The sequence below is a fragment of the Amblyomma americanum genome, chromosome 1 (genome assembly GCF_052857255.1).
Source record: "Amblyomma americanum isolate KBUSLIRL-KWMA chromosome 1, ASM5285725v1, whole genome shotgun sequence".
NCBI classification, from domain to species: domain Eukaryota; kingdom Metazoa; phylum Arthropoda; class Arachnida; order Ixodida; family Ixodidae; genus Amblyomma; species Amblyomma americanum.
In genome coordinates this window covers 239,739,090-239,882,751 of record NC_135497.1, presented here as the reverse complement: position 1 = coordinate 239,882,751, position 143,662 = coordinate 239,739,090, and the positions used below count along the sequence as shown (strand labels likewise).

The following is a 143,662-nucleotide window of genomic DNA, read 5'->3' as shown; positions in this document are numbered from 1 at the left end:
AGCGAGGCAGGGGATGAATCAGAGCGATCGGAGGTGGAAATGGGAAGAAGTGTGACAGGCTGGGCGGAAGCAATTGATGCAACAGTAGAGTCGCGTCGCAGAAGAATGGGCTCTGATGTGGTGTTGAATGCGGCGAGAAGAGAAGAACCGCTGGAGAAGCGAAGAAGGGACACGATGATGATAATACCTCTTGACAGGAGACGAGGGCTGGGTGTAATCAGGACGTCGCCATCGGTGACGGCGTCAGAAGTCACAGATAGAATATCTTCGTTGCCCGGATAGAGGACGTGATCGGCAAGCATAACTACACGGGAAGAAAGTGGTTTTCTATCGGCAAGAATGTTGCATTCAGTGACTTCAATAGTGGGAGGGGAACACGTAATGACTGCTGAGGCGTTTTGGAGGAAATCCCAGCCGAAGATGAGTTGATGGACACAGGAGGATAGGACAGCAAACTCAATGAAGTGCAAGATGCCATCAATGGTGACTCGGGCTGTACACGCTCCACAAGGGTTAATATTCTGTCCATTTGCAGCACGTAAAGGAGGACCGGTATAAGGTGTGCGCACTTTTCGCAGTTTTAAACACAAGTCAAGTTTCATAATAGAAATAGCGGCGCCGGTATCAATTAAAGCTTCCAGTTCATGTCCCTCAAGGAATACAGTCAACATGTTTGATGGGAGCAGAGGAGGAATTGGAGCGACGACAGGCGGTGCAGTTTTACCTCCGGAAACTGCACAGGTTAGTTTTCCGTTTGGCGGGCAGAAGCTGAAGATGGAGGGCGAAGGGGCGACGAAGTCCGGCGAAAGGGTGACGGGGAGCGACGACGCGATGGCCGTGCTGTCCTAGACCGGTCAGGAGAAGTCGACGGGGAGGAAGAGGGACGGAGGTCATTATCGGTGTAGTACTGGCGAGGAGGAAGCTGGTAGGCGTCGTCACGTCGAACGTACCCATAGCTCGCACGCTCATCTCGCAGTCGTCGGCGACAAACGCGTGTTACATGGCCGCGGATTCCGCAGTAGAAACATACTGGACGAGGTGGGAGAGGCCGCCAATTACCATACACCGGTGGTCGCGGGGACAGGGCGGCGAGGCTGGGTGGGACGGGCGCGTGATGGACAGGAGGACAAGGAGGAGGAGCCGCAGTGACTTCAGCATACGTCGGAACGTAGGGAGGGGCTGGTGGTTCTGTAGCCATGGGACGATTGAGTGAAGTAAGCTCCTCCTTGATAATGCCACGCAACCCAGTAGATTGAGCAGGTGGGCGTGAGAAGGCAGGAACCGACGAAATATCATTGTGGAGCTCTTCCCGTATTATAGATCGTATGATGGTGCGCAGATCAGTTTCGGGAATTTGGCTCGGATCCCAGGTGTTGTTGAGGCGGCGCGACTGTAGATAGTCTCAAGTCGCTGGCAAGTGGCACGAATGTCTGCCACCGTGACGGGATTTTGGGCAGCTAGAGCTGCGTAGGCAAAAGAGCCAATTCCTTTTAAAATATGTCCGACACGTTCAGCCTCGACCATGCCATTGTTAACTCGCCGGCAAAGGGCGAGTACGTCCTCAATGTATGATGTGTATGTCTCTCCTGGAAGCTGCACACGGGTCTCTAGCTTCTTTTGAAAAGAGGTCGGACCAGCACCAACAGTTCCAAATATCTGGCGGATCTGTGTCGTGAATTGAGGCCAGTCAGGAATGGCGTCCTCATGGTTGAGGAACCACGTCTTAGCCACGTCACTCAGGTAGAATGAGACGTTGAGTAGCTTCATAGAAGCGTCCCAACCGTTAAAAGCGCTCACGCGATCGTACTGCTGTAGCCAGTCTTCGACGTCGTCACCGCGGAGACCGGCGAAAACCGGAGGGTCGCGCTGACGTGAGGTAACTGACCAAGTTGGGTGGGTCAAATGGTGCTGAGCAAGTGCACCTTGGGACGTCAGTGGTGCAGAGGTGGCATGGGCAGCCGTGGTATGCCCATCGGTAGCTACAGGCGCCGGAACGGTGAGAGCAGGGAGATGTGACTGCGCCATGGCGGTTGATGTGCCGCCAAGAACACGACCGGAACGGAGCTCCAGGGGGTGCCGCGTTGAGGACGCTGGGATCAGGAGTCACCTCCACCACTTGTGAGGCAGAAGAACGCACCAGCAAATTCACCTTTTTACTTCAGGTAGGCCGAAGCAGCAGCCACCGACTAGTCACAGCTTAACAACACTTCGTCTTCTTCGCACGACCCGATGACCGATGATGATTACGCTGAGATGAAGATGAAGGTCACTCACAGTGCTTACAATATATATATATATATATATATATATATATATATATATATGTGTGTGTGTGTGTGTGTGTGTGTGTGTGTGTGTGTGTGTGTGTGTGTGTGTGTGTGTGTGTGTGTGTGTGTGTGTGTGTGTGTGTGTGTGTGTGTGTGTGTGTGTGTGTGTGTGTGTGTGTGTGTGTGTGTGTGTGTGTGTGTGTGTGTGTGTGTGTGTGTGTGTGTGTGTGTGTGTGTGTGTGTGTGTGTGTGTGTGTGTGTGTGTGTGTGTGTGTGTGTGTGTGTGTGTGTGTGTGTGTGTGTGTGTGTGTGTGTGTGTGTGTGTGTGTGTGTGTGTGTGTGTGTGTGTGTGTGTGTGTGTGTGTGTGTGTGTGTGTGTGTGTGTGTGTGTGTGTGTGTGTGCAAAGCATTGCTCCGTATAAACACTCACTCACCTGCTCACTTACTGTCTGACTGGCTCACTCACTAGTTCTAGTGCCACACCGTGTAGTCAAAGCGTACACCGTGTTCGAGGCACCAGAAAACAGTCGTGTTGAAAGGGTCAGCTCGACACTTTAAAAAGGTGCCGGTGATCAGCGTGATGCTGACAGCTGCCACTTGCGCTTTGTTGCTTCCTATGCAGCGGAAGCCAATGTGCATCAGAGGTTGAATGTATACGTAGGCCAATCGACATTATCACGCAGAATTCCTCAATACAGCGCCGCCGTAGAGCCGATTTACATCTGCGGAAGGGGCGTATGCATACTGTCTGGGGAAGTGCGCCTTGAAAATAGAACAAAGCGAGGGGGAAACGATCGTTTGCTTTGACAGCGCAGTGGGAGAAGTGTCGACAATAGCGGCGACCCTTAAGAAGAACGGGCAAGCCTCTTGCTTCTACCCACGTTCCGCTTGACACGAAGTTGTTGCCCTCTGGGTAGAAAGGAAAAAAAGAAAACAAATAAAATGGCCTTCGGAGTTTCAAATAGCGATAAGTGGCGCAGCCTTTCGTCAGGAACCCTCTCCATAGATGCAAGAGTGATCTTGGTGGAGAGCGCCATAAAAGTGGCCTCCCTGGTGCGCAGGGCAAGACATACGGAGGGCGACGCGCTCGGCACACGCAGAAAGGCATGAAATTCGCGCACCGCCTCTTCACCTTGGCCATTCTGGTCACAGTGCCGAGGGCTTGGACGCAAGCCCAGGATCCGGTGCCTAGACCCGCCGCTGGAGACGACTGGCTGCGATACCTTCGCCCGCAGGCCGACCTTTCGCGCACCGCCCTAGACGGATACCAGAGGTCACTTCGGGACCTGGAAGCGTTCGTCAGCCAGCAGAGTGCGACGAAGGTTGTATGCAGCTTACTCAGTTCGCATCTCTGCTACGTGGTCTGTTTAATAATTGCATTAACCGTCTTCCGATTTCTAACCGGGAGCCTTGGACAGCGACACGTGAAAGCAGGCGATCAAGTCTGCGTTCGGACGCTTCTTATCTGCCTTTTTTGTCTTGAACGCGTCTTAACTGATCATCTAGGAAAATTCTGAGCACTTGCGCTAATGGCATTTAAACTGATATCTAACGCGTCAGCTTACTTTCTTTGCACTAAACAGCGTGAGCTGACCGAGTTTTACATCTTTTTTAGCCCCATCACGTCTAAGGCGATAATACTACACTTATGCGAGTAGGGGTAGCATACAGCTGCCGCTCCACTCCCTGAGCAGAGTTCCGAGAGCGACTTCCTTTCTCCTCTACAGTGTAATGCAGTATAGCAGCAAGATGCTTAGCTTTCCAGCACCACTTCGCAAAGTGAGCTCCCATGCCACATATTGTGTTCTGCCGGTCATGCTGAGCACAGACTGTGCCTTTACTGGGTAACTTCCGTTTCGACCCTGAGATCGCAGCCGCTAACGTACCCTGATAGGAAATGCAGCGGCGCAAACTTCAAGACGCGACGAGGAACATTACCGCAGCGTGTACTGAGTAAGTGATACGGGCGCTGGATATAGGCAGGCTCTTAAAGGGACAGTAAGGACAAATTGAAGCTTGCCTCTCTCGGTATGGGGAATCACGTTTTAAAGACAAAGGGGTCATTCTAACAGGGAACTGAGATTTTATAAGGCAGAAAAAGGAAAAAAAGGTAAATACAGGAGTCGCCATGCAATACCCGCAAATTTCAATGCGTGCGTCAATCCCGATTTTTTTGCTCGGATCATGGAGGCTATGCTACACCATCATTCACTTCAAAACGATGGCTACATGTCCTTTGTTTCGGTAAGGACGTCACGAGTTTGAATCGAGTGGCGGGAAGATTTTTAAATCCAATTTTCTTGGAACGGGAAAGAAGGATGACTTATGCTCCTACATACCTCTACTGTAGCTTATGCAGTGCACAGCCGTGCGAGCGGCTAACGCTTACCGTCAGTCCGTGTATTACTTGATGTCTTGGTGCTACTGTTGAACTTCGCTCCAAGTACCGCGGTTTTCGTGGACCGTACTCGGAATAAAGCATTTGCATTGCAGATGCTGTGCTGGGTAGTTGCCACTTCCTCGCGGTTCATGCGAGACCGTCACTAAGAGTAAATCCGCAGGCCAAAGCTCAGAGTGAATAAAGCTAATTACTTACCACCAACGAGACCTCGAGCATTTTCATGCCCGCATATCGAGCCTGGAGCGTACGATAATTTTATTTGTGAGGCAGGCATAATTGTGAACTTGGTGCAGTAAGAACGCGTTGTCATGCGCGCCTTCTAACAATAATATCGGGGAATCCTTCGAAACGATTGCACGCCAGCTCGTGAAGGCTGCTTGATGCATGGTACTGCTACCATGATAGTTACAATTTGTGTGTCTATTTATTTATGTCGCCTTTCTGTGTTTAACAAACCAGTACACAATATTTTAGGTTTCCTAAGCACAGAATAGGTTGTAAACAAATTCGTACGATGCGCATGTGAGCGTTTTAGAGCGGTGTCTGCATGCATGTACACACTACGCATCAACGACCTGCGCTGCCGCAGGAGCATTACACCTTGTCGTTTTAGATAATAACAGTAAAAAACATTCAGAAAATCATTTAGCGGATGCAAAAACAGGCATTCAGGTAATCCACCCATTGGCTCGAAGAAGGAGAGCTGAGCGGCTGTCCGCGACATAAAGCCCGCTCACGTTTTCACGCCTCAAGTGATTAAATTAGGGTTCTAACATGTCCTCCTAAGCTTTGGCCGAACCGTACTGTCGTCTTCTCACTCCTTTACAACAGTATAAACTTAAACACTTCCTGTCGGGACAGAACCATCAGACGCAGCAGCCGTCGCGACAAGTGCGCGCCGAGCAGTCAGGAGGCGTGTAATTGCGCGTAATCACGTGATCAAAGATGGCAGCCCCCATGATACGGCGCTGTAAAGAGTCTATTAAGGCGAAAGTCTTTAAGCGCTCATACTCGTGGTGACGTTGTCCGTCCGGCTCATCTTGGCGCAGTGCCAGCTGCTACCCTCCCCCTCAACGGCCCGCATCCTCCTTGCACCCCCAGCAGTGACGTCAGGCGCGTCGCTCGCCCCAGTGGCATCTGTGACGCGCGGCGCACGCACAGTTGTGTATAGCAACAGGCAATCGAGATGACACAGTATTCAAGGCGGCTTTCGCCATGCACCCTTTAGGCCCCCAAAGTGTCCCCGTAGTTTTTTTCAGCACAGATTGCTTCGAGAGTTTATTTTTCCCCTGTGCCCGGAGAGACTCGACTCTGCCCTTAAAACACGTCTCCATCGAGGATTGGCTTAATTATTAAGTTTATGCATGGAACTTAACGCTTTTTTCTGATGGTTGAGATTTTATTTAATCCTAGACATAGAGAGATAAATACGAAGAGGGAAGGCAGGGATGTTAACCAGAAGGGTGTTTTGGTTGGCTACCCAAGTATTCCTAACTACTACTTTTATTATTGAGGGTAAAAATAGAGAATACTATCTAGCATACGAGGCAGCCGCTAACAATGCAGCTTGAGCCTATCCTTTTTGAAAGCTTTGCTATAGTTTCCATTGAACACCGTGGCCTTCAGTGGAAAGGAGGGGGGGGGGGGTATTCTGTGGATGTCGACTTTTTAGATACGTCTACACGTCCGCGTCGATTGGCTGGAGCCTTAGAAGTCATGGGCTCGGGCCAATCGGCGCAGACCGAAGTAGACACGTCTAAAAAGGTGACATCCGCAGAATACCACCCCAGATGTCTAATCAACTTAAACTGAATTAAACTTTTATTAGGACAGGGCATGTTTCTTGAGCTCCGTTCACTCAAAATTTATCTTTTTCTTCAGACCTCCTGTCAAGCACGGACGCTTGTCTTGAACGGCAAAAACAGACACGCTTATTTCACATCTCTTGCACACGTGGTCACCCTTATTGTAAAAGCCTATTCTGACAACACTCGCTGTACAGCTCCTAGTAACCCGCCTACTGTCAGCTCAACCTCCCCATCACCGCCAACCCGAATGGCACGTATGTATCGCTCTCCTGTTGCACTGCAACACACTCTGGGGAATCGGTAGCTTAACAGGGCCGCGATGGGTTGGATTCACCAGAAGCACGATAGCCTCATACCCTTTGCGCACAAAAATAAGCATTTTGTTTCTCTCTCTATAGTTTTTGGTTTTTCTTATTGATAGTAGACACCAAATTTTGGTTGCATTTTTTCTTCTTTCTACTGACGCGTAAGACGTTAGTACACATGGATCACCACGTACGTGGCAATTGTCTATACGACCGCTGAATATATTTTGTATACACTCGAGTAAGGGTCGCGATTGTGTGCAGACTACTCCCGCCCAACATGGCAGCCGGAAATTTATTTTAAAAAATGCACTGACGATCATATGATGTGATGCAACAAATCTGCGTTAGGAGTATTGGTGCTGCATTTCGCTTTTGCATTGATCGCCTTCCCATAGCGTCTATTAATTTGATTTCACCGTCGTTTTCGCGATCCCGGCCGCGGCGGTGGCATTTCGATGAACGCGAAATTCTAGAGGCTAGTCACTGTGCGGTTGGTCAAAATTTCCAGAGCTCTTCCCTGCGGCGTCCCTCATATCCTGAGTCGCTTTAGGACGTTAAACTTTATAATCCATTCATCCTTTTTCGGGCTGATTTTCGGGCATCTGTTGGGTGGAAGCTCCTGGAGAGCGGAGGAGGGTGGGTGGAAGCTTGTATATGGGAGGTGCATTTTGCGCAGGGTGGTCCGGAGGAGACACCTTTAAGGCCCGGAATGTGCCCCGATCTCCGCTAGGTGCGCTGGACGCCACGCGCGCTCACACACACACGCGCGCACGCACACGCACACGCACGCAAGCCGCCGCGGTGTCTGAGTGGTTACGGCGCTCGGCTGCTGGCCAGAAAGACGCGGCTTCGATCCCGGCCGCGGCGGTTGAATTTCGATGAAGGCGAAATTCTAGAGGCCCCTGTACTGTGCGATGTCAGTGCACGTTAAAGAACCCCAGGTGGTCGAAATTTCCGGAGCCCTTCACTACAGCGTCTCTCATAGCCTGAGTCGCTTTGGGACGATAAACCCCCATAAACCATAAACCAAACCAAACACACACACGCACGCACGCACGCACACACACACACGCGCGCGCACACGCACACACGCGCACGCACACACACACACACGCACGCACGCACACAAACGCACGCACGCACGCACACAGACCGAAAGAGGACTATAATGCTAAGGCAAGTCGGCAAAGAGGAACTGCGTTTACCATGGCATTTTCCGTCGGATGCTATCGGGAGCACAGTAATCCAACGTCATAATAATATGACAGTAAGTATGCTTGATTTCTGCAATGTTATATACAGTTAAGTGAGAAGAAAAGCAGGCGACGCGGCAGCCGCCTTGAACCTACGGCTGCAGGTTCACGCCACGGGCCATTTCGAACTGCCAGCGAAACGTCCCAAGTCCTATCAATCATGGGCGCTACAGCGCTTCACCAACACAAGCATGTAACTACGAATATGGCAGTCTTCCCTCTCAAGAGCTGACATGACAGCCTCCTTTTCTTATGTTTTCACTTCGGTAGCGGAAAAATAAACTTGCTAGAATGTATGGGATATAGAAGTTATGATATTTAAACGTAGAATTCTAAATTCGTTATTATAGGGAAGTAGAGCTAACGCAGACAGGACACAGAATGACTGGAAAACCGCTGGTCCTATAGTTTCCTGCCTGCATCTGCTATTTCGCTAGTAACAGGGAATTTAGCAAGACAATAGCAACTAGCCTAACTAAACACTTTAAAGTTCAAAATAGCAGGGGCGCATTCTTACTTCCTCGGCGACCAGCTAGTGATCCTTTCCTTGTGGTCTTCTGTGTCTTCTGTGTGTCTGCTACCGATCTCGTAATCCCAGGTAGTCAGCCGTGAAGTAACGCTGGAGAAGGCATAAAAAGCACGCTCAAAACAGTCCAGACTGATGCTCAAGCTGACATTTTTATCCGTACATCACCAGGATCTGGCTCACTTTTTTATTCGAAACAGTATTTGCGTACAGGTTTTCTAGGCGCTTCGGGCACCTGTATGAATTTGCTTGGTATTACAGTATAATTTGACTTAGTTTCGGCTCCTGAATTTGGCTTACTTCGAAAAAAAAAACTCGTATAGGCCCCGCTGTGTTGCGAAAAACTTAGCGTAACAATGCCGCTTTCGTGTAAGGACCGCATCCCGTCCAAATCTGTAAAAATGAAGGTGTGGCCCTTACACGACTGTTTACGTTAAACTGTAATTGTTTTTTTTTCTCATGCTATTTTGGTTTCAACAGCCAAAGAGGGGTTGTGATGCCAAAGTTTAGCACAGGTCACGTGAGGCATAAAAACTGCGATATAATCGCTTCCTCTTCATTATTTGTCATTCTGACTCAAGAAGCTGGTTGACATCTGAGTTGCAGTGAATTAACGACGAAGAAGGAATTATATGAGTTTTTAATGCCTCACGTGACTTATACTAAACTTTGACATCAAAGCCATCATTCGGCTGATGAAGCTGAAATCGAAACAGCAGGAGAGAAAAAAATCAAACTATTTAGCGGTCGTACGCGAATGCGACGTTGTAATCCATATATACTAATGTCGAACGCGTCATTGCAAAGAAGAAAACAGGCATCCGAAAATTTGGCGTCTATACTCCTTTTAATGTGCCGCCGCGGTGGCTGAGTGGTTATAGCGCTCGGCTGCTGGCCCGATAAACGCGGGTTCTATTCCGACTGCAGCGGTCGAATTTCGATGGAGGTGAAATTCTAGAGGTCCGTGTACTGTGCAATGTCAGTGCACGTTAAAGAACCCCAGGTGGTCGAAATTTCCGGAGCATTTCACTACGGCGTCTCTCATAGCCTGAGTCGCTTCTGGACGTTAAACACAAAGAAACCAAACCATCCTTTTAATGTGATAGTCGAACAGCGCAACAGCACACAGAGAGAGAAGAGGAGCCGAAGTGTTGCGTCCTTTCTTCTCTTCTACTGAGGACATTATCATCATCATCGTCATCATCACGTTCGTGTACCGTTGCGCTGTTCGACCATAGTACAAAACCAACTCGTCCATCAGTTCATGCGTGCTGTCACTGCCCGATGCCGAAGACGTGCGTGCCTTCTTTCAGACCACTGCAGGAGGGATAAGTGTAATGTGACATTTGCGATAGTTCGCGTACTTCCTTTTACTGGTTGCTGCCACGCCCCCCCCCCTCCCTTTCCCCACCACCTTTTTTCCTCTTGTGCGCAGAGTCGGAAACTAAGTGACATATGTACGATCTTAAGCTTGAACCACTGCCGTACTACCGGAAAGAAAAAAAAACCCTCCTTTTGTCTTTCTTGCAGCTGGCTCTGGGCCCACCATTGGCGACCGGCGACAGAGTTGGCGCGCCCTTCTCGCCTTTCTTGGGCAGCGGTGACGCGAGTACCCAGCAGACCGTTTTCCAACAGCAGATACTCAACAACACGCTCAGCCTGCACGAGCTACTGCGCCGGCTCTTTCCGACAGCGCAGCCGCCGCCTACAAGGCCGCCTTTGCGGGCCGGTCCTTTTACCGCCCGCCGACGCCAGCTGCGATGAGCTGCGCGCAGCAACGTGAGGCAGCATTGCATCAGCATGTAGGCAACCAAACTTTACTGTATGACAAGTGATAAAAAGCGGTGACTCTCACAGGGCCCCGTATTTTCAATGTAATCACATATGTGCCCCTCGCAGCGAGGGCTTGCTCTGGCTTCTGTCTCATCGCGTCACATCGAGACTTCACTACGTGAACGTGCCGCTGGGCAGTCGCCGACGAAGAGGCTCGAAGAGAGGTAGCATTGCGCAAATTTACCCGACGTTTCGACAAAGCCCCACTATAGTGGCGACATATATAGAGTGTAACAAAAAGCAACTCTCAACATCTCACTAATCCTGACTGCCTGCTATTGCTTGCTCTCTCTTTACTGAAATCGTAAGAGGAAGCTAGTAAAATTCGACATTTGTCCAGTAACGTTTCCCTAACTACTTATTAGTACTATCATAACTGTTTGCGACGCTGCTTGCAAAACGGCTATCCGCGTAACCGCTGTGTGAATTAATATGTCTTTCTAATAAAGGATTATTTGCAACCTTGTTTTATTTACTGTTCCTGCCGTCACTGATCATAATAGAAAATACAAATGTATCTTAGCTCAAGATGTAAGCGCCACAGACTTTAACAGGGGCCAGAGGCAGTATTCTACAAGAATCTATTATCCACTTTCTGCTTCATTTCGCCTGACGTCAGCGTGACGGAGGGACCGTAAAGTGGTGAGCGTTGCAATGCGCGCTCCAAAGACAAGTGATATTTGAATCACGCGCGTGACGGCCAAAATTGGTTGAGCCACAGCACCGAGAGAAATCGCATTTTCTAAAATCCAGAAAATGATGTGGCTCTTAGTAACGGTGAGCTGCAAATCTATGTATAATTGCAACTATAGGCGCGTAACTGTAATAGTTAAATAGTACAAGGATGGGTACAAGGATCGCACCCACCTACGCCAATATCTTCATGCATAGTACTGAATCCAAATTTCTGAAAGATTGCCCCATTATGCCCACCCTATACAAACGCTACTTGGATGAGATCTTTTTAATATATACTGACACAGAGCAAGAACTCATAAGTTTTATTGAAAACTTCAAACTCGTCCACCCCAACATATCTTTCACTTACACGTACTCCAACACCACAATTAACTTTCTAGATGTTGAGATTTCGGTAAACGAAGGCTCACTTACCACCGGTGTATATAGAAAACCGACGGACCACCAACAATACCTACACTTCCAAAGCTGCCATCCTCGTCACTCTAAAACAAGCATCCCATACTCTCAGGCACATCGATTTAAAAGAATATGTTCCCAAGGCGAGGACTTCGTAAAAAAATACCAAACGCAAGTGAGAAGTCCTCATTAAGCAACGATACCCCCCGGCCATTGTCGACGATGCCATTGAAAAGGCATCTAAACTCAACCGAGAGCAAATGCTGGAGGAACGTCGCTACAACGAAGAAACAGATCACCGGGCAAATCTCGTACTTACATTCACCAGTAAACCGCCTAACGTAAACAAAATCCTGAGAAAACATTTCAACATTCTCGAACAAAGTGAACGCCTCACCAAAATTTTCACTGCTGCCCCTCACGCGGTCTACAGACGACCAAAAAATTCAAAATATTCTAGGACGCTCAAAAACAAATAACCAGACGGTTTTGGGGTGCCGGCCTTGTGAAAAAAGTAGATGCCAGGTCTGCAAACACATACAAACATCAAGCTGTGCAGTAAGCAAAGCTTCAGGCTTCAAATAGGAAATTAATGGCAACTTTGATTGTGATTCCTGCAACGTAATATACCTCCTAGAATGCAGTGTGTGCAGTATGCAGTACATTGGACAGATCGTCAACCCTCTACGAATTCGCTTTAATAACCACCGCGCGAATATCTTATCACTACCCAACCTTCCCTTGTCAAAACACATTAATGAGCGAAACCACCCATTTGATGCAACTAAGTTAACAGTCCTACAGGGTGGGTTCCACAACACCGGGAAAGAGAACAACGCGAGTCGTACTTTATTTACAAATATGGAACAATTCCTCACGCATTAATCAAAGTCCAGGTGTGTTGTCCTCCATCCGCCCCTTGCAGGGCCGTTGCTGGCATTACGAGAGCCAGCTTGACATACCTCGGTCGTTTCTTGCCAGCGACACCTTTTTCAAGCTCACACAAATTTCTTCATCCCCCACCCCATCCCACCCCTATCTTCCCAGTTCGACCACCTTGCCGAGTGGGGTGCAATTTATGAACCCTCGCTTAAATGCTCCCGCCATTCACATTTACCTCCCACACGACACTTGCCCGAATTCGGATTTTTGCCACTTCTTTTTTGTTTTGTTTTTTTTCTTTTGTGTGTGTCTGGGTGTTTTCAGGCACAGTGCACGTGTGTGTAGTTAATCTCACGGCGCCGCTGATTCTGCCTTGACTCGGGCTGCCGAAATGGTTCGAGATGATGGAAGTCTCCTGTCCTGTCTGCATTTTATTCTGTTTATTTGTTTACTCTTTCTGGCCAGGGCACGCGAGTGAACGCATCTCTAATTTTTATGTTGGACAATTCCGCCACCCTCTGTCTCTGTGCACCTTACTTGCTTAAATGCTCTCGCCATTGTCATTTTGCCCCCACAAGACACTGGCACGAGCTCGGATGTTTTACCATTGTGTGTCTGGGTGTTTTCATGCACAGTGCGCGTGTGTCTAGTTAAGCTCACGGCGCCGCTGATTCGCCCTTGGCTCTGGCTGCCGAAGTGGTTCCAGATGACGGAAGCTCCGGCCTTTTCTGCATTTTATTCTGTTTATTTGTTTACTCTTTATGGCTGAGAGACGCGAGTGCACGCGTCTCTAATTTTTGTGTGTTGGGTGATCCCGCCACCCTCTGTTCCTGTGCACCTTACTCGCCGCCGCTCTGCTGCCTTGAGAGGTGGACATTATCCCCTCCAGCTTCTTGTTTTTCTTTCTTTTTTTCTCGTCCCGGGTCGGCTCCCCGTGGCTGCGGGGTGGGCGGCGGGGGACAGCGCGTTTTTTTTTATTTGTTCCCCTTTTTTACCTTTCTCTCTCTCTCTCTTTTCTAGTATTCTTTGCCTTCGTTTGTTTATTTTGTTCATGTGTCGTACATGTGTGCTAGTGCCAACTTCTTCCGAGGAGAGCACATTAACTCACTTAATCACTGCACTGTGTTGCCATGAAAACCAGAGCCAAATAATACTCTTCTACACGCAGCAGATGACCCACAATCACGCGTCAAAGTTTGCGAGCCCTTGCCGGCGACTTTTTCATGCTCGCCTCCTCCTCCGTCCCCCTCATCTACGTAGACAAGGTGAGAGGTAGCCGTTGGTTAGATTCTTTCAGACGTCAGGCAGCTACCGTGGCCGCGGCCAATAAGCCACTTAGCTCCGGCGGGCCAGAAAGCTCCGCTCCCGGAGGGGGGTCGGCGAAGGAGCGCCTACCTTCCAGCGTTCAAAAAATGACGAGAGGACAGGGAAAGGCTCGAAGACGCTGAAGTTCAATTTTAACTACAGATAACTCAGCTTCCACAAAGCGCATTTAAAAAATCCTTGCTGGACACTATTCGTGAAGTGGCATCTATTAACATCCCAGGTATGCCGAAACTTTATTAGAGCCCCCTTCACAGCCTCTTTAAGAAGAGGAAGAAGATCCCTGTAACCGCAGTATTGAGAAAGGACAGGCTCTGTCCGAAACGTTGACTGAAAATAAATCTATGGCTAAATGAAGCGTTTTCAACTTTGCATTTTGCCTCTAGCAACCAAATACGTTTATCTTTCTATATATATATATATATATATATATATATATATATATATATATATATATATATATATATAGGGGGTTGTTGAGGGTAGAGTAAGAGCGATAGCCACATTTTTAATTTTTGTGTCGCTGTTGTGTCGCGTAGGACTAGCCACGTTTATGACTAAAACACTCAAGACAAAGATGACCAAAATTTCCCGTCTTGTGTAAAAAGAAAAAAAAATCGTTACGAATAAAAGGGTGCCATCAGAAAAAGAAAGAGGTGTGTAGAGAAATCATCGCTCCTAGCGAATAAATGCGTACGCCCTAGAGCGCACCAGCTGTTTATTCTTGTCTGCCACTATTGTTCCATCGTTTGCAGCCGTGCCCGCTTCGCACGGCGAGCTCTTGCAAGGACATGGCCTTATTGGCGACGCTGGTTTTGAATAAACGCAAACAAACGCAGCAAGTCGACTCGTTGAGACGTGAATGCGATGGCCTCATTTTGCCTTGCACATCCCCAGTTCTCCAGTGCGTCGTTTAGCTGCCGCTTGAGTGGGCATGGGCAGCGAAGCGTGGGACCGTGTTCGCAATGTCTCCGCGAGTTTGCGACAGACAACCGATGAGCAGGCATCCCCCTGTTTTTGCCGCGCATGCACACGGGACGCATAACTCAAACCCAGAGCCTAACGTTAGGTGGCGCTGACTTGCTCCGCAGAGCACCGTCGGCGCGCTCCAGACAGGACTGCTCGCCGCTGCACTTTATATGTTTCAATACTCGAAAACTGAACCAAACAAGCGGCGTCGGCGGCCCCATCGTCACCGACAGCACCGTTTGCGTCAGCTATAAAACAGCGACACCCAGCTTCGGCACACTGTGGGCTTTGCGGCTGTGCCACTGTGCGGACCGCTAATCCGCTTACCTTCGTCATGCAGGTCGGTGTTCCATATACTCTTTTTGCTAAGAAATCTAGTAATTATTGTCTGGTGCAGCTGCCGAGCCCACAGTGCTGCTTCTGCCTTGCTGTTGAATGTGTCAATGTGATTCGTGCTTTACTATTACTATCGGGCGATGTTGAAACAAATCCGGGACCACCTAATACTGATGCTGTTTTGGCCGAACTGCAAAAGTTGAGCGCTGGTCAGAGAAAACTTATTTCTGAAGTCCAAGGCCTGAAAAATCAACTAGTAACAACAGATAAAACAATATCTGCCCTAAGCGAACGAATTGCGAATATTGAAACCCAATTTGAGGTAATTAGTACCCTGCGAACAGAAATCGAAACACTTCAAACCAGCACTGCTAGAACGACCCACCAGCTTTCCGAGATAGACACACGTCTGGATGATCTTGAGAACCGCTCAAGAAGAAACAATCTAGTATTCTATGGACTTCCCGACCCAAATGATAAAGAATCATATGACCAATTAGAAAAAATAATAATCCAGCACTGCCTTGATAGCTTGAACCCCGTAATCGACCCTAAAGACATAGAGCGCGCACACCGCCTTGGCCGTCACAGCATTGACCGCCAAAGACCTATAATAGTGAAGCTGTCTGCTTTCAAAACCAAACCGCCAAAGACCTATAATAGTGAAGCTGTCTGCTTTCAAAACCAAAGGGGTCATTCTTTCGAATGGCCCTAAGCTTAAAAATACAGATTTCAGTATCGGCGAAGATTTTTCTCGGTCCGTCCGAAATGCCCGAAAACACCTTGTGGCTTTCGCCAGAACCAAGTCAGGACCCTTTTCCCTTCGATACAAAACGCTGCACATGGGACCAAAACGTTATATGTTTGACCAAGACACACAGACCGTGAAAGAAATCGCATAGGAATCATGTCGCCGTTGGATCGCGCGCAAGCAACCACAGGCTACCCGTCGAATTAATCTTTCTTTTTCCATAATCTACACCAATATACGCAGTTCCTTCCAAAGCGCGAAGCCCTGTCTAATCTCCTGTCATCTTCAGGCAGCAACATATTAATCTTAACTGAAACGTGGCTGACAAGCGACGTGACAGATAATGAAATTCTGGATGAATTGCCAAATTTCAATGTTTACCGCAATGATCGTCAAGGCACACGCGGAGGAGGTGTTCTTATTGCCATTAACAACCAAATATCTTGTTCTCATGTTAACATTAGTTCAGATCTAGAAATATTGTGGTTAAAATGTTGCGCTCCACCGGAAACAGTTCTACTTGGCGTCTGCTACAGGGCCCCCAACAGCAACCCAGGATTCGCGCTTAACCTGAACGATGCACTAGTCCAAATTACTAAAAAACACCCTGGTGCGCAAATTGTTCTCTTAGGCGATTTTAACTACCCTGGCATCGATTGGCAAAACGTAGGACCACTAACCGCCGGTAACCCTGAAGCAAGAGAATTCGTAGATGTATGCTTAAACTTTAACCTGACGCAAATGGTGCTCGAACCGACACGCGTCGCTCACGGATCTTCAAATATTCTGGACTTAATACTGACCAACAACCCTGAAAGCTTATCATCGGTTACTTACCTGCGTGAAATCAGTGATCATAAGGTTATTCATGCCATATTCAAGTTCTCCCCCACATCCCGCCAAACGTTCAAGAAAACCATCCGTATGTACGACAAAGGCAATTACGAAGAAATCAACAACGACCTAGAAGCATTCCTGCCTTATTTTCAATCCACATTTCATCACCGGTCGATTTTCAAAAAGAAGATCGAAGAACTGACAAATTTATTCCCTCTATCAGCTTTCGAGCAAACCGCCAAAAACCGTGGTTTTCACACAACCTTAAGAGATTAGAAAGAAGAAAAAAACGACTTAATAGTGCAGCGAAACAGAGCCCAGACGCAGATGCATGGGATAGGTACTATCAGGCCGAGGACACGTATTACAATGCAATTCGCTGCGCCAAACAGGCATTTTTCCGAACTGATCTACCAAAAATCCTAACGAATAACCCCAGGAGGTTTTGGGAAATAATAAATCCGCAAGCAACTCGCATCATCGCTCTAACGAATGCCGCAGGCGAGGATGCCAGTGATACTGAATGTGCCGAAATATTTAATCGCGCGTTTGTATCTGTTTTCACAAACGAAACTGCCTCACCATTGCCCACTCCGCCTACTCTAACACTGCCAGCAATGTCTCCCATCGAAATCACAGCGCAGGGTATCGAAAACCTTATCGACAGAATTAAACTTTCGTCAGCCGCTGGAGTGGACGAAATGAACTCAAAAGTACTGAAAAACACAAAACGCATTTCTGCCATTTATCTCTCATTACTGTTTCTGCTATCGCTGTCGACAGGAACTTTACCGGACGACTGGAAGGTGGGGAGGGTCATCCCGGCCCACAAATCAGGTCAAAAGGATTCTCCGCTAAATTATCGTCCCATCTCCTTAACCAGCGTGCCTTGCAAAATCATGGAACATGTCATCTATTCCCATATCATAAACTTTCTAGATTCAAACAGCTTCCTTGATCCGGCTCAACACGGGTTTCGTAGGGGGCTCTCCTGCGAAACCCAACTGGCAATCTTCACTCACGACGTGCATGCTAACCTTGACCGCAACCTGCAGACCGATGCGTTATTTTTAGATTTTGCGAAGGCATTTGACAAGGTACCTCACCAGCGCCTAATACTAAAACTCGCCCTTTTAAATTTACACCCTAATATCCTGCAATGGATTAAAGAATTTCTAGCTAACCGATCTCAGTTCGTTTCTATCAACAACCACCGCTCAAGCGCTCTCCCTGTTAAATCTGGCGTCCCTCAGGGATCTGTGCTCGGCCCACTCTTGTTTCTAATATATATTAGTGATCTAGCTTCACATGTGTCATATAAAATTCGTATCTTCGCTGATGACTGCGTAATCTATCGCACTGTCACTAACATTTCTGATCAAATGGCCCTTCAAAACGACCTTAACAGCGTCCTTAAATGGTGTGACCTCTGGCTAATGACGCTAAATGCTAACAAATGCAAACTCATTTCCTTTCATCGACAACACAACCCTCTTATTTTTTCCTATGCAGTTGCTAACTCGTTTATAGAAAGCGTCCAGTCGTTTAGGTATCTTGGTGTCACCCTCTGCAGCGATCTTTCTTGGCGAACACACATTACCACAGTCATATCATCTGCTAACAGATCTCTAGGATTCATGAAACGTCATCTTCGTCATGCGCCGCAACACGTGAAGCTTCTCGCTTATAAAACCCTCATCAGACCCAAACTTGAGTACGCCAGCCCCATCTGGAGCCCACACCATGCATACCTAACAAATGCACTCGAATCAGTTCAGAACCGCGCCATTCGTTTCATTCCCTCTGCATATTCATATACCACCAGCGTTTCAGCTCTGAAGAAGAATTCCGCTCTTGAAAGCCTCGCAGACCGCCGCCGCATTGCCAGCCTCTACTTTCTCCACAAGTTTTTCCATAGTTCTCTAAATCAACCACCCTACATTACTCATCCGAACCGCATATCTCACCGCACTGCCCATCCGTTTCAGATCGCCCGCCCTGTGTCGCGTACTGCAACTTTTTCAGGTTCATTTTTTCTCCGAACTGTTGTGGACTGGAATGGCCTCCCCACCGATATCGCTGCCATCACACACCTGTCTGCATTTTCAGATACGCTAAGCAATTATTTCAAAGAAATGACTTGTACTTGTTGATCAACATATTAACCCACCCCTTATATAATACCCCCTGAAGGGGGTCTTTAAGGTGAATAAAGTGAAGTGAAGTGAAGTGAAGTGTATACTTGTTCGTATTGGAAGCCTCTCGCTCATTCACGCACGAACCGGGAATTGAAAAACACAGCCCTTCTACACCATCTACCAGAAATCGGGAGGAGGGGCCAGGTATTCACGATACTCCTTTCAGGCTTGAGAATAGTTACCGAATATAAAGAAACTGGTCGTCGATGTACTTTCCAATGCGACGGTTATGCAGACGCATGTCAGTATATTTCGATTATCTAGCTCCATTCGGCATAGCGAAAATGCTCTTTACAGTCCTCTGTATGTCGCTTTCGAGAACACTTAACAAGCTGCGACTGTAGTACACCAACAGAGGCATCTTGTATTTATGTCTGTGTAGAAGCGAGCGGCTTCTTTTATTAATGCGAAAGCATTAGGTGGCCCCTTTCAAGATCATATCCGAAAAAATGTGTCCGCAAGAAACGGCACGATGCGACATCTCGAGCCGACGAGTGACGCGACGAAGATGATGACGTCACATAATTAATTGATGCTAATTGATATAATTAGGTAACACTAAGGCTATGTAGTATAAATAGTGATGACTTCATGTGAGTGTGAAGTCATACCAGGTCACGTGACAGTGATGTAATGTGCCATCACACCTACTCACGTGACAACGATGTAATTTCTCGTCATACCAGGTCCCCATCCACTCCCCTTCTACCGCCATTTCAAGATACATATGGATCCCACATTACTACACATGCGCGCATGACGCATTACAAGGAGTGCCCACAACACGGTCCACATTAATGACATTCGGATTGTCCAGCAGGTAAACGCGCCAGTTCTCATGTATGGCATACTGCAAAGATCATGTAATGACACATGCTTTTGACTCTCGAGATGATGGCGATGATATGATGCTAACCGTGTATCCTTATGAGCCCCGGGAAGTCTTATATACCGCTACCAAATTAAAGGTTGCCAGAATATTGATTAAATATTTTACATTACCCAGCAACCGAAGACAATTATTGTGCAGGAAAATAGGAATACCTGCAGCTAATAATTAAGGATGATGATGTTGATGTTCCTGGCAGGTCAAGACCCTTCCCCTTTTACACCACTTCCCTCCAAGTGGTGATGGTAATGGCTTCGAAATCCTGGGAATTCTCTGATGATTCGGTGCACCCGCGGAATTTTTAAAGGGCTAGATTACGTCTTCGAACACTCTGCCAACCATTAAAATCACACGGGTCAAAACAACTGGCCTAGAGTGGGCAGCGTGAACCGCTCTCTCTGTCAAGATCCTTATGGCTCTTCCGCACAAATTTCCCCGCAGCGAAATCTTTTTCAGAGCGGGGGCGAGGGGGGGGGGGGGGAGGAGGAGCGCTTAAGTACTAAAACGCCTCAACAGAATTCTGCGTACCATTCTGCGACTCCGGCTGATCGATATTTCCGGAGCTCTTCACTACGGCGTCCCTCATAGCTTGAGTGCTTTGGGACGTTAAACCCCCATAATCCAAACCAAACCATTTCGTCGACACTTCAGAGACAAGCTGCTTTAAGTCAGTCACTTTTTTTCCTTCAAAACTGAACTAATCCATCGTACGCCAGCATTCTCGACGTTTTTTTTTTTTTTACCAACGAGCACCGCGCAAGCATTCTGCGAAGCTGTTTAAGGTGAACGATGGGTCTCTGCAAAACAGAAAAGATAACGTGCAGTGCCTGGTCATCCGCAAGCCAGGCCGCCAACCTAACTGATCATATGCAAGAAAAAAAGAGAGAATGATTTGAAACATACAAACAAAAATCGCACACTATAAACAGAGGCGTACAACAGTGTGCCCCATTAAACGTCATATTAGAAGGTTTGAAACAGCGACTCAGCAGCACAGCGCGAGCATGTAATCAGTTCCATTCATACATCTTCGTTTAAAAGAAAGGAAAAGGAAACAGCTACCACGTCACCATATACAGTCATTATAGTTTTGCATTTTTTCGCCGTTGCAACGAAGCTATGGTGATGCATTCGCCTTGTGTTGCAGTGTTTCGGCATAATAAGCGAATTTCCGAGAAGGAACAAGGGACCGCAGACCAAAAGAGAAGTTATTCGAAATGATAAAAAGTAAATTTATATTTGCATCTGCTTGCATTACGGAACGGAAACATACAGAATTTGTGTTAGATTCGAAAGGGGAAGTCACCGATCAAAAGCTTCACAGGTGTTGTTTTTCTGGCTTCGTGCTTTTTAATCACATCAGCAGGTGTCCTTGGTAGGAACTACCTGAATCACATTCTCTCGCCTGTTCCGACTACTCCAGTTTCTGTTAAGTCAGCTTGTAATGTACAGCAGGATCCCCTTTATTCGCCTTCAAGGCAAGAAAGAGCCATTACGTCTGCGCCGGCAACGAGCATGAACACGAAGCAGTCTTGCTTGGGGCCATCCGCGCTGCGACGAATTTATTGCGTGCTTGTTGGACTGAACTTATTTGTTTGCGGCATCAAACAAAGCTACCGCTAGTCAACTTGAGTTACGTGCTTTGTGCGCTCCCGGGAGTTTGAGCCGACCGGCAGGCAGCTACGGGTGCTACGCCAGCGGGGCAAAGGGGAGGGAGAGTAGCACTCCTTCCGGGAAGACCGGAGGGGTGCGTCTTCCTGTTGGCTCGGGCTGAACGTAGCACCAAAAGCTAAGAACGGACTGCGGCTTCCGGTTGTCTAGACAAGGGAAACCGAACACCAAGCGTCATTGCATGAACACTGAAGCGGCACTCGTCGGAGTAAGACTTCGCAACTGCAAAAAATCTCGACCTCAAAATATCGACCTCACTGAATGACGACCTCACTCATTCTCAAACTCACGCGTGAGGATGAGGTCTGATTTTCTGACCTCACTAACAAAATTTCGAGCCGTCGCCCACCTCAACCTCACCTCATGACTTGAAATTGAGGTCATTTTGAGGTCGAAACCTCATGAGGTTGCCAACCTCTGGTCATCACTCTAAAAACAAAGCTCAATTTTTTTGTCGTGATTATAAATCAGATATATTAATTTTTTTTGTTAGAAAATATTTAGCGACCTGAAAAGTAACTTATCTTGTTCATGAGAAAATTTCAACCGAGAAACAACCTTGAAAGCAGCTTTGGACGGTGCAGTTTAGAAATGCTAGTTTTTCAAACGGTTTTGTTTTCCCAAAAAGTGCAGTGAGAAAAATGAGTTCCAAAGATTTCAGGTCATGCTATTTTATTTTAGGGTTGAAAAAAAATTATTCAAAGTGCCACGCTGCCTAGCTTCATAGGTCGGGCCCTCCTCTTCAACACGACGCTGCTCTGTGGCAAAAGTTTCAAGCTTGCTTGCTTGCTTTCTTTCTCTCATTCTTTCTTTTCTTCCTTCTTTCTTACTTTATTTCTTTCTTACTTTCTGTCTTTCTTTCTTTCTTTGCGCCTTTATTTATTTATTTCTTCCTTTCTTCGTTTCCTTCTCTCTTTCTTTCCTTCTTTCTTTCTCTCTTACTTTCTTTCTTTCATTCTTTCTTCCTTTCCTTCTTCTTTCTTTCTTTCTCTCTTTCTTTCCTTCTTTCTGTCTTCCTTTCTTTCCTTCCTTCCTTCTTTCTTTCTTTGCTTGTTTATTTATTTCTTCCTTTCTTCATTTCCTTCCTTCTTTCTCTCTTTCTTTCTTTCATTCTTTCCTTCTTTCCTTCTTTATTTCTTTCTTTCCTACTTTCTTTCTTTCCTTCTTTCTTCTTTTCTTTCTTACTTTCTTTCTTCCTTTCTTTCTTTCATTATTTCTTTTTTGATTTCTTCTTTTTCTTTCTTTCTCTCTTTCTTTACTTCTTTCTGTCTTCCTTTCTTCCTTCCTTCCTTTCTTTCCTTCCTTCTTTCTTTCTTTGCTTCTTTATTTATTTCTTCCTTTCTTCCTTTCTCTCCTTCTTTCTTTCTTTCTTACTTTCTCCCTTTCTTTCCTTCTTGCTTTCTTTCTTTCTTACTTTCTTTCTTCCTTTCTTTCATTCTTTCATTCTTCCTTTCTCTCTTTCTTTCCTTCGTTCTGTCTTCCTTTACTTCCTTTCTTTCTTTCCTTCCTGCTTTCTTTCTTTGCTTCTTTATTTATTTATTTCTTCCTTTCTTTCCTTCTTTCGTTCTTTCTCTCTTTCCTTCTTTCTTTCCTTCTTTCTTTCTTTCTTTCTTCCTTTCTTTCTTACTTCCTTTCATTCTTCCTTTCCTTCTTTTTCTTTTTCTTTCTTTGTTTCTCTCTTTCTTACCTTCTTTCAGTCTTCCTTTCTTTCTTCCTTCCTTTCTTTTCTTCTTTCTTTCTTTGCTTCTTTATTTATTTCTTCCTTTCTTCCTTTCTTTCCTTCTTTATTTCTTTCTTTCCTTCTTTCTTTCTTCCCTTCCATCTTTCCTTCCTTCTTTCTTGTTTTCTTTCCTTCCTTCTTTCTTTTTTACTTTCTTTCTCTTACTTTCTTTCTTTCTCTCGTTCTTACCTTCTTTCAGTCTTCCTTTCTTTCTTCCTTCCTTTCTTTTCTTCCTTCTTTCTTTCTTTCCTTCTTTCTTTCTTCCCTTCTATCTTTCTTTCCTTCTTTCTTGTTTTCTTTCTTTCTTCCCTTCTATCTTTCTTTCCTTCTTTCTTGTTTTCTTTCTTTCCTTCCTTCTTTCTTTCTTTTTACTTTCTTTCTCTCTTTCTTGCCTTCTTTCAGTCTTCCTTTCTTTCTTCCTTTCTTTTCTTCCTTCTTTCTTTGCTTCTTTATTTCTTCCTTTCTTCCTTTCTTTCCTTCTTTATTTCTTTCTTTCCTTCTTTCCTTCTTTCTTTCTTCCCTTCTACATTTCTTTCCTTCTTTCTTGTTTTCTTTCTTTCCTTCCTTCTTCCTTTCTTTTTTACTTTCTTTCTCTTACTTTCTTTCTTTCTCTCTTTCTTTCCTTCTTTCTGTCTTCCTTCCTTTCTTCCTTCCTGTCTTTCTTACCTTGCTTTCTTCTTTCTTTCTTTCTTTGCTTCTTTATTTCTTCCTTTCTTTCTTTCCTTCTTTCTCTCTTTCTTTTCTTCTTTCTTCCATTCTTTCATTCATTCTTTCTTCCTTCCTTTCCATATTTCTTTCTTACTTTCTTTCTCTCTTTATTTCCTTCTTTCTGTCTTCCTTTCTTTCTTTTTTTCCTTCCTTCTTTCTTTGCTTCTTTATTCATTTATTTCTTCCTTTCAACATTTCCTTCCTTCTTTCTTTCTTCCTTTCTTTCATTCTTTCTTTCTGTCTGTCTTTCTTTCCTTCTTTCTTTCTTTCTTACTTTCTTTCCTTCTTCTTTTCTTTACTTCCTTCTTTCATCCTTTCTTTCTTCCTTTCTTTTCTTCTTTCTTTCTCTCTTTCTTTCCTTGTTTCTGTCTTTCTTTCTTTCCTTCCTTCTTTCTTTATTTCTTTCTTGCTTCTTTATTTATTTATTTCTTCCTTTCCTTCCTTTTCTTTCTTTCTTGTTTTCATTCTTTCCTTCTTTCTTCCTTTCTTTCTTCCTTACTTTCTTACTTTCTTACTTTCTTTCATTCTTCCATTCTTCCTCTCTTTCTTTCCTTCTATCTGTCTTCCTTTCTCTCTTCCTTCCTATCTTCCTTTCTTTCCTTTCTTCTTTCTTTCTTTGCTTCTTTATTTATTTACTTCTTCCTTTCTTTCTTTCCTTCTTTCTTTCTTTCCTTCTTTCTTCCTTTCTATCTTTATTTCTTCCTTTCCTTCTTTCTTTCTTACTTCATTTCTTTCATTTTTTCTCTCTTTCTTTCCTTCTTTCTGTCTTTCTCTCTTCCTTCCTTTCTTTACTTCCTTCTTTTCTCCTTTATTTATTTATGTCTTCCTTTCTTCCTTTATTTCCTTCTTTCTTTCATTCTTTCCTTCCTTTCTTTCTTACTTTCTCTCTTTATTTCCTTCTTTCTGTCTTCCTTTCTTTCCTTCTTTCTTTCTTTCTTTATTTGCTTCTTTATTTATTCCTTCTCTTCTTTCTTTCTTCTTTCTTTCTTTCTTCGTATTTTTCTCTTTCCTTCTTCTTTCTTTCTTTCTTTGCTTCTTTATTTATTTCTTCCTTCCTTTCCTTCTTCCTTTCTTTCTTTCTTACTTTCTTTCCTTCTTTCTTTCCTTCCTCCTTTTCTTAATTTCTTTCTTTGCTTCTTTATTTACTTGTTCCTTCCTTTCATTTTTCCTTCCTTCTTTCTTTCTTCCTTTCTTTTCTTCTTTCTTTCTTTCTTACTTTCTTTCTTTCCTTCCTTCTTTATTCTTTCTTTCTTTGCTTCTTTATTTATTTATTTCCTTCTTTCATCCTTTCTTTCCTTCTTTCTTCCTTTCTTTCATTTTTTCTTTCCGTCTGTCTTTCTTTCCTTATTTCTTCCTTTCTTTCTTTCATTCTTTCTGTCTTTCTTTCTCTCCTTCTTTCCTTCTTTCTGTCTTCCTTTCTTTCTTCCTGTCTTTCTTCCTTTCATTCCTTTCTTCCCTTCTTCCTTTCTTTCCTTCTTTCATCCTTCCTTTCTTCCTTTCTTTTCTTCTTTCTTTCTCTCTTGCTTTCCTTGTTTCTGTCTTTCTTTCCTTCTTTCTTTATTTCTTTCTTTGCTTCTTTATTTATTTATTCCTTTTTTCCTTCCTTCTTTCTTTCTTTTTTTATTCTTCCTTTCTTTCCTTCTTTCTTGCTTTTTTTCTTTCGTTCCTTATCTCCTTCCTTTCTTTCTTACTTTCTTTCTTTGTTACTTTCTTTCATTCATGCTTTATCTCTTTCTTTCCTTCTTGCTTTCCTTCCTTCTTTCTTTCTTTGCTTCTTTCCTTATTTATTTTTTCCTTTCTTCCTTTCTTTCTTTCATTCTTTCTTTCCTTCTTTCTTCCTTTCTGTCTTACTTTATTTCTTCCTTTCCTTCTTTCTTTCTTACTTTTTTACTTCCTTTCTTCCATTCTTTCTTTCTCTCTTTTTTCCTTCTTTCTTTCCTTCTTTCTGTCTTTCTCTCTTCCTTCCGTTCTTTCTTTCCTTCCTTCCTGCTTTCTTTGCTCCTTTAATTATTTATTTCTTCCTTTCTTTCCTTCTTTCTTTATTTCATTCTTTCTTTCCTTCCTTCTTTCTTTGTTTCTTTCTTACTTTCTTTCTTTCTCTCTTTATTTCCTTCTTTCTGTCTTCCTTTCTTTCGTTCTTTCTTTCTTTCCTTCCTTCTTTCTTTCTTTGCTTCTTTATTTATTTATTTATTTCTTCCTTTCTTCCTTTCTTTCTTCTTTCCTTCTTTCTTTCTTCCCTTCTTTCTTTCTTTCATTCTTTCTTTCCTTCCTTCTTTCTTTGTTTCTTTCTTTCTTTCTTTCTCTCTTTATTTCCTTCTTTCTGTCTTCCTTTCTTTCGTTCTTTCTTTCTTTCCTTCCTTCTTTCTTTGCTTCTTTATTTATTTATTTATTTCTTCCTTTCTTCCTTCTTTCCTTCTTTCTTCCTTTCTTTGATTCTTTCCTTCTTTCTTTCTTTCCTTCTGTCTTCCTTTCTTTCATTCATTCTTTCTTTCTGTCTGTCTTTCTTTCCTAATTTCTTTCTTTCTTATTTCCTTTCTTTCTTTATTTCTTTCTTTCTTTTCTTCTTTCGTTCTTTCTTTCTCTCTTTCTTTCTTTCTTCCTTCCTTCATTTCTTTCTCTCTTTCCTTCTTCTTTCTTTCCTTTCTTCTCTATTTATTTATTTCTTTTTTCAAAACTGATTTTTGCAATTTCATTTGCGGTTGTCTTTGTGGGTATGGTGGGCAGGCGTTGCAAGCGTAGCTCCCTAGCAATCTACAATAAGCTGTAGCGTTAACGTGAATCTAATTTTTTTCTCAAAGCGCGCTAAAGTCGGGACGAATGTATGACACGAACAAGCGCTGACTATCATCTGGGTTTATTAAAGGACGAAATGCATATATAGGATTTGAATGAAATTATCACAACCAGGAAGTTATCTTAAAGACACTTGGGAGGTGTCATATTTTCGTGTTTGGCCCCATTAGTGCGCTTTGAACAAAAATGAACACGTACCAACTCGCCCAAATTTCTGCTTCACTTATGTGAATCTCCCAGTTGCAGCAAATGAGAAAGCGAAAAATTAAGACTGGATGGTAAGGGGCTGTGAAACGGGGTTTTAACAAAGAGGCGAAGTGCCTAGGATGATAAAGCGCGCCGCTTCACAAATATCAACCAGGAAGAACTTTTTACATGCGTTTTGTGCATGCTGAGTTATCTGTAGTCAAAATCTTAATTTCCGCGTCTTCGCGCCTTTGCCTCTCCTCTCGTAACTTTTTGCACGCTGAAATGTCGGCGCTTCTCCGCCGGCTGCCGACGTGCGCGAACCAATGCTAGCAGTCCGCTGCTGACGTAACGAGCACTACATGACGTAACGAGCGCGGTTGCTGATGTAACGAGCGCGGATTCCAGCGATAGCGCAAAACTGCTGGTCGCCGCTAGGCGTGGAAGCGGGAGTTTTTAAAATTCTGCTGTAATTTATCGACTCGCTTTTGACGTCTTGTTCGCGGCGTGAACGCTCGTTGGCCTATACTCCACATAATGAAAGCATTTTATAGCCAACCTCAAACACTCTTTTCAAGGACCCTTTAAGTGAGTCACAGGCTCCTAGGGGCAAAGCCACATTAACAGCTCTTTGGGTTTATCGGCGGGGCGGTAAACAACCTGAAGGCCAAGCAAGAATTTGGAAGAAATATCGCAAAATAAAAATACTAGCAGAATAAAATCGCTACAGTGAGGCTTGTTCAGGTATACTGTATGACTCTCCCGACGCGGGAAAAAACGCTGTTGCTCGTCGGCATTTTTTAGAGACCACACTCCAGTGGAAAATTCTCATTACTCTGGCGGCTATCAGGCACCATCACACGAATGTTGGACAGCAAATTTTGTTATTTAAAGGCTCATTAACAGCGGAATTACGGCCATCTCCATCTCCGGGTCTGTTTTCCTCAGTCATCCAGATGACAAGCCTTCGGAGGCGAAATTAGCCGTTCTGCGTCACATCCCCGTTCTGCCAGGGTCTTCTGTGGGTTTGCGGCGTTTCCAGCAAACACCTGTCTCCTCGAAATAATGCATTGTGGTGCCTCGTGTAATATCTGTGAAACTCGAATATGAAAACTATAAGGGAAGGACACGAATGTTTGCGACCAGTTTTCTGCAAAGACAGTGCTCCCTCGAGCGCGGTAAAATACGAGAAAAGGAATGAGGTGAACAATAAACAAACAACACAGTACCCACACCACGCACAGACATGAATGGATTGGAGCTAAAATGCAAGTATCGTTTTTTTTGCCCCAAAACAAACGGCGTAACGAGAAAAAAACTGGAGTTCAGTTGCACCTTAAGGGAATGACGAGATAGATTTAAAGTATTATTGCCCATATGTGCGGAATTGGTCATTTTCTTCTTTACATTCATAGATCGAGGTATAATCTTCATACCACTCCTGGCTCACTGGTTCAGAGTTCAAAGGGACACAGAAATGATTTCGTTGGGCGCAATGTACGTAGTGCATCATATTTGTAGAGGTGGTATTTGTGGGTATTCGAGTCAATATGCGAAAGATCTGCGTGGGCCTCATAATTTAGATATAATCGTTCAAAATCGCTGCCTGCAGCCGCTCGCAACCGATTAGGGCGAGACATCTCACCGCGCGTCCCATAGCCGGATGACGTTAGTAGGAGATAGGGCGAGCTTGAAAGATGACCCTTCTGGCTAGTACACTGTACTTCTGCCGGCTAACGTCAACGGGTTAGGGGACGCGCGATGAGATGTGTCGCCCTAATCGGTTGCGAGCGGCTGCTGGCAGGGGTTTTAAAGATTATATCTAGATAATGAGGTCCTCGCAGATCTTTCGAATATTATTCGAACACCCACAAATACCACGTCTACATATCTGCTGTGCTAGATTGTGCCCATTGAAATCATTTCAGGGTCTTTAAGCATTGCGGCACTTCCCCGGTGACACCTAGGTTGATAGTGTTGATATGCGCACGGATACAGGAACACATACACGGTGTTTCACCTAAAGCTTTACACATTTTTTTAAATATTATCTTAAGGAACGAAACAGCCCAACTAAAACGAAGGACCAGAAAAGATACCCGGACGCACGCTGGCGCACAGTTGACAGTTTTAATCGGAAAACCGCATATAAATAATCTCTAATGACTGCGTCACATCCTCACGTCATCATCACAAAGCTGCTAGCTAAAAATAAAGGGAAATACCAATTTCTGAATCTTAAGCACCTACACTATATCACCTTGTTCCAACAGCCATATCTCACCCTTAGACAAGGCTATCGAAGTGCTGCTCACACACGAGTCACCTTGTGTGTAGATATGATAAGCCTCTACTACTTCCCGTACAAGTTGCTCTTTATTACGATACAGCACAACAGTGTTGTCAAAGTACGGAGTGCACAAGCAAGATTTTCAACGTGCAACCAACTTTGACGAACAGGAGCCTCCCGAATTAGCGTGTTCCAACAGGCGTTCATTGAGGCACCTGCCTGTTTGGCCCACGTAGAAATGCCCACACGAGAACGGAATCCTGTACACCACTCCTACTCTGCACTCCACAAATTGAGGGCCGTGACGAACTCCTCACCCTTCTGTGGCGTTACCATTTTCTTTCTTGCGTTTCACAAACGCCGGAACCTTCCTCAATTTATTTGGCGCATAAAACAGAACCTTGCCACCAAACTTCTCCGCTATCTTCTACCATCTGTGGGATAGCCGATGAACATATGGGACCATCGCCCCTTTGTTCTTCTTACTCCCAGTGCCATCTTCCGCTCCTATTTTTTCTTTTTTGGTTTTCATTTTCAGGAGTAGCCTACATACATGGTTCCTTTGAACCTTGAAGTTCAAATCCAACAACTGCAAGCGGTCTTCAAAAGGCATCTCATAAGTTCAGGCTCCGTGCTTGAATATACTTTCATGATGTAACTCACCACTTCAGGGCTGCCTTCCGTTGGTAGTGCCACAAGATAGTCACCCACATATCTAAGGATGCTTGAAGTAGAATCCTTGAAACCTTTTTCCAGTGCCCTGTCTACTGCGCATAAATATATACTGCTCAGAACAGGTGCTACGCTTGAGCCGATGCATGTGCCGCCTTCCCACGCCACCAACGTAATCTGCAGATACACGCTTAATAGCTCCAGGAATGATTTTACTGAAATTCCGCATTCCATCACAAAACGAATCTCGTCGTTGTCTCCTGTGGCACATTCCTTAATATGTTTCATGAGAGTCGGATGTGGTAGCGAGTAATATCGATCTTCTATGTCGACGCTGAACTTGTATACAACGGCCAGTTCTGTATTCGATAACGTCTTGACAACCTTGACAGAATTTTCCACCAGGAACGGGTCTTTATGTTCAAAGAAGACAGACGCCTTTTCAGGAATCCTGACGCCAAGTACTGCCATGTTGTGTTCATTCACTATTGCTCTGAATGGGACACCCACTTTGTGGCTTTTTGGCGGAGAAAAACACTTGGAGCTTAGGCCTTTTGTACTCTGTAAAGCTTTTTGATGACCCTCTAAGTTATGCTTTTAAACAGGTCGACTGCCTGTCTTTTGCTCTTCTTCGGGCTAACTTGCACTCGCTTGAAGTGTTAACTGCTGCCTCTGCTTTTTCCCCAAATGAGCTATCGGGTAACACTACAAACTTGCTTTCTTTGTCGGGCCTGTCTTGCTCGAAGTTTGTTGGTTCGCAGGTGTTCCACGACCTTTGAAATAGGTCTATGCCTTCTATGGTCATTTGAAGTGCAATAAGAACACAGCACACTACTGATACAGCACACCACAGTAATAAGAGCACAGCACAGTAATAAGCACAGCGTCACGAACAACCAGCCGAACCGTCCAGGCACAGAACAGAGACCGCGTTCAGTCCAGAGCACGCTCGAGCTTCGGAGTGTTCGGCGCTCGAGCTTCGCAGTGTTCGGCGCTTCTCGTCGTCTTCTTCGTTGAGCGCCAGCCTCTGAAGATTCTAAAGCCCGTGTCCAGCCTTACAATTCCCCCCGGGCGAAAGGGCGCCATCCTGGCGGCCTAGGGCGATGTGACGACGGCGGGGTCTTAGTAAGGTTTGAGGCGGGTCGTGTGGACAATTTCGCGGCCTCGGCGGCGATGATCAGGGGATGGCGTAAGGGGTTCGATGAGGTAATTGACGGTGGATGTCTGCAGAAGAATACGGTAGGGTCCCTGGTACTTGCTAACAAGTTTGGAGGAAAGGCCGGGGCCTGAGGAGGGTACCCAGAGCCAGAACAAAGAGTGAGGAAGGTAAGCGGGAGGAAGTTCAGGGGATCACGGGTGCTTTTCTGCTGCTGCTGGGCGTGAGAAGTGAAGGACCGGGCAAGCTTTCGGCATTCTTCGGCATAAGTTGCGGCTTGAGAAAGAGTTGTAAATTCGGAAGCATCAGGGCGGTAAGGTAGAATGGTGTCCATTGTGCAAGAAGGCTCACGGCCGTACAGGAGAAAGTACGGAGAGAATCCGGTGGTGGCTTGAGCAGCGCGGAGTTATAAGCGTATGTGACAAAAGGGAGAACGCGGTCTCAGTTACAATGGTCGGAAGCAACATACATGGCCAGCATGTGGCCGAGGTTGCGATTAAAACGCTCAACCATGCCATTTGTCTGGGGATGGTAGGCGGAGCTGGTGCGGTGAACAACGCTGCATTCTTGAAGGAGAGCTTCTACAACTTCTGAGAGGAAGGCCGGACCTCTATCACTGAGCAGCTCTTCGGGCGCACCATGGCGAAGAATGATGCGACGGAGAATGAAGGATGCAATGTCGTGGGCTGTAGCGGATGGTAAAGGCGATGTTTCAGCGTAACGTGTAAGGTGGTCGATGGCAACGATGATCCAACGGTTCCCGGTTGATGTGCTGGGAAGAGGGCCGTAGAGGTCGATGCCAACACGTTCGAAGGGCTGTACTGGTCAAGGCAGCGGCTGCATAGGAGCGGCGGGTCGGAGAGGTGGATGTTTTCGTCGCTGGCACGTGGTGCAGGACTGAACGAAATGGCGGACGTAACGGGCCATCCCACGCCAGTAGTACCGCTGTCGTAGAGGGGTGAAAGTCTTCAAGAATCCGGCATGGGCACACTGGGGATCATCGTGGTAGGAAGAGCAAATGAAGGAGCGCAGATGTGTCGGAATGACGAGGAGCCACTTGCGACCATCCGGGAGATAGTTGCGGCGGTAAAGGAGCTCGTCTCGGATGGCGGAATGGTGGGACTGACGACACAAAGCACGGGAAGGAGGTCGAGACGATTGGCCAGATAGGAGATCAAAAAGGCAAGTGATCCACGGGTCTTCGCGTTGCTCGGAAGCGATATCAGCGAACTCAAACTTCAAAAAAGACAGGGCGGATATACAAGGCGCTGCCTCAGATGGTACAGGGGAACGTGAGAGGGCATCAGCATCGGCATGTTTGCGGCGGCCGGAACGATAGATAACGCGAATGTCGTACTCTTGGAGTAGCAGAGCCCATCGCGCCAGTCGGCCAGAGGGATCTTTCAAAGAGGACAGCCAGCAGAGGGCGTGGTGATCGGTGACAACGTCAAAAGGGCGCCCATACAGGTAGGGGCGAAATTTGACGATCGCCCAAAGGATGGCTAAACACTCCATCTCGGTGACAGAATAGTTGGCTTCAGCTTTTGTGAGTGTCCGGCTAGCGTAAGCGACAACGTATTCGTCAAAGCCTTGCTTGCGTTGAGCGAGTACGGCACCGAGGCCGACGCCGCTGGCATCGGTGTAGAGTTCTGTCGGAGAACGAGGGTCGAAGTGACGCAGAATTGGTGGAGTGGTGAGGAGGCGACGGAGTGTCGTAAACGCTTCATCACAGGCTGGCGACCAGGCCGAAAGGTCGTGGGTGGAAAGGAGCTTGTTCAGAGGGTCGACGATAGTGGCAAAATTGCGGACAAAGCGGCGGAAGTAGGAGCAGAGGCCGACAAAGCTGCGGAGGTCTTTTACAGAAGTGGGCTTTGGAACTTCGGCCACAGCTCGCAACTTGGCCGGGTCCGGGAGAACGCCATCCTTCGATACGACATGACCGAGAATGGTGAGCTGCCGAGCTCCGAAGCGGCAGTTTTTCGAATTAAAGGGACACTGAGGAGAACTCTATCAATTTTTTTTGTTAGCAAAATCTGATAGTTCGGCATTTCATGGCTTTGTTGCCCCTTGTCTGGGCACTAAAGATGCATTTATTTCAAAGAAACTTGGATTTGAAGTTGAAAAAGTTTTTCCCGCCCCTCTGATTCAAACTCAGGAAACTCTTATGACGCCACGGCAACTCTTATGACGTCACAGAACGCAGTGACGTGAACAGTGACGTAAACGCAGACTCCGTGATTTCTGACGGCTAGCGGTGCGGTGTGCAACCTTCCTTTACAAGCCTCAGAGATTCGTGACTCCATGAAGTAAAGAAAATTCCTCCATGGTGGCGCCTCTTGTCCTAGGAAGTCATCACGCTTGTACTTGCGAGATTGGCCTGTGGCGGCGATACCTGTATTTTGGTTCTTGCTATTTTCTACATTACAAGAGCTTTGTTTTCAGGAAGAGTGGCGTTTTTTTGATCAGGAGCTGGTATTCTATGGATACAAGCCAACTTCAATTTCTCCTCAGTGTCCCTTTAAGTTGGAGGCCAGCGTCGGCCAGGCAGCGAAGAACAGTCTCGAGGCGCTGTAGGTGACACGGAAAGTCCGGGGAAAAGATTACAACGTCGTCTAGGTAACAAAGGCATGTGTGCCATTTGAGCCCTCGGAGTATGTTGTCCATCATGCGCTCGAATGTGGCGGGTGCATTGCAGAGGCCGAAAGGCATGACATTAAATTCATAGAGCCCGTCGGGTGTGACGAATGCAGTTTTTGGGCGATCGGCCTTCGCCATCGGCACCTGCCAGTAACCAGAGCGCAAGTCCAATGAAGAAAAGAACTCAGAGCCCTGCAGGCAGTCAAGGGCATCGTCGATACGGGGGAGAGGGTAAACGTCCTTGCTTTCTTTGTCGGGCCAGTCTTGCTCGAAGTTTGTTTTCTCGCAGGTGTTCCACGACCTTTGAAATACGTCTATGCCTTCTATGGTCATTTGAAGTGTAATAAGAACACAGAGCACACCACAGCACAGCACAGTAATAAGAGCACAGCACAGTAATAAGCACAGCGTCACGAACAAACAGCCGAACCGTCCAGGCACAGAACAGAGACCGCGTTCAGTCCAGAGCACGTATGAGCGACCGAGCGTTCGGCGCTCGAGCTTCGGAATGTTCGGCGCTCGAGCTTCGCAGTGTTCGCCGCTTCTCGTCGTCTTCTTCGTTGAGCGCCAGCCTCTGAAGATTCTAAAGCCCGTGTCCAGTCTTACAGAAGTGTCAATTGCATCAACACAGTCGGAGCCCACCGGAACCGACCTTCTTCATTCGCCTGCCGAAAGATAGCTCTCGTAAGAGCTTTTTTTTCTGATATGCTCAGTCCTGGATCAACTGAGAACTTCGGTCCAAGGCTAAGCAACTTTTCATATTTTTTGCCCAATCTTGCACCTCCCAGCATCAGGACGTCCCTTTTTCTGTCCTCTTCTTCTCTTTCTTCGACAGTTTACGCAGTGTGAATTTCCTAATGCATTCAGTAAGCTGTTCAGCCATCGCACTCCAATCTTGGTACGCACGCATTTGCCTACTCTTCCTTTACCTGATGCCGCAATGTACCCAGAGGCAGTCCTTGAGAAATCTTGCTCGTCTCCAGCGTTCAGCAGCAATAATTTTGCTCATCCGCCAGAGGTGTCCCGCACGCTACATGTGTAGAGCCCGGACTATGTCTTGGTATGCTCGCAGTTCACTCCGCCCAACAGACATCCTGACTATCTGCGGGCTTCTTAAATCTTCCTCAGGACACCTCAGGTGGATGTGCAAAATTATTTCTGCTGAATGCTGGAGACAAGCAAGATTCCTCAACGACTGCCTTAGAGGGTATTCAAAAAGCTGTACAGAGTACAAAAGGCCTACAGCTCCAAGTGTTTTTCTCCGCCAAAAGCAACAAAGTGGGTGTCCCATTCAGGGCAATAGTGAATGAACACGGAACATGGCAGTACTTGGAGTCAGGACTCCTGAAAAGGCGCCTGTCTTCTTTGAACATAAAGGACCCGATCCTGGTGTAAAACTCGGTCAAGGTTGTCAAGACGTTAGACGTTATCGAATACAGAACTTACCGTTGTATACACGTTCAGCAACGACTTAGAGAACCTATATTACTCGCTAGCACATCCGACTATCATGAAACATATCAAGGAATGTGCCAAAGGAGACAACGACAAGAGTCGTTTTGTGATAGAATGCGCAATTTCAGTACAATCATTCCTGGAGCTATTAAGCGTAAATCTGCAGAGTACGTTGGTGGCGTAGGCAGGTGGCACATAGGCCCAGCGGTCCGACATCGGCTCAAGCGTAGCACCTATTCTGAGCAGTATATATTTAAGCGCAGTAGACAGGGAACTGAAAAAGGACTCAAGGATTGTACTTCAAGCATCCTTAGATATGTGAATGACTATCTTGTGGAACTACCGACGGAATCCAGCCCTCAAGCGGTGAATGACATCATGAAAGTATATTCAAGCACGGCGCCTGAACTTAAGAGACGCCTTCTGAAGACCGCTTGCAGTTGTTCGATTTGAACTTCAAGGATCAAAGAAACCATGCATGTAGGCTACTCCTGAAAATGAAAACCAAAAAAGAAAAAATAGGAGCGGAAGATGGCACTGGCAGCAAGAACAAAGGGGCGGTGGTCCCATATGGTCATTGGCTATCCCACAGATGGGAGAAGATAGCGGAGAAGTTTGGTGGCAGGGTTCTGTTTTCTGCACCAAATAAATTGAGCAAGATTCCGGCGTCAGTGAAACGCAAGAAAGAAAATGGTAACGCCACAGAAGGGTGTGGAGTTCGTCACGGCCCTCAATTTGTGGAGTGCAGAGTAGGAGTGGTGTACAGGATTCCGTTCTCGTGTGGCCATTTCTACGTGGGCCAAACAGGTAGGTGGCTCAATTAACGCCTGTTGGAACACGCTAATTCTTTGGGAGGCTCCTGTTCATAAAATTAGGTTGCACATTGCAAATCTTGCCTGTGCACTCCTTACTTTCACAACACTGTTGTGCTATATACCGTAATAAAGAGCAAATAGTACGGGAAGTAGTAGAGGCTTATCGTATCTTCACAGAAGGTGACTCGTGTGTCAGCAGCACTTCGATGACCTTGTCTAAGGGTGAGATATGGCTGTTGGAACAACGTGGGAGCCTGTAGGTGCTTAAGATTCAGCAATCGTTATTTTCCTTTCTTTAAGCTTTTGATGATAACCTGAGGGTGTGACGCAGTCATTAGAGATTATTTTTATGTGGTTTTCAGATTAAAACAGTCAGTTGTAAGTCGGCACGTGTCCGTGTATCTTTTTCCGGTCCTTCGTTTTAGTTGCGCTCTTTCGTTCCTTAAGATGCAATACCAACTCGCCCACTATGATGTGTTGATTTTTAAAATAGTTTTGAGAATTTCTGAAATGCGTTCACCGTCGGAGCTGTGGCCCAACATATCTTCGCTAAATATCGCCAAAATGCATGCGCTTTCGAACAGCTTGCAGGCAAAGCATCCCCTCCAGTGCACCGGACTCGTCGAAATATCCATAATTGGCCACCTAACAAACTTCATAATCTCATCTCCCCACCTGAATATCTGCCACCCCCTGCTACGTTTACCTTTCTATTGTAATCTATACCGGTTCTGTAAGGGACCACCGAATATGTTTTCTTCGCATTACATGTTCCGCCCATTTGTTCCTCCTGATTTCGACTATGATGTCATCAACTCACGTTTCTTAGAATTCAGTATCCTCTCCAAAATCCTCTCCTTGAAAGCACTTCTCAAGAGCCCATCTCAAGCACCTCTTTTAACAGCATCTGTCCAAACCTTGCGTCAGGATACAGCTGCTTTCTGCTGCCATTCACCCTAGCACAATTTTGTGTGCATTTTAATGCAATTGCGTTAGGCTGTCGCCTCACAAACATTTTTCTCCTTCTCCTTAACAAAATTACCTGGTTGGTGAATTCCTTGATGATGTCGTCAGAATCACGTGATCCCTAGTGACCAATCTGAGAGACCCGTCATATTTGATATCACAGCTTAGTCGATAGACAACACGTGAACTTGTGACGGCATCGTCACCTGCCTACCAAATGGCAAAGGACCCCCAGAGTTTGCAAGTTGGCCCACCACCCAAAATTCAAAGTCGGCCAACCCCGAAAATGGAGGTGAGCTAGTGGTTTCGATTAGTATAATCCTGTATGATAATCCGCTGTGAGGTTCTCGAACATCTAGAAGGTGGGGACTCGGGCCTATACTGTGCTTACCAACCGAACTATTGTGCCGAGCGCCATGGCCGACCAAAGAAGTAAGTCAAGGCAAGGAGGAGAAAGTTAGAGCGTCAGCGGTTCATCGCGAAAGCTCAGTGCGGAGAGAGAGGCCTACTGGAATGGGCAGCAATCCAACTGGGCTTACTGGAATTTCTACTGAGCAACAACAGACTGCACCGCCAGCCAAGCACCCTGGCCGATCCAAAAAGCATCAAGTCGTCGAAGGAGTCGCCGCCGGGTGTACACCGCGAGGCAGCGTGCCCGACGAGGCCCGCGATGCGGCTGCGAATGCATCGACTCATAGGAGACACTACGTGAAAGGCTCGGAACACCGAGAAGACAAAATTGGTGCCGATCGTGAATATCGCAGCCACAACGACGAAGCCAGGGCAAGCAGGAGGAAGTTAAGCGTCAGCGTTTATCTAGCTCCTGTTTCCAGTAATTCACTGCCTGTGTCTTGGCCACTTCCTTGCAGTGGGTATGTGCCATCCTTATCTGAGGCCAACCATCTCGTAAGCGGAGCAACGCAGAGGAGAGAGAGGCCTGCTTGAATTACAGTAAACCAAATGGGCAAGCGCGGACGAAGATGACCAAGAGTAATACTCTAATGTAGGCTATGAAAGCAATGCTTGCATAACAATTACTGAACGGCATGTACACTGTGAACATAAAAAGAATGTATCAATTGAAAAAATGTGGTTTGTGTTACACCATAACACTGATTAGACCAGCTAGAAGGAACGTGTGGTCGAGGAATGCTCGGGAGTGTAGCTGAAGTATCGTGCGAACACTCAAAGATGCAGGCTGAAAGTAAAATACGCCATGTACTCGCCAAAAAGGCAATGGAATCACAGCGTAGACACCAGAACCTACAAACTAAATGTTATCGCATTTCCTTTATTAAGCTTTCGTTAAGCAGACCAAAAGTTTTCCTTTTTTTAAATATTGCTGGAGGAGTTCGTTCAAATGCCCTTTATATCGCGCCTTTATCCACTTTTGCTCCACGCTTAGTTCAGTCTCTTTCAGGACGACATCGGTCGTTAGGCGCCCCCGAAAGATTCGAACGTGTTCCTCATGATCACATCGCATCGCGCGGACGATGTGCGACATCGGCAAGAAGTCGATATCGAAAGAGCGTCTTGCGTGTGCCAAAGCAGTTTTCCGTCAAAACGACGCATTCAAACATAAAAGTTCCGAGGTTCCGTGCGTTCCATCGATAAATCACGAAGCAGTCCCATTGCGATATTGAGGAGTTCGCACTGGGTCGAAGCGCGACATTACGCGCAGATCAAAAGGCGTTCAAAACGCAGAGGTGAGGCTGAATGAAATGAAACGAAAGAGCAGCGAATTCGGGCTGCGAATAATAAGCCATCCACTCAAATTAACTCAGTAGATCTGCGCTCCACATCGTAGCTGGATGTTTCACTCTAGTCTGTGAGGTGCACCTGGCGCCTACATGAACTGGGTTCTCCCCGATAAGGGCACCGTCATGAACGGACTCGCTTTCCCTAAGGGCGCGCCTTTTCTACTGCACGCCACACCGAGAGAATCAAAGGAAACCGATAAAAAAAAAATAAAGGCAGCGCCGCTCACGCGACTATCCTCATAATCGTGCTCATAGCAGCAGAAAACTGCAGCCACTGCCCTCCTGGGCGCATTTTCGAATACGACCGCTGGGCGGCTTTCATTGGCGTACTGGGCGTATATTAGGCGCGGACCGCGTGTACAGGTTTCAGGGTAGCCAAGTGAGAGCGGGAGACTGCGCGAGCCTCTCCTTTCGTCCTCCTCCACTGACGCTGGGATGCGAATGTTGAATAAACAATTGATCCATCGGTGCGTTGGAAACTAGTCCGATAGTACCTACCACCTATGCCGTGCATGACTGCGCCTTGTCCACTTGCGTTCGCGGCCATGGTGCTGTAATTCACTGTACACGTACCTCGTTTCTTGCAATAAACACATTTCTTGGGTGCCATAAAGACAACCAGTTGTCTCTTTATTTTCTCTCAACCAGTTTCACACAGATGGTAGAACAAGACTTTCACACAGAAGATAAAAAAAAAACGGACCTTTCCCGGAAATCCACACAATAGCTTGGCAGTCCCGTGACCGCTGGAGGTATGACGCATGGTCAGGCCTGGACGGCTCTCCTGTCCGTGAGCATGAGCTTGAGCGTGGTATTTGCGCGACGCCAGCGTTGGTAGGTCATGTAGAGCAGGCGGAAACGGATGCAGTCGAAGGCGACCCAAAGCACAAAGAGGATGAAAAGCGCCGAAGCCAGCGACGCCGCAGGCAGCCATCAGCTTGAGTGGTACTTGAACAGGACGTACATCCACGCCATGCTCAGCACTCCCACGTTGCTCACGCTGAAAGCCAAGTTAGCCAGGAACAGAGTGGCGTCGTCCCGAGACTCCTGCTCCCAGAACCAGCGCCACATGAGCTTAGTGCGTCCCTGCATCGGATTGCTCGTCGCACAGCGGGCACGCAGCGTCCACCACTTCCTTGTACACGAGCTCCTCCAAGCAGGACCGGTGCGCGAATGCAATCGGGCAGCGGCAAGGTCTGCGGCAGAGCTGTTCCAGGACCTCGAACCCACCGTAGGGGCAGATGCAGCACGGTATGCCGCTGACGAACGGCGGCAGGCTCGACAATGAAGCACTGGTTCCGGTGCTACTAGTACTTCTGCTGCTGTCAGCACTTGTACCGGCAGCGTCGCCTGCCCCTTCGCTACCACGATCAGGGTCCACGGAACCATCCGCGCCATCTCCGGCGAGGTCGTCCTGTGGCGTTCGCTCGGCCAGGTTGTCGTGTCCGCTGTCCGTATCGGCTGCCTCAGGGCTGACTGGCTGAGAGTGGGCGTCCGCCACATCGTTTGCGCTGCTACTCGACGCAGAGCTGAGGAAGAGGGACATCGACTCCGAGGGCGACCTGAGCATCGCGAAGCTGCGTCGTTGCAGAGAGGCCAGGACCGAATGTTTGCCAGGCAATGGACACCGAATGGAATACGTGGCCCGCGTGCGCTTCCTCTTCACTTCATTTATGCTCGCGCATCCGCGAGTGGGGCGCCCTCAGGTGGTGCATGTGCGTGGAACGAGCCGGCAGGAAGACGAAGAACAAACAAATGGCAAATATCACGCTCTTCGAGTAGCTAAGAAATATCGAATAAATTTTTGAAAGCGTAGCGCCAACCGCGCTCACTTCGCTTCCAATGGCGGCTTTTATGCGAAGCATAATGGGACACTACTTAGCTCAACCATAGCTATAGTGAACTAGAACTATCCTAGTGACGCGAACGGAAGGGCGCGGGCGTGCCGTTTGGCGTAGAAACCACCAGGTGGCGCCACTGGAACTTTTTCTAGCAGCGTCGTCGCTGGAGCTTGTGTGTGTTTCTCCGAGTCGTTGTTACAGTGTGGTTCACTAATACGCCTGTAGTCAATAAACATGCATGTCATTTGCTTCAACTAGCTTCAACGTAACTTCATAGGCACCTTTTTTCCCCCGCTGTGACCCTTTCAGCATTTCGGCGATGATGAAAAACCGCGTCGTCGTATACAGTCTGCTAGCGAGAACGGGCGTCGGGCAATGAGAGAGGCTCACGGATTTTACGGTGGATGTTAGTTGTCTAGATGCATCTTTTATCAGGCTGATATTGTTTACCTGCGATTATATTTTGGTACCACGGGGTTTAACGTCCTAAAGCAACTCAGACTATTAGGGACGCCGTAGCGGAGGACTCCGGAATTTTCGATCCCCCGGGTTCTATAATGTGCATTGGCATCGCACAGTACACGGGCCTCTAGCATGTCGCCTCCATCAAAATGCGATCGGCGCGGCCGGGATCGAACCGGTGTCTTTTGGGTCAGCATCCGAGCACCATAACCACCGGGCCACCGCGGCGACTTAATTATAGAGAACTACACCCTTCATTCATCTGTCCGCGCGCCTACGTGTGATCTAGTCTTACGGAAATCAGTTTTTTTTTTCTGAGACGGCTAAGCGGCCTCAGAAACGCATTTTCAGAAAATTTTACCCATGACTGAAAATATTTCCACCCCAATTTTCGGAAAATTTTACTTGCAGTGTATGCATGACATAAGCCAGGGTGATAATACACGAGAGGCGAGCATTATACTTTTATTGGCAAGTGCGGACATGTAAAAGAAAAACTGAAGAAAATATTGGTTTAATGGCAGGCACATTATTGGCGTAAGCAGCCTAAATTAGGTTACATAGAAATTTCATCCGTGGAAACAAGGCTGGCCTTGCAGCTACCCTAACAGAGTTCTTCGCAAATCTAAGTGCATCGACTCATTTTCAGGTACTTAGAAGCTTGACGCTTCCGGTTGTTGCTGCTATTGATGCTTTTCATAAAAAAGTGAAGGCGGGTTGTTATGTAAAAAGCAGTGAGTTCGGCTGCAACATTCTCGCAGTGGTCTGGACAGCCAAGTCTGAGCTCTGTTCTTGCCTTAACCACATCTACAATATCAATTATACTGTCTGCATGTAGTTCTAGGAGGCTAAAACATGTTGCGAACGCATTTTCTAGGTGAGCTACAAATTTGTACAGGGCGGCAGCGGGATACAGAAGACCACCATTGTCTTTCATGCGAGTGAACTGGGCTAGGTTTAAGTTCCCAGCCGCCTCTTTGGTCAACAAAAGCAAATTGAGGCAGCTTTCACAGTTTGTCTTCAGGACGCATTTCCTGGCCACATAACCGGCTATATAAAATATTAACCGGCTGTCACTTGATGGCACAGTGCAAGTTGAATGGTCTGGGGGTAATTTCGGGAGCACTGCATTTGCTGCATCTATGTTGCCTGCATCTAGCAGTTTATCAACAAGTTCCTGCCTGCCACTATGGGAGCTTTGCTGGCCAGCATCTGCATCCAAAAGGGAACTGAGGATGCCAGGCTCGCAGTTTCCCGTGGAAACAGAGTGCGCAAGGTTGTGGAAAGTAAGGCAGTTCACAGTAACTATGAATTGGTGTGGTGTTGGGTGGGTATTGCCCCCAGAAGACTGGCGCACAATTCCAAAAAGATGTTCAACTGGATCCTGGCTTAGCCTACTGGTCATCAGGTAGTTGAAGCCTGCACGTTCTGTTAAGTACTCCAACAGTGACAGCACACTAGACAGTGCAACACGTAGTCCTGTAGCTGTGGACTGGCTTTAAAAGCCCTCCTTTCCATTAGTGTGTTTTCCCATGCACTCAGGAGCAACAAAAATGAGCGAAGCTTTTCAACAGATGGAGAATTGGGACGCAGAGCCTCGGTAGTGAAGCGAGATGTCATCACATGGATCAGATCACGGATGGTCCTGAAACAGAATAAAGTTGCTTAGCACAAATCAGGAAACAATACACAACAACGAGAAGTTTTGCTACTCACTCAAAAAAATGGAGAGTAGCCGAAATGTTCCCGCAGGTCTCTTCAATCTCAGCCCTGTGCAGCTGCAGCCCCTTAACGACTTTGTCACTGAAATGTTGAAAGGCTAGAGACACCCTCTGAACCTCAAAACTGTTTGGATTTGTGTGGCTAGATGTGATCCCGTACAGGGTTTGTAATGCAACATTTTTGCCATCAAGAGCAATGGCTCTGCGGACACTTTTCAGCGACACCTGACATGTAAAAAAATATGTTACATAGTTGTTCTCTTCCTAGTAAAAAATAAACCTGTGTACAGCACTTACACGACCCTCTGGCAGCAGGTAGTCGGAAGCCAGCAAGCCATTGCGCAGGCACTTTATCAAGTGAGGGAAGTCCGACAGAAAATAGAGCCGACGTTCTGGATCCATGGGATGTGGTGCACCACAGTTCGTGCTTGTTGAAGATGCGCGGAAGCCCATCATATTCCACATCTTCCTATTCCAGGTGGCTCCGTCAGAAGTGATAAAGTCGACTTTCAAACCTGCCTTTTCTGACAAAATCACAGCTTCCAGCATTATTTTTGTGAGTAGAGCTCCTTTTATGTTTCCTTTCGTGGCAAATGCTGCGAGCACTTGAGTCCACTTGCCAACAAATGGGATAAACATAACAACCATCTCATGGTCACATACAGTGTGTTTACCTTCTTCTAATGTAAAAGGCCAAGATCTACAAAACCTTCGATGTGACCCGTAGTAGTGACCGACAAGTGTTCAGACAACTTCATTTCGTCGACAATGAGACCTCCATGTCTCCTGAACTCATCCATTGAGCTAGTCTTTTCGCTCAGCACGTCAAGTACTTTCATGTTGAAACCAAAGCCTGTCTTGTATGACTTTAGGTACTTCCTCAGAGTTGTTTTGCTGGGGATGGCAAGTATTTTTTTCTTTTCTAAGGTGCTCATACAGTGCGGGGCTCTTCATTTTCATCATCAGACACTCAAGCACCCACTCGTTTGAATACCTCATGCCATGGGTAGTTTTACGTTGCGAAGCTTTAAAAACATGATGCACTGCCTCACGCTGTTTGGCTGGAAGGCTTGCTATTCTCTCATTAAAGTCGCCTTCGGAAATCCTTGCATTTTTGGCCTCCATTGCTGCCAGCTGATCCTGCATGGCTGATGCACGGTTTAGAAGTCGTGCTGCCTTTTGTTTTTCCAGTTTTAGGCGCTTAGCAGTAACTTTTTTTTAGATACATGAAGCCTCGGTTTTGAGGTACGCGACTTTCTACTAAGAAGGCACTTTCGTGTGGACTTGCACTCTTCACAAACTGCACCTAAAAAAAAACTCTGTGTACATGTATATGTATGACTTACATGTGAAATATTGGAACAGAGATGCCAAAAGCAATAAAGGTTGCAATGTACAAATTACCTTGTGAGGAAACCTTTCCCAGGCACCTTGTGCTGAAGACAAAACCTCCAAATGTGGCTGCTGCAGACCGTAGCTTCGGTGTTAGAATGTGCGACATGCCCCTAAACTCCACACTTGTCATGGCCCCTCTGCAGGTAGTGCTGGCATCAGCTTCTCGCAGAACACGATTCGCGGCAGTGAGTGAATCAATAGTGAAGTCTCCACACAAGGCACCCCAAAGAAACATTTGCGCAGACACTGTCCTCATATGCGCAGAACAGCACGGATTTCTCGTGAAGAATTTCAAGTTTGGTGTCTCTTCGTGTCGATGTTGTTGCGAAGAGCACGCTGGCGTCACTGTCGCAATTTAACCGGCACCAGATTTTTGAGGGAAGCATCACTCCTCGAAGCATGTCAACTCTGAAGGGCTCGCACTCGGTGGGGCCTGCAGCTTCATTTAGAGCGTTCAGCTCGGAAATCGAAACATATGTTAAAGGCTGACGTAGCGCTTCCTGCGCGACATCTGCACTTTCATTCTGTGCGTCCTGTCATGGCTTATTGCTGGGCACCGAAACGCTTACTGTTGCTGGCCTTCTTTCTGGCCTCTGTTTCGCTCTTCGGACAGAAAGGTAAGACGGACAGTCAGGCAGGAGGGTTGGCACCGCACCATGTGCCAGTGACGGCTTCCCACGGGGAAGTAGCACTTCGGAGCCATTTATGATGTGTATGTAGTCCCGCAATATGCACTCGGGCTCAAAGTGGCGCTCACAAACCGCTGAAGACTCAGTGAAAGGTTTGTCATCTCTTCGCAGATTGCGCTCCCACTTTTTCCTAAGTTCGTCGTCCGTGGGAGCGGCGAACAAAGACGCCTTAGGAGCTCCTGGACAGCCGCTCCGACAGCCCGGAGCAAAGCAATGGGAGTCCGTCTTCCTTTTCGGCATCGTGCCTCTCTGTAGTGCCTTTATAGCACGAACTTCACAAAAGCAAGACGATTTTTCTCCGGATCACTCACAGTTTACAGCTCGAGGAGCCACGCAGAAACGTAGAACGCAGATAAAACACTTCGGCTCAGCCATTTCAGCGCCCGAAGAGCCGTTCCGCATGTGAGAAGCAGCACGGCAGTGCCAACGCGGGGCTAGAAAAAGGCGCAGTAGCGCCCCTTGCGGCGAGGAGAGGCGTTTTGCCTCAGCCGCTGCGCTGCCGCGCGCCTCCGTTCGCGCCACTATACTTCGTCTCACAAGATGTTTGCAGCACTACGGAAGGTAGAGCTCTCTCGTCCAATCAGGGCTGCAGAAACGCAGAAAATAGTCCCTCGAATATTTGAAGAGTGTATGACTATTAATCAAAACAATAAGCATTGCAACTAAAAACATGATTTGGACAGGTATATTTAAATGGTAGGGAGTGTTTCAATCACTGGTGAAATTACCAGACAAAGCCCGTACGGACACAGCTCTGCGGAGGCCTGCTGCGAGGTAGTGATGCGTCGCCACTTTCCAACATGGCGTCGGACGAGTCTGTTGTGTCTCCTGTGTGCTCTACACCGACAGTGCGCTGTTTCCCCAAGCAGGCGAAGCAGGTGGCTTTAAATGTTGTTGAAGCGCTTCGCGTCGAGTGCGGGGGCAGTTGGAGTACAAATGCGCTCATCAAGAGGACGGCAAAACTCACGCAGGTGAGCGAGCGAACGCTTTACAAGTGGACAACGGAGACGTTGAACGCGGGCCGAGTGTTGTCACCGAAGAAGCGTGCTGGCGGAAGAGGCCGCGAGCGGACGAAGAAGCTGGACGATTTTGACCTGAGCGTGTTGCGAAGGGTGGTACACACCTTTTTCCAGAGAGGGGAAATTCCAACTATCGCGAAGGTGGTTGCGCATTTCGAAGAGGACGAAACGCTACCGACCGTGTCCGCAGCGACAATGCAGAGGATGTTGAAGAAACTTGGCTTCCGATATAAGAAGCGCTCTCGGAATGCGATGTTAATCGAAGCGACGCACATTGTGCAGTGTCGCCGCCGGTACCTGCGCCAGATAGCGGAGCTGCGACGCCAGGGTAGGCCTATTTTCTTCACCGACGAAACGTGGGTTAACGCCGGCCACACGCGAAGTCGAGTGTGGACTGACTGCACCATCCAATCTGCACACCAAGCGCATCGATCCGGACTGTCGACTGGTCTACAAAACCCCAGTGGCAAAGGTGGCAGGCTTATTGTGACGCATTGCGGTAGTGAGCAAGGTTTTGTCGAAGGCGCAGCGGAAGTTTTCCGAGCGAAGAAAAACTCGGGCGATTACCACGAGGAAATGAACGGGGAACACTACGAAAACTGGTTCTCCAGGAGGCTTCTCCCACTACTACCACCCGGCAGCGTTATAGTGATGGACAACGCGCCATATCATTCTGTGAAGCAGGATAAAGTGCCGCGGATGAGTAGCCTCAAAAAGGACATACAGGCTTGGCTGTCCGGAAAAGGTGTCGCGTGGAGCAGCGGCATGGTGAAGGCCGAGCTCATGCAGCTTGTCAGCAATGTGAACACAGGTGGGGAGCAATACCGTGTCGACTGCATTGCTAAAGCTGCTGGCCATCTCGTGCGCCTGCCACCGTACCACTGCCAACTGAACCCGATAGAGCTTGTCTGGAGCGACGTCAAGGGTTTCGTGGCCAGCCAAAACAAGACGTTTAAGCTCCAAGACGTCGAGCCTCTGGTTTGGCAAGGCATCCCGCAAGTGACTGTTGAGAAATGGAAGAATTACGTGCAGCATATTATCAGTGAGGAAGATGTGATGAGAAAACTGGACCACATCATCGACGATGTTGTTGACCAGGGACCGGCCATTGTTGTCAACCTGGAGGACGACACAACCAGCAGTGCTGAATTCAGTTGTTATTAGGACGATGAGATGATCGAACCCGTTTAACGTGCGTTGCCTCTCGCGCAGCCCATGGGCTTGTTTTGCATTTCGCCACCATCGACACACGGCTGCCTCGGCACGCTGGAGTAAATAAATTTATATGCACATGACACGATTACTGAAATTTACTGCGACGCGACAACAGAGGAACTGATGAGAACAGTACCCTGGTTGTCTCACATATATCGGTGGACACCCGAACCGCGCAGTAAAGGGAGGGATAAAGGAGGGAGGGAAAGAAGAAAGACAATATCTCGGTGGACACCCGAACCGCATCGTAAAGGAAGAGATAAAGGAGGGAAAGAAGCGAGAGAAAACTGAAAATTGAAAGTTGGATTTTGAGGAAAGGCGCGGCGCTGCGCGGTGGAACACCTGTGGCTCGGTGCTACTATAAATAGAGGTAGAAAGAAGCCACCTGGACATCAGGTGGATCGAGCCACAGGCGCGTAGGAACACACTAATGTAGTGCGCGCCATCCTGATTGGACGAGAGAGCTGTACCTTTCGTAGTGCTGCAAACATCTTGTGAGACGGAGTATAGATAGGCATTCTAGTTCACTATAACCATAGCCCAGCCTGGCGCGGCCACGACCACCAAGGCTAGGGGCGCTGCAGCCGAGCACGTGGTCTGACGTCACGACAGCTGAGGAGAGACGGGGCTCAACCAAACCTAGGTGGTATTGGCTCAACTCGCGCGGTCGCCGCGCGGCCGCGACCATCAAGGCTAACTCCCGCTCCTCCCACTAGGGGCGCTGCAGCCGAGCACGTGGTCTGACGTCACGCCAGCTGTGGAGAAACGGGGCTCAACTCGCGCGGTCGCCGCGACCACCAAGGCTAACTCCCGCTCCTCCAGGAGATTGCTAAACAACGAAGAGACTAGCCTGACTTACGGGCAGGCGATACCGAATCCCTTTCACAAATCTATTATGCTTCGCATCCTAGGCTTAACCTTAGCTAAGCCAGGCCATTTTTTTTAAGGTAACCAATTTCACTAAAGCTTTCACTAAGCCACGGCTGTCGTGGAGGATGCAGATGGCCGCTGCGTGGTAAACTATACTCGGAGGAGGCGAAGGAGGATAAAACATTTATTTAGTCAAATGGGTTGAAGTGTTGTGGGTGACCCTGGGGCACTAGATGGCCGGGAGCTGATGGCGCCCGGCGACCTCAAGGGCTCTCGTCACGACGCGGAGTTGCATATCGGGGTCGGAGCTTAGCAGCGCCGACTGCCCCTCTTCGGAATTGAGAGAGCTGCAGCGCCATATGGGGGCTTCCGAGGCATACGAATGATGAATGTGGGATAGTGTGGCCGACGGGTACTGGCATAGCCGGCATAAGGGAAGGTATTGAGTGTGGTAAATGCGAGAGAGGAGGCAGGGGTGTAAGAAAGTCTGAGTTTGGAGTTGTCGCAAGGCAACTTGCTGTGGTTTGGTGAGGGATTTATGAGGCGCGGGGTGTTTGAGGCGGGTACTACTATAGTGTAGAGGTTATGAAAGGAAAGATGCGCCAACTCACGCTCTAGAAGTGGAAAATGAATCAAGGAGGTGAAAAGAGTGCAGAAAGAAGTGCGGGAACGTATCACGCACAAAAGGTTATGTCCAAATACCCACGCACACAAGAAAGAGATTTGTAAAATGGCATTTCTTTCTCGACCAAAGTTGGTTTAGTTAGAAGTATCAAGACATTTCTAATTAAACTTAAAATTGCATCTATATATCACTAAACGATTGCGAGTATTTACTGCGAATGTTTGAGGGTATTTAATGCGAATGTTTGAGGGTTAGGTGTGTGTGGCAGCAAATAATTGTTCACAGACACGTTTTTTTTTACTCTCGCAAAGCAAGACAACCGTAGGTGAATCCAGACTTGACAAGGACTGCAGTGATACTCTGAAATGAACTTCGTTCGAAAGATCACTCACAGCAGATACATTTAACCCGTAAATCTGGTTAGACGCGCTGGTTAGAGCGTACGAACTTTAATCCCGTGTGAGCACGGCAGCACGATCCATATTTGTAGGCTGAGCTGTTTTCCAACCAAGCTTGCCCCCGAAAGGGCGTAGTAGGGTTTTCAGTCTTTTCCAAGTGCAAACACGTAAGAAAGCCGGGCGCCGTATTCTTACGGAATTGTTCCGTCGTTTAAAGTGCAGGGTTATGGCCATGCAGGTTTTCTGACCATCCTGCTAAATACTACTGCTAAATAATTTGTACGTGTTCCAATTCCATATGGGTGAAATGTTTTACAATTCGTTATTTTTGCGCTGCGTTTGGACCGTAGGGGCCTCGGTGGGAAGGATCTGGGAACCTTGCTCACGCCTATTCAAGCGCGCCTATTCCTGCGCCCTCTCTCGCTTTTTCGGTACCAACCCTTCGATATACAAGCTAATAATCTACACATAACATCCCGCAGCCTGAGTCCAACAAAGAAAATAAGCGGTAGAATTACCTGCGCGTGCTTTATCCATTGGCACGTCAGAGACCACCAGCTTGCATCGCCTATTTCCATTTTCATACTTTTTAAATAATTTTTTTAATCGTGTGCAAGCATATTTTTAAACAGACATACGGGCAGCTCACGCTCCATTTCACAGAATGTTATTTCAACTGAAACGCTTCGTAGAATTGCACACGGCAATATGAAACTACCGAGTGACGTCGCATGGCTACCCGAAACGCCATGCGCTTCCAGGGCTTCCGCATCGATCAGTTTTTATACCCAAAGATACACGCTGAAAAAATGGAAACTTTTTTCTGCAGGCCGGGGTTAGGGTGAGATATAACCAGCATTCTAGACGGTGCACCATTTGCTTCCCTTATTTTACTTGTTTAGGTTTCGATTCTGCTCAAGTTACATCACCGCGGTGCAATCCAAAACAGAAAAACTGCCCTTTTTATTTTCAAATGTGCCGTCGTGATGCAGCCAAGAGGTGGACGCAAAGCCGAGGAGGGCGCGAGAAGAGCACGTGCCGCCGGAACAAAAGCCCGGGGAAAGCATAAGCATGCACAGGCCGCACCACTGACCCACACCATCATTCTCTCGTCAAACAGGTTCGGATTGGATTCTATAGGTTGCCATTTCAGCATATATTGAATGCCAGACTTCGCCGCATTGGACAGAAACTCCCGCTACCTGGCGTTATATAGCGACAGCTCATCTTGGCGCACCTTTGGCGCAAATTTTCAACAAAAAAAGCCTGTTTTTTTTGCAGCATGCAGCAGCTTCATTGAAATGACGCAGTTTTGCTCAATTGAGGCAGGCTGCCCATTACTGCAAACTGTATAATACACACCAAACAGCATAAATACAAAAACAGGGGCCAATCAACTGTGATTCCGTTCACGCACTCCAAAAGCACTTAAAAGCGAACCACTGCTGGAAACATACTGTGTTTTCAAGTAGCTTTATGTGATGAGCGAATGACAGGTAGCGCAGTGATATGGCGGAGTCCGGAGAGGAAGAGGACGGAGCTGAGATGACGTGTGTCGATGAGCTCCCGCCTCGCAGCCACTTTTCGGTGGAGAGTCAGCCTTCGGGCTCGAATCTTTTGGAAGACATCCGGACCATCGTCCTGTGCCTGCTGGAACCAGATTTTGCCAACCTACGGACACCTAGGCATATTGCCGGCCTACTGCCGGCTTAGCCATTGATCTAGGCCTATAGCTCATCACCTCTCCGCCGGTAACTAAGCACCCAGCCCTTACAAAAATTTCTTTACAGTCCACAGACTGTCTATGGACTTTAGTCTAAGAATTCTATATACTGTCTATAGACAAATCCTTTAGACCAGTCTATAGACAATCTATAGATTTATGGCCATACACATTTAGTAGACTTGTCTATAGACGGTCCATAGACAAATGTCTACTGAAACTAGAGAGGTCCATAGACAGTCTATAGACACAGGTCTATAGACAGTCTATAGATTTATAGATTTACGGCCATACACTTCCTATAGACTTCTGTCCATAGACCGTCTATAGACAAATGTCTACTGATAAGACACAGGTCTATAGGCAGTCTATAGATGATCTACAGACTTAGGCCATACACTTCCTGTAGATTTGTCTATAGACAAAAGTCCACTGGTCCAGTAGACATAGGTCTATAGACTGTCTATAGAAATTCCACATTTATGTGGCCTGGCAATGCTGTAGACATTTGTCTATAGAGAGTCTATAGAGCTGTCTAAAAACCTTAATACACCATTGTCTGTAGACTGCCTATAGACAGTCTACAACTGTTGAAAAAGGTAACCACACGGTCTTCACAAATGACATGACGATCAATATACTTACAATTTAGTTTATTTCCAAGCAATGCAGGAAAGGAATATGCAATACATGCACCTTAAGAATGCACCACAAAAAATAAATGTTGAAAGTAATGGTCCGACTATAGTTTCCTCAGAAGCAATCTTGCGACCTGTTGTCTGCAGTCAGTCATCCGGGCATGTCGACCTGTACAGTGGAAGGAAAAAGAGGAATTGAAAAAAGAATCCCCACTCCATCTCTACGAAAGTGCTTTACAACACAAGGCATATATATCCAGGCTATCCCATTCAAGAAAGCTAGTCGATGTTTTGGTTTGGTTTTATGTGGTCCAAAAACCCAAGGTGACTCAGGCTACGAGAGGCGATGTAGTGAAAGGTTGTGGAGTAATTTCGGCCACTTGCGGCTTCTTATCGTGCACTGACATTGCATAGAACACAGGCCTCTAGCATTTTGCCTCTACCAAAATGCGGCCGGCTAGACCAGGATCGAACCTGCATCATTCAGGTTGTAGTAGTAGTACAGTTTATTTGGGACAAAAATATACAAAATTTGTCTTGCGTGAGAAAGCTAATGGCATTTTTGTCTGATGAGGCCATCCCACCCTTGACAGCAGTGGCAACCACTATAGGCATATTCGAACACATTTGCAGTACAGTACGTCGTACAAGAACCAATATGTATGCAAGCACACAAACAAAACAAATTGGCAACCCTGAGGACTGTGTGCATGCTTCTGTATATAGAAAAAAAAGGTTTACAGATTCCCGAATACTATTTACACATACAAGACACCGAAATATCATCCAATACACACAAGAAATTCTTTGACTTATTATTCCATTAGGTACATATGTCTTAGTGTTTTCTTTAGGTAGTGATGGGTAGATTGGTAATAATTCAAGGATGGCTGGATATTGAACGATGTAACATATACTGGTGCCTGATTTCCAGAAATAACTTATATATGGATAGCTTACTGATCTCTAGTAAGTCATAGATCTTAAAGTATGACAAGCAATGTTCTATTTTTGGAATTTTCGAATACCACATATTGAGCGCTTTCAACGCTATCAACGTTTCTTTGTGTTGTGTCTGACGATACCAGGGAGCAGTTTGTTAAACGTGAATGAAAGAGAGCATAGTAAGTTTGTTGCTTCACTGGCAACCTGTTTAATATGCCAAAAACATGTGAAAGTTCAAATCGGATAGCGTCTGTGAGCGAAGTCCAGAGAAACGTTTCATGAAAGATAACACCTAGAAAGCAAATCCTCTTAGACTGGTTGATAATGTTATTCCGGAACTTCAATTTGAATTATCTTTTTTGCTACCTTTAGGCTTGAAAATCAGGTATTCCATCTTGTTTATCTTTAGGTCCTTTATTAAAGGTTAACCAAAAGTCTAAAAAGTGAAGCCATTCATTTGCTTCCCTGTAAACGAAGCTTTCATTGCAACCTGAAAAAAAAAATGCATTAGTGTCATCTGCATGTAATGCCATCTCAGAGCAGCCTGGGGTGTTTACAATATCACTCATATATATCAAGAATAATATGGGGCCTAGAATGGATCCCTATGGAACTCCGTATTTAATAGTGCCTCGATCAGATTCGGTGCTCTTTATTGTGGTGTATTGCTCCCTGCAAATTAAAGTTTTCCATCAGGGCATGTGCTGTACCTTGGATTTCAAAGAATGGTAGCTTTATTAAAGGGACACTGAGGAGAACCCTATCAAAATTTTTTTGTTAGCAATATCTGATAGTTCGGCATTTCATGGCTTTGTTGCCGCTTGTGCGGGAGTGAAAGATGCATTTATTTCAAAGAAATTTGGATTCGAAGTTGAAAAATTTTTTCCCGCCGCTCCGATTCAAACTCGAGAACTCTAATGACGACACGGAGAACTCTTATGACGACAGAGAACGGAGTGACGTGAAACGTCACGTAAATGGCGACTCCGTGATTTCCGGCTGCTAGCGGTGCGGTCTAGCAGCTGCCGAAATGAAAGCTACCGCCGCCGCGCGTTGAAGGCATCTATCGGGGGTCGCTACCGTCGCTTCGTTTACGTTTGCATCGGCATCATGCCAGCGTTGCGATGGATCCCGTTCCCGAACACGACGACGTAGTTCTCGCAAAAACTCCGGCCTGCATTTCAGCGACCTCAGACCCACAGAGCGTGTGATGCTTTTGAAGGAGCATGGTTAGGTTAGGCGCCAGCGGGTGGTTTCCCCTTCCTCAGAGAGCAGCCGTTGCAAACTAAATATCATAACCCCAGTGCGGGGAGTCGCAGGGGGCCAGGACAAAGTCGGCGCTTGCGCCCATCGGAGGCTGGCCGGGGCTTTGGGGCCAACGGATTGTGATTCCTTGAACGACGCGGTTTCACGGCGCAGCAGGCGGGGTCGAGGTCTCCCGCGGTTGCAGGGGCCAAGTTATTTATTTTTTGCCACAAAAACAAATGGGTGCTCAAGGGCAGTCGTGTTTAAAGTCGGCGGCTGGAAACTAAAGCCGGCGCACAATGCTTCAACGGCTTCCACTAGATCCAATGGGTCCACTGGATCTGGCTCTCTCGCCCACTTGCATGTACCTTCAGATATGTATTGTGAATGGATTTAATTAGCCGAGCTCGAAAAGAACAGCTCCGCCCAACTGCCGCACCTATTGAATACAACGCGCACCTTGCCGCGGAGCCAAATCAGTCAGGCCAGGCCGGCGGCGGTTGGCGCACTCGGCGCACGACGCTTCAACGGCTTCCACTAGATCCAACGGGTCCACTGGATCTGGCTCTCTCGCCCACTTGCATGTACCTTCAGATATGTATTGTGAATGGATTAAATTAGCCGAGCTCGAAAAGAACAGCTCCGCCCAACTGCCGCAGCTATTGAATACAACGCGCACCTTGCCGCGGAGCCAAATCAGTCTGGCCGGGCCGGCGGCGGTTGGCGCACTCGGCGCGAAATAGAGACATGCTCCATGTCTCCCCGCCAGTGTGGTCAGAGTGCGCAGAAGCCGCCGAACGCGTCGGCAGTCAAGCGCAGTTGGAGTATAGAGGGTCACGCTTTGACCGAAGTGACTTCGTCGTGCAGCGCGCGCGCGCCTCGCCGCAGCATAAACGCGCCTTAAAGAGCCTGCGCTTCACCGCTAACCAACGTATTCGGCGGCGGCATCCATGGGAGCCACTGAAGCCCCCCGCCCACTCACTGAATAAAGGAAAAGAAGTCCTGTGCCGAGGTTCGGAATCGAACCAGCGCCTTCGGCGTTTGAGGCGGAGACGCTACCACTCCGCCACGACAGCTCAAGGTACAGCCGTCAATAAAGGCGCGTCTAGTGAATGCACTCTTCTAATGCAGAAATCTCCGTGCTTTCGCTACGTATATCCTGGCCTAACAGAGCTAGGCCATCAGCAATTTTCCTGAACTGCCTTGTACCTTGTCTCCCATCCCTAATAAACGATTTCCGTTAAGTAGTTTGAGGTTGACTGGCACAGCCGGGAATGTTTCGCCGGGCAAGCGTGCGAGTACACAAGTGCTGCCTTGTACGATCACCGACCATCGTGCCATCATAGCTTTTCATCGACCGTGGCGATCATCTGACATGCCTTAACAGGCTCCTTCAAAGGTTAACTAGCACTTGAAGCGGCACTTGGAGTTCCTCTGCTGTTCGGCGCTTGTAAATCGAGGCGCGTCAAAAACAAAACCACAGGGCAAGCAAAGCTCTTAGACGTGAAGCGCCATAACAAATCGAAACTCTCCTGGCCGCCTGTGGCGCCGCCAAGCATCGGTTTTCTTTGCTTCCAACATTCAGGTTGTCCTTTGCCTGCCTTCCTTGTGTGATAAAAGTGCACTATCGGTTTTAAAACAAAACTTACTTCAATATTGATCTGCGCAGCATACCTTTGTCAGCCTCAGAGATTCGCGAAACCATGTAGGATGATAAATTCCTCCAAGGTGGCGTCTCTTGTCCTATGGTGTCACCACGCTTGTACTTGCGAGATTGGCCTGTGGTGGCGATACCTGTATTTTGGTTCTTTCTATTTTCTACCTTACAAGAGCTTTGTTTTCAGTAAGAGCGTTGTTTTTGTGATCAGGAGCTGGTATTCTATCGATACAAGCCAACCTCAATTTCTCCTCAGTGTCCCTTTAATAATATATCATGATGGACAGAATCAAAGGCTTTCCTGAAATCAAGAAATAAACCCAAAGTAAGCTTTCATTTCTTAATGTTGTCAAGAATTTTCTGTTTAATATGAAGTAAAGCAGTTTCAGTTGCCTTATTCTTTCTGAATCCGAATTTTCAAAAGACTGAAAGCACTGACATTGGTCTATAGTTGTTCAAGTCTTCAAAAGCACCGCCTTTATGAATAGTTGACACACTCACAAGCTACATTTGGTTTGGAAATATCCCTACTTGAAGTATGAAGTTGCATATATGCATAAGGACTGGAGTTATCAGTGCGGCTACAGCGTTCACAGGGGAAACTTTCACATCATCGTAGGCTGATGCACAGTTGTCCTTCAGCGTCACTATTATGTTGACTTCTTCGGAGCAAGTTGGAGTGAGAAATACAGCTTGAGGACATTGAACATTCATGTATTGTTCACACGATAATGTTGTACCATGAATATCATTTGAGGCACCAACTTCTACAAAGTACATGCTGAAAAGGTTTGCAATGTTTTCGTCAGTTCAGCCCTGTGTAGGTAATGCACAGCGATAATGTCGTCTTGTGTAATAGCCTTAACTTGCAGCTTTTCTACAATCTCATTTACTTTGCTTAGCAAGTCCTCATCCTGGGTTTCAGTCAATATATGAAGCTCTAGGGTTAGAAAGCGACTACGCCACTCCAAATCATCTAGGTCCTGCTTCAGCTGAGTTATATCACTACCTACATTTTTAGATTCCAGCCCTTCAACTCGCTTCGTTAGTTGTTTTGTAGCTTTTTCTTGAACAGTCAGGTGGTTCTGAAAGTCGTCAAACTTATCAGACAGCAACTGCATTTGCAACTCAAATGCATCAAACTTTTTTGACAAAGGCAAAAGAGCATCAAGCTTCGTTTCAGTCTGCAGTAATCTGAGTATCACGTCGGAATCATGCTGAGGATTTTCTGTGGTGCTTGTGCCCTTGTGGTTGCCTCGACAAGTCACATTTCCATGCTTTCGCTTTGGCTTCGCGTTTAGCATTGAAAGATTCTTATGTTATTCCCGCGCATGCACCACGATGAAAATTAAATTTGCACTCTGAGCATGCTGCAAAGATGCTATCAGTGAGTGGAAGACGGCAAGCACAACAACGAGCTATAGTACGCTCAGATCTTTTACAAAAAACCCATCCACTTAGCAGCAGCGACGACATAAAAGGAAAACAAAATCACACTGAGTGAGGCATAATTATGCACAAACCTGCACAAAGGCAGATACGGTTACATGATGCTCGCAATTACGGTCACCACTGCCAAGTGAGGTCCCAGTGGAAGGAATCTTCTTTTATAGCCCACAGTGAACCGTTGATGTTGTGCCGGATTTCCGGGTGATACCGACGACCACGCCTTCCTGGTCCGCTGCTCGAGATTACCGTCCGTCTTCAGGGCACGTGCGATGACCAGTGAGATGTACGGCTGCACAGTGGGTAACCTGCACAAAGGCAGAGACGGTTATGTGATGCTCGCAGTTATCGTCGCTACTTTGCAGTGGTGACGATAACTTGACATAGCTTTACATAACATATTTGACGACTTGGCACAATTTGAGCACCTGAAGAACACGATAACCACTGAGCCACCGCGCCGGATTCATCATTTCAGTCAATATGCATGACAAATTCTAAGCGGCTTTCATAAAACATTGGAACTAATACCCAGATTCCGTGCAGCACTCTACCTCTACACTAAATACCTACTGCCAATACTGACCTCTGCATGCATTCCCTTTACATTAATTGGAATAGAATACTTAGAAAACTTGTGCCACTTATCATTGACTCGCTACGAGCAGTTGAGAATGCTGCCCCATAAAATGTACATTCAGTGCTCCTTGCAAAAGGATCCCAACTGGAGAATATTCAAGCATTTACTCTTATACCCGCCATTGAACAAGCGCTTCAAAATACCCTGCATGAAGCCTGGTACGTACGCCGATACTCAAACGGGCACAAGCCATAGAAAACCTACCAGGCAGATTGCGAACCAGTTCACCACGGTTTTCGCCCACAACTTGAAACACTAAGACAAAACAGCATAGTCATACACCAGCGTGCGTTCTTTGGAACAAGTTGGTTACAGCGCTTCCATGCTGTGCTCATTATCCAGAAAAACTCAAACAGCACATAGTGGCTGCAGCAGCGCAATTTCAGAACCATACGTGAACTTCAGAGAAGCTCATTATTGTAAGGATGAAATATCTCAAATTCAGTTAAGTTTTTACTTCAAGTGCAGCCCGGACAGAGCAGTAAAAAGGAGACACTTGCATGCAGGTACCCTAACCTAACGCTCATAGAAAAATCAACGAGAGCAACGAACACGCTCAAAGTAAGAATTATTTCATTGAAACAATTAACGTGTTCATCAAAAGGCGCAGCCATAATAAAACAGCGCGAGCAGAATTGCATTCGTGGCGCAAATAAGCGCCAAGTTACATTGGCGTTTTTGTAATGCAGCAGTCTGAGATCAGAAACGCATACTCTGCCTCTCGCACAATTGGTACTGGAGAAATTTGTGCGCGCGTAAGCGCGGTTCATGAACGAGCCTCTCGGAACGAAATGTAAGCCATCTCTTATCGAGGCGACCTTTACTCAGCTTTCGAAATGAATTGCCCGCAGGCCAGCAGCGGCGGCCAACGGCTCGGATAACAGGGATGGACGAATCCATACGTGTGCAACGAAAGGGGAGACGGGATGCAGCTCGTAGGTTCTTCGCGGTGTTTGTACACGCTCGCCATTTGCGCCGGCAACCACTTTTTTTTTCAACCATCACTCTATTAGCATTCCTCCACCGCCGCTTCACTACAACTTTGACAAAAGCCTCGAGCTCTAGTCACTAGCGTTACAAAACATATTTGGTGAAACGTCGCTGCCCACGACGCGCACCGAGTGAGCGGCTACAACAAACAAGCAATTAATGCACACCTCTCAATGAACAGCACTCCATGGTCCCGACAGGTGATAACACAAATAATAAAAAATAAATGTAATCCACCTCAGAACTTGATTGTGCGTTTCCGCAGATGCCAAGTAAATCGTGCTCACACGGCTCTAACGCATAGTTTCATTTCAGCCTTCACTCACGGGCTAAGCGATATTTCTGGCTGTGCGCCTAATTTTCAACACAGAAAAGCCAGTAGAGAGCTCGCGAGGAGGGCTTACCGTCCCGGGTTTCGCACCGAGTGCCTTTCCGCGCGTTAGGAATGACATAGCGGCACAGACGTAGGCGCATGATTCGAGAACATGGCGGCTGCCGCTGCTCACACAAACGTGCTTACAAGCGTGGATAGGAAGTTTATCGCTGCGCACATAATCTGCTCTGCACACACAGCCCTGCTTAGAGTGGCTAAGGAGACCAAATGAATAAAAATAATTGTGTAGACTTACCGTAAGTTGACGATTAAGTTGAATTTCAATCAAAACGTAATCTACGAGACAAAACGCCGCCGACGCCGACACACCGGCGCACACAGTCGTTTGCTGCCCGGATGATTTTCTGCCGCCTCCGGGCAAAATGGGTAAAAAGTGAAACAGAAACCAATTTCACGGTCATGTCTATATTGGTTGCACTCTTACCAAGTGCAGCTTGCCCTAGCATCCAAGAACACAAAGGGCCATTGGTTTAAAGCATAAATTCTCCACTCGCGCTTTAAAAACCTTATTACTTTCGCGAAAACCAAAACCGAAACCTTACTACTTAGTCCATGTGTGCCGTATCTCCCATCGAATAGTATGTGGCGCCCTTTTCAAATAATTATAATGCTGCATAGCATAAGGTCTTTGTGGCGTGTGCCCGTGTTTGGAAAACCGGTATGGACACATGTTATCGACACAGCATGTTATCGCCTCCGATGCAGCAGGTGTACGGCGAAGAACGAAAATATACTGGGTTTCTGATTGTTGAGTCGCAGCACTTTTTCACGTGAATGCAAACTGCAAAGGTATAAATGGCATATCATAATTCCGCAGAGAACCATGATCTTTGAGACTCTTCTAATCATGTTTCTGAGAGATGGGCACATCCTTGAATTCTCACCCCCGTTATTCCCCATTAAGGAGAAATAAATGTACAGTCACTGATGAAATGCTTCTTAATTAAGCGCGTTGGACAGTTACGATACAACGATGTAATGGTATATTCTCGAGCGATTCCTTTAAGGGAGAGCGTGTTCGTTTGATGTAGTACAGCTTGCAGCACCCTTGCTTCAGAAATGGGTGCCTTTCCTCGCTCTACCTGTCAGCATTAAAGATTATTGAATTATATTCTCAATATGCGTCGCGGTTTAAGGAAAATTTGCTCTTCAAAGCTTCTAAAAACAATATACAGGAAGGTATTGCATTGCCGTTGGACAATATTTTTTTATTCCTGAAATAGTAAAGGAAGCGGAGGACTCTGACAATAGTTGCGCTCACCCGATGCAGTTTGGTTCGTGGGGGTTTAACGTCCCAAGCCAACTCAGGGAATGAGGGACGTCGTAGTGAAGGGCTCCGGAAATTTCGACCGCCTGGGGTTCTTTAACGTGCACTGACATCGCACAGTACACGGGCCTCAAGAATTTCGCCTCCATCGAAATTCGACCACCGCGGCTGGCAACGAACCCACGTCTTTCGGGTCAGCAGCCGAGCGCCATAACCACTTAACCACCGCGGCGGCCCGATGCCGTTCTACTCAGCATGCAGTGCGAAAAGAAATGGATATTTTATGGACTTAGTCGAAAGGCAGTGTATACATTGTTAGATTACATTGTTAGATTACATTGTTAGAGAAAATTAGGATTGTTATAACCAATAGACAATGGGTCTATAAACAATAGTCTATATGCAGTCTAAAGATTGTCTATAGACGAAAGGAAATTAAGGCGGTTAGAGATTTTGGTCTATAAATTGTCTGTAGGTCATCTATAGAAAAATGGCTGCTAATCCGGTTATAGACTGGTCGATAGATGGTTTATAGATTGTCTATAGACAAAAGGAAATTATGGCGGTTATAGGCTTTAGTCTTTAGATGGTCTATAGATTGTCTATGGACAAAAGGAAATAAGGCAGGTATAGACTTTAGGCTATATAAAATCTATTGACCGCCTATAGACAAAGGAAAATTTAGTTTCTATAGACTTTCTATGCACAAAAGAAAATGAGGAAGTTATAGACTTCAGTCTATATATAATCTATTGACCGTCTATAGACAAAGAAAACTTGTCTGTTACAGAGTAGTCTACAGATATTCTATGGACCATCTATAGACAGAAGAAAATTAAGGTGGTTATAGACTTTAGTCTAAAGATAGTCTTTGGACTACCTATAGACGAAAGGAAATTAAGGCTGTTATAGACTTGAGTCTATAGATAATCTATTGACTGAATATAGACAAAAAAATTGTCTGTTGTGGACTTTAGTCTACAGATGATCTATAGACAGTCTACGGACAAAAGGAAATAAGGCGGTTATAGACTTTAGTCTATAGATAATCTATTGACCGAATGTAGACAAAAGAAAATTGTCTGTTATAGACTTTTGTCTATAAATAGTCTATGGACCATCTATAGACAAAAGGAAATTAGGGCGGTTTTAAACTTTAGTCTATAGATTCTCTATAGACTGTCTCTTAAAAAATCAGTTTAAAGGGCGTCTATAGAGTCTATAAAAAGTCTATAGACAGTCTATAGACCATTTTCATAAGGGAGGGACCCGCAATGATGTAATACGCCGTGGAAGGCGAGAAAATATCACCGTCGGAGCTCGCGGACGGAAAATTGCAAACCGTTCTTCGGTAGTAAGATTGACAACGAGGCCTGAAGAATAAAGGACTCGCATCGTCCGACGACGAGCCGGCGCAGCGTCACGGCCAAGGCAAGTCGAACTCGAATTTTCCATCGCGAAAGAACCGGCGAAAGCTACTTCCACTCAGCAAAAAAGCCCTTCTCCCGCGCTTACCGACCGATGATTATAAAATCGCCTGCCGATCGCAAGGTTGGAATTTGAGGGCCTTTGCGCCCGGACGACTACTCTTTTACGCCTGCGAAGTGGCCAGGCGGCCGTATGAGATGGTGTAGAATGAAAAAATTATCAGAGTTAATTCGGCCAGCAACACCCTCACGCTATGCACGTCCGACCGTCAACGGGCGACTGCATACGCCAAGATCGAAAAACTGCATCTCCAAGGTCAAACCTACCACGTGACGACGTACGTGGCGGCGCCCGAAGACTCGGTCAAAGTTGTCATTTACAACGCCTACGCGGGAGACTCGCCCGAAGCGGTCCGCCCAGGGTTCGGAAACAGAAATCAAGGAATAGAATTTGTGGATGCCCGAAGGATCGGACAATCCAGAACGATACAAATCGCCTTTTTCGGAAAGAGGCTACCCAGCCAAGTAATCTATCAATGCGGCGTCTGTCGGGTCCACCCCTTCAGGGAGCAACATGAAGTCTCTTCAACTGCAGAAGAGTAGGACAAAAATTATTTTGGGACTACAAAAAGAGCGAAAAAGAAGATGTCCCTGCCCGTGTAGTACAGCGAGTCGATGTCTGCTACAAACCTACAAAACGAAAAAAACGCACTAAACAAAACCCAAAACGCAGCTCTGCCGCCGCTGCAGAGAAAATCACTCACCCCCGCGTGAGAGAGAACAGCCAACCTGCCAACCCGTCTGCATCGTCTGCAACGTGGGCCACAACACAGGAAGCCAGAACTGCAAATTCCCGCTGATCAACAAGAACAAACAAGGAACGCCCCATGGCAATCAGACACCCCAGCAAGGGGACAACCGCTCACCACGACACGGACAACAGTCAAGGCCCAGGAAGAAGTAACAGGGTGCTACCGGAAAAGGAGGCAGCCAGAGCCGGAACAACTCCAGCTCCTTCCCGCCCCTGCGGAACCCTGCAGGGAACGAGAAGAGATGCTCGAGCCGCGGACACAGCGATAGCTGCTCCAACAAAAATGTGAGCTGACCGGCAGAAGCCCCCCAATCTAGTGACGCTCGAGAGAAGGAATTTAAAATCCAATTACAATCCCGAGAAAGAGATATTGCCAGCCTTAAAAAAAGAGTTGGCTGAAATTAAACGCCTCTTACAAGCGCCTCAGGTAAAGACAGCCGGTGCGGCTAGAACGTCACCCACCGCGTCCCAGGCTTCAACCAATAACGCAATTCAAACAGACGCCATTCTCCCCACTCCCCCCCACCATGTACCATGTACCAGTATTCGGTCCAGAACGCGACGGAAACAGACGCCAGAATAGCAACTAAAAGACCGCTTCCTACAAAAGAAGGCGAGGAATTCAAAAGAAAAGCCGAGGAGTCGAAAGCCGACACCCCGCAGCCGTCGAAAGCGCCTACCAAACTCAGGGAAGACATCGATACTCTGTCAGAGAGAATCAACAGAACAAGCAACCTTCCAAGGCATCGTTACCACCGAATTTAAAGAGGTAGATATTCGCTTTGCAACACTAGAGGGAGAAATATCCCAAATATCCACCTGCATGCAGCAAATAATCGATAGACTTACAACCATCGAGGTCCGCCTACCCCCCATCTTGGATCTGTCCACGACGCCACAACCATCTATAACCCAACATGGCTCCGCGCCAAAAATTTGTAATTTGGCAGTGGAACTGCAGAGGCTTCCGCCGTAATCGGACTCAATTGCAACTCCATGTCCATCAATCACCGTCGGTTACAACCCCAGACGTGATTGCATTGTAAGAAGCTAGCGGCAGGGCTACACTGACAGTTCATAAAGCATATCTGCCACCCGATTTTGACACTAGTACCGCCGCCGGCTCTTTCACAGCCACGCTCATGCATAGAGAGATTTTCGCGATTCAACATTTTATAAACGAATCAGAAGAAGATTACACCCTACTTGAGAAAGTACCAAGGGAAAAACGAGACACAAATCTCTTTATTCTGAATGTATACTCTTACACCTGCGGCAGGCACAATAAGACCTCCACAAACGCTGGAATAAGCAAAAACACAACAAGCGACTCAGCAAAAAGATCGCTGAAATCGAGAGGCGAATCGAGAAACATACACTGCAAACACAATAATCGAACCAAATATGTGAAAGCTTCAACGGGCAGCTCGAAAATAAGAAGACAGGGCATCTTATGAGACACCTGCTTGACCCTGAACAAACACGTCCCGTGCAACAAAGTCAACTCTAAAGATTCATACATGAATATGAAAGCACAACTGTAAACATAGTCAAAGACCTAACAGAACGCCATCTAAACACGGATGAGGGTACCATACAACCAGACTGACGGGGGACTCCTAATCCAAATTTAGACGCCGTCATCCCAGATGCAGAGGTCTGATACGCAAATGAAAAACTGCGGACATCTGCGGCAGGGCCAGACAAAGTAGCAAATAATGAAGACTCTCAGGAACTTAGGCACAACGCGGATCGCGGCGATTACAGACCTTATGAACAAATACTGGCATGCAGGCAACATACCACAAGAGCGGAAACGCGCGAAAATTACTTTTATCCCTAAAACGGGTAAGAAACTCAGCACTGAGAATCTACGCCCAATTTCATTAACATCATGCTTAGGCAAACTTATGGAGCATGTCATACTCAACAGGCTCCAAAACTATGCGGATGACATAAACCATCTACCTGAAACAATGTTAGGATTCAGGGCCCAGCTATCTACACAGGACATACTCTTGCAGCTTAACAAGGACTTAATTGAAGCTGACGAGGGAAAAGGAACGAAGGCAATAATGGGTTTAGACCTTATTAAAGCTTTCGATAACGTGACCCACAAAGTCATTTTGACAAACGTAAAAAATCAACCCCGGAGACAGGACGTGCAACTACATCCGATCCTTCCTCACTAACAGAACAGCAGTGATAACGGTCCGAACAGCAGAGTCTGCCCCAAACACACTAGGAACCAAAGGAACACCACAGGGCTCCGTCCTGTACCCCTTCTTTTTCAATCTCTCCTTCATCAGAATTCCCCCCAAATTGGCACTAATACCACATCTACATCACATCACATCACTTGTTCAGTATCATCACCTACATCACTTGTTCATAGCAAAAATTTAAACTCTTCGTGACACGCCATAAACAATGAGGCAGGAGAACTACAACTCCCCCCCCCCCCCCCTCCGCAAATAAACGCCTATGTCGGTGGAAGATCAGTCAAAGAGGTACAAACCATGAGAATACTGGGATTGTATTTACAAACAAATGGAAAGAATAATGACACGCTCACTAAGCTAAAACGCACGGTAGAAGCAACGGCGCGATTAATCGGCCGCATTGCTAATCGAAGACAAGGGGTGAGGGAAAAAGATTTGTGCAAACTAGTGCAGGCCTTTGCGCTAAGGAGGATACTTTATGCCCCCTCCCTTATCTCAAATTTACGAAAGCAGAAAAGGACAAATTGGCTATCATGATACGGCAGGCATACAAAGCTGCCTCAGGACTCCCACTAATTGCCTCCACCGAAAGGCTTATGAGGTTAGGAATGCACAACATCTACAGTGAACGGAAAAAAGCCCATTTAATGGCTCAAACAGCTAGATTAGCCAATTCAAGAACTGGCCGGAGTTTTCTTACGAGGCTTGGAATTCACTTTCAGCCTACGAATAAAGACGCTAAAGTAGACTTGCTCCGCGCGTATAAGACGGTCGTACAAATCAGAATACTTCCCGAAAACATGCACCCCATACAGCAAGAGGGTAGAAGACAAACACGAGCCAAAGCCGTACTTAATAAATACGGACAGTAAGCTGAAACAATTTATGTAGATGTGGCAGAATAGAAATATACGAATGTCTTTTCAATTGTGTCTGTGAACTAGAATGATGACCACATCGTATCGGCAACAATCAAAACGAAATCCTCTGAAACGGCAGGATAGGAGGCCATAGCCCTTGCCCTAGCGCATACCCAAGACACCATTATTCTCAGCGACTCCAAATTAGCTATCAATAATTTTGCAAAAGGTCGAATTGCAAACAAGTCCCTTAGAAACAAGTCCCACCAAATTCTCACCAAATTATTCCAAACTGATATGAATCCCAGCCTATTCGGGGAATCCGGGGAACGAGGCAGCCCACAATAAAGCCCCAGGCTTCGTTGACCGGGCAGTGGATGAGTCTGGCCCCCTTAATTTCACGAAGGACTCCATGATCACATATCACCTCACCAATCATTTTAAACGAGAGAGGAGAACTTCCCCCCTCCGGACAAAAGCCTGAATATCGAACAGGAGGTTACGTGGCGTCGTCTACAGACAAGATCGATAGGCACCCCATCACTCCTCGCGCACATTTATCCGGATGTATAAAACCCGAACTGTAAACACTGCGGCCAACGAGCCAACTACGATCACATCCTGCGCGTTTGTAAAATAGAGCTACCTCCGGGTGATCTGTATAGTTACCGCTCCTTCTCTCGAGCGATGGGAGGCCGTGCTCGCTGGCTCTGGCCCCAGAACGTGTGTTCTGGCGGTGGAGTAGGCTGACAAACTTGTAGAGGGCTAAGTACTCTCGACCACTTAAAGCGTCCTCTTACCAAGCTATTTCCGGTTAATAAAAGGTTGTACAATCAATTCGACTATTGCAAATACAGGGACCATACACGCCGCATTCACGCTGCCGCTATCCGTATGCGCAGGATGGGGGATTCAGCGCCTCGGGGCGGCCCATTCGCTTGGCGGTGTTCATAATCCTCATACATGGCCTCAGAGATTAGACAACGCGACGTGGTCCAGGCAGTTTCAGTCACGGTCGGTCTCTATGGGGGGCGCGCGCGCGCTCCCATCGAGACCAGCCGTGTTTCAGTAAACCTGGCCTTTACGACAGACCTCGGAGGCCATGCCAGATGCGTAGCTCTCGCCCGTCTCATGCACCGAGATGTTGCGCTAGTTTATCATCTTCCGTTATGAACAGCTATAGGTACTTTTCTTGTGAGCATAACATGACAATAATAAAGCTAATACTCTGACTTTGTGTTGCGACCCCCCAAATGGAAATCAGGACTGAGTCTTTTAACAGATACAGCTAAATCTGCGAAAGCAGCGCTTCGCTGTTTCTCGTGATTGTTCTCTGAATATTCGTACAAGCGGCGAATATTCATAAAAATCGAGAGATTTAGCATACCGGCGACGTACTAGCGAAGACGTATACCGGTTTTACGTATGCATACGTCTCAGCTACTGCGTCTACAGTACGCTAAATCTCTCCAATATTCGAGTTGGTTTTTATCTAAACTATGCGTATTCGAGTTGAAAAAAAAAATTCTATTCGCAGAGCCTTACTTCTTACGAATGTGCGAATATTCGGTCGAATAGTAAAGTATTCGATTCGATCTGAATGATCAGCAAAGAAAATGCGAACGATGGCGCGGAAATCCTGACACTCGAAGAGCTACACTTTAGACAGCTTGTCGCTTTTTGAATTTCGGGTTGGTGGCGGACAATGTCTATTCTCATCGATGGCAGGTGATGCCTATCACTTTAGGGTGTCATTTACCTTCCAGACGCGCTTTTAACCTAACTCTATAGCCCAGCCACGTTTCATATACACAGCACGAGAGAAACGACTGACGAGAAAGACGAATGCAGCAGCTCATGTGACAAGCGCTGTTAGAAGCAAACTGCACCAAGCATCACGAATGAAAGCCCATTCAGGCATAATTTGCTACCGTACGAAACAGTACTTGATACACTCCGTCGAAAAAGCAGTACCATATACTTTTTGGACGCGCTGATGTCACTGCAAATTCGGCTGCATGGTGAAGGTTTCCATCCATTCTTTCTTAAATTTATCCCTCATTGATGGTATAAGCTGGGCACAGAGCGCGACAACGCGCATCACAACAAAGAGCGGAGTTGGCGACGCTAGCGCAACGGCACGACACAGAGCTGAGCAGACGAGGCTCCGTACGTACTGTGTGTAGCGACGTCCTTTCGTGTGCTAGTGTCGTCCCATTGCGATGCAATACCCTTATTTTTGAAACGTATTTCCCGAAGACTTTTCTGCTCTCCTCATGCAGTTGACGGCGCAACAGGTAAGTATTGCCATGAAAAAAGACGAGAACGTCGAAAAGACAAAATGCTGAGCGGAAAACGAAAACTGAAATGAAAAATCGTACCGAGGTCCGATTTCGTACACTGCCAAAGGCTGACTACCGGGACATGCCGCCCAACTTCCGGTGTCTTCAGTATCGGGCACGCGCTTTCGGGTGACCGTTTCAGTTCCGCAACTCCGCTCGCAGCCGCGTGCCGCGTTCGCCGATGCTCGTCGCGATATGCTCGCGGCCTATAGGGTGCAGGGCATACTACCAGACTCCATCAAGATGCTATTGTGGCCGCAGGGCAGTGCGCGCACTCGTGAGCGAATATTGGTGAGCCTCTGTGCATTCCTCGAACACACGGGCTTGACGTCCCGTCTGTTCTCCGTCAGGTAGTTACACGCAGTGACCGAACGCTCCGCGAGTTCTACCTTGAACGATTAATAACTGGACGCCCCACTCCAGTTGTAGCCAACACAGTGCTGTTCGCGTGTGTGATTTAATTCCTCTAAAATGAACTAATCACGCGCACAACCTGGACACATTTCTTATTGTGTAAATAGTTTGTACATATTACTTCTCCCCCTATCCTCTCTTCCTGTCCCCTCACCTCTTTCATTTAATTTCTCCATTCTGCCTGCTATCCTTTATTTCCGCTGCCCCAGCTCAGGTGCTTCAGTATCGATGGCAGATGCCGGGGCTAGCAAAAATCTTTTCCTTCCTTTTTACTATTATTTTAATAAACAACAACCACCACCACCGCTCGAAGCCGCCGCGGTCGGGTTCGAACCCGACCGCGGCGGCTGCGTTTTTATGGAGGCAAAACGCTAAGGCGCCCGTATGCTGTGCAATGTCAGTGCACGTTAAAGATCCCCAGGTGGTCGAAATTATTCCGGAGCCCTCCACTACAGCACCTCTTTCTTCCTTTCTTCTCTCACTCCCTCCTATTTATCCCTACCCTTACGGCGCGGTTCAGGTGTCCAACGATATATGAGACAGATCCTGCGCCATTTCCTTTCCCCAAAAAACAATTATTATAACTCCGCTCGGGATTTCGCTGAAGTGGCGGTCGTGAGAACTAGTGGGGCTGCAGTCGAGCCTTTCTACATCGTCTGCTGTCGCGGGAGTTTCGCTCGCTGCAGCTACGACAGGCTAGTGAGATTTTCCAGCTGCTTTTTCATGTGGTGGTGCTCTTAGTGTTCTGAAAACGTGTTTGTGGTGAAATATGTGCACTTAGTGACTTCAAGCGAGAGGTAAATATGCCATCCTGCTTTGCGCCCGGCTGCAGAAGTGGCAGCAGAAACGATGCCACCGGTCATCATTTTTTTCAAACCGCCTCACGATGAAAGCCAATTTAAAAGGTGGGAGCACATGTTGCATCGCAAGGACAAACCTGCCAGCGACGATGTGGAATGTAATTGGCTATAAGGAAAGGAAAGGAGCAGTAACTCTCTCAGACTCGTTGCATACTTCAACTCTGCTGTAAGGGAGGAGATGAAGGAAGGACTCAAAGAAGGCAGAGACCTAGAATATCAATCGTAGGGGGAGGGGGGGGGGGGGTTCGTGGATGCAGGGGAGGTGGATTGCTGTACATGCTTTACGTACTCCTGTGTTCTAGGAAAAAAAGCCAATTACCATAAGCGCCTTGTTGTTACAGGGTCCAATAAATGAAACTCTTTTCCTTCCTTTTTTATTTTTGTTGCTTTGCTCAACGAGTTAATGGCACGTGCCCAGTGCGGGAGATTGGCCAAGATACAGGCGGCTACTGACAGATGCTCAAACACATTTTAAGGTTTAAAAAACTGCAGATTCGGTGTCTACATTAACAACAAATAGGAAACTAGCAGATTGGTGACTAAAGATAGGAACGAGGCTATACGAGCACTGTTTAGGATGTTTTGATTACATATGAATTTTGAACATCAGTAGCCAGAAGATGGAATTTAGAAAGATTTTTGGATGGCAGCCGTTTCGTGTCTAAAAGGAAACTTTGAACGGCGGAGAGCACATTCCTGTTACTGTGTCCAAAAGTAGAATCATCAAGAGACTGAACAACCGTAGAGAAACTTAGGATAGCTGGCGTAACGGGTGTTCTCATTCCGTCTTCCCGACTTCACCCCCATTCATTTGGTGTAATTTTCGTCGGTTGTCCTGGCTTAAATTTGCGCAAGTTAAACACCTCTTTTTCTTCTGTCATAATTATGACGGATTCATTATCCCCCTGTTCCTCTCTGACAGCGTCGAGAGTCACAGGCACTCCGCTTACTCAAATTTTTTGTGCAACCACATGTGTGCTCATTACGGTTGATTTGGCTGTCTGGGCACAGAGGAATTCATTTAAATGAAGTTGCTGATATCCTGTCGAAGGCATCTCTTCAAGGCCGTGTCATGACTCCCCTTCCACCCTGCGAATACATTAGAGCAGCCAGATTCCCCAGGTATCGGCTATTGAAAGAATTTGCAGCCTAGGAGCTTACTTCCTCTCCCGACTACCAGCATCTTGTCTTCTAGTTGCGCAATAAAGAGTGGCGATAGCGCAAGCTTGATGTTTCTTTCACGCGTCTAAGTTGTCGCTTACCTCATTTAAATTTCTACCTATAGATATATAGTTCTGGTTTGGCGGACTCAACTGCCCGCTATGCGGGGAGCACGAAACGATATACTGTTTCTTGTTTTCTTGTTGTTGTTGTTGTTGTCAACCTTTCAAAAGCCAGCACATACCGGCACTGAGGGATCGGCCACGAATCGGGAGGCAGAAGTTGCTATTCGCCTGTACTCAGTAAAGGCAAACACAAAGCACGCGGGAAAGCAACACCGGTTGATTCTAATTCAATAAGGGCATTTACAGAAAAGGGATAAGCGTTTTGATTACAAAATACGAGAAGGATTAAAAATAAAATAACTAAGCCAAAATGTAATACTGCATTGAAAAGAAAATATTGTAACTTTCAGCAAGGCAGTCAAAGATTCTAGCAAGAAATTTTGAACAATATTTTTTCAAAAAACAAGTTTTGTTGTCCTGCCGCCATCTCTTATCTTTTTTCACCTCAGCAAACGACACATACCCACGGGGGGGAATAGCCGAGGTGCGGTGGTGAATGCCAAGGAAGTATTTGCGCGGGTAAAAAAAGACGTGAGGCGGCAAAGGGAAATAGTGGAATGACTGAAACTAGAAAAAAAATAATTATTTTAGTTGTTGAAAAATTCAACCAAGTTAAACAAAGTACCAGGAATACAATAAAATACACTTTTCAGACATGCGACAGATTTTTATGTACAGTTAACAAGGTAGAAGACAAGTTACAATAATGTAATCATGAAGGTAGCCGCAAACACTACTTAACGGGAATCCCTTGGCGCTCGAACCGAACGAGAGAAGAACTGGAAGAGACACAGTGAGTCCTATATGTTCTTATCTACTGCATGGTTTAACAACAAGTTCACTAGTAATGTCGACCGATAAATGTGATGTTGCACATACCTCCTCAACGGGGCGGATGTGTAGTTTGTCGATAATCCCGCGTCTCACAACAGTGCGCGACAAGCGGGTCACTTATGCCGTCTTATGGGCTTCGATTAGCTCAGCAAGCGTATTAAAAATTCCCAACTGCAGCAGTCGATCTGAGTTGGTGTAAGCCGGCAGGCCAAGGGCCGTATATGCTGTTCCAATGATGTTGTTAAGTGCCTCTTTGTCACTGCGACGCAGATGATAGGACCTATGCAGAATCGGTGCGTACCCGAACCGCGCCGTAAGGGAAGGGATAAAGGTGCGAGTGAAAGAAGAAAGAGGTACCGTAGTGGAGGACTTAGGTGTGATCGATGCGACGCCTGCCATGTAAAGAGGAAGATGTGCGCTCCATCACCGCGTTGCGGAGAGGAGGAAAGGAGGCATCCCACGGTATCTATTCTCGATATTCACATTCGCTGGTCGGCGCCATGCTGCCTCTGTGATTGGCTGTCAGAAGAGTCAGTCAGCGAAAAGGCAGGGCAAAGTGGGTGGCAATCATCGTCTGTTGCATACGCACTTTTCGCGCTGACGTCAAATTGACGTAGCATTGAAAAAAACATTTTCAGCAGCGCTATTCTTGGTGCCCGGCTAGTAAATATAAGTGATTGGAACGGAAAAAAGAAGGTACAGGTGGTACGTATGAGCACGGCCGGTCTCTTGGGGAGCGCGCGTTTCTCTGAAAGAGCGCGAGCGCCCTCCTCGAGACCGGCCGTGGTATGAGAATACATGCTCTCGACTTGCCAATTTAGAGAAAATAAAAAACACTTAGTATGGCCGCTTCCTGAAATCTGATTGGCTGGAACAATGTCACGTGTAACACATGATACTCTCACATCTTGGAGTGATGTCAAATTGACATTTCATCATTTTTACGATGTGCCGCCATTGCTAAAAATGGCTTCAATTCGCCGCTATAATTTCGCCTGGCCAAAGGTACCCGAATTATTCAAATGAGTGTATGCAACGCTGATTTCTACGACGTTAGGTCGCCGCAGTTTAACATGTATTTATTTGAAGCCAGAACTAAGCTTATAAAGGTCTTGTTTTGTTTGCACAGTGCAATGAAACGGCGTGATAAGGGCACATCTGAATATAAACAAGGGATCAGAGCGTTATTAGCATTTGCTAAAGCTTAAATGTGCAGCCGCATCAGGGCGCTAATTGCTCTCCCGTTGCAAACCCTTCGTTCGCAGTGAGAGGTCATTGGTCTGCGCGGTTAATGTAACCTAGTAATGGCGGCGCCGACGGTGGGGTTTGGAGAGTTTTGCTGATTGTTGCATTTTTTCATCGTTTGTTAAACCCTAGAACTGCTAGACGGGAGTGACTGCGATAGCACCACGATGCTTTCGAGTTGTCTCGGACTGACAGCTTGTCTGTGCAATCACCAGACGATGCGTAAGGTGTCGTGGCTATCCAAGGTTGCATTGCGGTGAGAGGCAGTGCCAAAGTGTCGAGCACTGAGGTGCGATCGCCAGCAGTGAACGTCGCTGAACAGAAGGGCTTTGCGCGCGTGATGATGGATGACACGATAGGTGTTCACATGGCCCAGCAACAAACTCCAGGAATGTGTCGGGCTTCTCGACGAGACATCCATGTGCACTAGCGCACTATGATCGCAGCGGTGTCAGCAAGACAGCGCAAACGTCTCTCGGGAAATGTACAACGTGACGCCTCCAGCATCATTGAGGTAATTTAAACGGAAGCTATAGCGGTGACAGCTTGTGCAGCATCGTTCTCATTCCTTTTGCATGTAGGCTGAAAATGACTTCAAAGCAGGCAAATGAGTATGTGCAGCACACAGTCGTTCCCTTAAGTGTGAGCATTACTAATGAGGCACATAAAGGTGATTTCGCTACTGAAACTGAAATTTTCATAGCAGTGTTACAGCATCAATTATATAGCACAGTAAGACATGTTGCTGGGCTAGTTGGTTTAGCATTTTTTGAAGCTTGGAAAAAAATCCACCTTGGCGCAAATAAGTTCACACAGACAAAACAAAAGAGACAAGTGGACAACGGACATCGCCATACTTGGCGGACTTGGCGCCTGTCCGTTGCCCCTTGTCACTTTTGTTTTGTCGGTGTGAACTTATTTGTGCCCAGGTGGATTTTTCCAAGCTTCAAAAAGAAGTTATATAGCAGTCGCGTGGAAATGACCGCAGGAGGGCAAAAAATTTTTTTTCTGCGATTATTTCTGTAAGGGCATGTGGAAAACAAAAATATACGAGTCTTGTGCATTTTTTTTACAGGTGTGCTGTTCCTGCCGGTGAAGGTACCAGCACACAATAAGTCTGGGATCCATCCATGACCCATTTGTGTGGAATATCTCCATTATCCTGTACTGCCCGCATGGAAATTGTCAAACTGGTGAGCACGTGCTTAGTGTGTTGTGGCAGGAATGATTATCCTGTACTGCCGCATGGAAATCGTCAAACTGGTGAGCACGTGCTTAGTGTGTTGTGGCAGGAATGATTATCCTCTACTGCCCGCTTGGAAATCGTCAAACTGGTGAGCACGTGCTTAGTGTGTTGTGGCAGGAATGATTATCCTGTACTGCCCGCATGGAAATCTTCAAACTGGTGAGCACGTGCTTAGTGTGTTGTGGCAGGAATGATTATCCTGTACTGCCCGCATGAAAATTGTCAAACTGGTGAGCACATGCTTAGTGTGTTGTGGCAGGAATGATTATCCTGTACTGCCCGCATGGAAATCGTCAAACTGTAAGCATGTGCTTAATGTGTTGTGGCAGGAATGAAGGGTTAACGTGTTTACCTGGAGTAAGATTGCATACAGCTAGTGGTGTCTGATTGCATTTATACATAGTTTATTGAGCAAGGAAGGACAGTGTAAATAGAACTGCTTATCAAAATAATGTAAATGAATCATGACTTATAGTTTTCAGATGACAGCAGAGATAGGTGTGGGGGACACGCAGTGCTGTTCAGTGGCTTTGGATTTCTCTTACTGGCCACACTGCAGCCTCATTTTGATCTAGAAGAGTGCAGTGAGAGTCTAGTTGGTACGACTTTATGGGAACAATGAATAACTGCGCAAAAGGACAGGACAAGGGAGAAGAACCACACGAGACCAGCGCAGACTAACAACTGGTTTATTGCACCAACCCCTCCTTCCTTCGACAACAAAGCGCATGCGCACCAACCATAAAGACAAGCCATAATCAACTCGTAAATCCAAGAAACTCCAACTCCTTGTGGTACAGGTGTATGGAAGCCTCGCTAACACATTTGTCAGGCCCTAATCTCACGATTTTTAAGGCTTCGATAACTTTAAGCTCTTTCTTATCCCTCGCCCGCCCTATAATCTTAATCCTGCCGAAAAGGTATGAAGTTATGAAGAAGTATGAAAAGGTATGAAGAAGTATGAAGTTATGCCCTATGTTAACAGGGTCTCTCGCACGGCCTCAAGAGGGTCGCTGGTAAATTCGACATAGAGGTCCTTTTTTCGGCACCTTGCAAGCTGTCGCATTTGTGCAATTTAGTTAGACCAGATAGGCAAAAGAAGATTGAATGTAACACTAACCACAGGGACAAGTTTGTGCACTGTAGATTGAATGTAATCTATCAGATTCCGCTGAGCTGTGGTAAGGTGTATGTCGGGCAAACTGGCCGCTGCATCAACATTAGATTTTGAGAGCATGCCAATTCCTTAGCTGATTCTAGAGGGCAGCATCTTTCTAAGCATTGTAAGACTTGCAAGCATGACGACAAAGATTTCACTCCCCTTTTCGGCAGGACTAAGATTATAGAGCGCGCGAGGTATAAGAGAGAACGTGAAGTTATCGAAGTCTTGGAAATCGCGAGATTAGGGCCTGACAGATGTGTTAGCGAGGCTTCCATACACTTGTACCGCAAGGAGTTGGAGTTTCTTGGATTTACGAGATGATTATGGCTTTTGTCTTTATGGTTGGTGCGCATGCGCTTTGTTGCCGAAGGAAGGAGGCGTTGGTGCAATAAACCAGTTGTTAATCTGCGCTTGTCTTGTGTGGTTCTTCTCCCTTGTTCCGTCCTTTTTGTTCTCATTCTGATCGGTGCAAAATGCAAACGCATGCATATACTAAAAAACTGAAGGTAGTCATAAACAATTGAACTTGTGCCCTTCCCTGCAACATATTTTGTAGTGGTTTCTTTTAGTGAATATAAAAAGACTCTAATATGAAATTTTTTGTGGCCATCAGTTTGGAAAATCTGCAATCAAGTACCTATAGCTATTACGGAAGCAGTTCATTTTGGTACTAATGATTAGTTTTGCACTGATCATTTTTTACAATCATACGTGAAACTGGACTGCAGTTGGACTTGCAGCTTCAACAGTTTCACATATTTGGGAATGCAATGTCTAGCTTGTTCGAACATTTCAGTGTACGGCATTAACTTACAGGTGATGGTGTGCGTCAAATGCAAATGTGGTGGACCACTCTCAACATGGGATCTCGTGCTCTACACGAGAAGATTATTCATCAATTTGATGAAGAGAACTGTGAGGTTTGTGTTTCTTCAGTTTGTTTCCTGCTGTCATGCAGAACATTGCCTACCTTGCTAAAATTTGTTAAAGGGGAAAGGAAACATAGCTCAGGCCGCAACGTTGCTTATTTTATCAGCCAATTTTTCATTTTTGAGGCTTTGCCCTATGTATGCTACCTTTCACGCGAAGGCCTAAGTGATGATGGCAAGCAACGAGCAGCGCTGTCATGTGAACTGCTTTGTCCGTGTCACTTGGCTCTTGACTTGGTTGTAATTTTGCAAAAAACAATTGCCTTGCGCGCTTGCTGCCCAGCTGACCATACACATATCCCTGCACTCTGCTGGCCATACACGCTTCTGGGTTCTCATATTTTTATCGTCCCCCATGGTCTGTCGGCCTCAGCAGACACGCCACCTTGTTCAGTGCCAAAGTTGCTGCACCTCCTTAAATAAAATAGTCCTTTTGTAATTGCTATGAGGCTGTTGTTGGCAGTAACAATGAGATAAGAACATACCATGCGCGTCACGGGTAGGTAGGCTTCAGGCTGAGATGCATGTTGGGCTAGGTACAGGCGCCCAGTCCCCAGTGTCACTGATCACTAGCGCTGCAAATGCTCACTTGCATAGCTTGGTCACTTAGCGAACAGATCAGAGTGACAGATTGCAATGGTATTTACTAAGCCAGAGTTCATAGGCACCGAACTCCACTGGTTGATGTCATGTCGCTTGTCACCGTTACTTGCACGGTGTTTGCCCAGGAAGCAATGGAGTGAATGACAGTGGCCCTCAACCCGCCTTATTGTGTCGCTTTCCATTTCACACACATACAATTACAGCAACAGTAATGACATCATTGCTAAGGGGCTGTCTGATTGCACGCACCATTCCTCTTTGATCTTATGGATAAGCATCAGGCCATGACGTCACGGCATCGGCAGCTCTGGCATAGGCCAGCGTAGGAAAAACAAAGGACCAGCCGCCTTGGGTGTTTCACACTTGTGTGTTTTTGAACATAATTTGCGATATTCCGACAAGTTGAGGTGCAGATGGTTGGTTGTGTTGAAAGGCAGGCGGAAGGGAAGCGGCATTAATATCCACAAGTGTCTTTTGGTCAGGCAAAAGCGATGGGCAGCAGCCATGGTGTCGGGCAAGTGGATCCATGTGGCGATGGATCGGTTTTACGGCTATCATTGCATTCCTGCTTGGAAATCTGACCAGTTCTTTTGCGGCTTATCATTCATTTTTTTCACTCTTTGGTCACGTGACAAACAGTGAGACAACAATGCCTGCAGTTCATTCATGCTATGTCTGCTGTTTATGGTGTGGGGCTAGGCGCTTTCATTTTTTTTATTTTCATTGCCCGTTTTAATATATATGAATGCAAGATGTTTAGACGCAATGACCATGCCCATGTGACCTTAAGGTGCCCTAAGTTGAACGCAGGGCTGCTGTTGTCAGATCCCAATCACCTGCGCTGCCTACTAAGCAGCTCTTCGTGCAGTAAAAAGGAAGACAGAACAGCTGCTGCAAGTTACCTCAAGCTTTCACAGCAATGTTGGGGCTAAGTGCAATGCTGTGGAAGTAGTACTAGTCTCTGGAAGTAGTACTAGACATAGTTTTTTTCTTTTTCACTTGGCGAACTTCAACAAATGTCTCTAATCGACACCATTCCTGGATAGCTATTAAATGTTGCCGCACGGTGTTATTTTCCAGATTATAGGAGTTATGACATTTCAGATTGTTGAGAACATGGGGAACAGAGCACATAGCACACCAAGAGCCAGTCAAGCAAGTGCTTGACTGGCATTTGAATGCTAATTTTAAAATAAAATGTAGAATGACTTGGAACATTTAGTTGATCAGAGTGAACATGATTTAAGCTTGAAGCTCAAGGTAAATGTCTACGTGTTTGCTTGTCCAGCTCTTCCAAAGTGAGAGAGCAAAAATAGAGCATTCGTGGAGACCTCTATACTCGCCAGTAGTGCGGGACCTCAACTCTTGCTGGAAACATTGTTTTGAGGTGGCAGGACATAGTAGCTTTGCTGCGCACTCGCCAAAGAACACAGAGAACATAGTTGCTTCAGTCATAGTGTATGACTTAAGTGTATATTAATTTTCCTTATTCTGCGGAGTGCAGTAGCTCTGAAGAAATGGGAAGCGCGTCAGGAGGTTCGGCATGTGAAAGTGCGGCTGGTTCGCGTTACCCATGCACTAGCAATCGAGTATGCTGTATAAGCCCGGAAGTTGAGAACTAGCCAATTAGTTTTTCTCTTTACCTTTGTGCTTCCTCAGTTTTATTTAAGCAGTCAATATAATCATCCGCCATAGCTACGCTCTTAATTGTTGCCAAATATCAGTCCAGAAGAAAGGCGATGCAGTGCCCTGTTTGGTAATTCTATCTGGTAAACAGATTGTAAAAGTGCAAATTTACTCTCCAACCATAAGCATAAATGCTTCTAACTACAAGCGTACCGCATGCATAAATATTTGCTCATGTGAGTTGGCTTCAAAAGCAGCATCGCCTGGTGCAGTGTAGGCACGCTGCTTTTTTGTCTATACTCCGCGTCTCTGCTAAGCGCAGCACCACCTTTGTTTACAAACATCATGTTTGTGTATTCGTAAAGCATGCGGTAAGTGCAAAAGAAGTGTTGGCCTCCATTATCAATGATGCTGTTTTTCAGTCGCTCAGCCCTCCCACTGTGCACTAAATCTAGTGATTAATGTGCTGCTTGCAGGCATTCATCGAAGTAATATGCGTAAAGGAAGTTTTCGCCTTACTTTTTGAATGCATGAAAGATTGGTAGGGCCTTGCTGTATATACATTTCAGTATGTATTTTGATTTCATTATAATATACATTCCTCTTTAGCCTGATGAACCAGCCAGCAGTAAAGATGCCGACATTATTTTAAAGCTCAAAACTTCACTTGCAAGGAAGGAAAAGGAGATAAAGCGGCTCCAAAAAGAAAATGATGAGCTCCAGCTCATAAACAGTCGCCTGACTGATGCGCTGCTTGACAAAATAGGTAAGCACAGTGTTATTGGTTCATATAGGAGCCAATATTTTGTATTGAGGCTTTGAGTGCTCCGGGTAGCTGTTATATATCTTTTGCGATGTGCCTATCAGACATGTACTCATATCGGTGTATTGAAGTAGATCATGAAAACAGCATCTAACCTGCTTTGTTTTGTTTTCTTCAGTGTTGCCTGAGTGTTTTATGCGAGCACCCCACTTACTACTAGTACTTTAAGATGTAGCAATAACTGAGTAATGTTCGTAAGGCAGAAGCAGTTGGCTCCTGCAAACTGTCTGTTAAGCAGGTTTTCTAAATGCTTTTGAGGTTAGAGTGTGACAGCACAAATATTGTTTAAAGGGTGGAGGCACCAGAGTTTTAGAGCGGAGCTCTTTGGCACCCGTTCTTGCGTATCGCACCGTCGCTGTTGTCCCTCGTAAGCAGCTCTGCAGCCAGGGCAGCGCATGCTCTTGGTGCCATTTCTCCCGCACGCCCATGCCGAAACACATAACCGCCGCCGTTCGCCACAGCGTATACCCCCCCTCCATGCCCTTTTCCTTCATGGTGGCGACCATGCGACAGCGCGCGGTGTTCTCTGGTTGCCGAAACGGTGGCTCGGAATCAGCGGATCATGGTTCGTGCATCCCCAGCCGAAACGCAGAGCCATGTTCACTTGGCTTGCTAGCAGTGTCAGCGGCATCAGTCAGTCGCTGCTGTCTCTTCGCCACACAACGTTCCTATACGCCCATGCGCTGCCTCCCGCGACCTCCCTATAACTTAAGTGCTCTCTTCGCTCCTCCTCCAATGTCACCCCTGTGCGGCGGGGCATGCCTCTGTACTTTGACTTGCGGAAACCTGGATGGATCCCGAAGAGCCTCTCAAAATCACAGATTACCAGTACTGCTGTGGCACTCGCAGAGACCACAACAGCGCGACAGGAGTGGCTTCCTACTTGCGTCCGGGTCTCTCTGCAATACCGCTCGAAATGTTCAGCACACCAGATGAAGTTGGTGAACTGTGTTCCGAAAAGTTGGCCAACAGCTTACTAGTAGTGGCTATCTACTTCTCCCCTACCGCACTCACCAGATGTCGTGCACTTCCTGCGACTCGCATTAACCGCCCATCGATCCACACCAATGTTAGTAGGGGGTGACATTAATGTGGATATAAGGACAAACAGGAATTTCTTACCATTTATGCGGGAAAACATCTCATTCCTCTCGCTCATAACGCCTCCCGTGGCTGTGACAACCTCGTGAAATACTTGCATAGACCTAGTCTTTGAGAACCAGGCATTGGTACAGCAAGTCTAGCATATATCGATCTATTTCTTCATCCACAAAGCTTCCTTCATGACAATCAAGAACTGTTAGTGGAGTGTTTCCTGAGGAAGGAATATGTGTGAAAAATAAGTTGTCTGTAATTGTACATACATGTCTTGCTCGAATTCTTCCCCTCAATCTATCGAAAAGCTGAAACAGCTGATGAGCTGCTTTCTTTATTTCAAACATAAAATATTGCTTTATTGTATATGATACATGCTCCAGGATTCATGTATATGCATTAAGCAATTTATAACTGCTTTATTTAAGATATACTGAGGAATTTCAATTTAAATTTCTGAGCTTTGGGGTGTGCAATAACATCAGAATCATGCAAGAGCTGCAACCCTAATCACATGGGCCCTGAAAGTTATGTGTAGTCTGCTGTCACACGCGTATTATGCATACCAGCACCTCTCAGAATGCGAGCAGTCTTAGCCAGTAAGCAGATAGGCTTAGAAAAACTAAGCATGCGAGCGACGGCGCCATGTTCTTGAAGGATTATAGGTACCAAATTTTGGTAGCATGTTCTTTACAGCGACACATTACTATGATTTAATCACCAGATGGCATTTACCTGTGTTCGCTAAACAATTTATAATTCAATTTCTTCCTCTCATGCTGTTCCTCTCAACACATGTAATGTTCTTTTTTTTTTTGAAACTGCAGAAATAGCTTGCACAGACTCCTAGATAGGTGGGGAAGTGATAGCGGAGTTTGTAATGCCGACTCCGACGAGTGCAGGTAGGTTTTCGTTTTTCAGGTATCTTAAACTACTGCAGCGTTGTGCTATCGTGACATTTACGGAAGTTTTCCTTGAACTTTAACTCTGTCAGGGCCTGCAGATGGTTCAGAAGACCTGCTAGTCCCTGTGGCGAAGTTCACAAGGCCAGAAGGGATCGTGGCACAAGTTGGAAGAGGTGTGTCCTAAGGTTGGCTTTTGTTGCCAGCATCCCATCCCTAACAGACTAATTGCTTCATTGCCCCAGAGGCAAAATTATCTGCCAGATTTTTTTATGGATATTCTTAGAATGCTTTTGGCATTCGTTGCAACTTTAGTGTGTACAGTATTTATTTTTGTTCACTTCAAACACGCTACCATGCCACATGCATTCATAACAACTACGCATGTTTGTTCATAATTTTATAGTTCACAGCTTCTCATACCATTCTGATTCATGGTTACTTTTTCTCACCAAAGTGCTGTTGAAGCCTAGACTGCAGACACATTGGTATTCAGTCTTCCTATTTGTTCCCAACATCATTTTTAGTCGTATATGCATGCAGTCCTTCAATTTCATTCAGTCAACTCTTTTTCGCCTAAAATACTGCATGTCCCACCAGTTTAATGCCATTTTGAGGTTGGAAATCTACAATTGCAACTACTCTCATTGCTACCAATTTGGGTAAGAACAAATTAATTTCAGCCATGCGTCATGTCTATGCGCTGTACCCACCTGCTCCATAGTTGTTCAAGGTCATTAGGCAAACAAAGGCACTTTCGGGGATCAAGCATAGCTGAATGTTGCCAAACAAGCTGGCTCCTAGTTGTCCTGCTCAAATGTAGGACTGCTTCTCTGCACATAAGAGGCATGTCCTTACATTACACTAGGCGGTTAGCAGGGTCGATCAAAATTGAAACCTGTGATTCATCATGCTGCTGCATTGGAGCGGCTTTTCATCATTTTACAGCTGTACTAAAATTTTCTGCTACAGTTAAGTGGCCAGGATGTGACAGTGGGACCTGCAGCCTTTCAATGCCTTCATTATTAACAACCAGTGTACTGAGCATTCAAAAACGGAACATTTAAAACTTTATTGCCTGCATATGCAGCAGTAAAGCGCATTGAAAATTTATGGGAATAGTAAAGGAAAAACAAAACAAATTTTATTTCATTAGCAGGGATGTGTGCAGCGCTCATGCAACCCTAGTGGACTTGGTAAGGAAAGTATGAATTTATTTTCAGCATGTGCCATCAAAATTGTCAAAAGTTGTACAGTTATTTATAGTCACGTAAGCAACAGTGTGCAATTGATAATTTGTTTTGAAAATTCTTTAAGTAGTATTTATATAAATGAACCCCTCTTGGATGGAGGCAAGCCACCACGGTTTACAGGGACGATTGCCCATCTGACTGAGTTGTTTGTAACAGTTAAAAATGATCAGGTTATCAGTTGACTGATTCACCATTTGGTTTTCTTAATCACAGAAAGTTCAGCTATCTCAGCCATGGATGCTGATGGAGCAGTACTTGAAGATTCTGTTGGTGAGTTTTACTTTGTTCAGTCATGCTCCAAGGTCAACTTTTGCTAATTTCGGCCTGTATTTACATCTATACTGCAATGTCATCACTTAAAACATCATGAAGGACATTCGAAAAGCAACGTCATATTCACCATATTTTGTTAATATACAGTGTATGCCAATTCGAACATCTGGTGAACACATTTTTGTGTGACGAGTTGGTGGCACAACCAATTCACATTTGAATTAAAGGGCTATGTTTTATATAGACTAATGGGGTGTGGCCAGACCAAGTCATACAGTTTTAATTAACCAGAAATTCAAGATAATGAGGTTTAAATTAATGAGATTTCACTGCAGAAATGTTTCACAACTACAGCAGCTCTTCTTACATTGCTGTAAAAAGGCAGTTTTTTTTAAAGGTCGTTTTGGTTGCCAAAGCTTGATAACTGTTCGTTCCATTTATTTAGTGCGAAGCTAAGCAAATGATCATGTCCTCTACTCTCCCATTCTCCTTTTAAGACCTTACAAAACTTATATCACAGGTGTGTTGCTTCATTGCATTGGATTGCAAGTGGGCTGGCATTTGCTTGTTGCTGTAACATGCTTAAGTTTGCTGTAAATTTTTGAAGCATTGTCGCATGTATAAATGTACTCATTCAAAAATGAATTGCACTAGAATTTAAATTGGGTGACCCCAAAACTATCTGTGCTGGCCCTTTTGTTTCAGTTGTAAGAAGCATTGTGCTTAGACCAGGCTAGGCTCTAGTCCACCTTTTAATTTACTTTCAAAATCATTGCTCTCACTTAATAGTTGCATTTGCCTTCTAGTTGCACCGACTTTCGTTACTGACTACAGCATTGCATTACCAATGCGTGGCCAAAACTCCATGGCTCGGCTGGAATTAGCTGCATTGTGTATTTCACTGTACAAACTCTACAATAAAACCTCACTATTTAGGACTTCAAGAGAATGGAAAAGCATCCAACTTATCTGAAGGTAAAATTATCAAACGGCTCTCCCAAAAAAACTTCCAGGAACAGCCTGCTTGATAGGGAATTTATTTAATATAGAACTATTGCTTGCTAGGTTGCCTTTAAGAAAAGAAATGCTTGGGAATAAATTTGTATCAGGATATCGGTATGGTTGACTGGAAGCAGAGCTTCTCCAAGTCTCCACAATCAGTGGCTTCATATGTGAAGAAGTCTCCACAGCACAGTGAACAATGCGTGACCAGTTCGGTTTTGATGTACACATATTGGCACCAGAGCAGAAGCACGACACTCTCAAAGAAGCAAACAAAGACCAGCGACGACTAAATTTGCACTTTCGAAACTGCTGCGTTGTGCATGTGCACCATTCCACCTCTGCCTTCTCCTGGCTTCACTGTTTGAGGACGAACTGTGCTCTCTTGGTTCATGCACAGTTCTTGTAGTGACAGGCTGAAGCGATGGACTGTGTATATCTGCCACTTTGCATATGCAGTTGGCATCTTGTGGAGGCGGATCATGCCTGTGTCACCCACATGCACTTGTTTTCAACCAGTTTCCTGGGGAACAGACGAGTTTACATGCTCTACCTAGAGGGTGCGTAAGTGGAAAAAGCGAATCTTCGTACGAAAAAATGTGCAGCTGGGCTTGTGTAGCTCAGCTGGCCAGTGCCTGAATCAAGCCTTTGGCGCGGAGCCTAACATGGATGTTGGCCAGGACCACGCTAGCTTTCTGAATTTAGCGGAGGTGAAATTATTGAGGTTTTACTGTAGTACTAGCATGTTATGGCTTTTGTGTGGACCAACATTTCCTTACTTGGCTGTTACTACCCAGCCAGTGACAGAATGTGTTGCATTGTGCTTTGTGTTCATACTTGCTCATGCTGCTCGGACCAGGCTATTTTCTTGCATTATTAAGCAAGTATTAACAGTTTGCCAAGTGGAGAAGTGGCATGACTGAGTGTCACATATGCAATACGGGTTTTGTGTGCAACCGCCCTCCCTGATGCAAAATAAAATCTTTGTGTTCATGTAGTGTTTACAAGCTTGAATACTGCATGAAGTCATGTTCTTCATGTCAAATTTTTTCAGAGGAACATGTAGATGGTGTGCCTCAGAGCCCTGCCGGCGTTTCATCTGGGCCATCGCCAAGCTATTTCCAGGCAGCCCATGCACAGGTGATCCTGAATAGCAGTTGGTATTATACCTGCTATACATAAGTGAATAGTGATGGATTGTATTTTCAATTAACAGATGCATATTCATTGCTTCTGGTGCACTTCTATTTAAAGTGCCGTATAAAAAACGTATAAGGGCGGCATTTTATCTTTTAATTCCTGCTTAAATTTTGAAGGTGTGGCCCATGCACAATTAACAAAAACGTAAAACTGCATTTCTTCCTTAACTATCATGTCTAAAACAGGATGCAGCCCATACACGGGAGCATCACCTACATGAGATTTTATGGTATTGCTTTGCAGCTGTGCATATTAATTTCGAAACCACTGAAGTGCAAGTGACCTGCAAGCAATCATGTTGCTCATCGTCAAAGGAAATGATTACTTAAAGTAGTTCGGCGACCTTAAGTTTGGTGAACATATGAATGTACATGGATGTGCCTACCAAAGTTGATTAACACACAGCATAATGCAGTTCCTTTTGCCATCAGCAAAATGATTTTTTCGCAAGGTTTGCTAAGCTTGGGACTGAAGACACATTTCCTGCCATGAAGTGTATACCATGTTTTTTCCTCAAGCCTGATTTTGAGGTGCTGTTTGAGAAAAATTGGAAGCAAAAATGTTTTGTTGCATGTGTTGTGCAGGCCATGCCTAGCTTCGAAATTCCTGCTGACAAGTGGGCATGGATGATGAGGAACACTTCAGACAGCAAGTGCTGCTTAGAAATAGCTAGTCATCTCAGGTCCGCGGAGGAGGCAGCCACATGCAGCCTTACTGGGCAATCTTGCAGTACAATGGTGGGGGCTAGCTCCAAAGTGCCAGTTACACCCGAAAAAGTGAAGGCATTGACAGGTAAGCAAATGTTGCATGGTTAATGTTACTGGAAGACTGCATTAATACAGTCGACGACCGATTTTTCGGACCCTCAAGGGACCGCGAAAATGTCCGAAAAATCAGGCAGTCCGAAAAAACAAATGTGCCCCAAAATACTCAATTTTTTGGTTACTATTGAGTTAGAGGACGGAAAAAATGATTAATGGTCTTCTCAACCATGCTTCGCTTGCGTGCAAGCAGGTCCGCCTGAATTTCGGCGCGAGTCGTCGTGTCGTCGTAAGCCAACGAAAGAGTTGCGACCGCTTGCATCAGCTCAGCTTGCGTCGGCTGCGCTGCTGCAGGAGAGTCGTCGTCGCTCTCGTACTCTGCAAGCACTTGACGAATTATTTCTTCATACGTGAGCCCGGCGCACAGTTCCAACTCGCTGTCCGCATCCGTAAACTTTGAAAACAAGACGGTCTAGGGAATCTCGACGCCCGCAGTGCGAAGGTCGTCGATGAGGCGCTCACTGCCAGACAGCTGGTCGACGACACTATCCATGTCCAAGACGGCCGACTCGTCATTCAACACAAATCCCGCGTGGCGGAAGAGTTGCGCAGCGTTGTGGGTGCCACCGACTTCCACGCATCGGTGAGCATGCTAAGTGCTCCAAGCAAATAGACAGAGTACACTTTTCCGCTGTCGAGGCACAACACCACACGCGAAAGCAAGCGTGACCGATAGTTCACCTTCAGGTTGCGTATCACGCCTTGGTTCATCGGCTGTAGGATACTTGTCATGTTCGGTGGCAAGAACTCGAGTCGCACAGACTTCAAGTTGTTTATGCGCCCGTGTGCAGCGCAGTTGTCGACGGACAACAAAACTTTGCGGCATTCTAGATCAAATTTACAATCTAGTTTGTGCACATAGCTTTCAAAAAACTGCTGCGTTGTTCATGCCTTCTTGTTCGCATCGTACAAGACAGGCAGGGACTATATGCCTTTAAAACACCTCGGTGCTTTTGACTTGCCGATGACGAGCATCGGCAGTTTTTCTGTCCCCGACATATTGCTGCCCACCAAAACAATAACTCGCTCCTTACTGTGTTTTCCACCATGGCAAGGGCAAGAGTCTTCTCTGGCATAAGCTTAAAAAAAAGTCAGGTCTCGTCACAATCAAAATTGTCGTCCACCGTGTATTCCCGTAAGAGCGACTGCAGCTTATCACAGCGGTAGTCTGCAACGACGCTCATGTCGACAGCTGCACTTTCGCCGCACAGCTTCTTAAAACTCAGATCAGCACGCTTTTTGAAGTTTCTCAGCCAGCCGTCGCTGACCTTAAAACCTTAAATGTTCATCTGAAACGCCATCGTCCTGGCTTTCTGTTTGAGGAGGGCATCGGAGACGGGAACTTTGCTGGCCACTGTTGACTTCAGCCATACAAGGAGGGTCTCCTCGAGCTTTGGATATGTGCCTTAGCTCACATTCTTCTGACAACACCCAGTAGACTTTTCCGCCGCCTCCAAAATCTTCTGCTTGTTTTTCATGTAGTCCGAAAGAGTCTGTTTGGAAATTTTGAAATCTTTGGCGACGTCTGCCTGTGATCGGCCACCTTCGACGGGCTTGATGATTGCCACTTTCTTCGCCATCGACATTGAGGCGTATTTGCCTCGCTTCATCGGAACTGTCGAGGCTGACGACAGCATCGATTCCTTATCCATTGTCAATCGGCACGCTTGGCTAAACAGCACACATGGAGCAGTCGTCGGGAAGTTGTCACACCGACTCGTTGAGTGCCTCCTCGCTGCCACGTTGCATGCAAAAAATAAAAGTTCTGGAAACAGCGTCCTGAAGCCGATTCAATCATGCGAGCCACAGCAGCGACAGAACATAGTTTTCGCGTCTCCGCAGCACGACCACGAGTAGGCCTACTCGCTAAGCTCGCAAAACACAAACAGGCAGTCGAAGGAAGAAAAGGAATGAAAAAAGCATTGGGCGGTTACGGCAGTGATGTTGCGGAAGTGGAAGCTGCTAGCATATTATAGCCTTAATCCAGCGTCCGATTAGCTGAGGAACCGCCATGCAAGACCGACACCGGTTTCAAGGCTACGGGAGGAAAATGTAAACAAACAGGATGGCGGCGACACAGCTCAAAATGTGCGGAAGTTGACCCGGTTTACGCTTGGAAAGTCCGAAAAATCGAACAGCCCTCCCTAAAGTGTCCGAAATTTTAAGCCGCGTAATACATTGACTTTATGAGGTATATCCTGGGGCCGGGAAAAAGTCCGAAAAATCAAGCATGTCCGAAAAATCAGTCGTCGACTGTATTTAGAACTTGAACTTAGTGGGGCTTTCTGGTATCAGAATCAAAAGTATTATTATTTGCTTCCTTGTTTTGTTCTCTTTTATTCCATTTTTAGACTTTGTGCCAGGTCTCAGCTGCATAGTGTCAGTAGAGAAACTTTTCTTCAGCATCTACAGAAAACATACTTTCGAAGCAATGGAGGCCTTGCGTTCCAATTTTGGACAGCTTGACTAGATTGGATGCATATTGCCATGAAGTGTGCAGACTATCCACTGCTGCTTTTTGGACCAAGCATCACTACTAGGCTATTGTCCTAATCATACTAATAAAGTAGCCTTGTTAGTGAACAAATTGGCTGCACTCATCCCTAATGGTGCATGTTACATTTCTTGATGCTCTGGGTTTTTATAAAACTCTAGGCTTGCTTGCTTCCTCTGCAAGGCACAACTTTTGGTATAGCTTCTGAATTCTGTATATTTCATGGAAGCCTGCATCACAGTGAGACATGCACTATTTGTTACCACATTGATAGTACAACAAAAGACAAAATGACATTGAAATGCATGGGTCACCAAATGGGAAACAAACCGCTACCAGTAAACAGTATTTGTTTTTCATAGCAAAGCACAGAAATGCAAGTGCTGTAAAACCTTGCGAGTTCTCAGATTCAGATAATTTGGACAGCTGCAGGTGTGCTGAAATGCATGGGTCACCAAATCAAAAACAAACCAGTAGCAGCAGTATTTGTTTCTAATAGCAAACCACAGATATGCCACAGATATGCAAGTGCTGTAAAACCTTGAGAATGTTCTCATATTCAGACAACTTGGAGTGCTGCAGGTTTCCTACCGAATGCGCTTAAAGTCTGTGCCATAGGATGCTTGCAAATTCAGACACCACGTATGGGTCTTGCATTAGTTGGTTTCGATAGCTCCCAGAGGCAATTGAGTGTTCACTAGGGTCATTCCACACCAAAGCCCAAGTTGTTTTCGCTCGACCATCTCCAATCTGCTTTAAAAAATTCACTGAAGCTTGTCCTAATGTGCGTAATCAAAGTGTGAAATATTTTTGCCGAAAGAAATTTATTTGTGAGTTGAGTGCAGTTTGAATATTTAGAAAAGGCGAAAAACCAGCCACTGCTAAATAATTCCTAAAAATTTCAAATTTTTAGAAAAACTTCATAATTTTTACATTAAAATTTGCACAGATGCTGGCTTTCAATATAATTCTGAGCATGCAGCTTTATACGGCATAAATATTTTTAAAATATCGGAAGAAAATATGAAAATGTACCATTCTTGTAGTTTTTTGTTTTAAATATCAACTTGCTCTCGGAAGTTTGGAAATAGCCATTTTGCTTGTCTAGATGTCCAGTACCTATAAACAATGTTGCTGGTGATGAAGCTGCATACACTACAGTAAAAAAATTACTAAATTTGCAAAAAAAAAGGCTGTTTCGAGCCAAAAACACTAATTTCACCCTGGTGTGGTCCAAGCAAACATACAAACAATAGTGGGTTACGTGGAACAGTTTATTGCCTTTGATTTCTGAAATTTTTATCAAGGTAATTTTTGTTTAAAGCAAGAAAAGAATTTTTGAAGCTGAGCTCTCGCAACGCAAGTTGCATCGCCTCTGCACCTCAGAACACGGCACCTGGCATGGCACAACACTTATGGCGAGATAGCCACTCCAGTTTGCCGTCGCTCGCTGTCGTGCATTTTTAGGGATATGATGTGACATTTGGCGGGTGGTATGCAATAAAGAAGATCGTTTTCGCTTTCGAAGTTCGAACAGACCGCTTTGGTGCGAGGGCAGCCATGAGAAGAAAAGCAGGGGTATTCAGCGTGCTGTCTCACATAGACCACGAGGAGAGAACGACCAGCCAACATGGCAGGCATATCACAAGTGCTTCATTTATATATTAATATGATCGCGTAGAGCGCGCGCCTCGGAGCGCACATGACATTGCACACCGCTGTGGCGAGTAACACCAGATGCGCTGGCGATCAACACGGCTCGATCACATGAATGTGCTTCCCCGGCACAGTGGCTCGTCTGCAGTTGTCGCTGGACTATAAGTGCAGAAATTGCACTGATTAAATCCAATACAGCATAGACTGCTTATAATGCATACCGCGGGAGTCGGGAAAATCTGCATTATAAACGGTACTGCACTGTAACCAAAATGTAGATTTTCCATGCATTCGCGTTTTCAGAATGGCCAGCCTAACTTTCCAATTGCACCTGACAATGCATCAGATGCACAACACTGCAATAACAGGCAACAAAGAAGTTTATTCGACCTTTTTGTCGAAGTATTGTAATGAATGTAAGAACGACAAATGAATGAACGCGACTGAACTGTGTTGCTAATGGCTTCATCTTAAAAAACAGTGAGGCACTTGAGCGCTTGCTCGCTGAGGTTTCTCTGAGCGTAGTGGAGGTGCAGTTTGTTGCAACTACCGAGCACGTCTTTGCACGAAACTTCTGCTGCACTTTCATTCACTTCGTCAGGCTCATCCTCGGGTAGAGGCTCATCGCGACAGTGCACCACTGCCACGATGTCTTCATCTGTGGCGGCTTCTTCACACACAACGCTGTCGGGGTCGGCGATGACGACGAGCTTATCTCGTGCCGGACCTTGAAATGCTGAATGCAGCCGTTCACTGGGTTGAAATTATCATCCCCCAAAATGTTTGCAAGGCACCTGGCCTTGGCTTGCAATATCGAGCCACTCACAGGAACGCTCCGGGCCCAGACCTCATGAAACTATGCAAACAAAGTGGCGACATCTTCGTACTTCAACGCACGAGTCCACTTCTTGCAAGCAAAGCGGAGTCTTCCTGCAGCTGTTGTCGCAACTTGTCGCTGTTCTTCCAAATGGCGGACACAGTAGCATCGGAGACACCATACTTTTTTGCCACCGTAGCCTTTTTCAAACCGCTCTCGACGCGCCTCACAATGCTCTGCTTATTTCGAGAGTTTGCTGTTTCCTGGCTTTCGGAGGTGCAGACAGACGCCATCGGAACTGAAGACAGCCGAGGCTGGCAGACTTGCCTACGTTGTCAACGTTTCGCTACATGCGACGACACATATCACGCTCATAGGCTCAGGTGTGACAAGATGCTGCCACACGCACGCGTGGTACGAGCAGCGCTTGCAGTGTTGTGCCATGCGGCTGCGGTCGCCGCTCCAGCATGCTCTTCTGGCCGTGCCATCATGTGCTTCCCAGCTTTGTCCAATCAGTGTCAGTGTGCGCAATGGAGGTGCATTGGAGAGTGAGAGGAAGAACACCTGCTTTGGGACTTTTTTTTTCTATCATCTTGCCCCCTTCTTGCCTAATCTGGGAAGCATGCTCCTTGCGTCAGCCAGTACCCACTGGCCCGCGCCGGTAAGCGGGCCACCAGGCTTTCATGAAACCGCACTATACGCTGTCTTCTGTTACGTGCTGCTGCGTATTAAGCGGTACGCCAATGCATTTAACTGTATGGGAATCTACACGGTTTTCACAAAAAGCCGCATGCAATGCTGTCCCACATTATAAGCGGTTACGTTATAAATGGTCTGAGCTGTACAACCAAGACATCACATTGGAAACAACCGGGCATGAGCGAGCCTCTAACGGCCACAAGGGTCAGATACCACGTGGTGCTGCTGCGTCGCTGATTGTTTCAACACTGGATTGTTCTGGTCATTTCCAGATCGGTGTCTCACTAACTCTTATGCTGGTGCTTACGTCTGTCGTGGCGCTGACAAGAATGACTGCCTGCAACATAACCGTACCAAAATAGCTCACTGGGGCATATGCTGCCCTGGCAGTGTAAAAAGATCTTTTCAAGTACTCACCTGTTCAAGTACTCAACGTTTTCATGCTTGCACTGCAAACCTCGCTTAAGAGCAAGAACTCTACGTTTTGTCTAGCCACAGTGGGCCTCTTCAATTATCGGCCTCTGGCTGCCTGCAGGTTGCCGAGCACGGAGCCAGGCATTAGATTTTCTCTGGCTGCTTCCCGCACTTCCGGTGACTGCCCAGAATGCGTTCGTTTTTCTCTGGCTGGGTGGTTTCAGGCTGCCAGTGGGCAGCCAGACTTGCCAGGAAGATTTTGTGCTGACAGCTCTCAGGCAACTAGCAGACGACGCAGAGATGGTACGGTAATGGGAAGCGCGCGGGACCATTTTTTTGTGGACTAGAAGGACCGCGGTTCTTCATGCGATGTTTTGTGCGATGCAGGTGCTTGTTTCGACTAGATCACGGTGAATACAAGAGCGTATGGTCTTCATTGCATTCTGCGCAATAGAAAGGCGAATATGGTTTGAGGAACGCTTGACTGATAGAAACGTGTCCCTTATTAAAAGCCCTCATGAGCACATTGCTGGAGGCAGGCATCTCTGCGGGCATACACGTGGCCATACAGTTTTCACACATGGCAGCCGATTGAGGCGAATGCTGATTATGTCGTAGACAACTGTCGTACAGCTAGATGCTTGGGCCTTCTGCCACAAATGCTTGAAATGTCTGAGAAGAACTGTACGCATGCATCTCCTCACGTTTGGCTCATCAAAAAGATAAAAAGAATGTCCCAGCGCGGATCATATCATGCATGCACACGCAGTACGTGAGGCACTGACACGCAAGGCTGGATTGTAGCGCCTTTCATTCAAGTCCCAGTCCTCTGCGTTAATGTTGTAGCATTACAGATAGGATACGCAGCTAAATTTTTACAGTACACCTGCTTGTTCTAGCTAGATGAACGTTCAGTCAGCTCATCGCTTTTTTTCAAGATTATGCATGCATTCCTTGCCGGCAGCAGAAGCTGGCAGTCGACCGACTGCAGTTGAACGGACCATATCCTGATCCGGTAAATTGAAGAGGCTCAGTGTCGGCAGTGCCATGCTCTGTGGTGAAGAGGCATTAAGACGCAACTTGCGGCGCGGGAGTTCGACTTTAAAACATCTTTTCTCACTCTAAACAACAATTACCTTGATGAAAAGTTAAGAAATGAAAGGCAATAAACTGTTCTACACAGGCAGCTATGGTTTGTATTTTTGCTTGGACCATCTCGGGGTGCAATTAATGAGCGTTTTTGGCTCGAAACACACTTTTTTGCAACTTAAGTATTTTTTTACTTCGATGTACGCAGTTTCATCACCTGTAATATTGATCATAGGTACCAGACATCTTGAGAAGCAAAATGGCTTTTTCCGAATTTCCGAGAGCAAGTTGATATTTAAAGCAAAAAATGGCACTAATGGTACATTTTCACATTTTCTTTGGATTTTAAAAAAATATTTATGCCATATAAAGCTGCATGCTCAGAATTATATCGAAAGCCAGAATCTGTGCAAATGTCAATAAAAAATTGTGAAGTGTTCTCTAAACAATTTGAATTTTTTATTAATTATTGAGCAGTGCCCGATTTCTTGAAAAGGCCTTTTCTAATTATTCAAACTAAACTCGCCTCACGAATAAGCTTTTTCGGAAAAAATATTTCTGGCTGTGATTTCGCACGTTAGGATAAGTTTTCATAAATTTTTTTTACAAATTGGAGATGGTTGAGGACAATGTCTGAGGCATTTGGCGTGGAATGACCGTAATATATTCAACCTCGGGCCTGAGTAGCATTTTACATTGTTCCCCTTGCACCTCTGGCAGGCATGACGGTGATCATAAGGTTTCTGTTAGTCAGCCAAGAAAGAGTGCAGTTGTGTAGTTTCGTTTTTTGAGCTTCGTCTGCCAGTGATCCGAGCCTACTTAGTGCTGTTTACAATGCTGTTAAGTTTCTAATATATCTTTTTTGAAAGTGCCTTGCCATTCTGTTTCCAGTGCTTGTTTTCTATGTGTTTGTCCCCGTGATTTTTCCATTCTTTGAGTTCGAGAAGTAGAAGTTTTTCTAACGGGAATGAGGAGTTAGCATATTGTACGGCGTAACCGAATGGTGCAGCCACAGTCGTTCGTTGTATCTAAGGCACAGTGCCATTGCTCTTACACGACTGATGGGAGCACCACCCTTGTTTACAATAAGCAAGTGTTTGTTGTACCTGCGGCCATTATTTGTGGGCTGGACTATAAATTAAATTGCTTTCATAAGCGAATATAGTGTGATGGTCTATGTATAATAATCTCAGCAAAGAAAACATGCAAGTGAAATTTGGGGGTTATACTCCTCTAAACTATAATTTGTGCCAGTTAGATATTGAACAGGTTTTTTTAGACAAATGAAAAATTATATATATTTGTTATCTCTCTTTCAGACTACTTTTCGAAGTAAGTGGCGGCATCTGGCACCAGCACCACCGCCGGAAGTGAGAGTCCCTGCTGTGCGGAAGTATTTGCGCAGCTTCTTCATGGAAGCAGGCCGCCTTGGCAAGTGCGCAAGCAAGAAGCAAATAGAGGGATCTGCAATCCCAGAATAAAAAGCAACTCAATTTCGGCGGATTTTTTTTAAAACACTTATGTGCAGTGGATGCCAGCTACACACAATGTTCAGATTGCAAAAAATAATCAAGTAATGCTGCCGTTCTAAGACTCCCGTCACTTTTTTTGTGGCTGTCATCAATACCAATGTGTACAGGCTTAACTTTCGAACAGCCAGCGTGCCGACACCAACCGTTTTCATTGTCCCATATCATTTATTTACTATGCTGGTGTTCCCAACAGTGTCCGATCATCCCAACATGCTCTATCATCCCAACATGCCCGATCATCCTAATATGCCCGATCATCCCAATCTGCCCAATGATCTGACATTCCACCGTGCCCAGTGCTCCCAACGTGTTTTCCATTACCATAATCCACCAAGATGGTGGATTGTGGTTTCCAATATTCCCATCGTTCCCTTTTTTCCAATAGGGGATCGATTCTCGGGATCATGAATTGCAAATTCTAGACATAACCGACCACAAACGCTGTTCGCATCGCGAGGCAATATCAGAAATGAAAGAGCTCACGGCTATGCAGGTGTGTCACCCCGTTCAGGAGTGACACTAGATTCGTCTATCTCTCAGCCAACAGTCACTGCTGTGGAAGCCTCTGTGGCTAAGATGTTTGACAGGATAGTGTCCGCTGTCACAGAGTGAATGTGGAAGCCTCTATGGCTAAGATGGTTGACGGGATAGTGTCCACTGTCACAGAGTGCATATCTAATGCTCTGGCAATGCAGATTACCCAGGCCATGCAAATTGGAATGACTTCTGTCATGTCAGCCATTCCTTCAGTAATGACCCAACATTCCTTGCCTGGGCAGTGTGAGCCCCAGGAATAAGCTACTGCTGTTTCGCCACTTCCTCGGTCCACTAATTCAGATAACGCTCAAATTATTCATGATGCCGAGATGGTGGATTCGGACCCGCGAATCCCCCAACGCAGCGGATCCCCTATGTCTAACCCTTCTCCACATCCTCAGCTGAAATCAAAGAAGCAACAGATTGGCTTCAAGCCAAAAGAAACTATTTTAGGGCAGGCAGTTGCTACTGCCCGGATTTCTCAACAATAGGGATGTTAAGAGTTCTCCAGTGGAACTGTCGGTCACTTCTTTCAGCTTCAACAGACTTACTGTTCCTTATACCTCAACATAATCCAGACAATTATTTTACAAGAAACTTGGCTTACATCTGAAAAACACTCATTTGCAAAATTATTCATTTCGACAAGATCGACAGTCAAGAGGAGGAGGCTTACTCATACTAGTTTTTTCTAAATTTTGTCACAGCGATAAGATTACTTTTCAGTACTCTACTATATACTGTGAGTTATTGGCTTTAGATTATGAAGTTCCAGGGTGTTATCCCTTTTCATTTGTGAATGGATATATTCCTTGAGGTGTGCAGAAACCAGGTTGCTAGATCTCCTGCTCCTTAATTGTCAGTAGTCAGTTCTCTTTAACCGGCGACTTTAATTCTTATCATGTGTCGTGGGGCTTTAAGACAGATTTCTGTGGTAAGCGCCTTTGGGATTGGGTTACTGATAACCTTTCGTGTATGAATCCGGGTTCGGCCACATTTCTCCACGCACAAATTCGATCCGTGTTAGATTTAACTTTCACCAGCCCTTGTGTTCCTGTACTCAGTTGGTCGACTGCGGAGCATCTGGGGATCACATACCTATCGTTTTTGATGTTAATTGCCGCTTAACTCCGGCGTGCCCTCAGTTGAGGCCATATATAAATTATGACCAGTTTCAGTCCACTTTGCGCTCCACTTTTGCTTCAGCAGTTAATTCTGCTGAAGAGCATACAGCAAAAGGCATATGCTTGGCTATTGAGGAATGCCGAAAGAAGTCCGAATTTTTGATCCGTACATCAAGGGGGAACACTTCAGCTAGATGGTGGAATGCAGATTGCTCGCGGGATTACAGACGCAGAAAGGCTGCATAGAAGAAGCTCCTACAGAATCGGTGCCCTAAATATTGGCATGATTATAAGTTCATTGCGGCTACTTTTAAATGCACAATCTCACAAGCAAAACAAAATTATGAATCCGAGCATTTTGATTTTTTATCAAAATCGGGAGATCGTCGCGCGCTTTTCGGATTCTTAAGATCGCAGAAAAAGATTCCGGTTTCAGAAAATTAACCCTCATGTGTTTTGACCCCGCAAGAAGCAATAGACACAGTTGAGACAATTGCCAAAGGATTAGAGCAGCGTTTCTCATCGGTACTTCCTTTGCTCTCTGCATTTGTGGTGTCAGTGGACCAGATTCAGCATGTCCCCCCTATTACCCTTCCTGAACTTTCCCAGATAGTGTTGACGTCACCAAATGCTACTCCTGGTTCTGATAGGGTAAAATCAAAATTTTAAGGATACTCTTTGAGGAATCCCCTACCTCCTTATTATAGCTGCTTAATTCAAGCATGCATGGATTCCTCCTGACTGGAAACTCACCATAGTGATCCCTTTACTTAAAAACAATGATGGTGGCTATTCTCTGGACAATATATTAGACCCATTTCATTGACATCAAATGTGGTTAAGTTAATTGAAAGGGTAATATTCATACGTGTTTCAGAGTTTGTGGTCTGCAATAATATCCTTAGTCCCTGTCAAAGTGGTTTCCGTCAAAAATGTTCCATATGGAATGCCCACACCGATCTTGAGAGTCGTATTTTTGCGCGGCACCGATAAATGCATGCTGTGTTGGTGACATTAGATGTAGCCAAAGCTTATGACAGCATAGAACGCTACATATTATTGCAAAGATTATATACTCTGCAGTTTCCGAATTACTTGCGTGGATGTCTGCGTTCCTTGAAAACAGGCAGTTTTTTTTATACTACATGGTGTCAATTCTGGAAGATATAAACAATCCAGAGGTGTTCCACAAGGGCCAGTCCTGTCGCCTGTGCTCTTTAATATTCTAATGAGCTCTGTTCCCAGCCATCAACACATTCACATGTACGTCTATGCGGACGACATTGCATTTTTCGCTGCTGCACGTGACATTCAATCCCTCCATGTGCGCCTGCAATCGTACTGGAATTTGCTTGAAAGTTGGTTGTGTGGCTTGCGTGTGAGATGAAATGTAAACAAGTGCGCTGTACTTGTTTTTCAAATGAACGATCCTGTTCATCTGTCTCTCATTTACCAGTGACAAAATATTCCAGTTAAGTCAGTAAAATATCTTGGTGTCATCTATGATGAGAGCCTCACATGGCGCTCTCACATTGACCATGTGTTGCAGTGAAAGGGGCTCGATCATGCTGTGGGCATGTTGTGTAAATAAGTAATCCCCGGTCTGGAATGCGGAGAGATGCACTTTTTCTGATTTATGTTTTGTATGTTCGAACGATTTTAGAATTTTGATCTGTGCTGTTTTCTGGTACGGCTGCGTACAAAATTCGCCTGCTCGTTCTTTTGGAGCGGGAAGTGCATGAGTTGTGCCTTGGCCTCGACAAATTTATGGCCAATAACATGCTTTATGTTGAAGCCTGTATTCCTCCTTTGTTATCTATATTTCAGTCCCTAACTGTTCAGACGTACCTAAAGATATATGAATCAGATTTACACCACTCCTTGTCTGTTTTTTGTTGCCAGCTGACTTCCTTTTTTGGAGTCCACTGGCCTAGATTTCATACCCCGCAGGTAGTTATGGTACAAAATTTGCTTGATCCTTTAAATGTTCTTTTGTATACCATCCTTCCGACAAAAAACAGTGGGTCCTCTGTAGAAACTATCTATTATGATATTTCCCGTAAAGCGCTAAGCATTGACCACCCCGCATTTTAAATGGATTATTAGAAGACCATTTACAAAGCATACCTATTAGCTTATTGATAGTTACTGACCACCTCTCAATGTGATGAAAATGCTGGGGCGGGAATATATTATCCGCTTCTAGATTGGTCTTTTTCTGTGCGGCTTCCCGACTACACCCCAATTTTCCAAGCGAAGTTTCTGGCAGTGGTGCTTGTTCTTCGAAAATTAGAGCCAGCTTTCTCTTCAGTGGCTGTCATTACAGACTCTCTTTCTTTGTGTTCGTCCCTTGCTTTGGCTGTGGATTCGCCAATCTTAAACACCTTCCATTCATTACTCCCTCCGCATTTTGAGTCTTGTTCACATGATATGGGTGCCAAGTCATAGCAGTGTGACAGCCAATGAAGTTGTGGACTGCCTGGCAAAGGGGTCCCTCAATGGCCCCGTGCTACTTATTGTTCCGGATACAGTGTACATCAGAGCAGCGAGGTTTCGAAGACAGACTTTGTTAAGAATGACAACTGGATCTCTTTTAAGATCTGATGATTACCTGCACCTGAGGTATTCGTGGAGCAGGCAGTCATGCCATTCACGGCGGCTTGAGGTATCTCTGCCAAGGCTCTGCTGCCGGATCCCACCCTTAAATTTTTATTTGCACAGGTCTGGGTTGGCACTTATACCCGTCTGCGTATTCTATGGTGTGCACGAAACCATAGACCATATTTTTTGGTATTGTCGCCGGTACACCATGAGAAGACGGTTTTTAGAGAAACCACTTCAAGAGCTTGGCCTTTTGTTCGAGCAGCCCAGTCATATTGTCGTTCGGAGCCACAATACTTTGGTACAGCCACAAGTCTGTTTTTAATATTAATAATAATTGGTTTTTGCCGAAAGGAAATGGCGCAGGATCTGTCTCGTATATCGGCAGACACCTGAACCGCGCCGTAAGGAAAGGGATAAAGGAGGGAGTGAAGGAAGAAAGAGGTGCCGTAGTAGAGGACTCCGGAATAATTTCGACCACCTGGGGATCTTTAACATGCACTGACATCGCACAGCACACGGGCGCCTTAGCGTTTTGCCTCCATAAAAACGCAGCCGCCGCGGTCGGGTTCGAACCCGGGAATTCCGGATCAGTAGCCGAGCGCGATAACCACTGAGCCATCGCGGCGGGTCAAGTCTGTTTTTGCTGGCGCCCAAAATTTTTTATTGGAATTAAATCGGCGACCTTGGTAATATTTTTTTACAATATTATTTTTATTATAAGTATCATTACATTTAACCATTTGGCTATAAACATCAGTCTCGATCTCCTGCCTGCTTTATGCATTTCCAGCTTCGTTTCGCTGTTCCTGTTTGTTTACTTCTTCCTTCCTCAATATTCATTTTATTTTCGTCCAGGAAATATTTATCTGAAAAACTCCGTGCACCCCAATTCGTGGCCAATCCCCTTATGTGGGCATGTGCCATTGTATGACGGTTACAACAACAATCGGCCGCGGTCGGTATATGCCATTAATACCGAAGATATCATCATCTCGAGTCGGCTGCTCGAGCTGCACGAGACATCGAACGCACGCCATCTTTTCTTTAGAGCCGTTCCATCATGAGGCACCGTCAAGCTATGTGCATCCACAACGTCCTTCCCGACCAGTCGGCTGCTCAGCTCCATCGGAATGGTTCTAAACTCAAGCTCGCGATGCAGAACGATCTTGGCCAAAGAGCTGACAGCTGCCTTGAGACCTGCCGGAACATCGCAACCTGTGCCACGCGGCCATGGGGGCAGCCACCGGACTTCGAGCTCGCCAAGCGCTTCGTCGCCTTGTGGCCACGAAGCACCATCGGAGGACAAGCCGCGGGTGACCACCACCACCTCCGTGGCAAAGGCGAAGTGGTGCTTAAGCTCCGAGAAGCGCCTGCGCAGAAATACACGCAGCCGGTCACAGCCGTCAGCCGTCCCCCGAAACCTGCACGGTGAGTTTGCTTCGAAGCCTTCTACTCTGCCGAGCGGCTTTGATGCACTTGCGGGATTTTTCTCTAGGCTTCTTCTCCGAACCCTGTATTCAATGCCTTCGGTCAGGGCGCGTGTGCAGGTTCAGCCGGTCGTCATGCAGGTCCCACCAGCTCTAGTTCAGAAGTATCCAGGGGCCCTATTCTCGATATTCACATTCGCCTGTCGGCGCCATGTTTCTTCTCTGATTGGCTCTCAGATGTGTCAGTCAGCGTCACCGTGTGCGTCACTTTCTACAGTTACAGACGCTCTTTTCGCGTCGACGTCAGTTTGACGTGGCGTCGAAAATAGATTTTTAGGAGCGCTGTTCTTGGTGCCCGGAAGGTTATTATGTATGATCGTGGTGAGCAAAAGAAGCTACATGTGGTACGTATGAGAACACATGCGGTCGACCTTGCAATTTGGAGAGAACAGCTGCGTACTAGAAATAGGCGCTTCCTAAAGTCTGATTGCTGCAACACTGTCACGTGAAATACGTGATAAGCACGTATTATGGAGTGATGTCAAACTGACGTTTCACCATATATACAATGGGCCGCCATTGGCAAAACAGGCTCAAATGAAAATTGTTTTTTGGGGAAAGGAAATGGCACAGTCTATGCTGACACTTCAGCTGTGCTGTTAGGGAAGGGATAAAGGAGGAACTAAAAGAAGAAAGGAAGGAAGAGGTGCCCTAGCGGACGGCTCCGGAATAATTTCGACCACCAGGTAATCTTTAACGTGCACTGACATCGCACAGCACACAGGCGCCTATGCGTTTCTCCTCCATCGAAACGCTGCCGCCGCGCTCGGGTTAATAATAATAATAATTGGTCTTTGGGGAAAGGAAATGGCACATTCTCTGTCTCACATATCGACTGATACCTGAGCCGCGCCGTAAGGGAAGGGATAAATGAGGGAGTGAAAGAAGAAAGGAAGAAAGAGGGGCCCTAGTTGGGGGCTCCGCAATAATTTCGACCACCTGGGGATCTTTAACGTGCACTGACATTGCACAGCACACGGGCGCCTTAGCGTTTCGCCTCAACCAAAACGCAGCCGCCGCGGTCGAGTTCGAAACCGGGGGCTTCGAATTCGCCGCCATAATTTCGCCCTGCTGCAATGTACCCGAATCATGCAAATGAGTGAATGAAACGCTGATTTATTCGGCGTTATGTCGCCGCAGTTTAACAGGTATTTATGTGAACCCAAACCTCAGCTTATAAAAGACTTGTTGTGCAATGAAATGGCGTCATAAGGGCACATCTTAAATTAGCAGCGTTTGAGAGCATTTAATAGCGAGGCGTTAAATTTGCAGCCGCATAGGGGCGCTAACTGCTCTCTCGCCCAAACCCTTCGCTCGCACTGAGAAATCATCGGTCCGTACGGTTAATGTAGTGTGGCAATGGCGGCGCCGGCCGGCAGAGCGCTTTGATGAGTTTTGATGCTCGTTGCATTTCTTCGTCCTCCATTAAACCCTAAAACTGCGAGAGGTGATCGACTTTCGCGAGCACCACGATGCTGTCGAGTTGTGTCGGACTAGACAGCTCGTCTGTGACCTGACGAGACGTATGATGTGGTGGCTATGCAAGGATGCATTGCAGTGAGCAGTGCCGAACTGTCGAGCTGTGAGGTGCGATCGCCTGCCGTGAACGTCGTTGAACGGATGGGCTTTGCGCTCGTGATGTGTGGATGACACGACAGATGTTCGCGCTGCCGAGCAACAAACTCCAGGAATGTGTCTGTCTTCTCGACGAGACATCCGTGTGCACTGGCGCACTATCTGATCACAGCGGTGTAAGCAAGACAGCGTGAACGCCTGCCGGGAAAGGTACAACGGGACATCGTCTCCAGCATCATTGAGGTAAGGAAACAATTTGTGCAGTCTCATCCTCATTCCTTTTGCATGCAGGCTGGAATTGAGTATGTTGAGGACGTATGCTTCGAATCCAAAATTTCTATTCGGCATCTCGCGTTGCTTTGTGCACCATACTGTGCTTCAGTTTTTGCACACAGCGCCAAACTGAGAAAACAAAGACTAGAATGCCAGTGCGCTGGACAATTTGTTGGATTTTAGTGTCGGTGAATGTGAAAGGAAGCATAGGTGAAATCAGCAGGGAGAAGTCGTTTCCATAAGTGTGCAAAAAAAATTGCGTGACAGCTTAAAAAGTTTACTATAACCGGGCTTAAGCATTATTAATAAAGCACATAAAAGTGATTACGCTGCTCAAGCTGAATTTTTCATAGCAGTGTTGATAGCAGTCACGTGGAAATGACCGCATAAGGGAGAAAAAAATTATTTCTGTAAGGGCACGCGGAAAACAAAGATATGAGTCTTGTGCATTTCTTTCTACAGGTGTGCTGTGCCTGCCGTTGAAGGTTCCAGCACATAAGTATGTGTGGAATATCTCTTCATTCTCCTGTACTGCCCGCATGTAAATCATGCAACTGGTGAGCAAATGCTTAGTGTGTTGTGGCAGGCATGAAGGGATAATGTGTTTACCTGGAGTAAGATTGCATATGGCTAGTGATATCTGATTTCATTTTTATATATACAGTTTATTGAGGAAAGAAGGACAGCATAAATAGAGCGTGCATATCAAAATAGTGTTAATGAATCATGTCTATAATTTTCAGATGAGAGTATAGATAGGTGTGGGTCATACGTGTTGTTTGGTGGCTTTAGATTGCTCTTGCTGACCACAGTGTCACGGCAGCCTCATTTGATCAGCCCGAAACTCAAGGTGGTCATAAATAATTGAGCTTGTGCCCTTCCCTGCAATGCATTGTGTAGTGGTTTCCTTTGAGTATAAAAAGACTCTAATAATTATTTTTTCCCATCAGTTTGGGAAATCTGCCATCAAGTACCTGCAACTATTATGGAAACAGTTCGTTTCGGTACTAATGATTGGTTTTGCACAGGGCATTACATTTTACATTCGTATGTAAAACTAGACTGCAGTGGAGCTTGCAGCTTCAACAATTTCACATATTAGGGAGCGCAATGTTTAGCCCATTCAATGATTTCAGTGCACAGGATTAACATCCAGGTGATGTATGCACCTTGTGCAGATGTGGCGCACCGGTCTCACCATGGGGTCTCATGTGTTCAGAGCCCTGATGCCAGATTCGTCTTCGCTCACCTCTCGGCAGGACTGACTACCTAGGTGGGTGGCTATACCAGGCTCCTGAATGATTACATGACATGTCTGCAAGGGTGCCGAGTGCTGTACGACATGGTCAAGGGTTCTCTTCGAACATCTGCACAGCTTGCATTGTGCAACACAATATATTCATCCACACTCGGCTGCAGGACCATGACACCACCGGAGGGTGGTGATAATAGCAGGAGCACCAACATCTACAACATGGAGCAGGACATAGTACCATTTGTATTTTGCCTGACAGACAGTGACTGTGTTTGGGAATCGCACTCGGTTGTTTTCTCGTGTAGCTGTTGCCCAAGCAATCAGTGTATGTACATTTTCTCTGCTTCAAGTTTGATAGCATACAGCAAGGAAGCTGGTGAAGTTATCACTTTGGCGGTCTTCTATAAACGGGACCATATTTCTGTCTTTCAACTTATTAATTGTATGCATCACAATAAAGATCAGTGTTCTTGGTACTGCAGTTTTTCGTGAGTCGGAAAGTGTGCCAAGTGTTTTCCGCCTACCGCCTGCCAACTTGATAAGTGTGTGCTTCAACACTTCCTTTTGTGATGGTGAAGAAATGCCATTAATTGGTTTGGCGCCTCCTTATGTGTTCTGCTTATACACGCCGCAGATTTTATTCGGTGCTTCAGTTCAGTGAAAAACAGGAAGGCACCAAAATGTTTTCCTTCTAGCACCAGAGTATTTACTGAACATGCTTTCACCTCTGATTTTCTGTTTGCTTTTGAGCTTGTGGAGAGCGTGCAGTCCACAACGTGCCCAGCATACAGCATGGTCACTATGTCTGTAGTCATTTACATCATGTCTTCAGGGTGGAACACATCTTGTGTGGCATTGTTTGTGTGACAATATCGCAAGATGCTTTGGCTCGTGGCATTTGGTTGCCTCTGTGCTTGCTTTAGACTGCTTCTTTCTTATGCTGCATGTAGTTACATAGCAAAGAACTATTTTTCTTGAGGGAAAAGTCAGGCAATTGTTTCGTGGTCATTAAATTCCTGATGAAAATGCAAGACTTGGACAGAGTCTTGATAGGCTAACCATTCTTAGCTTTTCTAGTCGGAGTGGGTACGCCTGACGGAAATCGACAAATTCTTCATTAATTCAGCTGAAGCCAACTGGAAGTATAATTTATCCAGTTGGACATAATTTGTGTGTCATTAATTAAGCTGCAAAAGACATTTTGCAGCTGGACTTGAATGCTTTCCAGCTGGAAGGGTATGATTTCCACCACAGTAATCAAACTTGAAATTAGATCTTTTTTTTTTACCTGGGCTCTCAACCTTGTATGCATGTGATTCACCTGTGTGCCCGTGGCAGTGTGTGAGATCCCACTTTCACTGACTCAGCCATTTGCACTTTGCTCCATGGAAGTTGCTGATGCTGTTTGGTGATTTTAAGGAAAACTGCAGACAACCTGCTTACCCTCTTCACTCTTAGTATGATTGAGCCATCGATGATGAACATGGTGCCATTTTACAGTTTAGCAAAGGTGCTGTTGGTTTCTCCACTTTGATGTTTATGGAATGCAGCTCTGTCGAAAAAAATTCATGCCTGTGTGTACGAGCCACACTAGCCAATATTTAATGTTGCACTTGATAATGAATTGCACTTAGGCTGCATAATATATTCCAGCATGAATGGAAGAGTGATGAAATTAGATAATTTCACCAGTGTTTCCTCCCAAGAAGTGTAGACTGTGGGCGAAAAACACACCTCACTACTCTTAGGCATAGGAGCTTGTCTTGCTCCCAAATAAACTCTCAGTTACTGTGATTTGCGCCGGCTTTCCATACCGTTTTTCTACAGCCGCGCATCTGACGAAGTCGCTTCTTAAAACTTTTGCTGATCCCACATGCAGTCCAGCACTGGTGATATCTGGTTGTGTGAAAAATGTTTTTAGTTCTGAGTGTGCAAACAAAAAAGCCTGCCTTGCTTTGCTATGATACTTCTGTTTTACCTTGAAAATAAAATTGCCAATACGGAAGTAGAATAAGGTAATTTTTCAGCAGGCCAAAAATTATGCATTTTGCAGCCTTTTATACTATTATATTAGAGATGAAGTGTTTGTGTAATTCATGAATTACACACTTAATCACGCTAAAAAAGCAGTTTACCCTTTGTGTGCACACACCACTGTGCATCTGAATTTTTATTTGTTCACATAGCCAAGCACTGCAATTCCCTTCGTGCTGATGCAGTTCACCGCTACAATCTTGTGCACTTTAAGCATTGACTGAAAAAATTATTACGTGTGTTGATCTGCCCTTCCCATAATACTGCTATACTTGTGTTTTCTAGTCTGCTGTCCGTGCTTTTTCCATTGTGTAAACGTTATTTATCTCCTACTTTCTCAGTTTCCTGTACTTATGTACCCCAGCAAGGACCATTTGAAGCACCATTAAACGAATAAATGAATGAATGTTGAAATGGGCTTAGTGTCTGCAATTACGGATGAACACGGAGAAAATGCTTTGGGTTGGTTGGGCTTTTAAATGAAGTAAAGCATTTTGGTTGCATATAAGCTTCAGTAATTGGCAGTCAGTGCTTTATGCCATCATTGGTACCTAATCAGATAGTGATATTTTTTACCTGCTGGGAACAAAGGCAAAGATTAATGGGCAATACACTGTCTTGTCTAGGGCATGGCATGTCTTAAGGGAGCACTTGAACACGCTGGCTGAGAAGCGAGAGGCAAAAAGCCCTTGTGTTCATTTCTGCCTTATATACCAGGTTCCGGTGATATGGTACGTACATGTGCCACATTACCATGGTTGCACACAACCATGCACACACAAGTCAGAGTGACACCACATGCATGAAGCTACCACTCCTTAAAAGTGACAGCTGGAGACCTCACAGGGAAAATTTTTAAGCACTTTATGCTTTTCATGTTCCAATAGACAGTGTTATTTGATTGCTCTTATACAAAGTGGTGATGGGTTCTTGTCCCATGCAACCAGCTGACAGTGTAAATTGTTTGGCTTTTGAAGACCTTCAAGTTCTTTCCTTGATAAATTGCTCCGAGAAGGTTTCCAAGCATTTATGAAATGTATTGTCGATCTGCTTTTTGGGTTCTATGGTTGCATGTTCCTATGGTATTTGTGAAGGGACGCATGCTGCACATTTAGTGACACAGCTGTGTACAGTAAGGTCGGAGTAAATGGTGAACATCCATATAGCGTAGTTTTCTACTTTGCAGTGCGAAATCCATTTAGGAAGAGTTTATAAATGTGTACTTCAATTGATCCTCTACTCGGAATCGTGAATCAAGCTAGTTGCATACTGCAGCTGAAAGCATGCTGATGAAATATTTTTGTTCGTAATGGTTGTTTGCATTTCATTCCGGCCTGACTGTACATATGTGCCTTGCCATATTTTATGAATAATACTTCTTGTCGTAACTGCAGCTGAACATATTCTGTGCACTGTAATCTTTTGTACGCACCATACTTAATGTTCGCAACTGCATTTTGTCTTGCTTGATTTTAAATCATCTGGTGGACACTTCCTTCTTGCCTTTCACAGATGCCCTTAGCCCGTTCTTAATGCGAAAGTATTGTATGGCTATGTTGGCGGGTTCATGTCATCACGATCTTGTCCGCACGATTACGTCCGAACGAATGGGTTTATGTGAAAAGAAGTACCATGGGATAGAGCATCAAAAAATCTTGTACAGGAAATCAGAAGTTTGAGGTGGGTTAGTTAGGTAAATAATTAAGCCAAACATGTCCAAAAAGTGTGTGGGGCTGCAGCAAAAGTGGCACCAAATTTCAAAGCACATGAAGTAGGCAGAGCCAAGTGTGGCGCCAAATTTGAAAAACCAGAAGTGTGAGCGAAGCCAAGCGTGGCACAAAAGGTGAAAAATGAAGTGTGGCGCCAAGTTTAAAACTCAAAATGGGTAATTGATGGAAGAGTGGTGAGGAGGTGTCCATGCTTTCGCATTCCTCCAATGCAGGTTACCGCAGTGATCTCGGACTTTCTTCTTGTTGTTTGTCCCTGAACTGTTTTTCTTTTTTGCTCACCACAACCATGGTCATGAAAACAGAACTTTTCTTGAACACTTCTGTCACACATGAGAAGTTTCTTTGAGCAGTAAAAATTAAAGCCATTGTAATATGTCTTCACTTTCCATCGTTACTCTCTGCCTCTGTGTTCCTCTCCTTCCTCAATCTTGAGTAGCATATGTGAATACATTTTTCCTGACTCAAACCTTTCCCTTTTACGAGGAGTCTTGCTGCATGGAAAGGAGCTACTTGGCGCTGCTGTAGATACAATGCAGTTGTTCTCCAGAAAAGGAATTGTCAGGCTGTGCATGACAAATTTTGTTTCACCTCTCATTTGATGCGTACTTGTGTCACACGAGCAGTGTAGCTGCCTATATACTTTTGGTAAGAGCTATGTGCTCATGTCAGACAGAATTAATGAGATTGATGGCCTTTTCAAACATTTAAAAGCGAGTAGCATTGTTGAGAGCTTTTTTTTAAAATAGAATAGTGTACCTCCCACTGTACACAGTGGATATGTGTCGTGCTTTATAAAGTTTTTGTGAAGCCTGCATACAGGCACACTTCACATTTAATGTTAACAAAGCAAAGGATGAGTATCTCAAGGCATGCTAATGAGGTGTATGTCCTGATATAGTGAATTTCTCTCTATTTTGGTTTCGCATTCGAGGCTTTTGACAATAAGACTACGTGTTCGGAGTGTTGCGTTTGACGCGATTCGCAGTCGTGTACGTTTCGTGTGCGGCCGCTTGCAAACGTAACCAAGGATAGCGTTAAATTTGATAAACCTCGATTCCTAAAATCTATAACGGATGGCCGTTATAGATGCGTTGAGGTTACGATAGACAGCCGATAGCTAGCCGTTTCTCTGCCAGTTCCTCTCTCCGGGACGCTGATCCGATTTTACATGTACGGTATCGCCGCATATGGCGAAAATTCGAGGCGACGTGCTGCGCGATGGCTTTCGGCGGTGAGCTGAGAGCGGTTTCCTCGAAGTTGCCGATGCCGCTTAATAAATATCCACGGATCTAAATGGCTAAGTGAAAGCCTGGGAGGAGCTGTGGAACAGAAAAGGCTGTTGTTTAGGGCATCTCTTCATTTTCCTTCATGCTGTCGGATGTCTGTACGGGCTGCTACCTCAAGCCTACTGTCTCATAAAACAAGGTGACTGAACACAGAAGCGGCCACAACTAAGCAACGCTGCTGAAACGCGCTGATCTGCCGCCAAGTCTCATCGCTTCATGCTGATGTACCAGTGGGAGCGTCGCGAAGATCGCTTCATGCAGTATTGCTTCATAAGTATAATTACAGCCAAACTCTTTTTTTCCGTGACGACCGGCTTGCAGGGTCTTTCGCGACGCGTTCAGCACCATCGCCCGCAGATGGCTTCTGGCATGACTTCAGAGCATTGGAGTCTTTTGTACTCGGCACGAGGTAGCTGACGACAGTATTTATTTTTTCCTACTTTATTTTCCATTTTTGCCATCCCATTCTGCGCTTACATCCCTTGGCGCCGCCCCGATATGCACGTCACGGACTCACGGGTACGCCCCGCTCTGGGCGCGTTTGCGAATGTCGAGAATCTGGCCCCAGATGATATTTTATTGCGAGCAGATTTGTTAGACAAAACACTGTTATATTTTCACGCGTTGTGCTGGGAACGGGCGTCTCGATGCTAGTAAGCGTTTTCAGAACGTAATCACACGGGTGTAGCATGCCTTGCGTTATGAGGAAAAGCTAGCAGCTTGCTGTTAGCTCTGACGACGAGCTGCTGATGGCAGCTGCCACTCCTGATTTCAAAGAACAACTTCACCTGTAAGACGTGCAAATGAAAAAAAAAACGGGGCGTTTACTCCTGAAACAGCGGGTTTGAGGGGAAACGCAGAAATGGTTTAGTAATTTTGGGAAGGGGTGCCTTTTTGCGACCGGGTGGTGGTAGCCAAGTGCAGTCACCAGTTGATGGGCATGGAGGTGGAGTTGGGGAGTTGTGTGGGGATTGGGTCACGCAGGTCACGCACGTTGGCGCATGATCCCCATGTAAGACAGACGTTCAGCACGTCAGATGCAGTGAACGGCAGGGAAGATGGGGCTGCAGATGGAGACGGAGACCACAGCTGTCATTCGTTGTTTTCAGACCAATCAGTATTCTGGCCCATCATCTTCGTGCCTTGCAATGACGCATGCGTGGCGTCAGCTCATTCTGCTTTACGGCAAGGACAACGGCGCTGCATGAAAGGAGCCATAACCCCAAGAGCTAACGGGGCAGGAAAAAAATTATTCAAGACTGCCAAAATCCTTAAAATTCCTGGCCAAATCGCGGCCTGCGCAAGTATACGAAGAATCAAATAGGCGTGCTAATGCGCGCTAGCTTAGTGTGACTCTTAATATCGATGCTTTTTCATGCCTCACGTCACCTCTAAGCACGCGTTGACGTCGCAGTCATCGTTCGGCTGTTGAAATCGCACGAGGAAGAAATTCTATTATAAATTATTCAGCGGTCCTAGGAGAATACCGCTTGTTGATTAATGTATAATGGTGCCTTACGCATCATCGCAAAGAAGAAAACATGCACCTAAAAGTTACCCGCCGCGATGTCTCACTGGTTTGGGCGCTCGGCTACTACTCCGCAGTACCCGGGTTCGAACCCGACCGCGGCGGCAGCGTTTCGATTGAGGCGAAACGCAAAGGCGCCCGTGTGTTGTGCGATGTCAGTGCACGTTAAAGATCCCCAGACAGCCCAAAATATTCCGGTGCCCTCCACTACGGCACCTCTTCGTTTCTTCTCTCCGTCCCCCCTTCATCCCTTCCCTTGCGTTGCGGTTCAGGTGTCCGCCGAGATGCGAGACAAATACTGCGCCATTTCCTTTACCCACAACCAATTTTAATTTCCAAAAGTTAGAAGTTAGCGCGCATTGCTATAGCTGTATGTTTAGAACCTATAACGCACGGATGTTAGCTGATGGAGATACGACATCCAGAGCAGAGTGCGAGTCTGGCAGCGTTTTCAGCTACGGCAATGCAAAGTTTTCTTGGTCAACAAAGAATAGTGCGCAATTCATGTCTTACACTGTTCGCGTCTGAATGTACAAAAAGCTCTACAGAGCGTCTGCAATGTTTGTGTGGGGTTTCTTTTGGGAGCGGGCTAGCCGAACCAACCTTATTCGGCGGATCCCCCATATGGTGGTTGTGGTTTATTGTTGTTGTTGCCTCTGAAGTGAGTGCACATACCCGTGGTGGGGGATTGGCCAGGGTGCATTTGTTTGTTTGTTTGTTAACCACTTTCTTTTCTTTAAGGACGCTAGAGATCTTTTTTTAGGTTCTGTAGTCAGCTGTGACTGGACAGTTTTGCCCGCATTTTTCATGACATCACACTGTACTCAAGAAGCAATTAGTGGATATTTGCAGGACGTTGTGCAGTCCTGTCATTTTCTGCATACATAACTTCCTTCAGATTGTCTGAGTACAATGACTGGGAAAAATCTGTTCAAAGATTTTTTTGAATCACTCTTCCTATCACCATTATGCAGTATAATATACGGTGCACGTCCGAGAGAAGATGTTTTAAAGAGTGTTAAGACAATTTCTCCTGCAGCGGAAACGCTTTCTTTTAAAGCGACAGCGTTAAAAACCCCGCTGCCCAGAACATCTGGCGTCGGCATTAGCGTTGTGAGTGAGTAATAGAGTGGCGTACGTAGGGTGTCCCAGGCAGCCAACTCCTGAGAAGCAACAGGTGGGCAGCTTAGGTCACGTGACCTTGCTGTGCACCACAATCTGCCCACCGTATAGTGAGCAAAGTGCCAACCATGGCAGGTAGCAGTTAAATTAATGATTGGTCACTCGGGAAGGGCAACATAAACGGTTCAAGACCCACCGCTGGGAGCACCTGCCATCGCAGGGCAGTGGAGCACCGCGTAACCGCTGCACCACTGCGCCAAAAGGGCCACGAGGACTCCCGTGAATCTTTGAACGCAAAGTAGAGAATGACCCTCTGCATATATGGGAATTGACGCATTACACTATCGCGTCATAACCTTAAGGCGGAGCTTACATAAGTATCCCCTCCAGTTTTTTGTTACACAGCGGCTCTTTTCCCATAAAAACGTGGCTGCAGCAGAACGCATTATTTGTGATGTGGGGAGTCTTTCTGCGTAAAAAGGATGAAAGGATTGAGCATGTTTTCTCTGACTGCTGGGACGCAGTTTTTTTTTGTCTTTGACGTTGTCCAAAGGATTTTTTAGAAGGATTCTCGCTTCAGCCCTATGGCATTAGATACCTCCAGATTGAAAACGGGATTGGCGGGTCTTACGATCTTGTCATGGCTTTGGGAGAGGCCTTTGCCCGGCAGTGGGCTGATGGGAATGGCGCTTCAATCCCACCGCTGCCACCAGTTGTTGGATGGAGGGGGCGGGGAGCAGGCTCGGTGTCGCACTCTGGTGGGGCTCTGGGTCAGGAACGACGCTTGCTCCGAACACCGCCACCACCACCAGGACAGGACTGCCGACGAGTTAAAGAAGTTGGATGATGGGAGGAAGGTTACGAGTGGGTTTAATTACATTATATACATGGATAGAGATCAAAAGGAACTTCTCTCCGAGGAGAGGATCTTAAGGTAGGATCATAATGGAGGATCCCAAAATAGAACATGGATCCCAAAAATGGAGCATCCAGAAGGAGCACTAAAAGGGAGCATAATTCAATGCACTGGCCGTCCAGTTTTTATCTAATTCATCCCTAAATTCCTCAGGTTGATGTCTCCGCCAGGGTGGGAGTGGCCAAAAACGAATTATCGCGCAAAAACACGCACCACCACACACAGGGAGACGCCCTCGTTATGTGTCGAGCAAGGGAGAGAGGAGGATGCCCTCGGGTCCACGCCGACTGCGGAGGGGATGATCTCGCAGCCAGCCGAAAGATCCCTCGCACCGTCGGCACCTGCTCTTTAGATGTCAGCCGACGCGCCGGCCAAGATCGCAGGGTCGGGTCAAGAAGCTGGAAGGAGTCGCTTCGTCTTTTGCCATGCCAGCGAAGATTAGCGGACGACCTCCAGCTTGTTGCCGTATCCCCACCCTGAACGTCTTCTACCGGGAATGAGGCCACATTAGTTCCCTCAGCTTAGTCACGGACATTTGGGAAAAATAATTGGCGCTGGTTCGCTACGGCGGCGCCTCCGCTTCACTTACTTGGTTCCCGGAATCCACCCGGGCGACGCTGTCGGGTACTCCGGTCGGGAACGTGGGAGCGATTCTTATCGCGTGGCTTGGAACCATCCCGAAGCAGCTTAGTGTTGGTTTCCAACAGGTGAGCCTTGCCGACGACGACGCTAATACAGTCGGACGGATGCCCGACCCTTACAAATATTGTTTCAGAGTCTATAGACTGTCCACATAATTCTGCTTATAAAGTCTATAGGCGCTCTTTAAAGAAACAGTAGAGAACAGTCTATAAACAATTCCAATCCTATAGACAGTCTATCGAGAATCTATAGATTTATGGCCATACAGTTTTAGTAGACTGTCAATAGACAGTCTGTTGACTATGAATAGACAAAAAGAAATATCTATAGGAAGGCAATAGAGTCTACAAGAAGTCTATAGACTGTCTATGGACCATTTTTGTCAGGGGAATGTAACGGCATAGTCAGGCTGGTGACGATGATGATGATAATGATGAGTATATGAAGGAGCAGGATGGCGGTGCGTCACGCAGACCTTGACGTACGGCCAGTTAGAGAGTATTAAAAAACAATTGCAAGATATGAAATAAACTTCAGGGTCCGGCCCCTGAAACCTTAAAGGGGCCCCGAAACACATTTTCAGTGCATTGTTTTGCCTATTGGTTGCATAGAGTGAGATACAGTGATGCTATTAGCATCGGTTGTACCGCGTATACAGCGGTTTTTAATATTTTAATTAGCTCGCAAAAACAAATTCGTGGCGCTGACGGTGTCACCATGCAATGGCGGTTTTTAGCAGCGGATATGACTTCGCTTACTGGGAGCTTGATGATTGGACAAACAGTAAATATACTTCACATTGTGGTAATAACTAGAGATACGTTTGGTCAAGTTTTTGTGTTTTATATTACATTAACAAAACCAACTTGTTTGCCTTAGATAAAAGCAAAGTAAAGCAAGTAAAACAAAAATACTCCAGAGGCTCTGGCTACTTTTTGCATCGAAGGACCTTGCGCCTCTCTCTAAACATCCTACGACCTAGCAGTCAACACTTATGGCTACTCTCTATGTATCTGAGAGCGGCTTTGCGTAATCGATCCCATTGAGCCATTTCAATCTATAAGCGTTCGTTTCGGTCCCAAGGAAGGATGCGCTCTTTCACATTTAGCAGGCAGTGCGTACCGTCAGCTTGTGGAGGATCACCGGGCGGCGGCGCCAGATGGCGCCACGTTCCCGTCAACAGCGCGCGCTCCTTGCTTGCCGCGACTAACCAGCGCACTAGGATCCTTCCTTTCCTCCCTACCTTTATTCCCAATTCCTCCTCCCGGGTGCTGTGTCGTGTTCCCTTAGGGGGTAGCCAAATACCGCATCCGTAACCCCAATCCTCCAACCAACCAAGCCACCAAGCACTATGAGCGACGGGGGATGGTAGGCGGTAAGCAGTAGTGGTACGCGCTATGCTAAATGTGTCTGATATCTTGCGCAGGCTGTCACACCGTGGCCAACTTGAGTTCCACCGATTGTGGGGCTAGGGCCTACGCGTATGTAAGAGATTTCTTGACTAATCGCCAGGCCTTCCTTCGGATTGAGGGCGAGGAATACGGCCCTTACATGATGGGAACACGGGGTACCCCTCAGGGAGCGGTGTTATCACCGCTCCTGTTCAACTTAGCTATGATGCGCCTCCCAAGCCAACTGGCCCGGGTGGAAGGCATTCAACACGCGTTATATGCAGATGACATTACAATTTGGAGCACTGAGGGGAGCCTTGGGGACATGGAGGCCCGCCTTCAGCAGGCCGCTTCCATAGTCGATGCGTATGCTATGGACTGTGGGCTCCAATGTGCTCCAGCGAAATCAGAGCTTCTGCATGTCAGAGCGAACCCAAAGGATAGGACAGCAATTCACATCTCTCTGTCAGGAGGTCCTATTAGAGAGGTGGAGGAGCTCCGTATTCTGGGCCTTTTCATTCACCACAGACTCAGACCGGACTCCACCATTGTGAAACTCAAGAGAGTAGGCGAACAGGTAGGGCGTATGATCCGCCGCGTTTCCAACAAGCGGGGCGGTCTGCGAGGCAGGGACGCGCTTCGGCTCGTCTATGCCTTCGTGACTAGCCGGATCCTCTACGCCGTGCCATATCTCCGCACTACTAAGCAAGACGAGGCGCGAATAGACGCCATCATCCGCAAGGCAACTAAGCGAGCCCTGGATCTCCCGGTGGCTACCTCTAATGCCAAATTGAAGGCATTGGGGGTGCTAAACTCCTACCAGGAGCTGCGGGAGGCCCACCTCGTCAACCAATACACGCGGCTCATGCAGACGGCCCCTGGGCGCCGCCTGCTAAACCGCTTACACATCCAACACGACTGCACTCCAGAGGAGACGGAGCGTATCCCGGTACTGTGGCGCCATATGCTCTGGGTCTCCCCGCTCCCTCGTAACATGGACACCGACATACACGAAAACAGACGACAAGCGCGGGCTCGGGCTCTTGAGAGACAACACGGCTCCCGACCCGGTGTATATTATGTAGACGTAGCAGGGCCGTCGCCCACGGGATTTTACACGGCCGCTGTTGTTCACCAGGAAATGCACGTCGATGGACTCTCCTTTCGAGCCCCGAATTCTATGCGAGCCGAGGAAGTAGCGATAGCGCTTGCTGCCGCCCACGCCAATTCGAGAATCATCATTACGGACTCCCGAAAAGCATGTGATCATTACTTGGCTGGGGAGATCTCCCCCTTAGCTGCTTGCATTCTAAGACGGACTGCAGTGATCCAACACCGAAAAGAATCATTTGGGCTCCTGGCCATCAGGGCGTACGAGGTAATGAGGCCGCTGACGCGGCTGCCCGAGCGCTTATTTACCGGGCTCCTCATCCCAGCTCTTCTGGCTAGGAGACTAACCAGCCGCTGCTGCGATTCAGGGAAATAACGCATTATAGCGACAACCACCGCCTTTTCCCGGCCCCTGCCAAGGGGCTGAGTAAGACGGAGGAGCGCACTTTAAGGCGCCTGCAGACAGGTACTCTGCTCTGTCCTGCAATCTTAAAGCATTACGATCCTAACACGGATGGGCGATGCCCGCACTGTGGGGAGACCTGTGATATCTTCCACATGGTGTGGGCATGTACTCAAAATCCCCACCTCCCCCTTCCCCTACCCCTTCCAGAGAGGCATGGGAGACTGCCCTCCTCAACTGCTCCTCGCTTGAGTCCCAAAGGGCTTTGGTGAAACGGGCGAGAGACGGGGCATTGTCATGCGATGTCCCGGACTAGGGACGCCGACCATGTAGCGGAGCCACTCTGTGGCTCCCAAACTCTATTGCAGCAATTAAAAGTTTTCACCACCACCACCACCGTCGCAGTATCCCGCGCACGAGTTCGGATCCATAAGTAAGAGAACGTCACTGATCAGTGTTTCCTTCTGCGACGTCGACGTGACGATGAAGCATTGCTGGGTCAGCTGGGCGTTCAAATGGTTGTTGTAACCATGCAAACGGCGCTGCCAGCCTTGGCATGAACGAGTTAAAGAGAACAGGCAACCATGGAGTGAAAACATCCGCCACGGACTCAGAGAGGCTGTGTTGATTGGTCGCACTTAGTGTCGTCATTTGGAGAGTGAAATGGGAATGGGAAGCTGCGCGAAAATCGAGTTGAGGACGGCATTTTGTTTGCAATAACCCCCGTTCCTATGCATCGATTCTCATAATTCTTTTTGTGTCAGCATCTGTGTGGCATAAAGAATCCATTTGAAGTGCAACCGGTATCCGTTCGAGCAGTGTTTCGCAGCCCCTTTGAAAACCATTAGAGCATTTTAGTTTTCTTACGTCTATCACTGGTTGGCTGGTGCTTCTTGTGTGCATATTGTATTATCCAGTTTGCAATAAAGCGAATTAAAAACAAAGCGGCAGGGGCGTGGTGGTGGAATGCAGCGACCAGCAAAGCTGATCTGTTCGCGCTGTCGCAAATTGGTATCCCCATCGTGGCCATAAAGTCGTTTATTAATTTGTTTATTTTATTACGTCACCCGCAAATGTGACACTATAAATCTCCTGATATGCTTGCCCTCTCCGGCAGCGATATTCATACTGGCGCATCCTCCTAGCTCCTCCTGTGGTGGTGGATTTTTAAATTAGGCGGTGCGCCTTTATAAAAGTGGTCTATATGTTGTCTGTACACGTCTTATAGATTATATTGCCTTCGTACTGATATTTATTTTCTCTATTTATAGTCTATAGACGTTATATAAAAAATACTAAAAGTGCATGAATATATATCTATACATTGTGAATAGACTGTCACAGGACTTGTATTGCCTATTGTCTATTCTTAAAGATTTGTCTACAGTCAGTCTATATACTTTGCAGACAGAAGTCTGCAGCTGCCTCGGTGGCTCAGTGGTTATGGCGCTCGGCTGCTGACCCGAAAGAAGCGGGTTCGATCCCGGCCGTCGAATTTCGAAGGAGGCAAAATTCAAGGCTAGGTTGGTGAACATCAATGCATAATAGCGTATCGTAAAGGCTAGATCGATGAACATCTATGCATAGAAGCGTTTCGTGTAGGGTAGATCGGTGAACATCTATGTATAGTAGCGTATCGGATAGGTTTCGTAGTAGGTTGTCAAAAAGCACAGTGTGGACAAGACGGGCACAGGGAACGAAAGGACACGACGCAAACGAGCGCGCGAAGAATGCGATGCATTTCATGATTACCTACCAAGAACCCCCATGCTTAACGATAATCAACCTCATTTCTCCTTCGCGCGGACCTTCATAATCTGTCCTTTCCTTTGTGTCCCGTCTTGTCGCGCACCGCAACGAATTTGGACGCTTTTAGTTAGGAAGTGTCTGCGAAAATTAAATTGTTCTAACAAAGTCTCATGTAGCTCGTTCTGCGAAATTTAGAACGCTTAACTTGCGTGGCGCGGCGGTAATTGTTTCGAAATCGCTTCGCGGGTTTCTGCATAGGACGGTTTTAAAAATCCTCGTCTTCCTATATGTGGGTGTACGGAGCCAATCGGCCGACCATATCCCGTCATTCTGTGGCTGCGTCAGATAGCACGATGAGCTCATCGGGCTTTACTCTTCTCTGCAGGATCAAATTATGGGTTGGGCAACGGCAAAGTGCAGTCGTGTCCTTAAGCCCAGCTGCGACGGGGCAGGCCATGGTGCTGTTGAAGATGTACAGGGACGGCTTCATTTACTACCACGTCAGCGAGGCGGCCACCGCACCGATAAACACACAGTGCACGTCGTTTAAACTCAAGGAACTCTTCATCACGTTCCCCGATATACTGACGGAGTACAAAGTGGTGAGTACGCTCTCCGATAACAACGGCCCGACGCTGAAGGACATTGACGAACCGCCTAATGCCGGGGCCGGTTGAAGATGCCCTGTCAAGCGTGCCCAAAGTTGGGGGAGGCAGGGATCGGCCTTTATTTTCCTACAGTAGCCGTATGCTCGGCAGGATCATAATATCGCGACGACGGGAACGCGCACACTTGGGTGTCTCGGTGGGCAATCGCGGAGGTGACGGACATCCGGCACCTTAGTGGATGGATAGATGGAAGATAGTAGCGTCTCCTTTGAAGCGGGGTGGTGGCAGTTGCCTTAATGTTGGGTTTTTTTTCTTTATATTTCTTTAATTCGGTGTTAGCGGTCTATAAATTCGCTCTTCTAGCGGTCGCGCAGGGAAAAACCTAGAGAGAAGGGATACGCAGGGAGAGAGCAGAAAGGAAGTGAATCCAGATGAATTAGCTACGATGGATGGACGGATGGATGGATAAGGCTGGACCCTTTAAATCGCGCGGTGGTTCAAGCCACCCAGCCATGACCTGTGAAATTTTACTCGTCTTGGTTTTAGCCAACAATCAGATAACCGTAGCTTGGTTACTTCTACCCGCCTAAAATCTACTTTTCCTACACTGTCATTAAACTCTAATGCATTGAATAAATCAACCCCGCTGCTTTCCACTGCAGGGTGAAGCCCTTTACAAAACAGAAGCAGCGCGCACTGCGGTTGTTTCGCGAAACACTAAGCGAGGACAGTTGGAGAGCTTATTTAGGGTGAAATTCTCGGTAAATGAGTCTTTGACCCCACCTTGAGTACAAGAGAAATTTGAAGGAAACTAGCTGCCGTGACAGGCGCGTTATCTCATCTCCGACCACCACTTTATTTATTCCGAGGGACTGTTTAGCTCTGCTTATATCTATGATGTAATAGCGTTAATGGCTCCCTTGAGCGGGCTGGGGAACTTTGCATATTACTTCGCAGACAAGCCCACTGTCGGGCAAGGCAGGCAAGGCCTTTCTTAAACCAAGTCAAACGTACATGCATCGAGGGCTTACGGATAGCGTGTCTGACACTCAGCTTAAGAGGTCACAGGCTCGATTCCCTTCTAGTTACCTCAATTTTCTAAACTACTTTACACACTGTTCAATACACTGTTCAATTCCTCATCTATTGTGATGTCAGAAACTTTGACCAAACCCGATTTTCTCGACACACCATCGCCAACTACGACGAGGGGTTCTCCACCGAACAGAACCCCTCTAACACATTCGCGCTAAAATCTGAGCTCCTTATAAACCATATGCTGTTCGCTGTAAATATGAAGTGTTGTAAGTTATTGCGACAAACGATGACTAAGCTGAAATTAGAAAAATAACTAGGCGCCCAGGTAGTAGAATTGGGTGCCTGTCTTGAATATGCGACGTGCTCTCCTACGCTCCAGGGCGAAACACGGATCCGTATCGCCTTTTGCTGCTTTTAATTTCTCTTTTAGCGGACTGCAACTACAGCAACAAAAGGGGATACATTGTCGACGTGCAATAATGATGCGTGGCTACTTCCTGTTGGTTTCTTAGCATTTGCGAAACACTCTCGCTTGAGCGTGCCATCTATTGTAAATGAGTGTAAGTGGAGCTAGTGAGGAGTTTAAAAAAAATGAGAATCTATTCTCTAAACATACAGTGAATGCTAATGTATACCAGAGTTAGTTACAACGAGCTTATTTTTACGCGTGTGCAATGATCTATTTTTAACACGATAGCGCTAAAGGCACCGTTACGTAGAAGTCCGGTGTTGGCGGCGGCGTCGTTGTGAGCGAAAAATAGGGTATAGTGTAAGGTGGCCCATGTGGCCAACCCCCTGAGAAGTAACTTATGTCTGCCATCTACACAACCTGCCCACCGGATTGTGGGCATACTGTCCTCCGTGGCAGGTGGATGTTAAATTAATGATTGATTGCGATAGATTGCTCGGGAAGAGCAACTTGAGTGTCACTATTAAGCCCCACTGGTTGCAGCGTCTGCCATCGCCCGACAGTGGCGCATCGCTTAACCGCTGCACCAGTGAGGAAGGCGTTTTGTGAGCACTCACAGGGATCTTTGAGTGTAAGGTTGAGGATGACCAATTCTGCATATATTTGCATTAACTCATTAACGCTATCTTGTCATATCGTTAAGACGGAGCGTGTCACCTCCAATTTTTCTCGTAGTCATTGTCATGTTGTGGGTTATTTAGAAATGTCAGTATTGATATCGTAGGTTTATTTGTAGGCAGAGCTAATTCTGAATGATTTTGAGCATTTTAATGCTGTATAACTGACATCGTTTATTTTGCTTCATTTTTCCCCATTGCACAACATAGCCTGCTCAACAGCGTGGGTGCACGTCTGCATTCCTTATTTAGAGATTGCGAGAGACATTGTGTAAGCCCGGTTTCAGCCCTCGAACGTTGCACTACCTTCCATAAAAATTAAACGTTGCTTTTTGAGAGAGATGGCTCGCACTACCAACAAGACAACTTGTGCAAATTTTTCTGCCATTCTTAATCTAGCATGTTCGTGGAATGCTGGGTGAGTAATCGTGAAAACAGGGCGTGAAAACCGCACTGGGCGTTGCAAACAAATTTTGCGGTCTCTGTCTGTTTGCCTATCTTATCTATTTATACTATCTAATGCCACCTGGTGTTGGACGAGTACGGCGCCGAGGCCGATGTTGCTGGTGCCGATGATGACCGGTGCCAGCCTCTTCATCAAAGTGCGCAAGAACAGGGGTTGTTTGCAGTAGTCTGCGCAGCTCGGCAAAAGCCCCCTGTGGCTCGGCGGCCCACACGAACTGTGTATCAACGCGCGTGAGGTGGTACAGGGGTGCGGCAATCTCGGAAATGTCGGATATGAAGCGGCAGTAGTATGCACACAGACCCAGAAAGCGTTGGACACTTTTCTTGCTTGTAGGAACGGGAGAATCAGGGACAGCAGCAGTGTTCTCGGGGTTGCCATTGGAACTCACAAGATGACCAAGAACCTTCTACTCTTTGTACCCAAAGTGGCACTTCTCGGGCTTGCGCGTTAAGTCGGCTGACCGGAGGGCATCTAATACTGTGAGCAGGCGTTCAAGGTGTTCGGCAAAGGTTTCGACAAACACGACGACATCATCGAGATAAACCAAACAAGTTTGCCATTTGAATCCAGCGAGAACTGTATCCATCATGCGCTGGAAAGTTGCCTGCGCTGAACAGAGCCCAAGAGGCAGCACTTTAAATTCGTACAGCCCGTCGGGGGTAACGAAAGCTGTTTTTTCGGTGTCCCGCTCGTCGACCTCTATCTGCCAGTACCGGCTCTTTAAGTAAATTGAGGAGAAGTACTGGACACGATGAAGTCTTTCGAGCGAGTAGTTGATACGGGTCAGCGGTATAGACGTCTTTTTCAGTGATGTTCAGCTTTCGATAACCAACACAGAAGCGGAAGGTCCCATCCTTTTTCTTCACCAGCACGACAGGTGACGACCACGGGTTGCTTGAAGGGTGAATGATTCCATCAGAAAGCATCTCCTTCACCTGCGTTTGGATCGCGTCACGTTCCGTCGGTTAGATACGGTACGGCTGCTGGAGGATGGGGCGGGCATCGTCGGGCGTAATGATGCGGTGCTTCAGAAGGCCGTCAAAGGACGGGCGCACAGGTCCAACAGCTTCAAACGCGAAACATTCAGAAATCTCCGCTAAGGGGTCAGTGAATGCGATCGCAGTAGCACGAAAAAGATGCCGGGGTTCGTCAGTGAAGTTAGCCACCAGGAGCTCAGACCGGCGGTCGCGTAGATGGATGAGGCTTCGCGCTGAGCAGGTGCCGTGGGTGATTAAAAGGGAGAGGTTGACTTCGGCGAGAGCTGTGGCGTCACTCTGTCCATCGCAGTAAACACTCACAAAAACACTGGCACGTGGCGGAATCCAAACACTGTCGGCTGAAATGCGAAGAGCGGCGCGGCGTTGATTGTCCTCTGTGTAAAGATCTGCTTTCTCGGTCGAAAATGTGACAGTGCGCTTTCGGAGGTCATTAACAGCTGTGTCCTCCCGGAGAAAATCAACGGCAAGGATACAGTCACGGGAGCAGTCGGGTAGAACTAGGCAGCTGACGACAAATGTAGAGCTGCGAATCTGGACCCTTGCCGTGCACAGGCCAAGCGGAGTTGCTACGTGTCCGCCAATCGTGCGGATATGCGTGCCAGACCACGGCGTCATTACTTTTTTAAGAAGCGCCGCTAGCTTTCCGCTTAAAATCGATAAATCAGCGCCAGTGTCCACCAAAGCGCTAATCTTATAGCCGTCGAGGAGCGCGGGTGTATCCAGCGAGAATCCATTTTCGAGTTCAGGAACTGCTGTCGGCGCCTTTAAGCCACGGTCGGTAGCTGTTCGAGCTCTCGGGGGGTCTTGTTCACATCGGCTGCCAGCGGCCTCGCCCCCGGAGATCGCTGACTAGTTTTCCCGGCGGGGCTTGGCGACCGTCGCTGCGCCATCCAGGAGGAGCTTTGGGGCTGCGTCGAAGGTCGGCGTGTAGACGGAGATCGGGACCGCCGCTGGAAAATTGTCGCCATGCGCTGCTGCGACACGTAGTCCTCTATCTGCCGGGATCGGTGACCTAATGAGGGGGGGGGGGCAGATCATGTAGACGGGAAACTCGTGCAGTCCAAGGTGTCAATATGGGCAAGCCGCGCGCTCTCTCGCGCTGAAACAACCTATTATAATACGAAAAAGTAATGCCTCGCCGGCATTACAATGCATCAAGCGTCTAGCCCGATGGAGCCTCCGTCTCCATGAATTCAACCACACTATTGTGCACAAATCTGGCGAGACGCACGCAGACGCGTACTCGCGCACACCCGTCGGGTTAGCCGATGAGAGCATGGAGGACGAGAGTTGTTTTCTTGGAGTTGTCAGCGACTTAGACTTAATGACCCGACAGCGACCTGACCCAGACCTGCGACCTGTCATTATCTGGAGAACCGAGCTGCTTACGTACATTGACAGTTTTCTGAGAACCTGCCTGCCTTCTGCCTCCGGAACGGCATTTTGTTTAACGATAACTCCAGCATTGGTGACCGAGCCCACCTCCTCGTCGTGCCGGCAGACCTCCGCGCCGATGTTCTTTTCGCTTGCCAGGATGAACCCACCTCCGGCCACTTTGGCTTTGCACGCACACTTATTGCACGAGTGCGCCAGCCGTATTATTGGTCCATGCTTTCTGACGCCGTCCAATGTTACGTCAGAGGCTGCCGCGAATGCCAACGTCGTAAGGCGCCACCTCTCAAGTCCGCGGGTGTGCTACAACCTCTTGAACCACCTCGGACTTCGTTTGATCAAGTCGGCATTGATCTTCGAGGCCCATTTCCTTTGTCACAGGCTGGTCACAAATGGATTATAGTCGCGACTGACTACTTAACAAGGTATGCGGAAACTAAGGCGGTGCCGCGCGGCACGTCACCTGAGATCGCCCAGTTTTTTATGCTGCAAATCGTGTTACGTCATGGTGCACCGTCCCACGTAATCACTGATCAAGGCATGGCGTTTACGGCGCAGCTCGTACGCGACGTGTTTGAGCTCAGTCACACGAGCCATCGCAAAACCGCTGCCTATCACCCACAGACGAACGGGCTCACAGGGAGATTTAACGAAACAATCTCCGACATGATCGCAATGTACATAGACCGGCAGCACGAAACCTGGGACGAGATTCTCCCATACGTCACATACGCCTACAACACGGCCACCCAAGAGACCACCCGCTTTACACCATTTCGTCTGGTCTACGGACGTGACGTTCAGACGATGCTGGATGCCATGCTTCCGTGCTGCACTGATGACCACCCGCTCATGCCAGACGCCGAGCAGTTCGCTCAGCGCGCCGAGGAAGCACGTCAACAGGCCCGTATTCACATTCCGCGGCATCAGGGCACGGATGTGCGCCGCTACAACCTCCGTCATCGGCACGTCACATACCATCTGGTGACCAAGTTTGTGTGTGCACCCCGGTACATCGCCCAGGATTGTCTGAAAAAAATTATGCAGTGGCTTAGCTCTGGTTAAGCCTGGATATACAAGCGAAAAGGTTCAGTTATGCTTGGTTTGACATCATGGTTATGCTTCGTAGCTTAGCTGGTATTGTATACATTGTTTATATATAGGCGTAGGCTTGGTAGCTCTATGGCATATGTTTACGAGTTAGACACAGAAGCGACAGTATTAAACTTCTTTATTTATTATGCTGCACGTTTAGCTTTGGCTTTATCATTTTTTCGCTGTTGTGCAGTGAACTCCCAAGCGAGTACTTCTGGAGCGGACGAATTTAGTTTCTCAGCTTTTCTGCGTAGTCTAGCAGCAGCCGCACTCTCCTTCCCTTCCATGTCGAATGCGCACGCCTATTCTCTGGCAAGCACATTATATAGCCTCCTTGCGCATGCACATGACGCAAATGTGCAGTAGCACGCGGCTGCGCCGAAAGGTCAGGTGACGGCTGCGGCGAAGAGCGACCACCTGCGCGGCGCGTGACGTCACTCGTTTTCGCGCAAGCGCATAACTCACCAGGTCGGCTCACGCGAAGCTCGGCTCTGACCCACATAGTGAAGCTTTTCGCTTCAAAACTGATCGGCTGTTACTTCGGACATTACAGGGTTTTGCGCCGGGTCACGGAAGTGACCTACAAAGTTATTCCAGACGGGACTGTGCAGCCTCAGCGTCGCCCACCCCGCCCTGAGGTCGTGCACGTAGTCGGCATGAAACCGTACCACGTGGTAATGTGTAGTACGCTTTGCGCTCGTTTAGTCGCGTGGGACCACTTCTCCCGCCTCCGTTTTCCGTCCTGTTCTTGTGCTAATCTTTGTGAAGGGGAGTAATGCCACGTGGTGTTCTCAGGTGGCGCTGGAAGCCGACGACGACGAAGTGTATCCCGCGGGCTAGCTGCTGAACTCTGCCTTCTGTCTGTGAATTTTGTCGCTCTTTCTTCCGTGACACTATTTATCTACTTAAATTATAATATCTATTTATTTAATAAATAATGCAGCCCAATGGATAAGGAGGGTGGAAAAATAAGAATAAAAACACATAAGTGATGTTAGTGCAATACAGAAAATAAGCGCTATCTGACATGTAAAGAAAAAAAAACACATGAAAGCAGTGAAAGGCAACGAAAGGGGCGCGATATAGGATTACGTTTTCTGAAGAAGTAAAAGTACAGGTGCAGACAGCCAGTTTTGTGCGGAACAGCTTGTTTTACTGGACATATATACGAGTAAGCAGGTAATTCCTCTGGTTGCGCATGGATACCTCTACATGGCCCTGGAGTAGCATGCCAGACTGACAACCAGGCAGACCTCTCCTGTTCCATTAAAGTCCCTCCCTTCATCCCTCCTCCTCCTCTACATGGCAATGAGAATACAAAAAAGTGGAACATGTCTGTGATGTAAATAATGGGCCCAGGTCCGTTCAGGAGCTCTGTGCGGCATTCAGCATCACGACACTGTTTTCTTGAGCGACGAGGACAAGGGCATAGCTCGCCCACTTGCACACTAACAGGCACACATACTCCACGGGAACTTGCAATCTAGAGATGATAAAATGAAAACCAGCGTCCTACTATGAGTTCCGGTGCGATAGTCCTTGTCGACGCCGAAGCACACGGCAGGGCAGGTTCCGCCCGGTCACTGGGTTAGGTATCCGCAGACAACCGGTTCACGGTCATGTCCCGGATACCCGGATGCCGGTACCAGCAGGCTGGAGTGCGTCGTTAGGCCGCCTGGACAGCGGGAGACTGTAGTAAGCGGGCAGGTGCTCGTCGGTAGGGCGCCTGGCCACTGGGAGGCTGGAGTCAGCGGGCAGGGTAGCGTGGTGCTGCGCGGGCAGCTAGACTCCGGACATCAATGCCCGGTCGGTGCAGGCTGGCTGGCCTTAGGGAAACGCCGAGCTCCAAAGGACGTCCCGCCATTCAGCCACGCGCACCGGCTAGCCCCGCACGCGGCCACACTTGCTATGTCCGCCCGGAACCCAGTGGCGCAACCCACATCAACACAATGTCAATCCAACAAAAAAGAACATGCGCCCTTGGAGCCCAACACCATTGTGTGGAGCAAGGCATCATTCCAATGCCTGATGGTGCCCACGAAGATCGAGTATTTGAAAAGGATGGTGGTGGTAAGGTTTGTCGCTAGGCTGTATTCATGAATGGAAGTGAATTTCGGTTATACCTGAAAGGCTTATGATTCAGTACGGGAGTCGTTGACCGCTAGGTGGAGCTTGTGTCGTGGCGTATCTAGCAGGTTGGCCCGAAGAATCCAGTAATGACACATTAGACACCTTTAGCATACCGTGTACCGTGTTACCTTTACCGTGACCGGTGTACTAGAATACCGCCCACTGACAAGTATGCGCTGATTGGTCCCAACGTGGAAGGCTAGCGCGCAGCTAGTCACTAGCGCAGATGGATGGATGGATGGATGGATGGATGGATGGATGGATGGACGGACGGACGGACGGACGGACGGACGGACGGACGGACGGACGGACGGACGGAGGCTGAACCCTTTAAATCTAGCGGTGGCTCAAGACACCTAGCCATGACTTATGAAATTTTACTCTTGTCTTGATTTTAGCCACGAATCAGATAACCTTCGCTTGGTTACTTCTACCCGCTTAAAATCTACTTTCCCGTCACTGTCCTTCAACCCCAGTGCCTTGGATGCCTTGCAGCTGCAGAGTACCTGGTGCCATCTGGCGGCCTCTAGGCGATCTGCGCATGCGCAGTTCTCCCGGTACTCAGGTCACGGTAGTGGTAACACGGTATGCTAAAAGGTGTCTATTAACGGGGGAGAAAGTTAAGGTTTAGCTTTTATTTTCGTCTATCTCGAGCAAAATTTTCAGACATGGACACAAGAAAACCACAGGACACAGCGCTACTGGCAATATTTTTTGCTCAAAAGCTTCTTATATACACATGTTCAAAAAACAAGAACAACAAATTCACACGCCACCTGCCAGAAGTTTGAGCGGAACACTAACACGCAAATCACGTTCGAAGTTTCGAAGAAACCTATCTCCGTTACAGACAGGCCGATATACAAATCGCTCACACATGACTAGTTTTGAAGACGCGGAAAGATTCCACTAGCTCCGGCGTCACCTGCATGGCACAGCATGTCGGTGCGCACTATGACAGTGAATTCTCGCATTCCGAAAACTGCATGAGGTAAAATAAAAATGCATAGCGGTAAGCACAAGGCCGCGAATCATCACCTGCGCCTCGCATGCTAAAGTCAGCGTAATTGCTGTTGCAGCCGTTTTGCTGCGTTAGCATCGCAATTCTCTGCTCTTTCATTGAACATCTCTACAGGCCTGATCGAAAACGTGGCTATTTGTTGGAAGCAAAGTGTCTGGCCCGCTGTTGATCGGTGATTACCACCCGATCTTTTAGTTTGCTGAAAATCATTCGTGATGGAGGGTGGTTCCGTTGGTATGAATTGTAGTACTCTATTTCGGAAGCCGGAAGCTCATCTGCCACGATGAAAAAAAAGAGACGAAATCCTAGACAGCACTTTTTTTTAGGCATGAATGGAAGTTTTCGATTACGGTACAACCGGTTATATCTACCCTGCTTTCCTTCATTTCCATCAAAATCTGTCTCTGCTTCATCGCGCTCTCTGCTTGTGGCTTAGCCGAAGTCTGTAGAGAGTTTCAGTTGGCGCCTTTTTGCTGCGAACGTGTATACCCGTGGCTTGTTCATCAGAAAAGAGGAGGAAAACAATTTCAGAACGGCAGATAGCCGGTTTCGTGCCCCAGTCTTTGGCGTTGGTACCCTCGTGTGCGGCGTCGGTGGAAAGGCTGCCCTTTCTTACAGGATACTACGAGCGAGTAACCGGTTTTCCATTCCCCTGACCCTTTATTTCTCCTTGTTTGGTATCGCGAGGGCGCTCCGTATGCGAATGTATTTGTACTACGAAGCACTTATAACGCTTTGCCTTATCGCGTAACTTAAGTTTTGGTGTCAGTTCTTGACGAAAAATTGGGGAAATGAAGCACAATTGGAAAATGCGCGCGTTTGAATAAGGTCGAGACTATTGTGCCAGCAGCCGGCAAAATAGCCCGCAGGGAACTTTGCCGGCAGTTTGACCCGATTGCCTGATTCCGGTCACATTACAGCACACAGCCAACGAAACGACACTGGCGGAATTTTCTTTGTCCAGCTGTTTTGCTGACAGAATACCCTGCACAAAAAGTTGCCGGCAGACGGATATCAAACCTAGCCCAGCAAATCTCACAATGCTCCAGAGGAAACACATTGATTTGTCCTGATTAATTGATTGATTGGTCGACTTTTAAGTTCCATCAGAAAAGACGTTTCTCCCTGCTTGGAGGCTCATGCTGTTGTCTTCTGATGAAATCACTTAAGAGCCTTGCAGTCCCACCCAAAACGGAAGATCTTTGTACGAGAGCGAGCGCCGGCGCCTCGCAAAGGTGCCGCGGTTGGAGGGGGCTTTGGACGGCGTGGGGAGAGTTCAGTTGTACTCCGGACGCCGAACGATGAGCAGCTAGGTCTGCTGACTGCTAGAACGTTCCGGGAGATGTGCAGTTGTTGGCTATTGATGCTTTCTACTTACTCTAAATAAATTCAGTGAGTTAGATTTTCATCGACTGGATCAAGTGTGAGCATTTATGATTAGGCCATCGAACAGCGGCAGTGACACACAGTTACAACACTAATCGCAATGAAGAATCACACTGATTGCCACTTTGAAAAATAGGACACAAAAAATGCTCGCTTTTTCTTTACAGCGCTTCATGCGGCGACATCAGGACGTGTCGAGAGCAGGGATTGATTGATTGATTGATTGAATAACTTTTATTTCTATCAGAAAAGACGTTTCTCCCCGCCCCCGGCACGCGTTCCTGGGAGACGGGAAGTTGCGCTTCCGCGGTTAGAGGCTGGTTGGCAGTCCTTGACTGGTAGCGGCCTCTTCCGCCGGATAGATGGTGGTGCGCTGGAGCTCAGGGTCCGCGCTTCTTAGCAGGGTCTCCCAGGCTTCTCTACTATCAATATTTTTGCCCGCCCTGGGAGAATATGGGCACTCCCAAATAATGTGGTCGAGGGTCCTACTTTCGTCAAGTATTAAGAAAAGAATCCTTCTCGAGGGCGGCTGCGCTCGTCACGTGGTCACAGTGAGCCAAATAGACGGCGCTGCCTACATCATGTTTTTCTTGAGGTTCTGCCGGCTTCCGGTAATATATAACCACTTCCTTTATTTGGGCATGTCCAATGAATGTCGAAAGCAAGTAGCCTTATGGTTTCTTTTTCGTGCTGCGGCTGCTTGCAACGCTGGATAATTTCTAAAATGAATTAATTGCGTTTATACTAATTGCAGTTTTTTCGCATGTCAATGCTAACTAGTTCGCCTTATACGGTTCTAGCTACGACTAGTGGGTGGGTCTTGCCTGACGCCGCCATCTAGTAGCCATCATGGCCAGCTGGGAAGGCGGACAGGCAGGCCATATATAGCGGGTGCGCTCATTACAGGGCTCTTCGCGACTGCACAGCACTGTTTTGCAGGTGTGAGGGTGCCCTTTGTGGAATTTACTTGTTTTATATATTTGCTATTGTTATCGATGCACTTCTATCTCTTTTTTGTTTTTCTCATGAATGGGCGGTCGCCTTCCTAGGACACCTACCAGACTGCTCAGAACTTGCTTGCACGATTTCTACTCGTTTCCTTAGCACCCTGGAATCGTCGCTCGTGTCAAACTCCTGTCTTCTTTTTCAATTTCAATGCAGTGCTGCAGATGCTACAAACGCACCAACTGTTGGCACTGGACCAGTTCTACCCGCGCCATTGTCTCTACTCAGACAGAAACTGTGCCTGAGGTAAGCCTGGCGCATAGGCCAGCAAAATCGCTGATAACGCCATCGCGTTCAAGCACTACAGACTTAGCAGATACGCGCCGGGAGGCCCAAGGAGGTTGATCGGGATGTAATGACAATAAATCAGGGCCATATAGATCAGTTGCAGAGCCTCCCTTCAAGGGCAATGTCCCTCCGTTATACCCCTGCTACACGGACGTTTCGAATGCCTTCGAACCGAATGTCATTCGGCTCGACTGCCGAACTTCCGCTGCTACACTAACTTCTTCAACGGCGTTCGGTTCAGATGACATTCGAGTCGACGGAGCTCCGCGGAGACATTCCAGAATTTGGAATGCCTTCGAAACGCGAACACAGCCCGAACCGACCAATAGGCGTCGCCGCCGTCATCGCTTCGCCCCGCCCACAGCCGCGCGACTGCTTTCGGCTCTGTGGCTGCTCAACTCGATACCCGCTGCTTGCTTTTTCTTGCTGTTTGTTTAGCAAATTGCCCCTCTTCTGTCTAAGTAAGTGCTTGCAGATAATAGTACACCAATGAACATTTACCGCGTGAGCATGAAATTTCCCCAAGAGTGCGCTGACGAGGACGGTTGGCTGCACTCATACTGTTGTTTGCATTGTTGCGTACGAACAGCTCGCGCTCGTTTGCATGACATAAAACGCATTCTGCGCTTTAGTTCCATTAAATAATCTCTTTTCATTTGTACCTGTTGTGCCCGTGCTTGTTTACGCAGTGCGACAATCTGTGGGAAGCGCCGATACGATCGCGCGTCTGAGAAACACCTGACAGCCGGGCTGCTGACCTCTCATACGACCGGTGCTTGTTGATAATTGTCCCGACTTTTTCCGGCGTGACCAGTACTTTATTTTAACCTACTTTATTCAGGAGTATGATTGGGACCATTCGTGCTATTTGAAACGCATAACTTGTGATCCACAAAATAGCAACGGTGACGACTGTTGCTGGCCGTAAAGCAGTGCTCAGCGGTCTGGGTAACACCGGCGCATCCCGTTCATCGTATGCGTACCCTGCGATGTGAGCAATAGTTGATTTCTGGTCACTGTTGTCAAAACTACACTCGTTGATCATTTGCATTCGCTTAAACTTGTGAATTCGCTCTTCACAACAGCCGAATTTGAAGACGTAACCCTGCGGACTCGCTAGGCCTAGTCGTCGTGGAAGGGAAGGGAGTCGCTGTCGATTAAAATTAATTTGGCAAGCGCTTATCGCTGGTGAGTGTTCAAGTGTGCACATGTGAAATATACCCGCTCGTTTTGCTTATTTTCAATACGGATAAGGTAGAAGCGCGAATATATTCACACCGTCTGCTCATCAGCGTGTTTTCGCTCAGCCGCCGGCCTGCCGAGGACATGAAGGCTGACCGTCCGCCGATCGGATTCGTCGGTGTTGTTGGCCTAAAAAACTTGTCCCACTACAATCTTGTATGCTGCTGTTGACTGTGACAGTGTCGTTGTCGCACTAGTGTGACCACCGCTGAGCAAATTTCAAATGCGTTCGGAAAGTGTCTTGTAGCACCGCGGGAGTCCGTCCGGTCCGAATGCCATTCCAAGTCTCGAATGCCATTCGACTCAGATGTCATTCGAACGTGCCCGTGTAGCACAGGTATTAGTCAGTTGTATCCTTCTATAGGACAGTTCTGCCTCCCTATGTTCTGGGTGTGTGAGGGCCAGAGATCCCCGGAGGACGTCGAATAGCGACAGAAGTACGTTTGGAGGCCAAGAATCGCACATTCGTCAGAACAGATGCTCACCCTCTAGGGAGGCCAGAATAGGAGCTCGACTCTATCGCCATGAATGACGAAATCTCCCGCTGATCCCACTCCTCTTCAGCTACCACAACCAGTTCCCCATAAACAAATTTCCTTTCCCTGCATCGCATCTTGCCCATCTTTTCCCAGGGCAGATTAGGGGAGTCTTCCCCGGAACGCTACCCGGAAGTGTGGTTTATCTCGCGTAGCTTCTTTTCTCTTCGTTCATAGTTTCACCTACAGGTGGAAAAACTACAATTGTCCTTCCTTAGACATTTTTTTTCCTTTATTTGTTTCTTAGAACATGTCTAAGGGGGGGGGGGCGAAGCTAAAGGCATAACAACGCCTGATGGGGCCTCGGCCCCCCAATACAAATTCATCGCACAAAAATGAATTACTACAGTTCGGCAAGCAGCATTGCATTTTGTGAGCCAAACAAATTTTGGGTCATCAGAAAAGGAAAGTAAACAAACAAAATCACATGAAAAACACATATGCAAATGCACATCACTGATTAGAACTTACGTTGTACAAAATGAACATTCTTTTAGAAAACAAAAAACAATAACAAAACAAAAAAGCAGACAACAACGGAAGTGGCAAAGCTATTGCGCCAGGAACAAAAAAAAAACAAAAAAAACGTCTCATTTGACAGAAAAGAACAAACGAACGCACAGAATATATATTATTGTCTTGCGTTTCTTCTTGATAGAAAACTACACGCACACGAAATCACACACTGTCTTCACAAAGCAAAGAAAATACTGCCAGAAACGAAAACATTTTTGCATTCATTTTTGAAAACAGCAAATCTTTTGTAGAAATCAACACTGATATTTGTTCTGTTCAACATCTTAATTGTTTGGAAGTTTAACGTTTGTCGCCCATAGTTTGTTCTTATAGCTGGCAGCCTAAGTGTAGGATTTTCGGATTGAATAGCGAGATGAATTACCTGGGGACGTAGGATAAAGTTTGTGTTTATGAATCCATACTAGTAGTTTGAAACAGTATACCTGGTCGGCCCGGAGCATAGCATATTTTATGAAAAGCGGTTGTGTGGGTAAGTTTCTGATGTTTCCGTTGAAGTTTTCGAACATTCTTAACATTCTTTTTTGCAGGACCAATAACCTGTTGTAATTAGATAATGTCGTTGTACCCCACGTTAAGATGCCATAACATAACCTGGAGTAGAATAAAGAGTGATACAATTTCATTTTTAGCCACGTCGGCAATAGATTCTGTATTCTACATATGCTACCCACCACTCGGGAGAGATCAATGGAGAGCTTAAGGGTATGACATGTCCACGAAAGATCCTCAGAGAACCAAATTCTCAGAAATTTTTGTTCACTTACTTGGCTGAGCAGGGTGTTTTCAAACTTTATATTCATTGCGTATGAGTCCTTTTTATTGATTGGCTTAAAAATGACATATTTAGTTTTACTAGTATTTAGTCCTAGCCGATTCATTTGCAACCATGTAGAGAGATTAGAAAGGTAAGTGTTGACTGCTTTCTCCAGGGATTCATTTGTCAGGGCCTTGAAAAAAGCATTTGTATCGTCGGCATACATTATTAATTCGGGGGAACCGTGTATTCTTGTTATATCATTAATGTATACCAGGAATAGCAGTGGCCCTAAAATGGATCCCTGGGGAACGCCATGCAGTACTGTCATTCTGCTAGATAATATGCGGTTTACAGATACGCATTGAGACCGGCTCAAAAGATATGTTCTAATTAATCCCAGTGGAACGCCTCTTACTCCATATGCTTGTAATTTATTAAGCAGTATATCGTGCTGTACAGTGCCAAATGCTTTCCTTAAATCTAGAAACAGACCAAGTGTCAGGAACTTGTCTTCGATATTTTCAATGATTTTATCTTTGATATTGATGAGTGCCTGTTCTGCAGACTTATTCTTCTGAAAACCGTACTGAGCACTACTAATTATATGATGATTTTTGAAAGAAGCTGGAGAACCTGACATATATGGCACGTTCGAATATTTTTGAAAACACTGGTAGAACCGAAATAGGCCTATAGTTGTTAACGTCGGTTTCTCCGCCACCCTTATACACAGGAGTTACTTTAGCAATTTTTAGTTCCTCAGGAAATTCACCAGTCTGGAGCATCTTATTTATAATATCACACAATATCGGGCTAAGTATATTTGCAACATATTTTATGGGTGGAACTTTTATACCATCTATTCCAGTAGCGGCACAATTCGATAGACTTTGAATTATTTCGTATATTTCAGTAGGAGTCGTTAATACAAGCATAAGAGATTCGAGTTGCCTCTCTCATATTAGACTGCCTTTTTCTGCTTGAGCCTCTTCACACGAGCCAATGGTAATGAATTTCGTCAGCAACTTCCATTACGGGAACCCGAACGCCATCTTTGTAAATGTCTATCATGTCTTGTTGGTGACGCTTTTTACCCATCACTTCGTTGATGATGTCCCATACTTTCCTAGAATCATTTTGAACATTCATGAACCTATTTTCATAATAAGTGTTCTTTGCCTTTCTTAAATCAGAATTCAATTGATTTCTAAGCTTCCTGAACTCCACGAGTACGCTTGAATCTTTACACCTTATAAATTCGTGGTACTTTTTTTCTTTTGCCTTATTCTCTTGTGCAATTCACGAGTGATCCATGGTTTCTTTATTTTCTTGCTCCTTGCTTCACATTCTTGCAACGGGAAGGCCGCATTATAACATCTAGAAAACTTCGTCAAGAAGGCGTTATAGGCCATATTGGCGTTGGTTTCTTCATATACATCTTCCCAAAATTTTAGCTCAATAAGTGCTTTAAATCTCTGAAGGCTCTCCTGGTCAATTACACGGTACGTAAAATTTCTAGGATGTAAATCGCTTTCCATTGCTGAAGAAGTGAGGCAAAAAATTCGCATGTGATCACTAATATCATTGATTATAACAAATCTATTATTGCGTTGAGCCTTTTGTGAGGAAGCGGCGCAGGTGGAGGCCTATTATTTTTGAACATTTTTATGCCAGTCACAACATACTGTTACAACATTGTAAAGCCCGGTATACTTATTATTCATTAATTTATCCCTCCCATCATAGTATCTGCCACTGCACTGCATGTATCCCCATGGGCCATACAGTGACCACGGCTGGCTTGGGCAGCCCTACCCTGACACTACAAAAATTGTGCCGCACACAGCGCTATGAGCACTCAGACACGGGCTGCTTTAAACAGCCCCTGTAAAGGCTCCTTGTGTGGGTCTCAATTCTGCTTTTGCAGAGTGCCCTGAAGACTCGGACGTAATTGGAACTCATGCCGAGATTCATACCTTGACGTTTGAGTTTCGTGCTTAAAACTCTCCGTGTTCCGTGTTTTGTTTGCATTTTGACACCACTTGCTTCATTGTTGATATTGCATTCATGCTTAGTGTGCATTGAATCGGGAAGCGCTGCTGCTTAAAACGGCAGCTCTTCATAAGAAATACATATTGCTGCACTTATGTTTCCTTTTATGTTCTTATCGGTCTTTATCTTATCGGTCTGAATGTGTTTATCAGTCCCTCTTCGTTTTGTGCCATGGAGAGGGGGTTCGATCCTAGCCGCGGCGGCCGTATATTTAATGGAATTGAAATTCACAAGGCGCCCCTGCTCTGTGCAGTGTCAGTGCACGTAAGAACCTCAGGCGGTCTGGTCTACATTATTTCAGAGCCCGCCACTATACGGCGTCCCTCATAGCCCATCCATGTGTCAGTTTCGTATGTCAGACACCACAATTTATAACTCGTTTGCAGCAGCCAACTAATCTAATTTATTCTTTCGCAGTTCTCGCTGTGGAGATTTCTCGGCATACGGGAGCTTGCCGATGTGGAAATAGTCGTGCACTGGGAACACGCTCCCGAACAGCACGCATCTTTCAAAGCGCATCGCATGATCCTGGCCCTGCAGAACGACGTCTTCAGGGCCATGTTTTTTGGGCACTTCGGCAGCGGAGACCGCGTCACTATTACGGACCTGCCTCCAGACGGCGTCGAAGGGCTTCTACGGTAGAACCTCCCTTCGCTCACGCTTCATTTATGAATTTGGCTCAAAAGCAGTTGACGGCCTGTAATTCGTATTACATGCAGAAATATAAGCTTGATTCTATTGCAGTCTATTTAACAATGTCTGCAGAGGGGCCGCCGAGTTAACATGCGAGTAAAGAGGGGAATGCGATAAGTTAACACTTTATCACCAGAACAAAGTTTGAAATGCCAGCTAAGAAACCAGACAGCAAATACTGAGAAAGAGAAGAGTATCAGGACTCAGTGCTGTGCGTTAGGCGCCAAACAAGGCGAAGTACGGTTCTGAACCCTGAGTCCTCCAAGCCTGCTTGGCCTACGGCCCGCACGCTCGACTCATCCACCGTTACTGTACTGATTCTATGAGATTTAAGCTCGCTGCCTGCTTCGTTATTCTCTCTAACGGCCCTGCTGTGATCGTCTGCAGGCCTCCCTCTTAAAAGTTGTAAGGTCACGTGATGACATTCTCCATTACACTGCCATTACCAGCCCTAGAGTTTTGCCGTGTCCTAATTCATGGAGGTTACAACCAGCAGATGTCGCATTCATAGCTTGTTTAAAGGATTACTTATTAGAAAGGTCTTTTTCCTTGGCGATAATTAATCAAGGGAACGACGTTTTGGCGAACGGCCTGCTTCTAAGAACGCTAAATCCATAGCATGCTGCATACGGCACCCTGCCACCCGGAAACCATTACTGCCCACAACCAGAGCTTTGCCTTTGTGTTTTATCTCATTAGACTACAGGAAGCGTTTCCCGCTTCTCATTCAAATAAGAATAAGGTGGAATGATTTTGTTAACACTTTTGCATTTATAAAGACGATAACGGGCCCCATTATGCTCACCTGCTCTGCGACGCAGGTATTTCTACAGTGGACAGCACCAGGTGGAAAGCGTTCACCAGGCGACCTGCATCCGCAGCGCTGCAGTCAAATACATGGTACCTGAATTGGCAGCCAGGTGCGTCGCATACGTGGAGCGCTATATGGAGCCCGATGACGTATGTCCGTTTCTGGACTACATCCTGACGATGGGCGGAGACGGCGTGGACGGGCCCGCCAAGGCCGTCCTCCGCAACAATGGCCTCTTCGTTCTCGCGTCGAAGACGTTCGAATCCTGCCTGCACTGCACCGTGAACTACATTCTCGACAACGTGCACAATGCACCCGAGATGTCGGTGCTGCAAGCCGTCCATGCCTGGGGCCGCAGGCAGTGTCGCGAGAGAGGCAAGGTTGGCGGAGAGCCAGCTGACCTCCGTTCTGTGGTGCGGCCTTTCTTCCTCAAGCTCCGGTTTCTCGTGCTCACGGCGACCGAATTTGTTCGCGGTCCTAACGTGTGGGACATGCTGAATGCCGAGGAATCTCTGGCCATCCCTTGCAACATCATCGAGAAGGACTCGTTGGCCATGACGGCTGGTTTCTGCACCATACGCACACAGCGCGTTTAGTTGTGGAGTCCGTTGATAGCACGCCCCGGTGCAAATCGGCTTTGTCAACAAAACGCCGATGTAATTTATAGTCACAGAATTTAGTGCGTGGAACGGAAACGCGACCTTCGGCAAGGCCTGCTTGATTAGTCTAACATTTTTTTCGAATTTTTGCCTTTAACGTTCGTTTCACGTTGTATCATGTCCTAACGACTAGAACAATATGAATTAAGAAAGCGGGTTAAACGTTTTGTTCCTTGAAACTTGGTATCGCAGTTGAAGCTCACTCGGTCAGTAGATATATTTTGTTTAGCACTCGGGCCTCATCGTGCTTATAATTGTCCGGCTGCATCGTTAGGCTGTTTTGCAATAAAATCTCCAAGACATCCAGTAGGGAAACTTGGTACCATTTAGTTGATGGTGATATAGTGCACAGGGTGAGAGTGCGAGAAATATGAGGATGAGAAGCACTGACCCAAACGCTGCGTGTCTGTCGTCTCTTCCTTTTTCATCCGCTGCCTTTTTCCTATGTAAAGTCACATGCGTGGGCCAAAAGCTTTTTCCAGGCGACATTAAGAAAATTCTCTAGCAGTGGTGCCGTGTTGAACATTACTTACCTTCGTGAACTCTAATCCTGTCTTCGTGCTCTGTGTGGCAGCCGCCGAATTGAGCACAACTTTTGGCGCCATCTCCAAGCACGGGCGGTCCTTAAGGAGCAATGACGTGATAATTGCAGCAACGCGTGCTGCCACAGGAGGCTGTGGGATAAGCACGTCGCCCTTTTTGAAGTGGGTCGTGGTTAATACATACTGACCTTTGGAGTCCTACTTGAAGCTTTGGGTGCTGGAATCTGTGCAATGTTACTTAAATCGTCGGCGAAGATTAAAATATACAAAGTAATGCTGCAGCCCTATTTTTGAAAATTTATTTTAGATATCGTCGCCGCGGTGGGTCAGTGGTTAAAGGGGCTGCGATACACCGCTTGAATGGATGCCGGTTACGCTTCAGATAAATTCTTTGTGTCACACCGATGCTGACTGAAAAAAGTACGAGAATCGATGCATAGGAACGGGAGTTATTCAATGAAGAAATTTCAAAATACAAGCAAACAAAATGCTGCCCTCAACTCTTTTTTCGCGCAGCTTACCACTCCCATTTCACACTCCCAATGACGACATTTTGTGCGACCAATCAAAACAGCCTATCTGAGCACGTTGCGGGAGTTTTCACTCCATGGTTGGCTGTTCTCTAACTCGTTCATGCCAAGGCTGGCAGCGCCGTTTGCATGGTTACAACCATGTGAACGCCCAGCTGACCCAGCGATGCTTCATCGTCACGTCGACGGCGCAGAAGGGAACACTGATCAGTGACCTTGGTGTTCTTATGGATCCGAACTCGAGCGCGAGATACTGCGACGGTGTGACAGCCTGCGCAAAATATCAGACATTTAGCATAGCGCGTACCACTACTGCTTACCGCCAACCATCGCCCATCGCTCCTAGCGCGCTGTTTGGTCACGGCGAGCAAGGAGCGCGCGCAGTTGACGGGAACGTGGCGCCATCTGGCGCCGCCGCCCGGTGATCCTCTACAAGCTGACGATGCGCACTGCCTGCTAAATTTGAAGCGAACGCATCCTTCCTTGGGATCGAAACGAACGCTTTTAGTGTGCAATGGCTCGATAGGACCGATTTCACAAAGCCGCTCTCAGATACATAGAGAGTATCCATAAGTGTTGAGTGCTAGGTCGTAGGATGTTTACACAGAGGCGCAAAGTCCTTCGATGCAAAAAGTAGCCAGAGCCTCTGGTGGTGTATTTTTGTTTTACTTGTTTTACAGTGCTTTTATCTAGGGCAAACAAGTTGGTTTTGTTAATGTTATATAAAACACAAAAACTTGACAAAATGTATCTCTAGTTATTAACGCAATTTGCAGTATGTTTACACTTTGTACAGTCATCAAGCTCCCACTAAAAGATGTCATATCCGCTGCTAAAAGCCGCCACTGTATGGTGACACCGTCAGGGCCGCGAATTTGTTTTTGAGAGTTAATTAAATTATTAAACACCACAGTATACGTGGTACGGCCGATGCTAATAGCATCACTATAACTCATTCTATGCAACCAACAGGCAAAAGATTGCACTGAAAATGTTTTTCGGGGCCCCTTTAAGGCGCTCGGCTGCTAACCGGAAAGAGGCAGGTTCGATCCGGCTGCGCCGGTCGAATTTCGATGGAGGCGAAATTCTATGCGGTGTGAAACGGTGTCTGAATTCTCTACTATTTGTGCTTACGTGTGAAGGGCGAAAAAAACAGAAAGCGATCGTCAACGGAGTTTGCGTTCCATTTAGTGTGCCTTCTCGACGGAAAGTCCTCACAGTGCTGTCTTGTTGCATCTCAGGAAACAAGACGATGACTTCCGGAGAGCGCCAAAGACAAAAACCTGAGCACGGAAAAAAACGTGTGTGCGGCCATCGTTGTTTGTTCGAATCAGTTCACTCGGGAGGACTACTTCCCGGCAGGTATCAGCTTACCTTCTGACCACTAAGTTTAATGTCGCATAGTTGTGCTGTGATTAAATCTCGCACTATTCTCCTAGGAACAAACTGGGATGTCGTATATAGCTCAGAAACATCTGGTGAAGCGTATAATAATTTCTTTTCTCTATTTCTAAATGCGTATCTCGTATCATTTATTTCAGTCCCTAAGCAAAAACCAAACAATCAGGCAGGACAACAGCATTGGGCGAACTCTGGGCGATCATTGGCAAAAATTGTCATGAACGGCGGTTCTACATTGGCATTTAGGCAAAGCGCTACCACTTTGACTCATTGATCCCACTTTCGGGCCAGTTTTGGGCCAACGTTCGGCCGATCGGGGGGCCAACGCAGGCCTGGCGTTCGTTCCGCGACATGGGCCTGTAAAGACCTCGGATTGGTTTTCCAGCGTTCGAACACTGGCATCCAGCTATCGAACATTGGTGTCCAGGTTTCAAACATTAATAGCCAGCTTTCAAACACTGGTATCCTGCTTTCGACAATTAGCACATGCAACATAACCCACTGCCCAATGACTAAAACTGTGGATGTACCATTCAACGTAGCAAATATTCATAAATGAGGGTGCCTAATAATTCAGGCACAACAAACCAATTAACCCTCGGCCCTCAGTCCCCAGCGGCTGCGGAGCAACTCACCACGGCGGCGGTCAGACCTGTGACTCAGCGAAGGGTGCTGAGAATCTCTGGCTCCGGACAGGCCGCCATTGGAATCTTAACCTGGCAACGTTTAACGCTAGAAATTTATCTAGGGAGGCTAGTCTAGCAGTGCTGTTCGAGGAACTAGCGGGAATTAAATGGGTTGGGATAGGGCTTAGCGAAGTGAGGACAGGTGAGGCTTACACAGTACTAAAGGACGGAGACATACTGTGCTATCGTGGATTAGAGGATAGACGAGAACTAGATGTGGGATTCCTAATTAATCACGATATAGCTGGCAACGTAGAAGAGTTCTATAGTATTAACGAGAGGGTAGCAGCTATAGTAATTCGGCTGAATAGGAGGTACAAGCTGAAAGTGGTGCAGGCCTACGCACCCACAACCAGCCATGATGACCAGACTGTTGAAAGTTTCTATGAGGACGTAGAATCGGTAATGAATAAAGTAAAATCACAGTACACTGTACTGATGGGCGACTTCAATGCGAAGGTGGGCAAGAAGCAGGCTGACGACCACGCGGTAGGTGACTATGGGATAGGTTCTAGAAATAGCAGGGGAGAGTTAGTCGAATTCGCAGATAGAAATAATTTACAGATCATGAATACCTTCTTTTGCAAACGAGAAAACAGGAAGTAGACCTGGAAGAGCCCCAATGGTCAGACTAAAAATGAAATCGACTTCATACTATGCGCTAATCCTGGCATCATTCAGGGTGTGGCCGTCCTCGGAAAGGTGCGTTGTAGCGACCACAGAATGGTTAGGTCTCGAATTAGCTCAGACTTGAAGAGGGAACGGAAGAAGCTAGTGAAGAGGAAGACCATTAACGAGTTAGCCGTAATAGGGAAAGTACAGGAGCTTAGGATAGCGGTGCAAAACAGATATTCGGCTTCAACTGAAGAAGATCTTGATGTTCATACAATGAACGATAATCTGACATCAATCATTACGGAGTGCGCAGTAGAAGTAGGTGGTAGGACAGTTCGACAGGATACCGGAAAGCTATCTCATGTGACGAAAGATCTGATTAAGAAGCGCCAAAGCATGAGGGCGTCTAACCCTACGGACAGAATAGAACAGATATATCAAAGTTAATAAGAGCAAGGTAGCCGACATAAGGAAGTTTAGTATGGAGGCAATCGAGCATGCTCCAAAGAACGGAGGTAGCCTAAAAACAGTGAAGAGGAAACTAGGCATAGGTAAAAACCAGATGTATGCATTAAGAGACAAACAGGGCAATGTCATTAGCAATATGGATAAGATAGTTAACGTAGCCGGAGAGTTCTACACAGACCTGTACAGTAGCCAATGTAATCAGACCGTTAATGGGAAAAACAACAGTGCACAGCAATGCGTCATCCCGCCAGTAACGAAAGATGAAGCAATGAAAGCCTTAGGAGCAATGAAAAGGGGAAAAGCAGCTGGGATCAGGATGTGTTGAAGGATGGAGGGGACATTGTGCTAGAAAAACTAGCCACCCTGTATACACAATGCCTTATGACCTCGACTTTACCAGAAGCTTGGAATAATGCAAACGTTATCTTAATTCATAAGAAGGGAGACGCCAAGGACTTGAAAAATTACAGGCCGATCAGCAAACTATCCGTTGATTACAAAGTATTTACTAAGGTAATCGCTTATAGAGTGATGGCAACCTTAGACTTTAATCAACCAAGTGATCAGGCAGGCTTTCGAAAAGAATATTCCACAATAGATCATATTCACACTATCAATCAGGTGATAAAGAAATGCGCAGAATATAACCAGCCTCTATATATAGCCTTCATTGATTACGAGAAAGCATTCGACTCAGTGGAAGCTTCAGCAGTCATAGAGGCATTGCGTAATCAGGGGGTCGAAGACCCTTATGTAAAAATACTGGAAGATATATATATATATAGCAACTGCATAGCTGGTATAATCCTCCATAAAGTCAGGAATAAAATTCCAATAAGGAATGGCGTCAGGCAAGAAGACACGATTTCGTTCCGAGACCTGAATTGGGAACAGTTGGGAATAAGAGTAAATGGAGAATACCTAAATAATCTGCGATTCGCTGATGACATTGCCTTGCTGAGTCACTCAGGAGGTGAACTGCAAATCATGATCAATGAGTTAGACAGGCAGAGAAGAACGCTGGGTCTAAAAATTAACATGCAGAAAACCAACGTAATGTTCAACCGTTTAGCAAGGGAACAGCAGTTCACAAATGGCAGCGAGAGCCTGGAAGTTGTGAAGGATTACGCCTACTTAGGCCAGGTAGTGACAGCTGATCCGGATCGTGAGAGGGAGATAACTAGAAGGATAAGAATGGGGTGGAGCGCATATGGCAGGTTCTCGCAGATCATGTCCTTTGGGCCTTGAGCTGTGGTGCAGTGCGGACGTGCGTCGCATGGGCTCCGCAGATTTTTACTTCCCCGGTCCTTCTCAACCCACAAGGCCCCCAGATTTTGGCAGGAGCTTAGAGGAAACACAAGCTGGACCACTGGGACACCGAATTCAAGAAGGTGGGTCCTCCAATTTTTGGTTTTTTACCGGAGTTGGAAGATTCCAGGTGGCCGAGCGGGCGCTAGGCCTAACGAGGCTTAGCTCGACTACGGGCGCTCGCGGGCACCCCGGCTCGCCCCGAGGCGACGATGCAGCCCGGTACGGGTCCCCGCCCCACGAATTACCCTAGTTTTGAACCGACAACGAGCAGACCAGCCCAGAATTTATTGGAAGCCCAGGAAATGGACGAGGACTACCTCGACGTCACCGACTCCGAGAATTGGGCAGATGGGGAAATCGAGGATGCCTCCATGCGAGAACAGCAACAAGACGCCCCAAGGCAAGACGAATCAAATTGGGAATTGGCCCTGTCCAAACGCCAAAAGAAACGCCAACGGAAGAACGAATGGAACACTCTCGGGAATTTTCCACCGACCGCTCAAGGTGACCTCGGCGGAAAAACCCCGGCCAATGCTCCGTCGGCAGCTGGTGCGACAGCTGATGCTACTTCGAACAGCGACGGGAAGGGAGCGCCGCGGCGGCCTAGGCAGATGCTGCCACCACTCCCCAAAGACGATTTCAAGATCATTCTGCGACCGAAGGGACTTGCAGTCAAGTCGCTCCAGACTCATCAAGTAGCCCGCGCCGTAGCGGTAGCATGCAACCACGAATGTAAAGGAGATCTGATCATCAGGCTTCGCACCGGTTCCAACATCATAATAGTGAGCACGGCAAGCGAGATGGCCGCCCAACACGTGAGACGCATTTCCAGTCTCACTTTGGGGGAAATCTCATACGAAGTAAATGCTTACGTGGCAGCCCCGGAAGACACTCGCCGCGGTGTGATACACGGAGTGGACCCCGGGACATTGCCGGAAGAATTGAAAGCCAACCTACGAGTGCGCACTCAAGGAGTTAAAATCCACAGCGCTTGAATGCTAGGACAATCCAAGTCGGCCGTCATCACCTTCGACGGTCCCATAGTCCCGAAGCAAATAATCTATTATGGAGGCGAGATGTGGTGCTACCCGTATCACCCCACGCGGCAGGTATGCTACATCTGCTGTCAACAAGGCCATCGGTCAGACGTGTGCCCGAATCCGGAAGCCAAGGCGTGCAAGCAATGCGGCACGCAACATCCGGCGGAGGGCCACCAATGCACACCCAAATGCTTGATCTGCGGCGGCAGCCACGTCACCGGAGCCAAGGAGTGCAAGGACAAACTGAAGAAGACTAGAGAACTGCTGAACAACCACGGCGGCAGCGGAGGCGGCGGCGGCAGCCACGACGGCAGACGACGCAGTCGGGACGACCGCGGAAAGAATCCGCGTTGGTTCAGCTCTGAGGGGGAGACCTCGCGGAGCCGTTCGAGATCCTGGGCGTCACGGATCCGGTCGAGGAGCCGTTCACGGTCCTTCCCGCCCCTGGTGCCTCTGGTTGGCCAGCAACAACAGCAGCAAAAGCAGAAGAAACCCGCAAGGAACACCGGAGTCAAGGTGAGCTGGGGAGCAGGAAATCCTTGGTTTGCTTCGCACTCAGGTGGGGAAGCTAAACAGAACACAAATACAAACTACAATAACGCGGCCAAGCAGCAGGAGGACGCGAACAAAGTTATCACAGCCCTAAGACGCGAACTAGAGCTCGCCCGTGTCAGACAGAGTGAGCTAGAACGCCAGGTAGCCGAGCTCACGAAGGCAGTTAGGGAACAGAGACCAAACAGCCCTCGGCAGCCGCAACCAGAGCAAATCCAACTGCCACCCTCGCCGCAAGCAGGCAATGAGGATTTCAACAACTTCAAAGCTGAAATGCAGCAGATGATGCAGCAGATGATGCAACAGATGCAGCTGCAAATTATAGA

General features: G+C 46.7%; 4 protein-coding genes and 2 long non-coding RNA genes across 12 annotated transcripts; 5 read left to right on the top strand and 1 right to left on the bottom strand.

Moving 5' to 3' along the window:
• The first annotated feature begins 3,349 nt into the window (after positions 1 to 3,349).
• LOC144095949 (uncharacterized) lies at positions 3,350 to 10,841 on the top strand. Its single transcript, XM_077629366.1, has 2 exons — positions 3,350 to 3,589; positions 10,094 to 10,841. Exons 1-2 carry the CDS (start codon positions 3,374 to 3,376, stop codon positions 10,325 to 10,327), a joined length of 450 nt encoding a protein of 149 aa, XP_077485492.1. The 5' UTR covers positions 3,350 to 3,373; the 3' UTR covers positions 10,328 to 10,841.
• A 4,160-nt stretch (positions 10,842 to 15,001) lies between these two features.
• On the top strand, positions 15,002 to 15,719 carry LOC144116193 (uncharacterized). The gene has a single exon (XM_077650923.1). The coding sequence runs from the start codon at positions 15,003 to 15,005 to the stop codon at positions 15,717 to 15,719; it is 717 nt and encodes a 238-aa protein (XP_077507049.1). The 5' UTR covers position 15,002.
• A 35,425-nt stretch (positions 15,720 to 51,144) lies between these two features.
• Positions 51,145 to 70,956, bottom strand: LOC144095928 (uncharacterized). Of its 3 annotated transcripts, none has more exons than XR_013306776.1 (3): positions 70,790 to 70,956; positions 56,475 to 56,705; positions 51,145 to 51,273 (listed from the first exon to the last, which is right to left on the bottom strand). It is a non-coding gene; the product is annotated as an uncharacterized LOC144095928 (long non-coding RNA). The 3 variants fall into 3 exon arrangements; XR_013306778.1 differs by lacking the exon at positions 70,790 to 70,956 and adding an exon at positions 61,880 to 62,059; XR_013306777.1 differs by lacking the exon at positions 70,790 to 70,956 and adding an exon at positions 58,657 to 58,741.
• Positions 70,957 to 71,302: 346 nt separating this feature from the next.
• Positions 71,303 to 93,596, top strand: LOC144114819 (uncharacterized). Of its 4 annotated transcripts, none has more exons than XM_077648799.1 (10): positions 71,303 to 71,749; positions 73,065 to 73,182; positions 75,214 to 75,317; positions 78,165 to 78,321; positions 80,301 to 80,375; positions 80,468 to 80,551; positions 81,842 to 81,898; positions 83,958 to 84,043; positions 84,688 to 84,895; positions 93,413 to 93,596. In XM_077648799.1, exons 5-10 carry the CDS (start codon positions 80,354 to 80,356, stop codon positions 93,427 to 93,429), a joined length of 474 nt encoding a protein of 157 aa, XP_077504925.1. In that variant the 5' UTR covers positions 71,303 to 71,749; positions 73,065 to 73,182; positions 75,214 to 75,317; positions 78,165 to 78,321; positions 80,301 to 80,353; the 3' UTR covers positions 93,430 to 93,596. The 4 variants fall into 4 exon arrangements, with proteins under 4 accessions (XP_077504925.1, XP_077504927.1, XP_077504926.1 ...); XM_077648800.1 differs by lacking the exon at positions 71,303 to 71,749 and adding an exon at positions 71,781 to 72,503 and having other exon boundaries at positions 78,210 to 78,321; XM_077648798.1 differs by lacking the exon at positions 71,303 to 71,749 and adding an exon at positions 71,781 to 72,503.
• Positions 93,597 to 98,875: 5,279 nt separating this feature from the next.
• On the top strand, positions 98,876 to 136,670 carry LOC144114817 (uncharacterized). Of its 2 annotated transcripts, XM_077648795.1 has the most exons (5): positions 98,878 to 99,318; positions 116,777 to 116,993; positions 128,773 to 128,862; positions 134,446 to 134,666; positions 135,543 to 136,670. In XM_077648795.1, exons 1-5 carry the CDS (start codon positions 98,951 to 98,953, stop codon positions 136,126 to 136,128), a joined length of 1,482 nt encoding a protein of 493 aa, XP_077504921.1. In that variant the 5' UTR covers positions 98,878 to 98,950; the 3' UTR covers positions 136,129 to 136,670. The 2 variants fall into 2 exon arrangements, with proteins under 2 accessions (XP_077504922.1, XP_077504921.1); XM_077648796.1 differs by lacking the exon at positions 128,773 to 128,862 and having other exon boundaries at positions 98,876 to 99,318.
• Positions 100,565 to 106,621, top strand: LOC144114818 (uncharacterized). Its single transcript, XR_013311131.1, has 3 exons — positions 100,565 to 101,195; positions 101,688 to 101,782; positions 102,404 to 106,621. It is a non-coding gene; the product is annotated as an uncharacterized LOC144114818 (long non-coding RNA).
• Positions 136,671 to 143,662: the final 6,992 nt, after the last annotated feature.

Coding starts and splice junctions, on each gene's coding strand:
- LOC144095949 (XM_077629366.1), top strand. CDS start 3,374: ATGAAATTCGCGCACCGCCTCTTCACCTTGGCCATTCTGGTCACAGTG. Junction 3,590..10,093: donor GCCAGCAGAGTGCGACGAAG/GTTGTATGCAGC, acceptor TCTTTCTTGCAG/CTGGCTCTGGGCCCACCATT.
- LOC144114819 (XM_077648799.1), top strand. CDS start 80,354: ATGCCGACTCCGACGAGTGCAG. Junction 80,552..81,841: donor CGTGGCACAAGTTGGAAGAG/GTGTGTCCTAAG, acceptor TCTTAATCACAG/AAAGTTCAGCTATCTCAGCC. Junction 84,044..84,687: donor TCCAGGCAGCCCATGCACAG/GTGATCCTGAAT, acceptor TGTGTTGTGCAG/GCCATGCCTAGCTTCGAAAT.
- LOC144114817 (XM_077648795.1), top strand. CDS start 98,951: ATGAGGCACCGTCAAGCTATGTGCATCCACAACGTCCTTCCCGACCAG. Junction 99,319..116,776: donor CGTCCCCCGAAACCTGCACG/GTGAGTTTGCTT, acceptor TCTTCTCTGCAG/GATCAAATTATGGGTTGGGC. Junction 128,863..134,445: donor AGACAGAAACTGTGCCTGAG/GTAAGCCTGGCG, acceptor ATTCTTTCGCAG/TTCTCGCTGTGGAGATTTCT.
- LOC144116193 (XM_077650923.1), top strand. CDS start 15,003: ATGCAGGTCGGTGTTCCATATACTCTTTTTGCTAAGAAATCTAGTAAT.